At 42.9% G+C, this 144,179-nt stretch overlaps 4 protein-coding genes across 9 annotated transcripts in view; all 4 read right to left on the bottom strand.

Annotated features, from left to right (window-relative positions):
* The window catches only part of SMAGP (small cell adhesion glycoprotein), an 18,690-nt gene extending 8,801 nt beyond the window's left edge, over positions 1-9,889 (bottom strand). Inside the window, exons 1-2 of one of the 3 annotated variants that reach the window (XM_072991068.2) lie at positions 9,754-9,889; positions 2,744-2,835 (exon numbers count right to left, since the gene is read on the bottom strand). In XM_072991068.2, coding sequence (XP_072847169.1) covers positions 2,744-2,777 — 34 coding nt within the window. In that variant the 5' untranslated portion in view covers positions 2,778-2,835; positions 9,754-9,889. Of the gene's footprint in view, positions 1-2,743; positions 2,836-5,997; positions 6,017-9,753 lie in introns of those variants that run through there. The other 2 variants (XM_072991069.2, XM_020784535.3) reach the window with 2 other exon arrangements.
* A 326-nt stretch (positions 9,890-10,215) lies between these two features.
* On the bottom strand, positions 10,216-49,354 carry BIN2 (bridging integrator 2). 2 transcript variants are annotated; one of them, XM_020784560.3, is made up of 13 exons: positions 49,135-49,354; positions 38,579-38,659; positions 37,772-37,826; positions 36,100-36,194; positions 34,933-35,028; positions 34,141-34,248; positions 32,149-32,234; positions 27,533-27,608; positions 26,089-26,171; positions 22,275-23,142; positions 16,730-16,801; positions 16,250-16,345; positions 11,733-13,216 (listed from the first exon to the last, which is right to left on the bottom strand). In XM_020784560.3, the coding sequence occupies exons 1-13, from the start codon at positions 49,210-49,212 to the stop codon at positions 13,106-13,108; spliced, it is 1,905 nt and encodes a 634-aa protein (XP_020640219.3). In that variant the 5' UTR covers positions 49,213-49,354; the 3' UTR covers positions 11,733-13,105. The 2 variants fall into 2 exon arrangements, with proteins under 2 accessions (XP_078240742.1, XP_020640219.3); XM_078384616.1 differs by lacking the exon at positions 37,772-37,826 and having other exon boundaries at positions 10,216-13,216; positions 49,135-49,241.
* A 9,938-nt stretch (positions 49,355-59,292) lies between these two features.
* CELA1 (chymotrypsin like elastase 1) lies at positions 59,293-76,414 on the bottom strand. Its single transcript, XM_020784556.3, has 8 exons — positions 74,007-76,414; positions 73,298-73,380; positions 72,630-72,730; positions 70,682-70,807; positions 68,185-68,321; positions 66,548-66,693; positions 60,401-60,550; positions 59,293-59,441 (listed from the first exon to the last, which is right to left on the bottom strand). The coding sequence occupies exons 1-8, from the start codon at positions 74,044-74,046 to the stop codon at positions 59,424-59,426; spliced, it is 801 nt and encodes a 266-aa protein (XP_020640215.3). The 5' UTR covers positions 74,047-76,414; the 3' UTR covers positions 59,293-59,423.
* Positions 76,415-79,883: 3,469 nt separating this feature from the next.
* Positions 79,884-143,804, bottom strand: GALNT6 (polypeptide N-acetylgalactosaminyltransferase 6). 3 transcript variants are annotated; one of them, XM_020784548.3, is made up of 12 exons: positions 143,552-143,804; positions 140,632-140,676; positions 118,785-119,366; positions 105,294-105,466; positions 95,251-95,400; positions 93,907-94,141; positions 89,566-89,683; positions 87,220-87,420; positions 86,488-86,619; positions 84,517-84,618; positions 83,915-84,067; positions 79,884-81,984 (listed from the first exon to the last, which is right to left on the bottom strand). In XM_020784548.3, exons 3-12 carry the CDS (start codon positions 119,270-119,272, stop codon positions 81,871-81,873), a joined length of 1,866 nt encoding a protein of 621 aa, XP_020640207.2. In that variant the 5' UTR covers positions 119,273-119,366; positions 140,632-140,676; positions 143,552-143,804; the 3' UTR covers positions 79,884-81,870. The 3 variants fall into 3 exon arrangements, with proteins under 3 accessions (XP_020640207.2, XP_020640206.2, XP_020640209.2); XM_020784547.3 differs by lacking the exon at positions 140,632-140,676; XM_020784550.3 differs by lacking the exon at positions 140,632-140,676 and having other exon boundaries at positions 143,729-143,792.
* Positions 143,805-144,179: the final 375 nt, after the last annotated feature.

Genomic DNA, 144,179 nt, shown 5'->3' with positions numbered 1-144,179 from the left:
GGTGTTAAAGAGATAACAAGTAGAGGTACCATCCATGTTGCCCCAAGCTTCCTGGAGAAAGAATGGGATTAAATATACTGTTTTACAGAAAAGGATGCTTGCCTCACCACACTTTGCACACTGTCAGAATTGTCTATTTGAAATACTAGAATCTGGTTTGGAGGTTTGTAGTAATTTCAGCAAAACAAACAAATAATGATCTCTAGGAAGATAGGCTGTCCTCTTCATTAAAATGATTACGACCAAGTAGCCTTGACGAGATAAACTGGTACTGGAGGCCAAAATGCTAAAGGACGAAAAAGAGCAATCGAAGCTGATGGGAGACTTGCTCAATTAAAGGTTTCAACATTTGGCTTGGGTTGTAAAGGGCAGAAACAGGTCTAACAGTAGTGCTTTCAAAGATTAGGTCATCAGGCTCTCCCAGTGAATATCTCATTATGAACAACAATCAAGTTGCCAGCAGGAACCAATGTTCTGCCAGAAACTCATTTCTAAAGATTTCCCAAACTTGCCAGTATTCAGTTGCTATCCTTTGGGACCCACACGCTGTAGAAGAATGTCTGACATCAAGGGGTATATTATGTACACAAGAGCCTCAGCAGCAGCTCATGTGTTCTCACTGTCCTAAACAAAGTTCTGTCCCCCTGGGATGCAGTGCTCTTCTCTGGGACCTGGCTGCTAATCCAGTCCACCTCCTTCTCTTCCCTTCTTTTCTGAATGAAAAGTCCACTGGTGCAGCCTTATTCAACTCAAGATCAACAGGAATTGATTGGTTCCCTAACCACTGTATTAGAAAGACTCAGGGCAGATAACAACTATGAAATAAATCCTAGGAATCAATAGATTGGTTTGGTTAGTTGAAATCATTCCAAAATTCTGCTTCGGCTCCACCTTGCCTTTTTTATTTATTTATTTATTTATTTATTTATTTATTTATTTATTTATTTATTTATTTATTTATTTATTTATATCCCGCCTATCTAGTCATTTCGACCTTTTTGCCCCTCCCCCCAGTTCCTTGTTCCTCTCTTCTGAAGGTCTTTTCACAATTAACTTTCCAGATAACCCACCACTAATATCACTGTCCCTGCTTCTGATCAACAACGTAGTCCTCAGCACTTTCATCAGGTTTGTTTCTCTCTAACTACACTTATCTTTTCTCAAAGAAGCTGCATTTCTTGCCAACATCCTACTGAGTTTCTCCTGAAGTATTAGAATGACTGTGAACATTCTGTGATATCATGACAATTCAGGCAGTAACTGAGGGAAAGGGGAGTGAGGAGATGAGAACGTTATGTCATAACAATGTTATAACATTAGGAAAGGCACATTTCTTGTGCCTGAAGGGATAACAGTTTGAAGGATTGTTCTCCCGATATGTGACTCTTTAGCTTATAAGATCTTTTGGGGAGGCCCTTCTCTCAGTTCCACCACTTTCCCAAGCTAGTTTGGTGAGGACACAAGAGATGAGCTGCAAGCCACCATTTAAAATTTCCCACAATGCCCAGAAGCATGAAGAATTTTAGAATGGTGGGTTGTAGACCTAGCTACTTGGGTGTGGGGGTAGGGTGCAGGCTCAGATAGTCAGGAGAACTTGGATGTCTTCTGGTACACCAGAAAAGTAGCTGTTGCCCAAGGGGTGTTAGATAAAGGTGTAATCAGATGTCTGATCACACCTGAAAGGGTCACTTTGCAAGAAGTGATTTTCCTTAAAACGGACCATTTGGCAGGAAACCATTTCAGCCCAGCCCTCAAAAATGGGAGGCCTACAGCTTGACCTAAATGGTCTATCTTAAGCATGGATTGCGATTGGCCCGAAGAATAGTTTCCAGTATATCATGTGATCTCCAGGGAATAGACTCCATCAAACCACTCCACAAGCAGTCAAAAATATAATCTATATGCCTGTGTAATCACACCCGGATCTACAAGTAGGTCTGGAGGTCTAAGAGTACTGGTCTAGGCTGAAGCAAAGTCAGTGCAGGTCTGACCAAGTAAAGGACTGTGTAGGAAATTTGAGGAAATCATTCTCTCTCCATCTCCTGTCCATACAAGGAGATGCACCTTCATCTAAGCTGAATCGCAACAAGTCCCTGTCAACAAGGCAAGGTTAGAAATTTTCTCCCCAATGTGAGTATGGTTTTATATACCAAGAACAGTCAAAATGGAGGAGTACCTTCCCTCTTCAGATTATAGAATCTCCTAACTGCAATGTGAAGCGCTAAGGTTTACTTTACCACTCCAATTTTCAACCAACTCATTCTGTTGTATGCATAAGTCACACCTCTGCTTCTCATCCAACCGGGAGACCCAACAGAGGCAGGAGGAGCTGCAGCAACAGTAAGAATAGCTTGTGCCCTACCAGCACTAGCTTGGACATGTTAACGTGGTGCTTGTCCACGGCGTTCAACATGGCGAGTGCCATAAACAAATTGAACTGCACTCTTAACCTCTTCTACAACAATTCTTCTACAACATTTCTGGATGCCATGTAGCACATAGTTCACAAGCTTGTGAACTGCTGGGCAAATGAAAAGTAAAAAAAGTATGTTGTTCAGCAGTAGATCTTCTCAGGAGGGCCAAGAACTGTACTCAGAAAAGATGTCTTGGTTGTAGGGTTTTTTCTCCCCTGCATCCACTTCTTTCCATCCGTCCTCCTGGAAATGAGCCAAATCTGCACCACCATCAATGGTCTCTCTTGTATATAATAATCTCTGTTCCCTTTTCTTCTGAGCATGCTTACCTACGGGCGGTGGTGGTGTTGGAACAGCTGCCATGGCATCACTTTTTCTTCTTTGGATTGTCCAATCTGGAAAATGTGTGAGTCTTTCAAAGCTGCAAGGGGAAACTACTATCAGATATTTTCTGCTATTGATTGTTAAGAGAAGCCTAGAAAGTCCCCTGCTGCACCTCTGATTAGCGTTCAAATTTATCAAATGCTTTAAAAAAATTCACTTGTCTTACTGATAAATAACCCATGAAGGCAGCAGTAAACCCCGTGAAAAACAGTGACACATTGATTCTCACTACATATTATATTTATTTCTTTATTTATTCGTTTGTTTAATTGTGTATTTTGCTGTTTTAGTTATTACTTCAAGGCAGTTTAGAAAAAATTAAGTCAATGAAACAACAGGGGAAAATATGAAAACAAGGAACAGACAAAAGTACAATTAATAAAATGCTTAAAAAATTTTATACAGTTAAACATGTTTTAAAACTCTAGGGTCTGTGTGTGAAACTGTTTTTGTCTGGTCCCTGAGAAACAGCATGCTGACCTTTGAGGGAATATTCCTTAACTGGGGTGCTACTATTTAAAATGCTCCCTTCCTTGTCTATCCAGTGTGGGCAAAGTTGCGGCTTTCCAGATGTTACACTATAGCTCCCATCAGCTTCAGGCAAACACAGCCCATGGTGAGGAATACTGGGAGTCCCCATCCAGGAACATCTGGAGAACTGCCTTTGCTTGCCCATCTATGTAAATGTGAGCCTCCATCCTGGCAGAGATGGAGACAGGGGAATAGCACAAGCATTCCTTCAAGTCCTTGTGTCCAAGGCCATTTAGGACGTTTAACAGTAAACCCCAACATTTTTGAATTAAGGCAGGCAGCACGCAGGCATTCTGTAAAAATCTCTTAAGCATATTGAGATACGATTCTCCAAGCCAGCATTGCCAATGAACTCTGCAAATAGCATCCTGCACAGTACAGATGATCATACATAGCCTAACTAAATACAGTATGCAGAGATGACAGAAAGCAGTTGAGTCAGAGAATAAGATTGGTATGAATCTTTGAATGCCCAAAGAGGAATGGTGGGGATATTTGAACCGAAAAAAGTAAGCGCAGTATCAGCAACCAAAATCAGAATTTGAAAGCAGATGTGATGCAATAGAGGAGTGCAAGAAGGAGATGCAATTTGGGATGGGCGTGTAGTAGGAGTGGCACCTGCAATAACAATGTCACTGTGTGAAATAATGGTTTCTGATCCCTGCTCAGTCAGACAGCCAGGCCTCCCCCAAAACACTCCCCCACATTCTCTCTTTCCACCCCATAGATTAGCAGGCTACAGTCACTATGCACTCTGGGATGTCCAGCCCCTGCCATTATCCCCCTGCAACTAAAAGATTTCTGAAAACCCTGGATATCTGCTACTATCTCCTTCGTTTCGGGATAGATATGTTTTGGCTCCATAAGCAGCAACAGCTAGGCCTGGAAAGCCAAATTTGAGGAAATTTACAATTTTTTGTTCTGAAGGCAGAGCAGCAGTTAAGATGGAGGTAGGGGGTGAGGGGACAGTACAATCTTCATGGCCAAGAGAAGCAGATGCCATTGCAGTCTTCAGGTGGAAATACACGAGAAGAGGAGACACGTTTGCAGAAGCAACAATAGCAGCCATCATGGGTGTCTGCAACAAACGGCAATTTGAACAGGCCAGAATTCTATTGGTGTTTGCCTAAGTCTTGTGTAATTTGCTGTGGCTAATTGACAAGGTGCCAAGGCATACATGAGAAATGTGCCTGATCATCCACCTGACTCTACAGCTGAGATGCCTCCTTGCCACATCCATCATTAGCCACAAACAGCCAAGGTGACTAGTTATGCAAATTTATTTATTTAATTTATTTATTCTATTTATATCCCGCCTATCTGGTCATTTCGACCACTCTAGGCGGTTTACAACATAAAAACATTACAAATATAAAGAAAAAAATTATAACACAATTAAATTCTGCAAGATGGGAAGCATTCAAAATAAATCAAATAGAGAGAGGAGGGAAGAGGGTCAGGAATTAATTGGAAGGGAAAGGCCTGCCTATACATCCACGTTTTTAATTGATTTTTAAAACCTTATACAGTGGTGCCTTGCAAGACGAGCGCTGTTTTACGACAAAATCGCATTATGACGAAGTTTTTGCGATCGCAAAAGCGATTGCAAAATGATGTTTCCTATGGGGGAATTTCGCTTTGCGATGATCGGTTCCCTGCTTCGGGAACCGATTCTCGCAAAATGATGATTTTCCTGCAGCTGATCGGCAGTTTCAAAATGGCCACCGGGTTAAAAAATGGTTCCCTGCTCTTTTCTGGGACGGATTCCTCGCTGCACGGGCAGCGAAAATGGCCGTGCTATGGAGGATCTTCGCTGGACTGTGAGTTTCAAGCCCATAGGAACGCATTAATCGGGTTTTAATGCGTTTCTATGGGCTTTTAAATTTCACTTTACGATGTTTTCGTTCTACAGCGGTTTCGCTGGAACGAATAAACATTGTAATGCAAGGCACCACTGTATACACCAACAACAATAGGATTCTGGCTACTGGGTGGCCTAGTTATGCTCACATACCCCTCCACTGCCCACCCCCACCCCGAACCACCTCCTGCGGACGTTCAAGCCATATGTAAAATGTACAAGACATTACAGTATGAGCAAATACAGGACACACCAGCCCGAGAGCCCCTTTGAACCAAGAAAAGCCAATTTTGAAGGGGGTAAATAAGGTGAGGGAAGGGAAGCCACCAATAAATTGGTGCTTAGCTGCTCCAAATGCCCCCTTCCTCCCTTCTCCCCATATAGCTGCCAGGGTGGAGGGGGCAGCTTTGAGGGAGGACGTCAGTCCCCCATTCCAGCCGAAGAAGAGAAGGGCAAAGGGAATAATCAGGTAGGCAGGATGGGAGGAACAAGAGGGAGGGAGGAGGGTTCTCATGATGATTGTAGAGGCAGCCTCTAGAAAACTAAGAGCAAGGTGTGTAGTGGGGGGATGATAAAGGTTACGGGTAAGTCTCAGAGAACAAGGGGTCCCACAGTCTGGATGGGAGGAGGACACTGGGAGGAAAACAGGCAATGGAGGAAGTGTGGGTTGCCTACCACAGTCTGTAGGCCTGCTTGTTTTGTTAGGAGGAGGGTTTCATTGGGGGATGGGGGGTCAGTGGTGAGAAGAGATTCAAGTCAGCCCTGTTAAACAGGAAAAAGCTGAAGGTGGGATCTGCTCCCCCTCACCCTGATGCCTGAACTTGATGCTTTCTTTTTGTGGAGATGCAGAAGGTGGCTTGGTCCACTTCAGGGAGATCCTCCAAGACCTAACCGAGCCGGGCCATGTGCTCACGAAGGTCCCTGGGGAAGAGACAGCAGCCACCCAAGAAGCCGCATCCTCCACCATCCTCCGCCCAGTAGGGAGACGGGAGGGAGGTCATAGGAAGGCATGTTAAAAACATCACACATACCCTTCTGTGCTGATTGATATCGCATTTGTATTTTAGGGAATAGAAAGAATGTTCCATATGTCCTCCCATAACAGGCAATGCTACAGGTGAAAAATGAGAGTCAGAAAGAGGGACGGACTCTGGCTCTTGCCAGAGAGAAATAAAACGTTTGATTCCTTTTTAAATCCCACTCTGCTGGCCCAGCCCTGGCGACTTCTGTGTGCTCAATCAGGCCATGAAACAGACACCATAGTGGTTATATTTTATAGCAGGAGTCTCTTTCGATTCTCATTGCCCCACCCTGTGCATTTTACAATCTGTCTTGCACTTTGAGAAGCTGGTCCAATGGCTTCCAAAAAGAAAACAAAAATCCTTCTGCATTGTGTCTCAGGAACTATTTGAAACTGTAGGCAAGAAAAATATATTTCTGCTTATTTTAATTTAAAGATTTTTTTAAACTTGGTGTGTGCATTTGTTTTCAGTTTTAAACCTCTGCAGCAAAGGGAGGTGATAGATTTGAGACTACTGCACATAGGTAAAGGTAAAGGTTCCCCTTGACATTTAGTCCAGTCGTGTCCGACTCTAGGGAGTGGTGCTCATCCTCGTTTCCAAGCCGTAGAGCCAGCGTTTGTCCATAGACAGTTTCCATGGTCATGTGGCCAGTGCTATGAGAATGAGGAATCTCAAATAAATGTTTTGTCCTGGGATTCTCAGTAGGAACACACTTTTGGACTAAATAAGCCTTTGGTCTGGTCTGATGTTCTTACATTAATCTCTGTATGAAAAACGGTGGGAACTTTACAGATACTTTGTCAATTGGTTTTACTTATTCCAGGGCCATTCCATCAGTGTTAGATTTTCTAGGTTCACAAATTGTAGTGTTTTTTTTTTAATGGTGGGGGAGGGCTTAAAATAATTCAGTATTAAAGTAAAGAAATTAATTCCATGGGAATCTCATTTATACAAAAAAGAAAAACGTGTCATGGGTATTGTAGAATGGTAGCAGTAGACGGTTAAGGTCACGGCCTTGTGCCTTGCAATCTCTCTCTTGTGCCTTGCAGCCTCTCTCCACACAATAGCTCTCAGCTTAGTTCAGCTTACAAAACACAACACAGATAACAATTATTTCCAGAGTCCCAGAAAGCAGATTTCTTCTTTCCCTCTTCCCTGTCAATAGCTTTGTCTACAATAGGAGTTTCCACCCCCACAATTTCAGTTGGCCCATCTTATTGGCCAACTCCTTCTCCTGCCCTTCCTCCTCCAAATGCCATTCTCCCTTTTTGAAGAAGCTGTTGAAGATGTGCCTCAGCTGTCTCACAATTTAAAAGATAATAAACTAATAAACTTGGTTGCAAGTCCAATAGCCTGTTTCATATGGAACAAAACAACCCATTCAGAGTTAAAATGCATTAAAGTTCAAATTTGATTGTAAGATTCTATACAACTGGTCATTAATTAATAATTTCTATGTATCAAGTGCCAAAAGAAACACATTCTGTTCCACATATGAACATCTACTTTAAGATACTGATGGACAGCTAGCTAGATTGCTAGAAAGATCAATAAAGGCATTTTCGGAGAAGCCTGGATTAGTTCATCCTGAATCAAGTTGTAATATAAACACAACAGTGGCTAGAATATATATTTTATTTCTATTGCACATTCTGTCCAGCATTATAAATTTGGAATGCTCTCTCCGTGGAGGTTCATTTGGCACTTATTTTTGTGTCCTTTTGATGCCATGCAAACACATTTTTTTTACTTCCTGAGTTTTTAGCTGTAATTTTAAATCCTGCTGAGTATTTTGTGCTGCTTTTATAATTTTGTGACTCTTCCCTTGAGCTGTTTTTCCCATTAAGAATATGTTTCCAATTATACCCTACTTGTATTAAACAGATAAATCATCAACAGTGTTTCTAGATGCACTTGCAAACACTGTTTTTGAGACTGTCTATTGTGCTCCCCTTTCCACTTCATGTCACTCTTATTATGTCTCTGGAGTCATGATGGCACCAGCAGTTTAATGTGGAGATGATGTCAGTTATTTGAGTCACTGCATTGAATTCATGCAGTTCCACATACAACTCCCACAACATCTGGTTATTGAAAAAATGATATGGCAGCATGGGATAAATAGAGTAAATCACAATGCAAAGTTGACCAAGTACACATTTCCCTTTGTACATCTGTCTTCTTCCTCATAGCAATAAGACCATGAGAAGAGTCCTCCTGATTCAGGCCAGGGGCCCAGCTGGTTCAACCTTCTGTTCACACAGTGGTAAACTGGTTGCTTATGGGAAGCCCATCAGCAGGATATGAGTGTAACCATACCCTCCGCATAGCAATCATGATGCTGGACATGAGAGAGGGCCTTCTCTTGTCGCTGCTCCCAGACTCTGGAACTCCCTCCCACAGGAGGCCAGACTGGCCCCATCTTTGCTGTATTCCATGCATGTCTTACAACTACATAGAAGAATTAGATTACTGATTAAACACCAATAAAGGTAGTGATAGACTGACTAATCTCTGATCTCTGTCCATACCCCACTCCCTGGAGAGGGGTGATTTTGGACTGAGAAGCAGCCTAAGAAAGGGGTTTAACTCTTTCCCCGTCTATCCCTTTCCTGCTTCTTTTCCCAGTCTCAAAGTGGTTTTGCAAAGAAATAATAATAATAATAATAATAATAATAATAATAATAATAATAATAATAATAATAATAATAATAATAATAATAATAATAATAATAATAATAATAATAATAATAATAATGGCAATCAGAGAGGCTACTAGGTTCCCACGGCAGGCAATTGCATAAATCTACAGTACAGTATTTGCATCATCGGGGTGGGGACTACCCTTCCCATCCTGCTTAACAACACAGATCTCATTCAGGATCTGTGGGGCAGAGTAGAGAAAAGCTTTCCCCACAGCCCCTGTCCCTCAGTGGCGATCGTGTGTGGAGGGATGGGAGATGCTTTCAGTCCTGAGCCTGCACCCCAGCGATGCACACACACTATCTCAGCCGCTCTGAGGGCTCAGGGCTTCCCTGTGCTAACTGCCCGATTCGGAGAAGGTGGAAGGAGTTTCCAAGGGCCAGCCTTCAGGATACGTTAAAAAAAAAAAAAAAGAGAGAGAGAGAGAGAGAGAGAGAGAGGCCATTGCCGAGAAAGTTTTGCACCTTAAGTCTCGAACTGGTTTACACCTTTCCAGTTTTATCCAAAGCCTCTGCTGACCCTACTAAAAACAAATTAAGTGGCCGGGACTGATGGGAGTTGTAATCCAAACACGTGGAGCTCCCTGGCTGGCGAGGACGATCTGGAGCACGGATATAACGCAGGGATCCCGGTGGTGTGACCGAGCGCACATCTGGTTTGCACGAGTCCCGTCACGCCCAGAGAGAGGCGGCGGCGGCGGCGGCCGGGGGGGGGGTAGCGCCGGTCGCCCGTTCAGAACTTTTGAGCGATTCCGCCTGAGAGCTACCGGACCAAACACACGAGAGCAACAACCCTCCACACGTGTCTGGCTGAGAACGCTTCCCGCAAGCCTTCTTACCTCTTCGGGGCGACAGGGAAGGGCGCGTGGAGGGGGCGCGGGGGGGGAAAGAGAGAATCAGGCGATCTCGTTGTGGTCGTCGCCGGATCTCTCCCTGTCCGGCTCGCCCTGCCTATACCTCTCCCCTCGATCCAGCTTCCTCTGGTAGAGCCTGGGCTGCTGGGGTGACTCGGGCGGAGGCGTTCCCTTCCCCGCCTCACCTTTCCAGTTTCACGACATTGATCATAAACGGCCGAGTCATCAGAATGCTACACCTCGTTAACTCTTTGTAATGCAGATGAGCGGCAGGGACAGAGGCTCGGGCCAGGGTCTGGAATATTCCCCCTTGTGCTCCCCGACGGGTAACAAATAACAATACAGGGCCACTAGCTTGCTAAAAAAAATAAAAAGTAGATTTTAACAAAAAAAAAGTGGGAGGAGGGGCGGCGAACGTTTTAACCAGATATAATTTATGGGCTCATATCAACTTCTTGAAATTATTTATTTTGGATCGGTGTAACATTTTAGGGAACAATTCAGGTAATATTTGAAGTATGCCACAATACTGCTTCATACATTACAAAACTCTCTACAGATATTTTTCTCTAGTCTAAAGGACTCAACATGAAACCTGTAGGTAAACCCTGCAGACAGATTGTTTTGTGTAGAATCACATGCATTTTGCTGTTTTGTTAAATATACATGGTGGAGGACACACGTCAAGCAACTATGGAAAAAACGACTTTCCTCAATATATCTATTAAGATTCTCAGTCATCCTGGTGAGATTGTCGGGAAGTTTACTCATGGCACCTGGACTTATTTCTTATTAGGTTGAAATGTTTTGCTTCTCATCCAAGTAGCTTCTTGAGACTGAGGAAACTACTTGGATGAGTAGCGAAACATTTCAACCTAGTAAGAAATAAGTGCAATTGGCATGACTCAACTTCCAGATGACTTTCCTGACTGTAAAATATCTACATAATGATGTACACCCTGCTTGTATGTCAGTTCTTACATACAAATTTTCTCAGGTATAGACTTTACAGTACAAGATGCAGAATTTAGATGTGGGGTGTCAACACAGAAAACCTTTATCTTCACAATTGTGAGATAAATCTAATTTGTGATCTTGAATTTCCACAATTGAAATTTTCTTATCTGCTTGTTTAAACACTGAATATGCACCACTCCCAACATTTTAGGGCAGAAGGTAAGAGCTTGTGCAAACAATTCCTATTTTAATCTTTCCTAATGTTACCCTCAGAATCCAGATCTGAGTTTTTCTGCTGCTTTATACTGGCTCTCCATTAACACAAAAAGTTTGAAGGGGCAAGGATGGGCTGTGCAGTTTTTGCTCTATGTAGGCATTTTTGCACCTAAAAAATGGCAAGATTTGTTATTTATTCATTTTAAGAGCAATGGTATTAAGTCAAATCAGCAAACTGCAGCTAGTGAACAAATGAACAATTTTATTCCAAGTCACACAATTGATGCATGACAAAGAATACAAGAAGCAACTTGTTAGCTAATGATAATTTGACACTTGAATTTATGCCAGTTTCACCAGCTCTAGGGCACATAACCAATAGGATTATGACCAATGAAATAAAAGTGATCCTCCATATTCATGTTGTACACAGGATCTCTTAAGAAAGAAAGAATAACACACATAGCAAGATTAGAAGCACAGCCTTAGGAAATGCTGTAAAATCTTGGTTATTTGAGTGTGAGCATATCTGTACCACATTTATATCAGTGTTATTACAACTTTGCTGTTGTGGCTTCTCCCTGAAGAATCCTGAACTCTATTGTTCAGGGGTGCAAAACATAATAATCTAGCGGTCCTTACATATGTAGAGTTGCTCGGGTTCTCTGAAAGAAGGGAATAAAACAAATGTACTGTGTTGTACAGAGATGCCCCTTCTTTCCTTGGGACAATTAATTTCTTTGCTGTTTATTACACACGTTAGTTATAGCATCCAACGAGGAGAAACAAAATTCTGGGTTGGGTAATATCTTTACTAGGTCATCAAAACAAGGCAAGCTAGAAATACATGCCATATATTCTCTGGATCAGGGTTTAGGCCCAAGAACAAGAATGGAATGCTATCCCAGGTTTAGAGGGAAGGGAGTGCTCCTTTGTATGCAAAAACAATTGAATCAAAGCGGAGGAGAGGGAGGAGAAGAGCAATTTCCCCCTTGATATTTAGTTTCTCTCAGGAAGGAAGGAGGGACATGGTGGCGCTGTGGGCTAAACCGCAGAAGCCTGTGCTGCAGGGTCAGAAGACCAAGCAGTCGTAAGATCGAATCCACGCGACAGAGTGAGCTCCCGTCACTTGTCCCAGCTCCCGCCAACCTAGCGGTTCGAAAGCATGCAAATGCGAGTAGATTAATAGGGACCACCTCGGTGGGAAGGTAACAGCGTTCCATGTCTAAGTCGCACTGGCCATGTGACCACGGAAGATTGTCTTCGGACAAAACGCTGACTATGGCTTGGAAACGGGGATGAGCACCGCCCCCTAGAGTCGAACACGACTGGACAAAAATTGTCAAGGGGAACCTTTACCTTTTACCTTACAGGAAGGAAGGACTGCTTCCACAAAAGCATTCTGTCATCTGATTTCCCTTTCTCCAGTCTGAAGTGGCGAGCTCTACAATTATTCCCTTACCTGCTGTATATCTGACTCAGGGCTAAGCATCCTTCAGCTTCTGTGAGTTTCAAGTCCTCTTTTTTCCCCTTACAAAACTGAAGTAAAACTGTGTTCCTGCACACACATAGTCACACGAATCGCCTTTAAGCCTAGCAGAATCCCACTTTCCCTTCTGAAACCTTCACAATAATTTAAAATAATACTTGTGAAATAAATGTCACTTGGCAAAGCATTCTTTGACTACGTATATTAACATTACTGTTTCCCAATACATTCATACATAAATTCATACACTTCTTAGATATATTGATTTGGCAATCTGTTTGGACAGAGGGCTCATCTGAGAAGACGATATGGGGAGGTAGGCCAAGCCCCCCCCTTCATCATGCAAAGCAGACTCCTGTCATAGCTCCTTCTCTGTTCATATCTTCCTTTCAGTTCAGAAAACTACTTGAAGGGTTGCACAATGGAGGGTTGCATTTGGCTCAAGGGTTGCTAGTTGCCAACTTCTCCTATGGGCCAAACCATTCAGAAGTACAAATATTGGGAATACGGTAATCTACACAGTATTGCATTGGCCTAAGCCTACTCTGGTGTGGGGGGGAACAAAGGACAATTAACAAGAAGGTATGTAAAAACCATTATTTACATAAAACAGACAAGAAGGCTTTCCTTTAATTGAGTTCTCCCTTGACTCTGCTTATGCACTAGCACCCAGCCCTATTCCAAGGGGACAGTTTTGATGAGATGTGGAGGGAAAATGCCTTTCTGTTGCATATCCTGGCTCTCCTTCCAATCACGTTCCTTTATACCCATCAAGAATCCTTGTTCCTAGAAAGGTAAGAAGACATTTTAGTCAGACTTTTCCGTACATTCAGGAAGGAGGGTCTTTACAGAATATTCAACTTACAGTATCTAAAAGCCAGACTCTCAGAAGATGCATCTGCAGAGTTGCTTCTAGACAACACAGAAACTAATACGTATGTTGCTGTATTTGCTGAAACAAATAAAACTTGTTTTGACTAAATGCCACAGGTATCAACGTTACAATAAGTTTGGCAGATAATCTTTGCCATTCTTTTCATCCTGTTCCTCTAGATCAGGGATGAGCTATCTCCGCAGGGCCAAGGACCACTTTTCAGATTTCATGGCAGCCCAAAGCCTGCTCTAAGAAATTGGGATGGAAAGCAGTAACATGTACACATACATTAAAGTAAAGGTTGCAACTGTGGTTACTGGTTACCTGGAAAATGAGTTTAATTTAAAAAAAATAATGTGTTTACTGAAAAAATGTTCATCTTTAATGGCCGCCACATTTTTTTCAGCTGGGATTACGAGGCAAAACATGGCAAAAGTTCAAGATTACACAGAGGGTTCCGGGGGTAAGAATGAAGGGACATCTCAGCCCAGGCTCAGCCACTCTCAGTACTGCCAGCCATTTCCACACCTTTTCCTGCCCTACTGTAGGCGGCTCACAGCAACAGGTTGGAACTTATTGGAATGCCTTAGTAAAAAAAAAAAGGACTTACTTCCTTGGATTTTAACTTTCTTGTTTAAAACTGAACATATGGGGTGGGCCACGTCAAAGGAAACTAGGGATCCCATCCTTTTAATAGTTTTATGGAAGTGGACATTTCTGCAAGTGTAATTCCCTTTGTCCTACAGCTAGTTGTTGAAAGCACCAGAGCCTGTCCTTTTTTGTCAGATGTACCATCTCTGCATGAGTTTTGTGAAGCTTGTCACCAATAGAGCCAAAAGCTGCAATCTTGCACATTTATCAGAGTGTTAATTCTCCTTGAACCCATTAAGACTTATTTCGGGGTCTATATGCAGAGGATCACCCTGTTGTTCTGGCACACGGGGGGTTGGTGCAAGGGGACACTGCCTAACATCACTTCATGAGGTCATGGCAAAAGGAAGATTTGAAGGAGGGAATTCCCTAGTATGCAGCTCAGTCTCTTTAATTAGTACATACATGATCAGCATTATCATAATTGAGTGCTGTTAAGTCAATTTTGATTTATTTCTAGGGTTTCCAGGTAGAGGATACACAGATATCATGTACCGTTCCCTTCTGCTGGGGGTGTTCTGGGGCTGTACAGCTTGCCCAAGGCCACACAGGCTGGCTCTTTTCTCATGAGGCACAGCAAGAAATCCAATTTTGACCTCTGGCTCTACAGCCAGAGGTTGAGAATTGGATTGGATCTAAATTGGATTGGCTCTAAATCAGAGCATGATTATACTATGAAAACAAATTGGGAAATGAACTGGTGTTTTTGAAGTTTGTTTAAACTCACGTGTTAGTCATGTGGTTTTTGGGTTTGTGTGTGCTTCCTTTTGGTAAGCCTTTAAACCCATTTTTAAACGGTGTTGTATATCAGTCCAGGGGGGCTACATGGGCTTTTAAAATAGCTGCATTTGAGGCTTTTCCCTTTTCCTGTCTGCCCTTGTGTTGGCTGCTTTTGATTGGAAAACATTGTGAACATTTAGGGGACAGATTGCAGGAGCAGGTGTTTCCATGGTGCTTAGACATCACGTTCCAACTGCCTACATCACCACAACACCACCACAGACACAGACACAGACACAGACACAGACACAGACACAGACACACACACACACACACACACACACACACACACACACACACACACACACACACACACACGGTCCTTTTGCAGAATGAAAGAACTGGATAGGTAAAGTGAACTGAGTGCTGAACAGCTGGATAGCTCAGTGATTTAGGTCTCTGGCTGCGGAGTCAGAAGTTGGGAGTTCGATTACCCCACTGGGCCTCCTTGACAGAGGCCGGATTCAATGATTCATAAGGTCCTTGTGATGACACAGGGAAAAGCCCATTTGAATCCTTCTGGATTTTCAAAAGCAGAAGCCCCCGGGGGTAATTGACTCTGTAGTTGCAGCCCCAGCTGGCTGTAGAGATTAGAGTTTTGGACTCGGGAGACCCATGTTCAAATCTGTGCTTGGCAGCATAAAAAATTTGAGCTAGTAACCAGTTTACAATCTAACCTGCCTCAGATTGTGACTACATGGTCAAATGCTGTGAGATTTGTTCCAGTTACAAAATGGATGAACTGAAAAATGTTTTTACTGATCACATGATGCAACAGCCAGTTCAAATCAATCCAGCCCTTTTTGCTCTCAACAGGGAGGTTTTTTCTCTGTCTCTGGGGGCTTCTACTTTTTTCAAGCCAGAACCATTTGAACAGACTTTTCCCTGGGTGATCAGTTATTTTGTTCTGTGAAAGAATGGGGGTGGGGGGGCCAAGCTTCTGTGAATGGTATTTTTTCAATAAGCAAATTCAGCACTGGGTTATTGCATTGATATACGAGTTTAGTGGTAGATCACTTTTGCAGAAGAAAAAATTATAAAGCAATCCATAAATGGATCAGCAAAGTAGGAACAGAGGAAGTAAGGAAGATAGATCCACGGGCTGAAATAGGGATTACACCATAAGAAGCTAGTGTGGAGATTCGCTCCAACTTAGTCCACAGCCCCTGTATGATCATTCAAAGTAAATGGAAGTGGAATATAGGCTGTAAATCAAACCAAAGGAAAGACAAAGCACTCCAATTTAGCTTGTTAGTATAGTTGCAGCATCAGACACTTTTTGCAAGAATAAAATCAGATGGGTGAGTAACAGACATACATCGTTTTAGGCTTTTTAGAAACAAGGCAGGGTGTAAATATAATTTTTAAAAGCCAGCCCTCTGTAGCAGCTGCTTGGGACTTGCACATGTAATTTTTGGTGCCACAGGTTAGTTACCTATGCAGTACCTTTATCATCAATTGCTACTTATCTATATAGTTTGAATAAATGTGCCAGGGCAGTGCCTTGATGTTACCTCAGCCTGTGCATCTGACAGCACAAAGATAGTTTCCCCTTCTCCAAACTGAAGGTGGTCCTCATCTTCTGAAGCATGAGCTTCAGTTGCCTGAGCCTGGAAAAAGAAGCACAGAACCAATAATGTAACAAGTCACTACATTGAGTAACCGGGCTGGTGTTGTAACATTGGGGTCTTTACATATGTGCTAAAAACTCCCAACTCAACAGTTAAATATTGTAGAAAAATACATAATTTATAATACAGAGTAATTTAGGCTAGCAATTATATTTAAGGCAAACAACAAAAAATTATCCCATCTGCCTATCCTGCACAGGCTTGAACATCCAAGATTTGTGCTCTTTTTCTTCATTAACAGTCAAGACCTAAGATTCCATGAATCATTTTATACACCAACCAAAAGCACCAGACCAGATCCTGCCTGTCTGATGACTCCAACCTCTCGGTGAGTGTAACCCCCTTATTAACAGAGCGTCTAACCTTAAACATGAAGCCCAGGGGGAACTTGACATAGTCCTCTGTTTTATCTTCTGAGAAGAAGTTAGAGATGGTCTGAAACAAAAAGGCCTTTCAGTTATTCTACTGAGGAATCACTCTACTCAACAGTAGATCTAAAGTTTGACCTGAAATTACTCCTGCATGAAATTAGAATTGCATGAACTTGTATGAGTGATGTACAGAAGGGCTCCAGCTGAGCTCCACACACTAGACAGGAAATCTCTGCAACATGTACTCTGCACAATTAGGGTGGCTAACTCTGCATTGCTGAAAAAGAAAACAGACATCACGGAAAAGGAAGACATTCTGGAACTAAATTTGCACATGCATTGCCTCTGCCCATGCAAAGTTTGAGCTGATATATGCAAATACATACTTACAAACAAATGTACACAAAATTACTGTACCATGAACAGGTCAGGTGCCCAAGACAGAATATCCACACCATATGGCAAACTTAAAGGGGAGTAAAATCTTGCTCTCTACAATCTTCACACACACATCATAGTATCTTTTCCCTGGGCAATAGTCATGTACACGATCACAGATTTTAATAATGAGTAATTAATCCAAAATTAAGAACAATCATTATCCTGCCACCATTTGCACAACATCACATCCCTATTGTCATGCTGCATAAAATAACTAATTAGAGTTGCCTCTTTCTATATCCAAAAACATGCAGATTTAAAGGAGAGATTGCAGTTCCATCTTTGCCTAAGCCCTGGGTATGTCTACTCATAAATAGATACATGACAATTTAAAGAGGATAATGGGGGCAACATCAATGTCAGCAGCACACCCCACATGCCACCAAAGCCAGAGAAGAGAAGGAGACACTGCTGTTGCACCCAGAAAGTCATTGTCTCTTGCGCTGTGTAGGTCTATGCTCTCTCTCTCTCTCATGTGGAGCTTTGAAAATTTACTTTTTGGGATGACAGTTCCTGCTGCCTTGGGAGTCCTTAGAACTTATCCTTTTGTTCATCTGCTGCTAATACTCATTCCTGAGATCTAGGATATGATCTTCTGTTCAATGTAGGCACCAGAAACCTAGCTCATTTATTCACATGGTTTCTAGGCCCTGTAAATCCTACCAGTAGCTCTGGTTCCCACAGTCCTTGTGACCTCAACATCCTTAATTGTCATATAGTGCTTATTCTTCCTTCACACTTTCAGTTGGCTCTCACACTCTGCCCGCCTATGCGCAAGAAATGCCAGAAAGAACTAAAGAATTCTGGGATTTGAAACTTTTTTGAATGAAGTTCACCCAGGGAGGCACATTTCTTGTTCCTATTCTTTCTTTTACCACCACCCCACCCTCTGTTTTAGAAGAGAGTTTGGGCCAGCAAGCTTACTTTCCAAAGCTTGTTCAGTTCGAGTTGGTTCCAACCAATCTCACAAGACCATAAAGGATCTGGGTATTTCATACAGAATAGTCACACAGACATCTCCTGGTATGATCTAACTTCATTTCACTCAGGCGAAATCTAACAAGACTTTTAGGTCCTTGTAGAGAGTCCCCTACCCAATATTTAGGCCCTAGGCCCTGCCGTCCTGGATGCATGCATGCATGGCATATAGTATTCCATAGGATTAAGCCACCATGGCTCTCCAATGCTGTTCTAAGGCCTCCTCTGCAAATACCGTTTTCCCGGAAATAAGACCTAACCTGAAAATAAGCCCTAATATGATTTTTCAGGATGCTAGTAATAAAAGCCCTACCCCCAAAATAAGCCCCAGTTAAGTGAAACCCAGCCCTCCACCATTGCTATTGTGCAGTAACCAGAAGATGATGCCATGACTGTATTTGAATAAATGTATATTGTTGTACATGAAGAAAAATAAAACATCCCCTGAAAATAAGCCCTAATGCGTTTTTGGAGCAAAAATTAATATAAGAACCTGTCTTATTTTCTGGGAAACACAGCATGGACATATGTGTTTCACATAGATCTACAGTACTTTAGTGCTGGTTTTACAGTAGGTTTTTCTTTGGATGGGGGTGGGAAGAAATTATTTTTAGATTTTACTTGATTTGCTTTATTTGTTAGCTATTCTAAATGCCATGGTAGAAGAGCAAGACATACATATTTAAAATATAAATCCATTAATTAATACATGCTCTGTGCTTCTCAGTACCATGGGGAAGTTCAATTAATGCATGTTAAAAGTTAATTAGGAGACCATGTTCGCAGCTTTATATGTTTCAGCAATGGATGTGGAGAGATTACCAACAAGGACATAAAATTTCCTGAAGGAAACACTTCTATTATGGGGAAATCAGATAGTCCTAAAGCTCAGATGGCAACATTTATTTATTTATTTATTTATTTATTTATTTATTTATTTATTTATTTATTTATTTATTTATTTATTTATTTATTTATTTATTTATTTATTTATTTATATGCCACCCACACTACACAAAGGTCTCTGGATGGCTTACAACATTTAAAATACAATACAATTTAGAACAATTAAAATACAATTACAATATATATAAAAATTGCCATCGGACCCACAGCTAATATTATTTCAATTAAAAGCCTTCTGGAACAGGAAGGTTTTGACCTGGTGCCGAAATGTCATCAGCGTCAGTGCCAGATGAATCTCAGTCGGGAGGGTGTTCCATAGTCTGGGGGCAGCTGCCGAGAAGGCCCTTTGTCTACAAACCGTCCCTCTAACCTCCTTGAGGGATGGCTCTTTCAAAAGGGCCCCCTGGCTAGATCTTAACTGCTGGGTAGGTTCATATTGTGCTATTCTCTCCACCGATTGATGACCAATCCCCCGTTACCCTGGGCAAGTCACAGTTCTCTCACCCTCAGTCTTCACCTGTTATATTGGAGGTAAAACAGTGACCTATCCTACTGGGCTGAATTCTTCACAAGGGGGGCTCTTTAAACATTAAAAATAAACCAACTTGAGATAAAACACTAGAGGCTGGCATTACTGTTTTCAGCAGTGAATAAGCACCCCTACGAGTAAGTGCTGTTTTTAGGAATCCATCCTGGTTTTTCCTGTCAGACGGGATCACTGTGCTTTTTCAAGTCTGACATGTGTGATTAAGCCTGTCAACTGAGAGGCTATCCTTTGGGAAGACTTCTAAGTAGCTTTCACAGCAAGCTGGGCAATTTTGCTATGGAAAGAGGGTTTTGACATGTTAAGGAGCCAGCCTGCTTTAAAACCTGAAGACTTAAAAGGAAGGAGATGAGATGGCTGGGAAAGCCAGATCACCTCTTAAGAAATGATCACTCTTTCTTCCTTGTCTGCCCACGAATGCCCAGAAACATTGGGATAGTCAAGTACGAGCAGAGAACACAGGGTTGGGATAGGACTTTGATCTGATTTAACAAAACTGTATTTATAATTGCCATATAGGTGGCTATTCTCCCTGCTTCACTTCTTTTCAAAACACACTGCATATCACTGTTGTCAGTTTCACATCTGATTTCATGCTATAGGTATCTACCTCAAAGGACTAGGGATGGGAATTCTCATTTTTGGTTAGTGGATTTTTCAGCTGGTTCATGGACAGAGGTGTGTGAACAAACTAGTTGAGAACTTATCTCTTTCCCTTATGAGGACTCTTCCTGTAAAATTCTGACTTTTATCACATTAAAATCAAATTTGTATGCCTGCCCCCTGAGTAAAAGAAATTTAGCATAGCACGAAATACTGTACTGCAAGACAGGTAGTTTGCTGCATGTTTTTTAAAATAAAAAATAAAAATCAATGTAGGTCTTCAACATCTTAAATAAATAGAGAATTTGGCTTCCTGATAAAAGTAAATAGATAGTAGCTGATCCCTCCTCCTCCTGAGTCCCTGACCTGTAGAAGATAAAGTAAATTATGTGGATCCCCATAACTAGACTCTGTGTGTCCATGTATATGAATATCACAGAATTTGTCACCTCTTGGCATATGGGAAGGATTATCTTTAGGAGTCAATCTTTCTTTATTACAAAATAAAAAGAACTCATTCATGAAGAAAAAAGAGAAAAAGATGATCAGGCAATACACAGAGAGAACCCAAAGCAAGCATTTACGGATTTTGAGAACCAAGAATTTTCCATTTGGCCTATCCCTAAAAATAACATACCAGGCAGAACAAATACCCCTCATACCTGCCCATCATCAGGTAACCCTGTTGACAAGCAATTCCTCAAATTGTTAGCAGAAACCATGTGAAACATTGGGTGAATTTGAGCCCAGGCACTAGTACAGCGGTTTCCAACCTTGGATCCCCAGATGTTCTTGGACTAAAACTCCCAGAAGCCTTCATCACTAGCTGTGCTGGCCAGGATTTCTAGGAGTTGTAGTCCAAGACCATCTGGGGATCCAAGGTTGGAAACTGCTGCGCTAGTGACTCAACATTCTTTTGAAGCAGCCATAATTCCTAATCAAGCAAACTGTATCTTCGCATACTGGCAATCTCTCCCAGAGCAGGTCCATGTTTCAAACAAAATGTTATCTTTAAATAAGTGAACTAAGATGTGTAGTATCAGATATATGTAAGAATCAGCAGTAGGCATACACTGAAGTCATATATTCTTTCCCACCTTTGCTAGCTGAAGTGACAGTTCTGTGAACAGTGAGCCAACGGTGGTTGGTCCCAGCAAATGAAGGGAAGAAGAGGTTTCGTGGCCTTACGTCTTCTCTCCTGCTACTACAGAGTGACAGGCTGCCAACAGCTATGCGAATATTGCAGAAACTACTGTATTGAGAGTCATGTCTGCAAGATGAACACTGACCCATGAATGACACAACACAACTCTCCTTCCCTTTCTCCATGCCATTCTTTGCTGGCTAGAAAAGTGTCCCAGTTTCATGGTGTGTACAAGAGTTCTCATCCAGCAGTATTTATTTTTAATGAAAGAATGGGAGGTGAATTTCACTGGTAAACTCACTATGGCTGGATGCTGTTGCTTTGTTCTTGCTGGAGAGTGCCTTGAACATCGGTGGTACATTAATGGTCTACAATTTACACCCACCAGTGTAAACTCATTAATATAAATTTGAACTATGAATTGTCACAAAGTAAGAAGCCAGCATAGACGTGCTGACTTGAGACTTGGTACATGTAAATGCAATTCACAGGTGAAATTTATGCTGACTGCATTATGCTGCCATAATTTTTAGTTAGATTCTGGCCACTGTTGTGGTCGTTAAAAAAAAGCAATGTCCCAGGTTTCACACTTTGTCAAGGAATTTAAGTTCCTTTTTTTGCAGCTAAATACGCCAAGCTGGCAGCCACAGCTGCAACAGCTGCCCCTATTTATTATTATTTTTTCCCTGTGGCCATCTCTTTCCATGGCCCTGGATGCTCTTGCCTAGTTTCATTTTCTTTTATTTAAAAAAAAATCTTATTACAAATTTATATATAGAACGTCACAAGCTTTTATGGTGCAAATGGCAATAAATCTGTTTGTCAGTAAGAAATTACAAGTCTTCTTTAATGCACTGCATGCAGTATGTAATTAGTGCATGGTGAGAAAGAGGCGAGTGTTCTCCTATGCCTTCGTCTCACCTGAGTATTGGTGACCTTTGGGGAGACTTCTATTTCTTCCATGCTGCCATCACTGCTGCTGTCAACCTCAGCCTTCTCATGATCCTGACAGGTTACTTCCCGAGTCCCCGGCTTCTGCTGTTGGATGGCCTCTTCTTTTGGCAGAGCAGAAGTCATGCCGCCATTAGTGGTGCTGGATACTTCCTGCTGGATTACTTGATCTTGGATGGAAGAGGAAGGATCTTGGAGATTGTCTTCAAGACAAATGGACCTCTCACTGAACGACAAAACTTCTCCCTCAGGATCAGATTCGTCAGCCTGAGTTTCATCCTGGCTGTGTTCGATTTCCTGTTTCAGCAGGGAGGGAATGCCATTCCTTGCCTGTGGAGCAGAACCTCTGTCTTCCTTGCAGGTCTCATCAACCTCAATGTTATTAATGGAAGGTGGCTGTTCAGTGTCTTCGGAGTCCTTGGATACATTTTGGACTTTGCCAGCAGCCTCATGTACTGCCTCTGATAAAATCTCTACCGCTATATGATTTGCAACTTCCTCAACTTTTTGGGGGGTGCCTTTGGGAACACTAAGGGGGGTCTCCAGATTCATTGCTTGGTTCTCATCTTTGGGTTCCCTAAAAGATGAAAGGGTGGACTTGGCCATATCTTCCTCTTTGCTTTGTGATGCTGTGGCCAAAGAGGCCGGGATCTCTTCCTTTGTTTCACTGACACCACTGGGCACAGATGCTGTCTTGGCTGCTGAAGCAAATTCTCCATTGTGTTTGGAGGGAGTGTCGGGAGCAGATGCTTGAGTCTCACTTATGCTGTTCTCTGCAAGCATGAAAGTGGGGCTGGTTGGACTTACTGGAGATGAGATGACCAATGAGCCTCTGTTACTGCATTAGGGAAAACATAAGTCGTTTTAGGGTCAAATTAGACAACATACTTAAATGTATCTTTAGAAGCACAGTTCCCACAAAAATAAAAGACATCTCTTTAGCCTAACACAAGTTTCCTCATCTCCACACGTTGCAAATTAAATTTTGGGATGGGTCCTTGGGAGGTAAACACAGGCTTCATTACAAACTCTGAGTGCTCAGGGAATCAGTTTTGAAGGAATAGCATTGTGAGAGGGAAAAGTGTTTTATCAACTTGCAAAGTTAGCATTTTTTCTGATTTGATCATTCAGCCTCTAATAGATGTGTGTCTGTTTAGGAATTATGGTGAAATGGAACCTCTAAGTTGGAAGACAATTGGCCTCTTGAGTATGTAATAACAATGCTGGGGATAAACCACAAAAGAGGAGGGTGGGTGGTTACAGCTGGGGGGGGGGGATCAAAGAACTAGAATTCTAAATAAAGGGATTACAATGTTTTTTAAAATCCCGACAGGACACTTCTTCAGGTCACTGTCTCATCCTAAAGATGGAAAAATATAGGAACAGCTTTCACATTTCCTTGTGGCCACTTCAGAAGCCATCAGGTTGTGGCATGTGATGTTTAGATTAGACAAAAAACTGAAATCTGTCTTGCTTGCTTCTTGTGGTATATTATTAAAAGCACCTGCAAGTTGTGGCTGAAATGGTATTGTTTTTCAGAACTGTTGTCCACAATTTGGGGTGAAGAAAGCCAGTATGAGTACAATCATTCTCTAATCACATGGGCTCTCTTTGCATAATAATACAATTAAGTGCCTGATGCTTTTTTAATAGCCTCCCTTCACATGCAGAATTTGTGAAAGAGGCTTAAAGGGAGTTCTGACAGCAGAACTGTTTTTAAGTTCACCCAAAGCATGGTTGGGGAGAAATTCAATGCAAACTCTTAATTAAAAGAAATATCCCTTTCAGGAAAAGAAACTACAGTATATGAACTGGTGGTGTCAGATAGTATGTGTATATGGCTCTGTGTGTGGGTTTTGGTCCAGAACTTTGAAGAGTTATTTCTTGGATCTGACACAACCAGCCCAGCCAGGACAGTTCCATCAAGAGACAGACTGTAGTGGGGCAAGGGAAGACCTCTAACTTTCAGTACCACCCTAAATAAAGGCAGACTATAGAGAGGGAGAGAGACAAAATATGGTGGCACTTGAAAAACTGATAGATTAATTTCAGTGTGAACAGTCATGGATCAATGTCCCTCCCTTCAAACACCTTCAGACCAATATCTGAAGAAGTGAATTCTGATCCACAAACACTCATACTGGAACAAATTTGGTGAAATGCCACAGTATTTGAGGTTTGATCTTCTTCTTTATTTTGACTACATTCTGAGACAGACTAATTCAGCTACTTATTAAAAGCCTAAATAATGTTCAGCTTACCCCACAACATGCCAGTTAGAATCCTCACCAGGCCTATAAAAGAACCCTAAGATACAAGTTAGCTTAGTCTGAGCAATTCAGCAGTGAACGGCCACAATATGATGGCACAAAAAAGCACGAGCCTTTCTGTGGTGGCCCCTAAAGTTTCTGAATTAATGGCCTGCTGATAGTGGATTTGTGATTTTGACCCATTTGGAAAAAAACACCACAAGTAAAGACACAGTTATTTAGATAATCTTTCCAAAGCCAACATGCCCTGCCTGAAGGCTTTTGTTTTGTCTCTGGTCACTTTCTGTCTATCAGCCTTATTTTCTTCTTGATCAGTTATACTGATTCTGTATGCATTTTATTTCCACTCTTGAACCCCTTTGGGTGCCTCCGAAGGGGAAAAAAAATCTCCCTGCGCTATTTGTGGAAAGGCAGCGTGCTATTCAATTTTTTTTTGTCCTTAAACTTTTGTTTGTTGTTGTTCTAAGGGGGAAAAGATGGAATATGTGATAAGAGGGTTACAAATTCAGATTCCAATGTCCTCTGGAACTTTCATCTGGAGGTAGGGTGATTGTAACATAAAACTCTCATTTGGAAGCATCCTCTGTTACAGAAAGATAGATTACACACATCTTTAATTCATAAACAACCAGGCCAGCTCTCTAATGAGGCAAAGGGAAATGGCAGATGGGGCAAGACAGCAAATTGTTTGCTTTTCCTACAGCCAGGAAGGCACCACCACCACCAGGCGCCAGCACTGTTCTTTGTAGTGCCCCCTCCACCTACAACATCTGACATGGAAAGGTTACAGACTCCTTCCTCCTCTGGCTATTCCAGTGTCCTCCCCTGGCTTCTTCTCTCTCGTTGTAGTAAATGGATCCCTCATCCTCAGAATAAAGCACCTGGTGGATGGGCTCTCTAGGGAGCTCATGGACATAAACGTCAGTTCGGAGGTTTGTGCCGGTTCATGCACATGGCATCACAGGTGTCACACGTTCCCTTTCCTCACTTCCCTGGCTGGATCCCCCACTCACCCACCAGCCAGGGCATACTCCTGTCCTCCTCCTCCTCCTCAGCTGTTCAACCAGTCTCCAGCAGGAGCACAGACTTCCCTGCCCCGCCTCCTTGGCTGATCAGCCACTCAGAGAAGGAGGCAGGACAGGCAAACCCCTACCCCTGCCTTTGACTGGTCAAATAGCCAAAGAGGAGGAGAGGAGAGGAGCGCACTCCAACTGGTGGGTCATTGCCTGGGGTGGAGGGGGAAGGGAATGTGCTGTGTGTATGAACTGGAACGAACCGTTGAACCGAGGTTCATGTCCATCTCTAGAGCTCACCCATCCCCAGTGTTTCAATTTGAGGAGGGAGGTATCAGTGGTAGCTGTGGCAGGAGCACAGGGATTTGTGTGGTGGTAGCAGCAGTGGGTGCAGTACGTGGGGAAGGGGCCCCTTTGACTGCAGTCTCAGTGCCTAGTGTAATACTTCTGTTTTAAGCCATCATTACCCACCTGTACAAAAAAGAGAAGGAAATGACTTACCTTGACAGCCCTTTAATGATGAAAACTTTATTGGAGTGCTGCTTTTCCAGCTTACTCATCACGTCATATAAATCGTGGTTTAGCTGGATGCAGGAACAATGGGAAAATACATTGTGACCCATCAAACTGAGATGAACAACAATAAGAACCACAGGGAAAAACTGCTACTATCGTCCCTGCTGCTGTTACGCTTCTTCACATCAGATAATTATTTCTAGAAGAGCAGGGAAAGGTTACTTCCCTGGAGTACAACTCTCACAGTTCCCAAGCTAGAATGACCATAAGAATATAACCTTTCCGAGCTTTGATTTCTGGCTACCTTAATGGGTATCTGAAGTCATGTCTTTGGGGCAGACTATATATAGGTTACAGAGAACACCATTATTAAACAAGGGAAATCCTTCACCTTAATGATGGAAAACATCTGACTGTCACATCAGGAGCTTTTTTTAATGCCATGCAGTTTGCAAGTTAGTTGGGTATGTTTTGTAATTGGTTCTTGAAAACTATAAACATGGGCTTTGTTTGGAAATTTAAAAACTGAGATCCAGATACCTGCATAATTTAGAAATTTCAGGGGCCAAAACAGAAAGGTCTCTGGAACACTAGCATAATTTGAACTCTTGCGATGGGTGATCGGTATCCTATAATTTGGCCTTTACTCTTGAAACACGCTGTTTTCCTTGTTTTCCTGTTCATTCATCCTTCTCTTCCAGGTGTAGCAGGACATAAGTACAGTTTATATTATGTGCCCACAAGGCACACCTGACTTATAGTGACCCTAATAGAATTTAAAAGGTAAATGAGATATTTAAACATTGATTTTAACAGTGCCACTCCTCAGGGGGCTTCCATAGCTAAATAGGGATTAGAACCCAGGTCTCCAGAGTTCTAATCCATCCCTCTATTCAATACACCACACTTTCATATGAACAGTAGACAGCTCTTCTTTCCTTTTCCTATGCAATGTCAATTAAATCAATAATGACTCTCCACTACCTACCTACCTACCTACCTACCTACCTACCTACCTACCTACCTACCTACCTACCTACCTACCTACCTACCTACCTACCTACCTAGGCAGTTTAACAGTATACTTGGATATGCTGTATATAAGGACACAACTGGCCACTACAGTGAAGGGAATGGTCGTGTTTTGCTACAATGGAATTACTCTGTGGTTTTTTGCTCTTCTGGGGCTGCATTCAAAAGGGTTCACTAAAGTTTCTTTCCAGTGTTGAAAATGTGATTTTCCTCAGACAGCATGGCCATGATGGCTTAGGGGTTCTGGGAGATGTGGGCCCAAAAAGTAGCTTTTACAGGCTTTGGGGCTCTTATCAATCACAATCTAGGGGGCAGGAAGAAGGAAATGGAGGAAAACTGACCACACCTCGCCTGTTCATTTAAAAATCCCAGTTTATCGGCTGCCTGGCTTCCCTACCTTGCTCATTTCCTTGTAGAAGATATCTCGCAGATTCGAAATATTCTGGAATATGTTCACGTAGCAGGCAATTCGACTGGAGAGCAAATAAAGAAATATAATTTTTAAAAACCCACCCTGACTATTAACAGGCAACAACATAACTATGTTACTGTATACTGTAGTATAATAATAATAAGCAACAACAGTATCATTCAGAAGCTGAGATTGGTAGGGACTCTGTAACAGCTTATTTACACATACAGGAAAATCACAAGAATTTCTTTTATTTCTCTATTTCAGATGCAAGTTAGCAGCTACCTGCTCTGATGGTCCTTCAGGGGCAAACAAATACGTCTCACTTTAAAAAAAAAAACACCCAACCTTGTAATGTTAGGCTAGGTGGAAGGGATTCCTTGCCACATACTAGAAGTGCTCAAATTAGGGGTGGGAGGCATATAACTTAAAGACTACATTTGTGGATCCCAAGGCACCCCTCCTAAAAACCTTACACCATCACATTTTATGACAACAATGAAAGCCCCAAGCAAAAAGTGCTTAAAGCAAACTGCCACCAAGTTTCCTGAAATACACTGTAAATACACAGTCCTCCAACTGCAGCTGTACATTTCAAGAACACCTGCACCTTGTGATTCTGATTGTATTTGTAAATTACTCACAAAGCCAATGGACAATATATACGTAGAGTTCCCAGGACTATAGTTTCAGATGGTAAATGGGGCCGGGAGTGGGTGGGTGGAATGTTGGAACGCCCTCCCGAAATCTTCCTGCCCATGGAAAGCCAGCATGCGAGAGAAAGAAAGCTTTTCTCTTGATGTGTTATCTTGTTATGTACAATTCTTTGTATTTATTTTGTTGCTGTCCTCATTGCCCTTGTTTGTTGTTTTGTGTTGCACTGTGCTGTAGGTTTTCTATTGATGTGTTATCTGGTTATGTGCAAAGATTCTTTTTTTAAACAATGAGGGAGCACTCAAGACGTGAAAGGCTATCATCTGTGGAATGGTATGTCACATTATTTATGCAGATAAATCACATTCCTTCATGTTGGTAGCCATTTGGATTTATTCTAGAAAACTATTTTCAGAAAACCTTTCCTTCATTTTCAGCATATTGCATGATATGCATTGAGAGGTTTAAGGCTTGCACAACTACGCTGGCACAATTTCAGCATTAATTAATAAAATGCTGATTCGTGCCATTTGTGGGTGAGTGGTATGTGAATGTGTACACATATACATGAAATGCTACGGAACCTTCCAAACAGAGCTAGGGAACATTTTTGTGTTTTTGGTCTCTAAGCTGGCTGCTGGATTCTGGCACCTGTAGCCCTTAAAAACAGCATTTACAAATGTACTCACAAATAGAATGTTAAGCTGAATAAAGCAAAATTGAATGAAATCTGATACTATCTAAGGAAAAAGCTGTGGTGACACCAAATGTGGGCCAACCAGTGAAAACTGCAAGTGTATGCTGCTTATTGACTCTTTTCATTCATGCCTGATGGATGATAAGGAACAACATCATGTGGCCACATTTTCCCCACAACACACAACATTATGAAGTACGTGGATTATGTAGGCTGTTTACTTCTCTACTGTATTCTTACAACAATCCTGTAAAATAGATTAATTGGGTAAGAGTGAATGCCCAGTCCGAGGTTAGCTGACTGACCTTGTGGCTAAATGGAGTTTTCCTGATTTATGGCTGACTGGCACCTTAATCACTGGACCGTGCCCCCTCTCAACAGGTGAGACTTTAATCAGATGAGCCACAACAATGGCAGCTGATGGAAGAGAGCAGGAAAGTTCTCAACAAAATGTCACCAGGCATTTGAGCAACTCAGTGTTTACAGAAAAGGATCAAGGCCTGGATGCAGGATTGCTGTTTTGGCAGCAAACCTCTGTCTCCTCCTCCTCATAGCCCAGATCGCTATTAATTTACTAAAAAAGAGAAGAAAAGCAAGAATTTTGATCCCTGGATTTTGCTGCCATCATGTGGTCACCTCTTCCCAGTACTTCTCCAGTTCTGGTTGTGAAGCAGTCCATCTCACTGCTAGTCTGGCCAATGGCATTTTGTAGTTCAAATAGGCTCGGACAATTCTTTGTATTTATTTTGTTGCTGTCCTCATTGCCCTTGTTTGTTGTTTTGTGTTGCACTGTGCTGTATTGTGTTGTGAATTGGCTGAAGGGTTAAGGAGTAGCAGCCAGGGACAACGGTGCCCATAGAGTTCAGCAGCAAAGTCTGCTAATGATACCTATAGATTGTGAACCTGACTGTAGTTTTTACCTGTATGTGTCTAAAGAAATACCAATTCTAGGATTCCAGGGAGAGGTTAAGCACAATTATACTGTATTTAAGTTAGTTCTTGCCCTGACAATGGGAATCACATGACACTCGCAGTAATGTGTAGAAGGTGCTACTGCTGCTTAGATTGACATAAAACAGGAATGTAATCAGTAATCCTTCTCTTAGCTAAATTCTGTGAACATTTGCAACCTTCATGTGCCCAGATCCACAAGAAAAAGCTGCCACACAACCTTAGCTCTGTTGTCAGGGTTTCATCTCACATAGAATGTATTTGTGCATGTAAAGGATCTGTTCCTCCAATTTTTTTTTCATGCTGTGAGACAGCAGGATTGTGAGATGAACGGTCAAGATCAAGAACAGAATTGTCAAGATCTAATATCGAGATACGGATTTTGTCTTGGATTAGTTCACACATCTATGTACATCACTTGGTGAGTAGAAGCTAAAAGCATGCAAACACCCTGGTGTGGTGAGGTGTCCTGACACTTCCCGTAAGATCTAGGTCAATAATTTTGTGCAGGTTAAGTCATTATATGAAGTTGTAGTCATCAAGCATTACCTATGATCTTGTGAAACAGCTCTTAGGATTTAGCTCTTGTGGTCAGATGCCTTTGTTCTAGCCATTGTAAAGTCTTTTGACTGCCTTCTGTCCCCTAGTCTGAAAACTGTTGTTTGTTGTTTTCAAGAAGATCATCTCCCCTAGTTCTTGTTTAATTGGCTCAGCTGCAAAAGCCTATGAAATGTATCAGATGTATTTTCGGAGCAGACAGTTGAGTTGACCCTCTTGCTGCTATAAACTCAGATCTCTTTGCTCATGACCTTGGAATAAAGTCCTGGCTTAGTCTTTATTTTGCTTGCTATCTTTCTTTATCCAGTTCTGCAAATGATCACTGGCGCCCTGCTTAGATAGGAAGAAACAATGCATTACAATAGCTGGCTTGCTATCTTTCTCCCCACTTCTGGCCTTAGTTTGTGCCCTGGAGTGTCTGTCTGTATTTTGTCTTGGGCCAGCTACCCAGCCCAAAAGCTAGAAGATATGAATTCTTCAAATGTCATCAATATACTGAACAGATGCTGGGTCAAGGGATTTTCTTTTAATTTCAGTTTGCTACCTGTAAAATTGGTCTGTTGAGCGCTATTCTTTTGTGAGAATAAATCAAATAAAGTGTCATGGAAACAAGAAAAAACACTAAAACAGGTCCTGATACCTGTGGTAATGGTGCCAGGCTGTCTTTCTCTTCCTGGTTTAGATCTTGGCCACTTGCTCTACACCAAGGCCTGGGAAAGTAATTCTTTTGGAATACAGCTCCTAGGATCCCATCGCCAACAAGCATTAACTAGCAAAGGTCAACTAGCTTGCAACCTGAGGATGTCACTGACCATGCGGGCTGTAACCATTCTGGAAGTACTAACTCCAAAATATTTTTCCCTCCAAGTGGCATACTCTTCAACAATGCTGGGGTTGGGGTGTTGGACTCCGGTGTAGTTCAAAATCCATGTATAATTTTTATGCTGCCCCCAATTTATCAACAGAGCATCAATAGTTGGTTCACTCATACAAACACACACACACACACACACACACAGAGAGAGAGAGAGAGAGAGAGAGAGAGAGAGAGAGAGAGCTCCCAGCACTCTCCCCAGCCACCACATGGAGCCACCATGACAGGAGAGGGGGTCGGCATCATCAGACCGGGGGGCTGCTGCACGGCCAACAACAGAGCCCTGGGTAAGCCCTGAGACCCATCTTTCCCAGGCCACTTCCAGGAGAATAGCTGCACAATATTTATTGAGTCTCTCTCTCTCTCTCTCAAAACAACAACAACAACAAACCCCCACAACTGTGTATAACTAAAACTGTGCTGCTCAGATCTGTGCAATTCAAGAGAAAAGAAGTGTATTTCTTTTTTTCTGGAAGAAGAAAAAAAAGGTCCCAGGGCATTGCTAACCTGAAAATCACAGTCTTTGACCTGATTGCCAGGCCATAACCCTAGGTGCCAGGGAGCAAGCTGGCAAAAAGGTTTCCACTCATATTTTGAAACAATAGTATATTGCTTCTCATACTCTGTGGACCAAAGACACCTTATGCCCCAAATCCTGTGTCTGTCCGAAGATGGACTCTGCTCTTGGTTCTGAAATAATTTTAGATTGAATTTACAATGCACTTTGCCTCCCTTTCTATGTTGAACTGAGGCCAGCACCATCCAGAGGTTAAGCAGAAAAGAACACTTTGTCCTATATTGCTGAAATATCTGCCTCTATTGGCAGTTCATATTCATGTCCAGATGTGAGACGCTTTTGTGGCTTACCTGCTGTAAAGGACCGGCAGTTCCTCTCTGAGTTCTTTGTTGAGTTCCTCAAACACAGCTTGGGCTTTACAGAACTCCTCTTCAGCCTGCAGGAACCAAGAGTTTAATGAAAGCAGAGGAAATGAAAGCATGAACCATGCAACCAAATTAATGTACCCCAAACCCTGGTCATCACCTTTGCCACCAGCCACGTAACCCATACACCTGGCCCATTATAAAATAGCTCAACGCCAGGAAGTTTTTCCTCCCAGAGCCAGGTGGAGAAACTATGGAGGGAATTAGAAAAGCTCCTGCCATCTTTCTCCATCTGCCATTTTCCTCTTCACTCCTTTTCTTGAGCAGCTAATGGTCTATGGCAGTGTTTCTCAAACTTTTGGATCTTACATTCCACCATCACAGAATCAAAAAGCCCACTTCCCCCCACAATAAGAACATTTTAAATGCTTATAAATATTAATTCCTCCCGCTTCCTTTATTGTCCACATTTCCATCAGTTCTTTCTTTACCCTATCCATTACATCCATATGTTGGAAAATACAGTATTGGATTCTATTTTCCATCTTCTTGCTTCCCTATAATCTTTTTTAGTTTTTAATCTTCATCGACATGAATGCATGCTCTGTTATTTTTATTATGTTAATATCAGTATCTACTATTTTTGAGATTAAATTTCGGGATACAAGTATAAAATCTATTCTAGAATAGCTATTATATACAGAAGAAAAATAAATATATCTTCTTTAATCTCCTTTCAGCTCTCTGTGCATTTTGCCTACAATCTCTGTCGCGGCATCTGTTTGTCTAAGGAGAAAAATGCCAGCATTCCTCACAATCAGAGGAATCAGTATTTATTTGATTTTACTTAAATGCTGCCCTTCTCCCTTTGCAGGGATTGAAGGCAGCTCACAATGAATTCATACAACATAATCAAATACAATTAAAAGCACAAAAGGAACATAATATTTAACAAACCACAATTGAACAGATAACAACATTAACCATTTCTGCATGGCTGTATCTGAAATGTTGGAAATACAGAGAAACCAAAGAAGCAGCTCCCTTGTACCAGTTCACACTCTTTGTTCCTAGCACCTCTCCTGCCAGTGTTAGGGAAAAGGTGACCCTCAGGCAGAAACCAGAGTCTAGGAATATAGTAGAGAAAAGGAACATTTTGAGGGCCAAGGCCAGTTTCCAATTTTGGAAGAGCTTCAAGAGCCACATTCTCACAACACGCCAGATTTAAAGACCTATGCATGGGTCCAAAACGGGCAGGGCCCAATATAATTCTTACCCACTTGGATGCTTCTCTGCAAGGAACAATTTAGTTCTATGCATGTCTGTTCAGAATGAAGGCCAAGTGTAACAACTCAGAGGGACACAAAACAGCAAATCACTTTTATGCCTCTTGGAGATAAAGGAGTGGGGTGTTGCATTCTTTTGAATCCTACAGATATTTAATAGCTCTGGTGAGTGATGCACTATTTTATAGACACAGCTCTAGATTCTGTCCATATTACACAGTCTGCCCACGTAACTTCAGATTTTTTTCCAATGAGATTGTGAAGTTGAATCTATTTCTTTTAGAACCCTGAGATAACTGGATTGCAGAGTAAGATCATGAACTAAGGTCGTGCCACACAAGATGACATTACAATTAGAAGCTCATAGCACATTTTCTCTACAGAGACATAATTCCGTATGAGCTGAACAATCAGACTTGCAAATGAAGCCTGTGCTTACCTCCCAGTAACCAATCCAAAATAAAAGTAAGCTCATTTGCAACATGTGTAGCTTAGGAAATCTCATGGCTAAGATAAAAAGATGTCTTTATCCTTTCAGGGCAGCTTTGCTGCTAGTTACATGCATCTGATTTGGCTGACAGACTCTAGAACCCAAAGATAATCAGAGATGTGAGGTACAATACATTCTTGACTAGAAGAAACCCTCTTCCTTGACCCAGCTCTAGATGGATTTTCCGGGTAACCTTTATACCTTTGCAATTTTCACATCATCTTTCTTCTTGGCATTCTGCAGAGCCTCCAAATGATGCCTGCTGCTATCATAATCCACAAGCTTCCGTCCCCTCTTACCTATTCGCTCCTGTAAAGAAAGGGAACACATGAAAGGTGAACCTAATAGTCCTCCCTTTCCCCCCCTCTGTGTTATAATCACAAGAACATTTTATCAAAATCTCCCACTCTGAACTGAAAATTAGTCAACCAGTAGTGACACCAGTCAGAACATAGGAGGGAGACAAGATGACAGTGAGGTGATGCAGAATAATAATTTTGTGATGTGATGTCCTTTGATTCTGGAATGCTGGTGATTGTAATGTATAGCTTGTGTTGTTTATATAGTATATTGTATGATAAAAATCCTAGCAGAAACTGATTTCATCCTCACAAACTTCTCAGTACAGTATATTTTAATCACCTTTATGAGTAGTATCTAATGACAACAATGGCTGAAGTTTGAGACATAAACTGCAAAGGATAACATTTAAACCTTCCTACTTCTAGATCTCTCCCACCCCAATACTAATAATCTGTTCTTGCTGCTGCTATTGGTGTTAGTTCTTCATCATTAACACCACAATAATTAAAGAGTATTATTTTAAGCACTTTAGGAATATATATATATACAGCAAAAAGAGGGTATACAAAGATCAGAAATATGAGAATTCATTGAATTTTAAGTTTAGAAACTAAAAAAAAAAATCTCATCAGAGTTCCACATTGCATTCTAGCTATTGAATATTGCAAAGTCAATCCTGAAAGTACAAACCTTAATTTCATTGAACTGGCTCAAGTAATTCTCCATGGTCCTGACTGCCTGATCTGCCAGTTTCTCCTCATAATCTTCCCACAGAAGGTCATTGCTCTGCAGATTAAAAAAAAGGTGGAGATATTTCAAAATGCCTTTGCAGTGTTACACACCTTCACACGTGCACCTCCTGCCTCTATCAATCTCTCTATCTGAGGTAAGCAACTTGTGGCCCTCCTGATGTTGTTGAGCAACACCATTCATCATTGATATACTGGCTAAGGCAGATAGGATTTGCAGCCTGTAAACATCTGGAGGGCTACAATTTGCTCACACTTCAGCCAGTGTCCTATATTCAGTAATCATGCAGTGGAGGGGCAGTTGCATACGTGTTCCTGTGGCTTTGGCGCACCACCCATTCTGCGCTTTATCTCTCACAAGAGGAAACGTTGACCACTAATTCCCATAGTGGTGCTGCTGCTCCCATCAATCTTGCAGTCCTTTCCAATGGTGCAGTGGAAAATCTGGAAATTCAGTGCTTGTCATGATATATCCCACAGACACACAGCCCCAACGGGAGAGTCCCCAAATGCAAGCAAGGTGGATCGGTCCATACTGACAAATGAGGAACAAGTCTGTTGTAAAGCCAGCAGCTCTTAATGGCCCATTCAAGATCGAATTGCCCTCACATATTTGGCATTAGAACAAGAATAATTTCCCACAATGTATTTATTACTCCTGGAGGAAAATCCATTTCTTTACCCATCACTATGATAGTTTCAGCTAAACACTGCAGGAACAGAAAGACCTGGTGGGAGGTGGTAGATAATATCATAGTCCGGGCTAGTCAGAAAGTTTCAGGGCTCAACCCTGTGAACTCTGACTCCGCTACCTCACTGGCCCTCTCTGGCTCATTTAAAAGACAAAGAATTTGCTGGAAGATCAGAATCACAGATGTCCTACCAGAATGGTGGGATAGCTCAAGAAAGCTAGAGTTGTGACAGCCAAGGAAGGCCACGCCGCAAATCTTAATACAGCTCCAAGCGCACCCTCCTATTGCCTCAACTCCAACCTGCACATGGAAATAAATATACTGGGCTACCTTTGCTCTTATAGAAAGTGCTCCATTTTATTTTCAATTTCAGGATGTCCCCGACAACAGAGGTAACAGAGAGGCCCCAGACTCACTTGTACAATGGCTTTCAAGTCTTCATACCCGTCCCATTCCTCATTGTAGATTTCTTGCAAGGTCTCAGAGACTTTTTTGGAGCTTTCATGCATCACTGCAAAAGGCAACACAGAATACAGCAAAAGTGGGACTGTAAGTCATCATGACTGTAAGTCATCATGAAACTTGGCCAAGTCATCCTCCTCACTGAGTTAGCAACTGAAATTGTGTAAAACCTCTGGCCTTTAACCAAGGTGGTCATCCCATAGGGTAAGCTGTTTGTCAGATAAATTCCTCTATGCTTTTGTGGCCCTTTTAAAATCAGCTAGTGGATCCTCCCCACCTCCGTTCCTTCTCTGAGGCAGTTTATGATGGCGTGGTGAAAATAATCTGAGCTGTGACAAAAATAGAAATAAGTGGATTTGGCTGTGGGAAGTTTCTCGACTGGTCCTTTAAGAGAAACCAAAGAAAACAATATTATTTATTTAAAAATAAAAAAAATCAACACAACACTTTAGCTATAGTCTATCAGAGTCTTAAAATAAATTTCATTTTTCCTGCCTCTTCTCCAAGGAGCAGAGGAAGAGTTCAATTTGCTGATATCCTGAAGTGGCTTACTTATTAAGCCATTTCAGTATATCAGAAGGAGCTGGACCACATAGGGTTGCATGCCATTTGGATGAGATGATTGTACGAAATGGCATATCACACCTCCAATCAACCCCAAGGGACCCTACTTAGCCTACACTAGCCGGCTCCAAAAGAATCATTGTAGACAAGGCCTAGGTTTGGGGACAACAAGGCCCCACACAGGCACAGCCTAGTGTGTGTGTGTGTTTGTTTAATTCTGGTTCTAGAAAGGTGAAGAAAGAGGCAAGATTGCTTGCACAAGTGACTCTCTACCACTAGGGTGCAACAGAGATAGAGACAGCCAGCAGCTTTACTGCCTAAAAATCAGCTTTTTGGCTTTGTTGCCTCATAGACAGATATTCTCAGGCTTGGCTTCTCTTCATCTCATGCCTCTTTTCCCTCCTCTCTTTCTCCCGACGAGCTCTTCAGTCAGAGAAAGCAGGCTGCATTTTCTCCCTAACCAAATGTGTGCTTCCCTTCAGTACCTCTCAACATTGTAATGATGATGCCAAGCTTCAATTTCCCTATTTGCTAACGTAAGATGCCCTACCTCCTAACCTCTTATAAAGGGAATTCTGCGTGAGATGTGCATGAATTTTGGTGGGAAAGCATTTTTACTTGAAAGACCAGGGTGGCCTCATTATTGCACTTAGCCCATTCAGACCTAAATTCAAGTCCCTGTCAGCTGTGGCTGTTTACCATTTCTTTGCTTAACTAACTTCATGGAGTTGTTGCTTGGGAGAAAAGAGTAAGAAGAGCATATATATTCTTAAGAGGTCCGGGGGGGGGGGAGGTGGCATCATTTTTTAATGGACCTGTGTAGACTTGGAGAGAATATGACAGAGCGTCTGTTAAAAAAAAAGGGGGGGGAGGCCTCCTCAGCAAACCTTTCTGAGCAGACAGGAGAACAGATGAGATTGAAAGAGACAAACAGATGGAGACGCTCTCTCCTATCTTGATTTTCTACGCTGCTTGATTGTGTAAGGAATTGCCTTCAGAGGCTGTGGTAGCTGACTTATTAATGTTGCAAAGAGATCAGAGCTAGAAGTTGGCTCTCTGTACCTTTGACTGCATTGAGGAAAGCCTTAAGGTCCTTATAGAGTTTGTGACCTTCAGCCTATAGAAAAGAAAAATAAAGAAGAGACTCAGCAAATAATACTGCCAGATGTGTGAACTGTACATTTCTGCCTGTTGTTTCCAATCCATCTCTTTAGGTAGTTGGGAGGACCCTTTCCATCCCATGTTGAAAAAAAAAATCAACAGGCGAGTTGCTAGGCTGTACTGTTAGGCCTACCCTCAAAGGCTTGCAGTGGGGCCTTCACACCTCACTGCCTTGGCTTGTAGGAAAGGTGGCTGTATGAATGTGCCCCCCCCCAGCACATGTTTCTAGAGATAGACTGGCTGGAGCTTTTGTTTGCATGTTCAGAACAAGAAATAGAAGATTCCCAAGGAGTGGAGCCTGTTCCTTTCACAAACAGAGCAATTGTTCAGAACTTTCCTTTTGTGGACTACAACTCCCAGAATCCGCCAGCCGGTATGTCGACAAAAGTAACTTTTCTAAACTCTGCATTTGCTTCTAGGACCAGGTCACATATATCTTAACTATAGATTTCTTCCTCATAGTGCCTCCTCCCTCTACTTTAGGAACTACAGTATTAAGAATTAATATATAAATATAAAGAAATTCTCAACTCCTCAAGTTGTCCAGTTTGTATCAAGCAAGGTGGAAAAATCCAAGGAAATCCTGGTGCAGAGGTGATTCTAATTCGAGTAGGCTAGAAAAGTACAGGGGACTTCACAACATTATACCCTCCGTCACCCCAACATCTAAAGAAAGCAGAGGATCTCCCACTCTAAGAGAAAAATGACCTGCTGCTGCTGGAAGTTGAGTGCACTTTGCTCAAACTGTTCATCTTTCGTTTCCACCGTTTTCCCCAGTTTCTGCAAAACCTGAGTAGACAGAGGAATAAAAATAAAAATAGCACACTGTTGACATCTTTTCTTATATATAAGAATATATATATCTTTTAAATTATAACCCTTCCACCACAGTTGAGCTTATAAATAAATAGGACTACTAAACAGTGTTAAAACAAATGAAAAGCCAGAACTCAATATGTGACACCTTTCATGTTATCTCATTCTGGTTCTGAGAAGAGCTTCAGTTGTCAAATGCTGACTTGTCATGCAGCTGTTAACACCTGCAAGAGAAACACACCCTCCTTCATAGGCTTTTTGACCATGCATTTTAAACAATTTGTTGACTGTTCGGCTGCTCTCTGCAGCTGCACACAGACAGCGGTGGCTTGATAAGAAGGAATGCTAAGCAAAGGGAGCAGGGGATTAGGAGAAACACTTGAGTATCCAGCATTTCTAAGTGCCAAAAACAGGTGACATAGAAATTATCTGTGTCATATTTGCAGCAGAATATAGAGTCTGAGGGCGGGTGACTTCTTTCAGTCATTGTTTTGAAACCTCTGTATTGCACCTACATGGCCTCGGGTCCTACTGGTTCAGAACCACTGCTCTAAGAGGACCCAATTTTCCATTTTGAACTTCTATGCAAATAAGAACGGGAAACCAGGGTCAGCATAATCACTAAAGTCACTTCCTATTGCAGATAATTGTGAGCTTGGGGGTTCAAGAGAGGGCAAAGGAAACCAATTCTTTTCCTCAGCCAGTTTCATCACTACCACACTCAGGTAAAAACATCTAGAATTACTAGTTTTGGTAGCACTGAAATGTGAACTTGGTCTCTGAGGCTGAAAGGGTAAGAGATCTAAAACCATGCTAAGTTTGACACAAAACAGTCCCCTTGTATTTGTTGGCAGCTTGTCCTTACCTTTCAGGTTAGATTTTTTTTGCTCACTTTATTTAATTTTCAAGCTTGTGTTTCAGGAGGGAGAGGAAACCTTTATATTACTGTACTTCTGCTTTTTAAAAAGTGACTGTCATAATAAAAGAGCCTGCCTTGTTTGCATGCCAACAACAATATTTACATGCCTTGGGAGCTATATATCCTGCCTTCAGACATATATATCCCTTTTTGTGGTTTCTTTCACCCCTTCCTACCCCATCTCTTATCCTTAATAATGCCAGGGGAAAAGCATGTCCTTACCATAAAAGGATTGCCTTCGGTATTTATCAGGACCAACAGATTGACTTCTGGGCAGTTATAGGAAACTAACCGCGTCTCCCAATCTATGTGGCCTGTTTACAGTGATACTGCACTCTGCTAATGTAAGAAACACAGGAACTGCCTTGATGGAACAGACCAAGGGTCCTTTTAATTTAACATCGCTAACAGTGAACCCAAAGAGACACGAGGCAGAAAGAAGCGAAAGGAGATCCCAGAATAAATTTCGGAAGGCACATAATGAGAAGACAAGTGTCACTGTAAAAGACCATAGTGCTAGAGAAAATGGGAGGGTGTAGGAAAAGAGTAAGACCTGATATGAGATGGATTGACTCAATAAAGGAAGTCATGACTTTCAGTCTGCAAGACCTTAATAGGGCTTGTTAACGATAGGACTATTTGGAGGTCATTAGTTTGTAAATCAGAAATGACTTGACAGCTCATAAGCTCTAGTATTTCTACTGGAGTTTTCGTTACATATGCGGCAGAAAAGGAGCCATTTGTAGCTCTTCACAGATAGAAAACCTCAAGATTTCAGTTGCCACCAAAGAGGCTTTAAAACCCCACAAATGGACAGCACAGAGACTGGCCTCCGAGGCCTACTCTATGGGCCAGGCTGGTTCCTTGGGGACCTCACGAAAGAGCTGGGACATAAGCAGCATTTTCAGTGGGTGTTCCCTAAGGAAATGGTACCATTTGAGAAAAACAGCCTTAAAAGGGAGCACATAATGTTTGCTGAAAAACTGAAAAGTAGATGACAAATTTTCTTTCGGGTGATAATCCTAATTAAGTCACAAAATTTCAGATTTTAAAGGGACCACTGGGGAAAAGAGATAGCAATGATTTTCTGTGTAATGAAGGTACTATATTTATTTAGCCATCATCTCTTGTTCTGACAGTTCAACATGCAAAATACAGCAGCATTTTGCTTGAAAAAGATGAACAGATATGAGGACGGCTGCAATGAGTCTCTTCTATATCACATCCTGATTGGTGCACAGTGCTTTACTGCCTCAGTCGTGGCAGGAAATGGAGCCCCTTCCACCCACATCATGTTATAGTCTTGTTGTTGGACATTGGGGAGTCATGGTACATGGCACCTCATAATTACCAAGATATTTTGCCCCCTGAGGCAGAAAATCCTACAAGCACCTCTTTATTACAGTCCCTGGCCATAAAAACACACCAATACTAAATTACGTAATAAGTATAATCTCCTACCTGAGGTAGAGACCCCACTCTGCCTAAGATCCAGCAGGCCCCTATAATCAAGGTTTTCTTACTGCACCATAGAGATACTTTGTATGTGAAGAAACTGAAAAATACAGGAATGTGGGACTTGGACTCTATCTGGAAAAATCAAGCTTCTTTGTGAGTGCCTGAGAAATTGTCTGGGAGTTGTTAATGGTCAGTGTCTGCTTGGTAACAAGGAGTGGGGGACACCTGTGGCTTATCTCTTGAGAAGGAGGCCTTCAAAGCCAGACTGGCTGGCCCACTGGTGGTACCCTGTTAATTGGGGAAGTGACTTCAGCTGTGAGAAAGCAGAGGGGGACAGAAAGCGCTCTGGTCTTCTTGAACATTTGAGGAAGCTTGATTGGTAAGTTATCTGGCAGGGTCTAGTATTGGGCTTTTAATGTACGAAAAGGGGTTGAAAAATGATTTTAGTTGGCTTTGTTTAACTCAAGTCTCAGGAGATGCTATGTTCTGGTGCTGTCCTGCAGTAAAGGATGCACTCTGTGCATGCCTCAGAACCATGCTGACTTCTATATTACTCGGCCAGTATTAAGTAGACTAGTTTAGCTTTCTTATTTTCTGGTGTGTCTCCCTGATTACCTTAGTTTTGTTTCAACATTATTTTTGCTTGAAGTGCTTTTTTGTCCTTCTACAGTATTCTTTAATACAATATAAAAGCTACTCCAACCAACTGCCTGGCTTTTTGGCTCAGAGGTTTTGTGGTATTATTAACTCCAGGCCTTCCCCTTGACCATCTATCTGCCAGGAGTCTTGGTTCTGTTGTGAGTGTGGGGCAATTCTACCCTGCAAGATGAGTGTACTGGTCCTAAATGCCTAGCTTTGTAGGGTTGTTGACTCCCTACAAGAACTACCAAGACGGGTGAGTTGGAAGGCACAGAGGCCAGGCCAGTTTCATCATCCTAACTACAACCCATTCCCCTGCCTTCTCCCACTCCTGGACAGACAGAGTGGTGTGGCTGAGCATCTATAGAAGTGCCCCCTGAACCTGGGCAACCTTCACAACCCATTTAAGGGGAGACAAGCTGGCTGTGGTTTTTCTTGCTCATTGCACACACGTATATGTGATTCGGCAAGCCTCATCTGCACACACTCCTTTTCAACACTGTGCAACAAATATTGCATTCTGTTTATGTCTCAGAATAAAACCAGGAGCTTTCTATAGTTCCCCACATTTTAACTCTGTAGTTAACATTAGATGAACAGAGTGGCTGAGAAAACTTCAAAAGCTAGGGGCAAGAAAGACAACTACCTGCTGGGTAGCTGTATTAATTCACTCTGCTCACCAGATAGTGCTTGAATAACATAGATTTAAACTAGGATGCAAATGTAAGTTAGAACCTGGAGGGTAATCAAATACTAGATACGTGGAAAGTTGAGTTGATACTGTAACATAAATAGATTGGATGTCAGTACATTTTGTGTTTCTCCTCCGCTTCCTTTCTCCCCCATATTCCCCTTTACCCTCTGTATCCCTTACCATATATATATATATATAATTAATTCTGCTCTGGATTTCGACCTCAGCAGCCAGCCTTTCCAACTTAGCACACTTTGCACATATAAGCGATAGTGTACAATACTCCAGAACCATGCTGCTTCTCATTATTGGTTTGACTGTGATGGCATCGCTCAAAGAATAGTAATTCGGCGAGGGAATTGTTAAAGATGTATAGCACCATTCAGAGGACTGCATTTTGTGGGCTCTCCCAGAAGAAAAACAAGACTTTACAACCAATTTCCCCATGAAGGGGTGTACTCCACAGTGTCTACCCTGTCTTCTGTAAAGCAATCCTTTGTGTATTATATTCAGTGGCAAAAGCACATAGCCAAATAAGTAGTGCATTAAGTATAATGTTGTGTTCTTAGCCTCTATTTTGGTCACTCTTTGATGGTATGGAATGTAAATGGAGTGAGTAAATTAAATTGTACTCTTCTTCCTAGTATTTTTGCTGTTCAGAAGAGCAAAATAATTATACCTTATTGTGAAAAGGAAGCTACATTTCTCTCTTTGGATGTTATCGTGGAAGGGTAAACCACATGTACATGCATAAATCTCCTGTATGCTTAGTTTTATCACATGATCACACAGTTTCAAGGCAACCTTAATATGTGAGGCAAGTGAAATAAGGCAAGTGTGTTATTAGGAGTAGTGTAGCATGTGGAGCTACCTAAATCTACTACAAAATAATGCAGAATAAATACCAAGATTTATGTATTTCTTTGTAAATATGTTTTGCTTCACCTTGTCATTAAAATGCTTAAAACAGCCTACATCATTGAAAAGCATTAAATCAGCAATCATGAATACAAACTAAATGCAGAATCTTTTGGAAATCTGGAAGAGCTATGTTGGTTCTGGATAGAGTTCTATAATGCATCAAGTCTTTCTTTCTTTCTTTCTTTCTTTCTTTCTTTCTTTCTTTCTTTCTTTCTTTCTTTCTTTCTTTCTTTCTTTCTTTCTTTCTTTCTTTCTTTCTTTCAAGCATTCCTCATGTCACCACATAATTAACTGTTCTCAGTGGCGGTACACAGAGGAGGGCCTCACTAGCAGATCTTAGTCAGTTGGCAGGTTTATATAAGGATGGGCAGTCCACCAGATATCTAGGTCCCAAGCCGTTTAGGACTTTGTAAGTCATTGTCAACACCCTGAACTCAGACTAGAAGTGTATTAGCAGCCAGTGCAAATCCTTCAGAACTGGTATCATGGAGTTTCTGAAAGATGTTCCTGTTAGCACTGTAGCTGCTGCATACTGTACTTGCTGCAGCATCTGTGGCATCTTCAAGGGTAGCCCCACATAGAGTATGCTGGAGTACTCTAACAGGGAGCTTACCGGGACGTAGATTACTGTGGCCAGGTTATCCCTGTCCAGGAAAGGTTATAGCTGAAAGACCAGTCAAAAGCTGGCCCCAGGCACTTTGAGCCACTGAGCTCACTTGAACCTCCAGTGATTCCAGATGAATCCACAAGTAGCTCCAAACTATACTTCTGCCAAAGTCTAGCCCTCTCAGTCACCACAGTAACTCCCTGTTTATTCCTCTCTTCAGATATGTTTTGCCAGGATCCTATTTTTTTATTATTTGGACACCAAGCCAAACAAGAAGGGACGTGGTGAGCTAAACCTCAGAAGCCTGTGCTTCAGGGTCAGAAGACCAAGCAGTCGTAAGATCAAATCCACGCGACGGAGTGAGCTCCCATCGCTTGTCCCAGCTTTCGCCAACCTAGTGGTTCGAAAGCATGCAAATGCAAGTAGATAAATAGGGACTACCTCGGTGGGAAGGTAACAGCGTTCCATGTCTAAGTCGCACTGGCCATGTGACCGCAGAAGATTGTCTTCGGCCAAAACGCTGGCTCTATGGCTTGGAAACGGGGATGAGCACCGCCCCCTAGAGTAGAACACGACTGGACAAAAATTGTCAAGGGGAACCTTTAGCTTTACCTAAGCCAAACAAAGACCTAATTCTAGCAGGCTTTAAAAGCCAAGATTTTGAACTCTTTGTATCTGCTGTGTTTTATGGCTAGTCAGCATCACTGTTTTGGTTTGCATTTCCTTTAAAAAAAAATTATTAGTATAGTTTTGCAATCTGCACTAGGAGCCCTCTGGCTTATGGATGATATAACAATGTATGTGAAGAGAAATGTTCATATAAATGTCAAGTTCACACAGTAAAAAATAAATAAAATAACTGGGCCAAGGCAGAATAAAGGAGCAGGGGATGGGGTAGGCAACCATATTGTTTCCTTATAAACAGCCCATCATTTAAACCAGTGTGAAACAGAAACAGAGGCCTCCTTAGTGTGTTTGTACTTCTTATACAGGTCTGGTGTAGCTATGGGGCAACAGGTACAGTGGACCCTCTACTTACGGAATTAATCCGTATTGGAATGGTGGCTGCAGGTCGAAAAGTCTGTAGGTCGAGTCTCCATTGACTTACAATGCATTGAAAACTGATTAATCCCATAACCGGCTGTTTTTGTTCCATTTTTTGTTCCATTTTGTTTTTTTTTCTGGTCTGTAGGTCGATTCTCAGGCTGCAAGTCGAACCTAAATTTTGCGGCCAGAGAAGTCTGTAACTCGAAAAGTCTGTAAGTCGAGCCGTCTGTAAGTCGAGGGTCCACTGTATTTAACAGTTACCCAGCAACTTCATAGAAGTGCTCACACTTCTGATCACCGTTCAGACTATTTTCTTGACCAGAGGCTGGAAGCAGTTGTGTCTCTTTTGCAATATATCTACATACATCCCAACATGACTGTAACTTAACTGAGGGATGGTTTTAGTTCTTTGGCAGTGTATGAAGTTAATTTTCGTGACATGAGTGTGACTCTTCTGAGTGGTGGAGGGACAACGTCACATAGTTGAAGTCTTGGCTCATGCTCTCTGCCTTGTGCCTCACTGAGGAGGACCAGGTGGAGGGAGGACAGGGTGTTTTGTATCACACACTCCTGGCTTGTGATGTAAAAAATGGGAAAGGGTCACTTTTAAGAAGTCTAATGATGATGGTAACTAAGTACTTCAGGAGCTCCTGGAATTAATAACGTTTAATTAGATAGTTTTTTAATTTTATCTTTCCGAGCTCTGTCCTTGACTCCCTTTGAGCTGTTTTTCTGCTGCTGACTGAGTGGGTGAGAACTTTGCCACTAGTGAAAGTACCTCTTGCTTGCGGAAACAAGGTCTTTAAAAGAGCCCGAGCAAACAGAAACTCTGAAGGGTGGCCCTGCAATAAAAATTACAGCCTCTTCCGGTATACGCATATGCTCCCCACATTCCCGTCCCCCCCCAAACAGTTCATTCCCATGGTGTTGTTTTGTCACTGAAAGAAAGGTCCCTACTCCTTAAAATCTTGGGAACTGTTGTGTGTGGGGCTCTTCCCCTGCTGTAGCTTTGCTTTTAGAGCTATTTTGTTCATTTGTCTGTTTTAGTTATGAGGTAATTCAAAGCTTCTAACTGGGAACATCTAATGCAATATGAACCTATAATTGAAAGAACCATAGTCCTAATCTCTATCCTGGAATAAATTGGAACCCGTATGCGGGACAATGTAAGCCATGTTGTGAATAAATGATTTTAAAAAAAAACATTAAAAGGTAGGAGAAAAGTCACTGGACATGCTGGATCAAGCCTAGCATCATCCGGATGATAGGAAAAATGTACCAAAACGTACAGTATATAATGTGGCGTTTTTATAGGTACTTTTGCCCCATCTGCCTTTGTCCAATGATACACACTGAGACATTCACTATTATTGCTCAGGAGTTTGCCAGGGTGGAAGGGCAGAATCTAAATATTATATCTTGTTGTTTGGCTTGAGTAACTCTTTTATATCTATTTTCATTAAAAACCTCGGGAACAAAATTGCCAAGACATTTAAACGAGCCTGCATCATTTGAAAGGCATTTCCTAAAGATTAATAGCAAATTGGTGACAGAAAGACAAGTTCAGGTGAGGAAATAGACACAGGAAATAAGTTGTATTGGGCATTGGAACTGTTGGGTGGGGCAGATATCATACGGCCCATGCTCCACTCTACCCTTGTAAGGATCTTGTCCCTGCAGAATGGATATGTGGTTGAAGGAAGCAGCTTATGCCTTCATTCTACTTTCTGGGCTTGTTCCAGATGAAATTCATGGATCATCCAACTCAACTCCACTGAACCCACTGCCTTCCTATCAATGACAGAGCCCCCAGCATAGCCCTCATTTGTTTAAAGTGGCTGTACTGAAGTTGAAAAGAAAGATGCGGGTTAAGCCCTGGTGCTGTGAAGATGCCTTGTTTTTCCTTAGCTACAGAGGAAAGGAAAGAGAAAGGCAGAAACAAAACAGGAAGCTCCTCCCACAACCTCTTGCAGTGAGTATCATACTTGGGAAGATTTTTAAAGCTGAGAGATGACTTAGGTGGAGGAGTTCCCTTACCCTGCTCTAGGGTCATGGCTAAGCTTCATTTTGTTCCTCAGTCCACTGCAGCTGGATTTTTTTTACATGGCATTGATTTAACCTTCTGTATCACCAATAGTTTGGGTCACTGGTTTGATGGGTTTTTTAAAAAGTAAGCATTTCAAACGTATAGTATGGCACTGAAAGCTAACAGGCCACAATCTGTCAAGGAAGGACTGCTATTTTGCTTGTCTTTTGAAAAGAATCTACTGGCCAACATGGAAAGGGACCAACTAATTAGGATCCACAGGGTGACGGTCCAGAAAGAGGAGGGTAGGAAAATGAAAGCTTATGACAGTGACATTTGACACAATACAAGATGGCAGGTTCTGACTGTCAGGCATCTCCTTGTAGGCCCTACTTCTTCCCTGTAGCTGACCTCACCTGTACAGCACATGCTCTCCAGGCAGGAGACACCTCCCCCCCTCCAGGTCCAGTTGATAATGCCTTAGTTTAAAAGGGACTTTGGCCCTCCAGAGGTTTTGTCCTATAACTCCTATAACCCTTATTTAGCACTACCAATCATAAGGGTCTGTAGACGGAAAGATCTAGAGGGCCAACAGGTACCAGCCCTGATCTCTGGAAGCCCTTCTCTACCATAAACCTCCAGTTCCTGACTGGAGTAGGCAGGACAAGACTGGCAGATCAAACACTAGACAGCAAAATATTCATGCCACCTCTTTTTTTTTTTTAATCTTGCGCAAGATTGTTCAACAGATCACACTTTTAACTGGGGGTTGCCAGTGCTGAGAAGTCATGATGAGAAATCAATAAATGCATACATGGTTTGTGTGAACGGCTGCTCATAAAATAGTTTTTGAACAAGTAGCTCTGTTAATCTGTGCAAGCATAACAAACAAACAAAAGAAAGAATAACAAAATTGTGGAAACAAAGCCTAATTGCTATATTTTCATAGGAGCTTTTGTGGATCCAGCCCACTTCTGCAGACACAAAAGCTCAAAGATGCCACCACATTTTTGTCTCTTGGGGTTTTTTTCCTAGTTTTTTTTTGTCTGATATATTCATGAAACAGCAGGTTATATTATTAATTGGAAACACAGTTGGTGTTCTCTGCCTGTAAAAGCCTTCCCAGTAAGCAAAACTGAACCTTCCTTGCAAACTTCTTCCTTTATAGAAGGACATTGCTTTGTCCAGGGAGATCTCCCATGGTGATGCCTCAGCATTTGATCATGGAGGTGGCTTGGTACTAAAAGGTTCTGTGCAGACGCAACAGAAGTTTGCCCCTTTTATAAAATGGCAATTCCAAAAACCCCTTAATCTTCAACAGGACATAAATCTTCAATAAGCATTAATTCTCTGCCATGGTTGTGCTCACTTTTCTCTAGAGGAACTGTTCTGTCTAGAGTAGGGGTCTCCAAACTTATGACCACGAGGGCCATACTGGATATTTCCAACATTTGCAAGGGCCAAAGAAACAGGAATGTCTGCATGCCCCTTGCGTGCACACACACGTGCATGCACCCCCTGCACACATGCATGGATGCATGCACATGCACCCCTACCCACCCCCTGCTCACAGACAGACAGACAGACAGACAGACACACACACACACACACACACACCCTTCCACTCCTGCATGCATACATGGTTGCAACCCCGCCCCCCCCGTGCGCACACTGGCTGAAGGGATCAGGCCAGATAAAATGGCAAGGCGGGCCAGAAGTGGTTTGGAGACCCCTGGTCTAGAGGTGTAAGATGTGCACACCCCCGTGATTTTATACAGTCAGAATTACAAATGTTTGTATCTTTAAACAACTGCAAATCAGTTAGACACACCATTTCATAGGCATGGAACAACTGGAAGAAAATCCAATTGTTCTGTCATTCAAAGAGAAAAGAGGACAAAAGGCTGCCTGCGTGAGGAGGCAACCGGCCCAAGTTGGCACTGGGCAGGGCAACCTTCAAGGCCTTCCGAGCAGCCAGGGAGAGAGATGTAAGCAAAGAGAAAAGGACTTCTCCTTCCTTTCCAGTTTTGTTCCATCTCTTATTTCAGTGAAACCATTTTCAGAAGTGAAAAGAGAATCCCTTCCAGGTCCTGTCATAAAGCCGAAAAAATTCAAAGAAACGTCTCGGCACCAGTACCTTCTCTTGAGCTCGGCTGAGTTGTTTCTGGACCCGCTTTGCGAACAGCCCAGCGCTTCCCGTCTTGCCTTCTGCCATGGCTGCCCCTTGTTGTGCAACTGGTTTTCAGCATCAAGTTGTGGTTTAATTTTCTTTCTTTCTTACTTTTTTTTTTTACCGTGGAAGGAAGTCTGAGAAAGAAATATCAGCTGTCACTGGGTTTGGTATCCGCCTAAATATTGGTGAGGGGGCGTGCCTGCTTCCTAACTGAATGCTGGGTAAGCGTGGTTTCCTGTACAGGGAGAAATTACTTGCAACACTGGACAAGAGAGCTCAACAGAGTTAAGTCTACTGGAGATGTTCTGTGCCTAATATATATTTTATGTAAAACCTCTAGGAAGCAAAGCAAAGCAAAAGAGCGTGCTGCTTCTATACTGCCCCATAGTGCTTAAAGCACTCTTTGGGTCATTTACAAGTTAATTGTGCAGGCTACACATTGCTCCCCACCACCACCACCCCCGGCCGCCCCAGCAAGCTGGGTACTCATTTTACCAACCTGGGAAGGACAAAAGGCTGAGTCAGCCTTGAGACGTCTACCTAGGATTGAACCCCAGGTCGGGAGCACATTTTGGCTGCAGTACAGCCGTTTAACCACTGTGTCAGGAGGAACAGATTAATCATGATGTTGCATAAACTAAACAACAGGTCTTAAGAAAAAATTCTACTTAAACCTACCATTTGCACACTGCCTTTCAACTCACAGAACATACATCATTCAGGCAGTGCTTACAACCACCTGGTAAGGTTGGTCATAATTATTATTTTATTAGGAAGAGGACAGGTGAGGATGCAAGATTGTAATTTGCTTGAGGACAGCTACTAAGCGGATGCTAAAACAAGATTTGTGTTGATTCACAGTGGGAGCTTTCTTATTTACACTTCTGTTTCTTAGCCACTTAAGAATCCTCTGCTGGTGTGACTTAGGATGCGATCTGGCAGGGAAATAGCATACGTTTTGGACCACTGGTGGCATGGTCCAATGCAAGCTATGTCCTGGCGCTCACACATGATCTGTGAGATTGTGAACTAGTGGAGCCCCAGTCCTTGCTCAAGCTGGACCTTTTTCGTCCAGCAGTAGGGTTGCTACTTTTGGGGCCTGCGCTGGAGCCATTCCTCCACAAACAGAAAGGTTTCTTTAAGGACATCAACATTTGCCACTACTATATCACTATATAAATTGTATTCCTTCACAATCATTAGAGATATTATGTTGCAGTTTCCCTTCTGAAGATCACTAGCTCAAGAAAATAATGATGTGTCTTTCTTCACTGGACAAACGAGGTCAAATTCCACTCCAAACGTAGGGACCGTGATGAACTCAGTTGAACACTAGTAAACACATTCAGAACATCTTTAAGTGTTTCAGGCTCAAACCAATCTTTACCTCTGCAAGAAGCTCAACAAAGCAGACAGAAAAGAGTACAAAGCAAGATTTGCAGTGGAGCCTCTGGAAAATTATGCTTTACTTTTATATTTAAGTTAGTACTCGCGATATGAATGAGGGAATATTTTCACATTGTGCTTGCTATATACTGGCTGAAATTTATCTGCAGGAGTAATTCAAAAAAAGGTGCTTTAAAGGACAATTCCAGAGTTTTCTGGGAGTTCTGGGTAAATTCAGTCAGCCACATCTTATACAGCTATGAGATTGAGAAAGTCCTTGTCCACCTTTATCTCTAATAGAATTCATCAGATGATCAAAGAGACAAACCCGTCTCTATTCTAAGTGGCTAATTTGTGAACCACTTAGTGTCCTGTTCTTGGTAATTTCCACTATTACTCCCTCCCCCCCCCAAAAAAAAAAAAACAGTGGTTTGGGGAACTTTGTCAATCTCATTGCAGCCCCTTTATGAAAATCATTCACAGTTGTACATTTTCAGTGTAAGGCATCATCCATTTTGAAAGTCAGGTATGATAGCATTCCATTCCACCAAAGATGCTGGATCTCTGGAGATGGGGAGGCTGAAAATGTTTTTCCATTATTTATTAAGTTGCCCATTATATGAGCACCCCCAACACCAATTTCTTGTTGGCATTCTCAGATCTTTGTGCTGTCCCTTGGCTCAGTTATGCATACTGCTTGTGTGTAATATCAAGCAGCAAAATTTGCTGTGGCAGCAGAGAAGATACGTGCCAAGAGTCAAAAGATATAAAGAAGGAAGGATGTTGTATTGCTTTTTGCACCCAACTGTGAATGTATCTGTGACAAACCCAGACCTACTGGGATATGCCACAGTTTCACTAAGCTGCCACCAACCATTCCCTATAAGAAGTCACACAGACCAGGGATGGATTTTTAACAAATAAAAGAACAAGGTTTATTAAATAACACACAGGGAAAAATAAAAGGATCAAGTGAATAAGATACAGTAACGTGGCTTAGTCTCAATCATACATACACACAGTTTGGTTCACACAGAACACTTAACTTGAAGCACAGACCCTGAACCTATCAGTCCTGGCTAACCATACAGACACCTGAACCTATCAGGTTGGTACTGACTGACACACAGTAGTACCCTGTCTGACACACAGACTCCCACTCAAGCTTCTTCTCTCAGCTCTTCTCCAGCTTCTCCCTCCACACAAGCTCCACATATATATACAGTACAGCCCCTCCTCCTGATGTCCCGCCTTCCACTCCCCATAGGCTGGAACTTTCCCTCCAAACCCATGACAGACAGGTAACATCAGTGCTGTATGTAACACCTCCCCTCTTTATAAGTTGTTTTGTAGGGGGAAAGCTAAGGTGCTTTTCACCAAAAAACAACCTGGACCCAAAACAAACAAAAACAGTCATATAATAACATACAATACCATACTTACTTATACTTACACTCTATTAGGCATTTAAACATTTACCATTAACAATACATCAAGTTACCTTTATTCATACAAACCAACATGTTTAATAAACAGACACATTTGACTTTTTGTCATCAAAATATATACATAGTCCATGTTTCTTTCGCCGTCTTCATTCTTCAGGTCTTCTTGACAAGGCGTCAGCAACACAGTTCACTGACCCTCTGACCACCTTCACTTCAAAGTCATAGTCTTGCAGGTTTAAAGCCCACCTCATAAGCTTACTATTGTGGGTTTTCATTGTCTTTAACCATTGCAGTGGTGAATGGTCAGTGCACAGAACAAAATGTCTTCCCCAGATGTAAGGCTTGGCCTTCTGGATCGCGTAGACTATGGCCAGGCACTCCTTTTCCACGGTTGCCAAATGTCTCTCACCTTTCTGGAGTTTCCTACTCAGGTAGGACACTGGATGCTGGTCACCATTCTCATCCTCCTGGCAAAGAACTGCTCCTACCCCGCTGTTAGACGCATCGGTGTAGATGATGAACTCCCGGTCGAAGTCTGGAGCACGCAGCACTGGATAGTTGATGAGCGCCTGCTTCAACCTCTGGAATGCCTCCTCACAGTCGCTGGTCCACGGGATGCGGTCATCAGCCTTCTTCCTCGTCAGATCGGTCAGCGGAGCCGCAATCTCGCTAAACCTCGGGATGAACTTTCTGTAGTAGCCCACCAACCCAAGAAATGATTTGACTTTTTTCTTGGTGTTGGGTCTAGGCCAATCACGAACTGCTTCTATCTTGGCCTCCAGGGGTTTTATCACTCCTCCCCCTACTATGTGACCCAAGTATTGTATTTCTGGGCTACCCAGCTGCAGTTTGTTCTCTTTGCAGGGCCTAGGCCAAAGCACTTCCTCCCCTGGGTTAAAGTGCCTCTCCCTGGCTTCCTGGTCATCCCAAACTTTCTTTCTGACCTTTTGAGCTTGCAGGTTTTCTGCTGCCAGCTCTAGGTTTCTCTTAAGGTCATTCATCAAGGTGTCTATGTATGTCACAACGTCTTGTGGGTCATCCTGGGTGATCTGCTCCCAATTTTGTTTGATCAAATCAAGGGGCCCTTTCACCCTTCTCCCAAATAAAAGTTCAAACGGACTGAACCCGGTACTGGCTTGTGGCACTGATCGATAAGCAAACAAAAGGGATTGCAGCTTCTGGTCCCAATTGTTTGGATTCTCTGCCAAGTAAGCCCTAATCATGCGCATTAGAGTCCCATTGAACTTCTCAGTTAACCCATTACTTTCAGGGTGATAGGCAGTGGTTTCCTTGTGCTTAATTCCACAGATTTGCCATAAGCGTTTCATGAGCTTCGATGTGAACGATGCGCCCAAATCTGTGATTATTTCTGAGGCAAATCCCATCCTGGACATATACCCCACCAAGGCATCTGCCACTGTGTTAGTTTCAATGTTAGTCAAGGGTATGGCTTCAGGGTACCTCGTGGCATGGTCCACAATGGTGAGAATGAACCTGTTCCCCCTCTTTGTGGCCTTGGGCAAAGGTCCCACAATATCCACCCCTATGCATTTGAACGGAGTGTCAATCACAGGCAAAGGGCACAACTTTGCTTTGGTCCTGTCGCGGCTATTCCCCTGCCTTTGACACACATCACATTGTTTACAGAACTCCCTGATCTGCTTCCCTATGTCAGGCCAGTAAAAATTCTGTGTGATTCTCTGCTGTGTTTTGTTCACCCCTAAGTGCGCAGCAAACATGTCAGAGTGCCCCCTTTGTAAGATCATGGGGCGATACTTTTCAGGTACCACCAGCTGACTTCTGATCCCATCTCCCCCTTTTGAGATATTCCTCAGGGTCTCTCTATACAAAATCCCCTTTTTCTCTAGAAATCTCACTGGGGTTTCAGGTGTTAGCTGGGCGTCAGTCACCTGTTCAAAACACTTTTGGAGAGTGGCGTCTGCCTTTTGCTCTTGGCCAAATCGGCTGTCTGTGGTTAAGGTTTCCACCACAGCTTCTGAACTTCCCCCACCTGCTTCCGTCTCTGGCTCATCATTACCCCCCTGAACTGTCCCCGTGGTAGCTTGTGAGCGTGTAATCACTAGCACCCGTTTCACATGTTCAGCCAGGTCATTTCCCACGAGCACGGCTGCTGGCAGAGTCGATGAAATCGCTAGCCGCCAAACTCCCCTCCAGCCTTGAAAGTTCACAGGTACCTCCGCTACTGGCAGTGAGATCACCTGCCCCTCAATCCCTGCCACCTTCATGCTCTCATTTGGGATCATATATTCCCTAGGAATAATATCTGGATGGCACAGGGTCACCTGGGAACAAGTGTCCCTCAGCCCCCGATACTGATGGTCAAGTATTCCTACGTCCACCCCTGCTGTTTCAAACAACTGAGAATCTGTTCTCACGAGCAAGCAGCGCTTGACCTCCACAAGAGGACCATTTTCCTCAGCCTGATCAGCAGATGTAACTGTTCCAGATTGAGTAGCCATGGCAACAGGCTCCCTCAGTGACAAGGAGCTTTGCTCTTTCTGGACACAGAACACAGCTTTTGGCTTGGTTCCACTCGAATCCTGAGGCACAATTCCTTTTAGCTGCTTTAATTTCTCACACTCTGAGATTAGATGGCCCTTTCCCTGACAGAAATAACATTTTCTGCTATATTTTGAGTCTTTCTCATCTTGTTTTGGTTTTTCCTCCAAAATCTGGTTCCGGGACTGGCTCTGCCCAGAAGTTTTATCAACAGAATGGCCGCCCATTTGTGGCGGACTCTGAACTAACCCTTTGGAGTGCTTAGGGTCCCATGTTTCCCTCATGTTTTCTTCAGAATAATTCAGGTTTTGGTGTTGTGCCTTAACCTGTGTGCCTTCTTTTGGTTTCTTTTCTAGCTGCAATTTCTTCTCTTTTATTCTCAAATCCAGCTCCTTTTTCTTAGCCTCAAACTCAGCCCTGATCTGTAAAATTTCTTCCTCAGCCCTAGCTTTTATCTCTTTTACTTTTTCTTCAGTCTTATCTCTGATTTCTTTTAATTTAATGTCTTTTTGCTGATTATATTTTTCAAGATCTTGCTCACTTTGTCTGACCTGAGCCTCATACTTTTCTTTCTTTGACATTTCTTCAACTGATAAATTGTTAATAAACTTATTTAGGAAATCCAATTCCAATTGTACCATTCTAATTTGGTGTTTCAGTTCCATCTCTTTTATCCTTATGGCCATTCCCCTTTTCTTGGCATCTACCTCTGCCTGACTGATTTCAGCTCTTTCTCTGGCCTCTATTTCAAATTGCCTCATCCTCAGTTCATGCTGTTGGGCTATAAGCATTTTTCTGCGTTCTGGGTTCTGTTCTCCCGTGCTGTCCTCCTGCACTGAGCCAAATTCATCCTCAGAACCTTGGTCAACCTGGGGGTCTTTCACTTCACCCATTTCTGCCATTTGGCTTCGAGTCAAGGGCATAATCCCCCCCCCAGAACAGGCTGCTTTCAAAAGTCAAGCCTCAAAATAAAGCGACCACTTTTTTTTTTCTTTTGCCTCAGAACCAGCTTTCTATAGATTGCTGCTGTTCTTCAGCACTAACTTGCAACAGTTGCGAGCCAGAGTCTACCCCCCTCTGCTAGGCCTCTCAGCAGGCAGGCTAGATCACTGCTACTACACAGTTTTGCCTCAGCTTTTTTCCCGCCAAAACAGGCTGCCTCAGAGCTCCCTAATCTAGTCCCCAATCTGAGGTTACACGTTCTTCTACTAGCGCACCTCCCCGTGAGGTACACCTAGAAGATTACCTACGTGCTCTCAGATTGTCCCTGACTAGACCCCCCTTGCTCTGGGCACACTTGCCAAGGCTTTGCTGTACCACTGGACAACTGGACCAGTCGTATCCCACACGCTGGACACCAATCAATGTGACAAACCCAGACCTACTGGGATATGCCACAGTTTCACTAAGCTGCCACCAACCATTCCCTATAAGAAGTCACACAGACCAGGGATGGATTTTTAACAAATAAAAGAACAAGGTTTATTAAATAACACACAGGGAAAAATAAAAGGATCAAGTGAATAAGATACAGTAATGTGGCTTAGTCTCAATCATACATACACACAGTTTGGTTCACACAGAACACTTAACTTGAAGCACAGACCCTGAACCTATCAGTCCTGGCTAACCATACAGACACCTGAACCTATCAGGTTGGTACTGACTGACACACAGTAGTACCCTGTCTGACACACAGACTCCCACTCAAGCTTCTTCTCTCAGCTCTTCTCCAGCTTCTCCCTCCACACAAGCTCCACATATATATACAGTACAGCCCCTCCTCCTGATGTCCCGCCTTCCACTCCCCATAGGCTGGAACTTTCCCTCCAAACCCATGACAGACAGGTAACATCAGTGCTGTATGTAACAGTATCTATATGTTAAAAAGCTGTATCAGAACTATATATGTTCTGCTACGGTTAGTAGACCATGATGACCTATGGTAAGGCTTCATTCATTTGAAATTTGTTATCATTTCAAATATGATTACAGCATTTCTTTGTAACTGAGGAATCATACTTGCATATGAAGCCCATGTTTTAATCCAGAAGGTCAATTAAAAAAAACAAGCTAATTTGCAAACACAGGAGGTGTGGAAAATATCATTCTGTGATAATCAGATGTTTTTAGCAATTAAAGAACTCCCTCTTCCAACCTAGCATTCCTGGATTCACTAATTGGTGTCTGTAAGAAGATTACCTCCAGTGGTCCACTGTACAGCTAAACTTTACAATCAGATTGGTAACATTTCTGTAAATCGGGGCCCTGAAGCAAAAGAGATATTCCCCCTGTGTGGCTGGCAAAATTCATGGCAGTATATCATACTGCATACTGTTTAGTTTTCCTTTTTTTCTTCTTTAAAGCCATCCTGGCAAATAATGAATAACATTTTTTTAAAACCAAGACTCAAAATGGGCTTAAAATTGTATCTCTGTTTTTCATGTAACAGCTAATGCTGTGCTATGCACAGTGAAAACACATGGTGTGGGCCGGATTGGGCTAAATAGGGTCACTAGGAGGATCGGTATGCCATTTGGTCCAGTCCTCACATCCAGATGACATATGGACCTCAAGCAACCCCGTTTGGTCTGCACCAGCATGCTGTCAATTTGGCAATATTGTGAAGTGGCTTAAGAGGAGAGCCACTTCAGGATATTGGCAAATTAAACACTTCCTTGGCTCAGTGGAGGGGCTGAGGAAGTGATTTTTTAAAAGTATATTAGACCAATGTTTTACTTGGGTTAGATCCATTTATTTGTTGAATATCTGACCAAATGAGCCGGGTAAGAAGAGCACCCAGGTTTAACTCTTCTCTTAGTTGTGAAGCTCAGTATGTGACCTGTGCCAGGCACAGCTTTTTAGCTTAACCTATTTCACATGATTCTTGTGAGAATAAAATGATGACCCATCAAATACCTCAGTTTTCTCTAAACTAGTGACCTCCATGATGTGTTGGACTACAGCTCCCATAATTCCCAACTACCATGGTCACTTGTAGCCAAACTCTTCTGACGTTCATACATTTCAGACATACTTGGAATTTCAGAGTATGAAGAAATAATTTCAACTTATTTAAGGATCCCTTTATAAATCCCTTAATGGGACAGAACATTTGTTTCCAGCTTTCAGTTACTCTAGGACTGAAAAACAGAACAAGGGAAACACACTCTGGAACTCACCAGGAACTAACTTCTCCATTTTCTGCTGGAAGAACAAAACAGAAACAGAAACAAGGGCTCCCAACTTTATGTTGCTTTGTAACTGCATAACTGGAGGGAGGCTCATACTGGTTTCTGTCACTAGCTGTAGACTACAGCAGGGGTCCCCAACCTCCGGTCCGCAGCCCAGTACTGGGCCGTGACATTGGGAGGACTGGGCCATGGAGACAGATCTCCCTCCCACACACACTCCCCCCACACCCAACCACCCACATGCACGGACCGCCCACCTGTACACACGGGTGCCCTGCCCATCTGTGCATGCGCGTGAGTGCACCCCACCCACCTGTGTCATGCCCTGCCCACCTGGTCCACAATTTGGAAAAGGTTGGGGGCCACTGGACTACAGGCTGCTGGGCTGTGTGTGCATGTATGTACATGGGGGAGACATTGAAGAAGGGGAGAGAATTTGAGGTTTTCTTTTTTTGTTAATGCAGGCATGATCAGTGATTGGAAGTCATAGTCTTTTGAAAGGCTAGAGGGGTTTGCATTGAAAGGAAGCTCTGATTGGCTAGCTAGCTGCTGTGGTACTGGGGCTTGCCCCTAAAATGGTCCACACAGAACTGAATTGTGCTTTGTATCCTTGGCAAGAAAATATCCAGATTGATAAGGCCTCTCAAACTGCTGTGTCCTTGCACTGTGTACTTTGTCCTGCTCCCTTGCTGGAGCGCAGGCCCCTAAGACTTATTATTGATACATAATTAGAAACTAGCACAAAACAAACTGCTAATGCAACCCCCCCGCCCGACAAATCCACAAATCGGACCGTTTTGTTGTTTATTTCAGAGTCCTTTGGGGAAACGCACCTGCTCAGAATGAAATGAAACACCAAACTATTATCAGCATTGGCGACTTGTGTGCTTTGTTTTGGGGTGTGTTATCCCTGGCCAGACAGCCTGGCACCACTCAATCATTTCTTTGTTTAGGATTGATTGTCAGGTCAGGCAGCCAACCATAGAGTCCCAAGTCAGCTCTCTGGGAGTAGCTGGTTATGGGAGCCACACCCTGGGCAGCTCAGCTGCTGGTTTCACGTTTGCAGCAGCTTGGCATGAGAAGAGGGCGCTCAGCTAGCTAGTCCGTTCATCCTGCCCCCTTTCTGTTTCCTCCTCAGTCCTCCTCATTACAAGTCACACCCTGTCTCAAGTTCCCTCCTATGAGCCACTCATTTAATTTCCCCCAAGCCAGCTGCTGAAGAGCACTTTCCTGGGGTGACTGTCTTTGAGGGGGGAGGCTACAACTTGGACATCTCAAATCCAATCTTTGCCAAGCTTGGAGGGGGTAGGGAGGAGGCTCGCTCTGAGTACAGCATCTTTAACTCACGCAGGGGCCAAATTGCACGAACCATGAAACGGTTCATTTCCTCAGAATGTTTGAGAAAATTCGTGGTTCGTGAATAGCGATGAACCAGGAAGCATTACAAACCACCGTTTTCCTGGTTTGTGCCAATCTTTATACACGATCGTTTTTGTAATTTTCTTACATTCTTGGTATTTAACTGTTAAGAGCCTCTACAAAATTCCATCAACTATAAAGCAGAATAAACAAAGTTGTTTAAGGCATAGCTTTATTTTTGCTAAGGACTGCACACCACAAAGTTCGTTGAAGAGCAAAAGATGCACAGCGTGTTCTGACCAGGCAATGACATTAACCTCTGATGTACTTCTGCTTTCTAGTTTGTTCAATTTGAGGATATGACCTGGTAAAATTGGGATGGGGGAGGGGAGAAAAGAAAAGATTATTCGCATGAAGGCGCTTAGTGAGGACAAGGGAGAGGAGGAAAGGAACAAATCCCTCATTTGGAAAGTTACTTTTATGGCAAACTCATGCTGTGGTGTGATGAAGCCAACTGCCCAACTGTGAGTGATGATAAGAGTCCTGCTTTGGGAGACACACTCTGCTCAGTTGCGGATGGCCTTCAACATGTCTGTCATTCCCTGTATTCTCCTTGCAGTCAATATTCCAAGTTCTGCCAGCTGACAGAGAACCTGCTCCTGCCTTTAAAGCTGATAGAAGCTGATAGATCAACATGGATAGCATAGCTCCAAAAAACATTTTCCTTGCAAATTGTGATATTGGAATCTATAATTTAGAGCTACTCCCTTGTTTGGAAGATTAGTCATTTTTTATCTAGCAGTTATCAATTTGTGGGTGTGTTTTGTCATCCCATAGATGCAGTGGGAGTCCATGAAAATCTGAGACAGCTTGGACTCTTGACTATTTCTGCAGATTAAGGTTACAGAATACAGATTGTGTTCTCCTAGTCCTCGCTTTACTGTTCATACTCACAGAACCCAGGCCATAAACCCAATTCAATTCGCACATTTATGCCTTTTCCTGCTGGTTCTCCCTCCTCTTTCTGAGGAAATGTTGCGCAAGAAGATTCCCCCCCCCAAATTTGCAGTTCACTACCGCATTCTGAGCATTCTCTTTGGACAAACAAGTTGGCAATAAAGTACGCCGCCCACCTAAACCACTGTTTTCAGCGGAAAGACAGGAGGACAGAAATGTAATAAATAAAACAAATGGACAGACTGGGCTGTGTTTGTTGGGGACAGATGTTCCATTCTGTAACGAAGCCAAAACAAAAGCCAGCTGTGAATATGGTGCCATGTCTAGGCTCTCTTTTGTAGCCTTCACATAGGAGCACTAACTCACCCCATTGATCCAGGAGATATAAGCAGATACACGGGTAAACACCGTGGGCTTCCGGTAGACGTTGCACCCGGAGCTGGAAACAAAGCTAGTGACTCCATGCACGTAGTATGCGCCATTCACCAAACAGTTCAAGGGCCCTCCAGAATCCCCCTGGAGTACAAAAGAAATGAAAAACGCCATCAGCACTTTTAGTGTATTGTCTGTTTTTGTTTGTTTGTTTGTTTCACTTTTCCTATAGAAAGTGAAGTATCTAGTTCACAGGTGTCAAAAGCAAGGCCCGCGGGCCAAATCCGGCCCCCCAGACCTCAACTGATGGCCCGCGGAGCCGCCGCCAGCCTTGCAGCCTCCCCCCCTTTTTTTCCAATGAATTTACTCCGTGCCTGCACGGAGTAAATTCATTGAAAAAATGGCTCAAGTTAACAAGGCTACGTCCTCCTTCCGATTGGCTGTGGCGCTGTCACTCCTTTCCTCTCCCTCCGCCCCCCGCTCCCCCTCCCTCCCTCCCGTGCCTGTTCCTCGCTCGCTCTCGGCCTGAGGCGAGAGCCGTTCCCAAGGCCGCGCGAGGAGGGGGCTCCGCGCCGCCTCTGTCGCCCCGAGGGGAAGGGAAGGGAAGGGGAGCGGTGGGAGTTCCTGGCCGGGCTCCGAGGCGGAGGGAGGAGATGCTGGGGGGACGCGGGAGGCAGCGGCCAGCGCGGCCCTGAGGAGAGGGAGAGAAGAGGGAACGCGGAGCGATGCGCCGGCCCGGTTGGGTAACGTCGGAGGCGGCCGTTCGACCCAGCCGCGGAGAGAAGGGAGGGAGGGCTGGCTGGTTGCTCGCTTCCCTTCCCTTCCCTTCCCTGACGTTCCGTTCTCTCTCTTGCTCGATTGGAATGCCTGAGGATTTGAAAGGACCGAAGAATGCGTTTTTTTGGTGAGATCCAAGCAGAGTTGCATATACTAAATAACTCTCTCTCTCTCTCTCTCTCTCTCTCTCTCTCTCTCTCACACACACACACACACACACACACACACACACATAGACCCCAGCACTTTCCGTTCCTTCACACACACATACACATTCTCTTCCTTCCTGTAACTCTCTCTGTCTCTCTCTCTCTCTTTCTCTCTCACACACACACAGAACCCAGCACTTTCTCTTCCTTCACACACACACACACACAAACACACACACACACATGTTCTCTTCCTTCCTGTATCTCTCTCACACACAGAAACACACACACACACACACAGAGACCCCGGCACTTTCCGTTCCTTCACACACACATACACATTCCATTCCTTCCTGTAACTCTCTCTGTCTCTGTCTCTCTCTTTCTCTCTCACACACACAGAACCCAGCACTTTCTCTTCCTTCACACACACACACACACAAACACACACACACACATGTTCTCTTCCTTCCTGTATCTCTCTCACACACAGAAACACACACACACACACACAGAGACCCCGGCACTTTCTCTTCCTTCACACACACACACACACACACACACACACACACACACACACACACACGTTCTCTTCCTATATCTCTCTTTCTCACACACACACACACAGGCACTTTCTCTTCCTTCACACACACACACACACACACACACACACACACACACACACACACACACACACACACACACACACACACACACACACACACACACACACACACACACACTTTCTCTTCCTTCCTTTTCCCACCAAGTCGGATGGGGTCCTTGCAAGGCCATCAGTACAGATACAACCGGCCCTTTGATAGGGACCAAACTGTTGATGCGGCCCCCGATGAATTTGAGTTTGACACCCCTGACCTAGTTAATTATTTAGTTAAGTGAATGAGTGATACTTCTATGATACATGGATTTTGTGATTGCATTTCATGTCTCTCCTTAAAAACAGTGGCAGAATGGTCACAAGGGTGGGGAGAATGACAAAACTGCATCTGTCTCGGCAGAGGGTTAACCTCTTCCTGCAAAACTGTGGGCATGATAAAGGGGCATCCCCCCTTTGTTGTTTTTCCCCTCCAAGGAGTGAAACTGACGTTCCCATCCACTTAGCTGCCTCAGTGGACACCTTTTTCACAGTTACCCTCACCAGTTACTCATGCAACAGACTAAAGCCTTGTCAAAAATTAAGAGTTGAGAAGGGAAAAAAATTCCAGAAGAACAATCCTTTTGGAGAACTTCTATTTGGCTTTTTAAACAGATTGGAAATGTTGGGGAGCTAGATTGGCAGGATGAAAATTCAGCAGTATTTGACTAGGTAATATTTTCTGTAGATATTTTTTGAGATCTCTAAAGAATGTTGTCTTCATTATTTTGGCCAGAATCCTGTTGGAAATATATGGCAGTAGTGCAAGCAATTCCCTTCCTTTGGTGAGCTGTTCTTCACACATCTAATTTCCCAGCTGGTGAATGGCCACAGTATGATGGACACTGTTCCAAGAACGGGGAACCACTTGTAGGAATACCCTTGTGCATGCCATTTTTCCTTAGGATTCTGGCTTATGATCTGAATTTAATTCCTAGCCCCAACAATGGTATCTACTACTATTATTACTACTACTATTATCATATCTACTATTGTGGACAAGAATCCCATAGAAGGAATGGAGTAGCCGTCATAGTCAACAAAAGAGTGGGAAAAGCTGTAATGGGATACAATCTCAAAAATGATAGAATGATGTCAATACGAATCCAAGGCAGACCATTCAACATCACAATAATCCAAGTTTATGCACCAACCAGCATTGCTGAGGAGACTGAAATTGAACAATTCTATGAAGATCTACAACACCTTCTAGAACTGACACCAAAGAAAGATGTTCTTCTCATTCTAGGGGACTGGAATGCTAAAGTAGGGAGCCAAGAGATAAAAGGAACAACAGGGAAGTTTGGCCTTGGAGTTCAGAACGAAGCAGGACAAAGGCTAATAGAGTTTTGTCAAGAGAATAAGCTGGTCATCACAAACACTCTTTTCCAACAACACAAGAGGCGACTCTATACATGGAAATCACCAGATGGGCAATATCGAAATCAGATTGATTATATTCTCTGCAGCCAAAGATGGAGAAGCTCTATACAGTCAGCAAAAACAAGACCTGGAGCTGACTGCGGTTCTGATCATCAGCTTCTCATAGCAAAATTCAAGCTTAGACTGAAGAGATTAGGAAAAACCACTGGGCCACTCAGGTATAATCTAAACCAAATCCCTTATGAATACACAGTGGAAGTAAAGAACAGATTTAAGGAACTAGATTTGGTGGACAGAGTGCCTGAAGAACTTTGGATAGAGGCTCGTAACATTGTCCAGGAGGCAGCAACGAAAACCATCCCAAAGAAAAGGAAATGCAAGAAAGCAAAGTGGCTGTCCAACGAGGCCTTAGAAATAGCAGAGAGGAGAAGGGAAGCAAAATGCAAGGGAGATAGGGAAAGTTACAGAAACTTGAATTCAGACTTCCAAAGAATAGCAAGGAGAGACAAGAGGGCCTTCTTAAATGAACAATGCAAAGAAATAGAGGAAGATAACAGAAAAGGAAAGACCAGAGATCTGTTCAGGAAAATTGGACATATTAGAGGAACATTTTGCGCAAAGATGAACATGATAAAAGACAAAAATGGGAGGGACCTAACAGAAGCAGAAGACGTCAAGAAGAGGTGGCAAGAATACACGGAGGAATTATATCAGAAAGATGTGGATATCCCGGACAACCCAGACAATGTAGTTGCTGACCTTGAGCCAGACATCCTGGAGAGCGAAGTCAAGTGGGCCTTAGAAAGCCTGGCTAACAACAAGGCCAGTGGAGGTGATGGCATTCCAGTTGAACTATTTAAAATCTTGAAAGATGATGCTGTTAAGGTGCTACATTCAATATGCCAGCAAGTTTGGAAAACTCAACAGTGGCCAGAGGATTGGAAAAGATCAGTCTACATCCCAATCCCAAAGAAAGGCAGTGCCAAAGAATGCTCCAACTACCGTACAATTGCACTCATTTCACACGCTAGCAAGGTTATGCTCAAAATCCTCCAAGGTAGGCTTCAGCAGTATGTGGACCGAGAACTCCCAGAAGTACAAGCTGGATTCCGAAGAGGCAGAGGAACTCGAGACCAAATTGCTAACTTGCGCTGGATTATGGAGAAAGCCAGAGAGTTCCAGAAAAATATCTACTTCTGCTTCATTGACTATGCGAAAGCCTTTGACTGTGTGGACCACAGCAAACTATGGCAAGTTCTTAAAGAAATGGGAGTGCCTGACCACTTTATCTGTCTCCTGAGAAACCTATATGTGGGACAGGAAGCAACAGTTAGAACTGGTCATGGAACAACTGAGTGGTTCAAAATTGGGAAAGGAGTACGGCAAGGCTGTATATTGTCCCCCAGCTTATTTAACTTATATGCAGAATACATCATGCGGAAGGCTGGACTGGAAGAAACCCAAGCCGGAATTAAGATTGCCGGAAGAAATATCAACAACCTCCGATATGCAGATGATACCACTCTGATGGCAGAAAGTGAGGAGGAATTAAAGAACCTTGTAATGAGAGTGAAAGAGGAGAGTGCAAAAAACGGTCTGAAACTCAACATCAAAAAAACTAAGATCATGGCCACTGGTCCCATCACCTCCTGGGAAATAGAAGGGGAAGATATGGAGGCAGTGTCAAATTTTATCTTCCTGGGCTCCATGATCACTGCAGATGAAGACAGCAGCCCTGAAATTAAAAGGCGCCTTCTTCTTGGGAGGAAAGCAATGACAAATCTGGACAGCATCTTGAAAAGCAGAGACATCACCTTGCCAACAAAAGTCCGAATAGTCAAAGCTATGGTTTTTCCTGTCGTGATGTATGGAAGTGAGAGCTGGACCATAAAGAAAGCAGACCGCCGAAGAATTGATGCCTTTGAATTGTGGTGCTGGAGGAGGCTCTTGAGAATCCCCTGGACTGCAAGGAGAACAAACCTATCAGTTCTAAAGGAAATCAACCCTGAGTGCTCACTGGAAGGACAGATCCTGAAGCTGAGGCTCCAGTACTTTGGCCATCTAATGAGAAGAAAAGACTCCCTGGAAAAGACCCTGATGTTGGGAAAGTGTGACGGCAAGAGGAGAAGGGGACGACCGAGGATGAGATGGCTGGACAGTGTCTGCGAAGCAACCAACATGAACCTGACACAACTCCGGGAGGCAGTAGAAGACAGGAGGGCCTGGCGTGCTCTGGTCCATGGGGTCACGAAGAGTCGGACACGACTAAACGACTAAACACACAACACACCAACAATGGTACACTCATTGAGTCTACTGTTGCCTGGAGGTCAGCATTTAGATAAATCTCTCTGCTTTAATAAGACTCCTTGGGTTGGGACTACAGTAGTAGTTAGGTGCAGGTCCCTGTGTTTCTTCCAGTTCCAGGCACTAAAAACAAGTAATGATGCTTCTTTTAGTTGATTGGCTACTTCTGAGTTAAGGAAGGGAGAAACCACAGACAAATAAAATCCTATTAGTTACACTTGCTCATGTAAGACAATTGGTGTAACCCCGATGGCGAGTTGACTCAGCACACAGCAGCCAATGCCTCTGCTAACTTCATAATTTGTGGCAATTTGCCACCCAAATTTACACCAATTACATTGTGCCAGTATAAAAATACAGCAGAATTTGGCCAACATGTTTAGGAATGGATTGCCACTGCTACCAAGATATGAATGAAATGCCAATGCAGAAATACTTATGAAGAGATGAATTCCATTCTGAACAATGTTTGCTCAGCCTGAATTCACACTTGGAATATCAAGCCTTATCATCAGACTTTGATCTTTTCTTTGGTTGTAGAGCTATAATCAAACCCATTTCTACTCCACATTAAACAAACGAACAAGGTACTTCTGCAATCTAGTTTCTGAAACCCCATACAAAGGATTTTCACCAGGCATTCTCCACAAACCATAATGTGCATGTTTGCGGCTAAGGAAGGGAGAAAACAGTATTTTCTGTCTGAATCTTTCCCAAGCTCCCCAAATGCTGCAGCACTGTATAGTCCACATAACTTGCAAACCTGTCTGAGAAGCTTCACGTACAGACTTAAGGGGCGATTTGTTCCTCCAGAGAGCTTCCACTTTAAAAACCATTATGGATTATGTGTGTTCGCTAGCACAGAATTACCTGGCATCCAGAGCGTGTCCCATCACCTCCTGCACAGACCATAGTACTCTTCACTGTGGAGCCCCAGTAGGACGAACTGGAGCAGGTTGAATAATCCACCACAGGAAGGTAAGCTTCCTGCAGGACCGATGCTAGCTGTCCATTAGCTGTACAAAAATACACCATAGACCAGAATTTAGATTATTCAAGTCATCAGTTAAATGTTTCAAACATGCTGTCTTCTCTCCTCATCTTGTGAAGTCAGAGAGGTGGTTTATGGATAGTTAAGTAGTCTGACTGGAACAGAGCTTGAAAAAAAAGTATTTGTTTGACATTGCATGAGTCATTCCAAAGCCCTCCCCTAATTATTCATTATTGTTACCCTTTTTTAAAGACTTAAGTAACAATTTTTGTTGCTTTGCAAGATAATAAATAAGAGAATGGCACAAATCTTGGAAAAATCTTCTCAAAGTGCTTCTAAAAATGCACTTAAATGTAACAGGGAATAAAGAAATTATACATTACAGCCACATTTCGAACCCCCAAATGATTTAATTTCCACACATGTAACTTTGGAAACAAATCTGTCTTTAAGGTTCTCCAACATACTGCCTTCTGCTATTTTCAAACATTTCCCCCACCCGCCCCGCCTCCCTTAGTCAGCATTATTATGCCCTGCTGACAAAATAATTATTTACACATAACTTAGAATCATAGAATCACAGAGTTGGAAGAGACCAGAGGGGCCATCGAGTCCAACCCCCTGCCATGGAGGAACTCCATCAAGGCACTCCCGACAGATGGCCATCCAGCCTCTGCTTAAAAACCTCCAAAGAAGGAGACTCCACCACACTCAGAGGCAGCCTATGCCACTGCCGACCGGCTCTGACTGTCAGGAAGTTCTTCCTGAGATTCAGGTGGAATCTCTTTCCTTGTCGTTTGAAACCATTGCTCCTTGTCCTAGTGTCTGCAGCTGTGGAAAACAAACCTGTCCCTTCCTCGACATGACATCCCTTCAAATATTTAAACATGCCTATTATGTCCTCTCTCAACCTTCTTTTTGTAAGGCTAAACATTCCCAACTCCCTAAGCTGCTCGCTAAGACATGGCTTCCAGACCTTTGACCATTTTTGTTGCCCTCCTCTGAATACGTTCCAGATTGTCAACATCCTTCTTGAATTGAGGTGCCCAGAACTGGACAGAATACTCCAGGTGAGGTCTGACCAAAGCAGAATAGATTTGTACAATACTTCCCTTGATCTAGACACTATACTCCTATTAATGAAACCAAGAATTGCATCCAAGCACCGATCTGGCATCAGGAGTCCATGAAAGGCAAAATGGCCGATGTACACGGATGTGCATCACACCAACCATAAGGGTCAGGCTTTTTAACAATACGGCATGTTGAGCAAAAGGACATGTTTAGTTTACAATATTTCTCATTTCCCCCATCTCCAGATGCAAATGCTCAATCCAGTTTTTAAGGGTCTGTTTATTTTTCAGCAGCTGAAGTCCCACCCGATGCATCATGTATTGAGTTTAGAATGCAAAATACTAAAATATTCCACAGCTACAGTTTGAGCCAAACTGGCCAGAAACAGCAGCCTTGATGTCTCTGCCTGACATGTCGTTCTTATCTTAACAACACCACTCACTTTGGGTCCTGCCCCAGCCAGTGACATAACAGGGGTTATTGTTGGGCAGGATCTGGCCCGATGGAGGCAAATAAGCAAGCTTCACATAGCTGTTGAGAGTTGCACTTTGAGCGAGACGCAGCATCGCAATATCATATCTGTCAAGAAGCAGAGACAGAACAGGGAGAGAAACAAGAAAACTGTCAGAATAAAAACTGAGCTTTCTTCAGTGACAAGGCAGGAACAAACTTTGTTATTGAACTGCATTTTTTAAAAACACCACAGCCTTAAGTTTATTATTTATTTAAAGGACCTATTAATCTTTTTTTTTTTTTGCCTTACGAGGCACACACATTAAACGTGGACAAATATATAAAGCAGGTACAGGTGAGGCCTCAGCCAGAGGGACTTGCCATCCTTGCTACTCAAGGTAATTTAGAGCATGACTAGCTTGTCAAATACTGTGGTATTCACTCTGCTTAAAAATTGGGTGAATTCAAGCTATCTTTTGCTGATCGCATGACTCAAAGGCTGATTTGAATTGGTCCAGTCTTTTTTGCTCCCAAAGCGGCTTTTTCCCCCTCTGCCGCTGAGACCTTCTACTTTTTCAAGCTGGAACGATTCAAATGGGCTTTCCCCCATGTGGTTAGTTGTACTACATTCTTGAAAGATGGGGCATGTCTGCAGGTGGTGTTTCAGTGCTGTAGGCAATTGGGACGTGATGTTCAGGACTTGGGGAACATGCCCCCGCAGTCTTTCCTCTCTCATGATCATCCTCTGATTTTTTACTTTTTAAAAAAATCCTTATATGAGATTAGCACTAGATCACCTTATCTCTGGGTCGTTATTATTCCCCATATTTATGTTCCCATCAGTTCCCCATCAGATGGGCAGAGGTGGGACCAGAGGAAGTAAAGAACAAGGGGCTGAGGGCTGGAATGCGAATTAGATCACATCGAGTGTAAACTCAGATCAATCTACAATCTCCATGTAAGCTCTGGCTGCGATTTCAGATGTTATACAGGTTGCGAATCAAATTGCAGCAAAGCTGAATCACTCCAGTTTGGCTCTCTGGTGTAGGCACACCTTTAATCAGAACATATCTGGCATTTTCTAGTCACACAAAATGTACAAGTGTGATCTCCACACCTCTGACCTCCCCTCCCCTGTTTGGGGCTTGCATTTTTTGAACAATAAACCACAGCTTGATCTGCAGCCAAGATTCTGATGGGAGGAGCCAGTGTAATCTGGAAAAAAAAACTTATAAATTTAGGAGGAGATGACACCATGTCAAGACCTTAATACTGAGTCCAGCAGCACATAATAGAGACAGTGTGTAATTAGAGACAAAAATAAGTTAATGTTGCAGAGAGATGACTGAGGCAGTCTTTCTGGATTTGTGAAATCAAACTTCAAAAGACTCCTGCGTTAAGACCTGAATAAAATGAGCTAATTTAGTTTCCATTCTCTCTCTCTCTTTCTCTCTCTCTCTCTCTCTCTCTTGAGGGTGACTAATTAAAAGAGGTGAGAATATTTACTTGGAAATGGGCTTTTTAGGAGGTGGCCCTGTCCCTGCAGAATGGCCTTTCACCGGAGGGATGCCAGGCCCCCTCCCTCCAATCCTTCAGGGAACTGGAGAAGGCGGAGCTGTATAGAGAGGCTTTTCGGTCAACCACACTGAGGTTGATCTATGACCTGTGAGTTGTGCATTGTTATTGCATGTTGCCATGTGGTTTGCTAACCTTGATTTTGTTGCATTGCTGACTTCCTGTGCTATGTGTTATGAGTTAGGAGTTGGCCGGCTGGTAAACTGATGTTTCTTAATTTTTATATTTCTTGTGTAATTTCTTGTCAGGCATTATGTAAGTTTCATAAATAAATAAATGAAATAATTTGCAAACCCTGGTAGTTAAAGAACCTCGTGCAGTTACATAGAGATACTCACACTCATCCAGAATTTCCTTCTTCAAGGTATGAGGTACCTCTAATATATGTTTCTGGCCTCAGTCTGAACCAAAGCCAGGAACCCACTCCACTGAATAACCCTATTACTGCATTTCACTAAGGAGTGAAGCCTTTTTATAATGCCCCCCAAACGCTTGCTTGCTGACATGGACAAAAAGGAGTCTGAACCAAGGGGGCAGAGTTCTAGGCTCTAGGCCACAGAATTAACCTTTTGAGAAGAAACACATTCAGGAAAAAAAAATGAAGACCCCAGAAGGATAATATGGCCTCAAAGGATAAAAAGCTTTTACATTATACTTAAAATTAATTCAATTTCTGGGGTCATTCTGCTCATTATGGTTTGCGGTCAGGGCGGATTTCAGAATGGAGGGGACATTCAAAAGTAGTTTAAGAAGTGATGTTGCAGGTTGCTCTCTCGAATTTTTTTTTAAATCTCACTGGCCATGCTCATAACTGTTTTCTAATTGAGCTCTTTGGATCCCAGACATTATTAACAAATGGTGGAGGTTACCTGTACATAGCTGGGGAATGTTTTCAAGATAAAGACACTTACCCTCCAGCCACATTGTTGCTATTCCAGTATGGATGAATGATGATTTTGCTCACGCTTATGTACTGTTCTGTGCCTTCTTGCTGATAAATGTTGTGGTCCCCGAGAACCACACGAAAATTCATGTTGCTGTAGATAAAGATAGAAGAGGAAAAGAGAACTGTTGCCCATCTGGAATCTCTCCACAAGCCCCAGTAGTTATATATATGATACTTCAGGCTATATCTCAGTACAGTATTTGTGATAGCCATAGAATTCTAGCCTCCCTGTGCTACCTTCCTACCTTTGCATGGAGCAATACTTGGCAAGAAGGCAGGTATGGGCAAGATGTGACCAAAAAGAGGAAGAGGCAAATAGTTGATGTAGCACATAGACGCTCTGCTCCTTTGTCTGGAGTCTTACACCCATTTCCAAACAATTCTATAATCATGAGATCTAGAAACATGTTTATAAAAAAATCAACAAGAATATTTTCAGGACCCTGTTTGGGGCATTCAGTCATTGTCAAGGGCTGCAATTTCTTATGGACTTCATCCAATCGTAATAAAGTTCTGTCTTTCTCCTGGTGGCTTAATACTTGTGTCAGGGAGATTAGTTACAAATTGCCTTGGTAGCAAATTTCCTCTCATCAGCAATGGGCTGGGTTTGTTCCTGGCCATGAAACCAGAAATGCAACAGCAGCTCCTTCGTTAGGACTACTGACTGCCCAGGTTCGTCCAACTTCTCTAAAATACGTGTTCATCACCAGTAAGATTCTGACCAGTAAATTAAATGCTTCTATGTCATTCCATATGGTGTGGTTCAGGGAATACAAAGTGTTCCATAGAATATCAAATGATAATAGATTTGTACACATGATGAGATGTGCAGTTGGAGGAGCCATCCAGTTCAAATAATTTATGAACAAACAGGCATATTTTGGAAAAAAAGGAAAAGGAAAAAGAGTCAATGTAGCGCTGCTCTTACACTACAGGGAAAATTATAAGCACCTACTTGCTGTTTCCAGTCTAACATGCAATTTATTTTATTACATCCCAGACTCTGTCTAGTTGTCAGTCTGAAGACAGAAAAAAAATATGAGATAGAAAAGACATTTTCCCAACATTTTATATTTTTTTAAAAAAGGAAATTGAACACTTCCCTTCAAAAATTCAAATAGTGTTACCCTTTCCAGCTTGTATTTCATTCTCCACTTTAGCCATTAATCAGTCCAGGAGTGATCAAATGGGCATTTATCATGCTGTTCCATCTGTTGCAGGAATGGATTGCTATGCTCCTTTTTCCTGTGATCACACAATGTACAGTAATTGCTGGAGTGAACCAGTCCCCTGAGCATTCTGACCCACATCTTCCTGCATCCCTGTCAGAGGCGTCTACTTTTTTTATATGAGTAGGATCGCTCCTGTTTGTTTTGTTTTCTTCACATGTGACTGCTTGAAATGAAGCAAAGTGGATTTGAGGCTGTTAAGTAAGGCTCCTTATGCTGTCAATTTCCCATATTGTGCAGTATCTTAAAAAGACAGCCACTTCAGGATACTGGCAAATTAAACACTTCCTCTGCACTGCAGAGGGGCAGACGAAGTAAGAAAAAGAAAAGACTGTCAATGATGTACTGCATTGCTTATTAAAAAGTTGTAAAAATTGAAAATTTCCTCTCATAAGCAGGAGGAGATAGAAATGGTCAAGGAGGTGTTTTTCCCTCTGTAGAGTGGGAAACATGTTTAATATGCTAATATCCTGAAGTGGCTTTCTTCTTATGTGATTTCGTGAGATGGGAAATTGACGGCAGAAGGAGCCAGATGAAATAGGGTTACTTGAGGTGCATGTCCCATTTGGATGCCCTATTTAGCCCAAACCAGCCATGTACCCATGAAAACAAACCCTTAAGATCCAATTACAAGTACACTTGCTCTCTAGCTCAGGTAGTGAAGATATAGTTCATCATTGTCACCTGTCCACACAGTGAGCTGCTGTCATCACCCAGTTACGTGCCACCAACGTCCCACCACATGTGTGATACCAGCTGCCACCTGAGTAGTACTGGAGGGAAATCTAGATGGGAAGATTAAGAGAGAGAGAGAGAGAGAGAGAGTCCTGTATTTCTTGCATACAAAAGGAGCACTGGAGGTATCCATAGCTATATGAACAGGGGCCTGTACAGGGGGAAAGGGATGAGGCTGATTAAAATTACAGCCCGACAGTATTGGAACTCTTTCCCCATCTTTGTGAAGGAGGCAGCTTCGTCTGTCAGACACCTACTAAGTAAATCTTTCTGTGAGCCATGGCAAAGAGTTACAATTAATTTTCAGGCAAATAATCTATATGAGCAGATATTCCATCTTCTTTCAGAATTCTGGTCATCTTGACTCCTCCTATTTCATCTACTCACCATGGAACACTAGTTCGTCTTTTGCTATTACTAGATGACCAAACTATTTATTCTATGTATTGCCTTAGCATTAAAAAGAGATGCGGCTGAGGGCATGGCCACTTGGACCTCAGGACTGGAACTAAAGATAGGCTGCCACATCCCAGGCACTTCTTCCCACCCTGAGATGCTAAGGCATGCAGGGTGGTTTGGGAAGACCTTGGCTTTCCAGAGAGAAAGTATTCCTCTACCTGTGATGGCCATGCGTTCTTTCTTGCCTCATAGCCCCCAACGACACGTCCGTTTGCCTTCGACGATTCCTCTGAGCAGTGTCCTTTAAAAGCAAAATGGTGTCAACGAGTGCAGTCTGAGACATGAGATACAAAAGAAACCCCTTTGAACAACTTCTGAAGAAACCCAAAAATCATCATATCCTCCTATTGCCGAGAGGTGGAAAGTTTATTGTATGTATGTTTTATTTATGATTTTCATTTACATGCAGACAGACAGACAGACAGACAGACAGACAGACAGACAGACAGACAGACAGATAGTAAAAACAGCTCATTCATAAAATAAACCAGGAGTTGTGCCTTTTATTTTTTTTTCTGCTCTCTACCTGCACTGCATCCTTTGTAGTGGATGTAACCCTAATTGCAATGTGAACCCTGTGCTGACAAGGATTCCTTAGCCGTGACATAGAGGATTAACCTTTGGTGAGACAGAATACAGGGCAGTCTATGTGTATCTCCAGCCAAGTATGTGATATCTAGCAGACACCAAGGAAGCTAGCAAGATGGACCATATAGAACTATCTCTATGGAAACTTCATGTGCTTGTTTGTCTATATAATATTCACAGAGAAGCTGAAAGCAGTTTTGTATATAATAAGGCAGATGGCGATGGGGGAAGTATATCTCCCTTCAGCACTGCAAAACATTTAAGTGCAGAAATACTTACCATAAAGGACAAGCGTAGCAAAAATGAGAAGCTTCAGCATGATGGAAGTCAACGTCAAGACTTGCTTTTGGTCACCATGATTCCTTTTATAGTTTGGGAATTCCGCATGGCAGAGCTAGTAGAATTTAATGTAGCCATGGGTGTGTGTATGTGTGCGTGTGTGTGTGAGAAGATTATGAGAAAGAGAGCAGATGACTTGGAAACACAAACAGTAGCAACCTTGCTTCTTTTTGATTGACATTTTTTTCCTTTTCATTCTATATTCTAGTTGAAGGACAAAGTTTAGAATTGAATTAATTAGCACATTATGGGGATTTTTGGAAGAGAAGTACAATTTTAGCTGTCACCCTTAACTATGGGGAAAGGCTTTAAGAGGTTGCTTGTCGACATTTATTCATATTCTGATTTTTTTCTACATTCCTGAGTATAGTAGCACAGATTTAGCAGATGGAAATAAAAATTAGGAAGTAAAATTATTGAATTTTGACCTACCAGTAGGAATTTGACTCACAGTGCAAATCATCTCCTAGAACTGAAGTTTAGAAGCAATAATGTCTTAAACCCTGTTAGCATAGTCACATAGTAGGCTCATTTGAATCATTGTAACTTACAGAAAAGTTGACTCACCAAATCCCCAATCTAGAGCAATATACTAAGCCAGTGGTCCCCAACCTTGGGCCTCCAGATGTTCATGGACTTCAACTCCCAGAAATCCTGGCCAGCAGATATGGTGGTGAAGGCTTCTGGGAGTTGTAGTCCAAGAACATCTGGAGGCCCAAGGTTGTGGACCACTGTACTAAGAACAAGATTTCAGCCAATATGTTAGAGATCAGAATTCTGCTGCTCTTTTTGTCCTTTGTCCATTGAGTTAGCCTGTTGCTCAGAAGGGTGGTGGTAGAAAACACTGAGCCAAATCTTGTTAATGTAGATTCAGTTACGTAATCAGTTACACATCCTGGGTGTTTTGTGGATAGCACTTCCGCCTTGGCACTATCATAACTAACATGGGTGTAACGTGAAGTTGCATATACATAGTTATACAATAGCATATTCTCCACTGTCAGTAACCAGTCCTAAAGAAAGATTCAGCAGTGCATAGAACACATGGGGCATCATTTTGGTCTTTGCCTTAGGCCAATGGTTCCCAGCCTTGGGAAACCCAAGTGTTCTTGGACTGCAATTCCCATAAGCTGTGCAGGCTGGAGTTTCTGGGAGCTGCAGTCCAAGAACATCTGGGTTACTTTAAATTGGGAACCACTGCCTTAGGCAGCAATATGTCTTACACAGATCCTGTCTCTGCCTAAAGGGCTTATTGTTTCCCATTGGAAACTGGCTTCTATTTATACACTACCTGTTGGGATAGGCCAAAGTGCTATAAATTGAATGTCTATCCAGCTATGTCTTTGATGGATGCAATTTCACCGCACTGCATTGTTTCTGAATGGAATTTGCATTCCAACGTATCTCCTCCCCACTGCAGAAAACTGGTCATGTATAAATACCTTCTCTTAAGCATCATTAGGCCTGGATTGAGGGACCTAGACCTAATTATTTGTGCAACTATTTAATTAACATTTCTAGTACCTCACCAATTAAAAATCTACTTCAAAGGCAGCTTACAAATTAAATACAGCAATTAAAACGGAAATGCAAATATGTAAGAAAATAAACACAGCAGATAAATGAGTAGTTGAGGTCAGCAGAATAATAGTACCACATTCAAGTGCTTTTAGAAGTCTTTTTTTTCTTTTAAAACCTCAACTGCACCTACCCAGATGCCATTCATTTTGAAATTAGGTGGGCCTACAGTAAGGAAACATCCATGGAAGATCTAATTCATCAGCCAAGCTGTTAGAGATGCATTTCTGCATCCCTTTGTATTACTGTTTATATAACCAAAAATAGTACCGTTAGATATTATTTGCAGCAAACTCTAATGAGAGCTACATCTGGAATAGGACAGTCAGTTGTTACAATTTTTGGTCATTTGTTTGATACAAGATGACCACAAAAAATCCCTTCTGTGTAGAGATGTCCGCTTGTACATTTTCTGCAGAATTATAAAATATGTACTCTGGATGCACACTTTTAAAGGTGGTTTTACCAATAATCAGTGCAATCCTAGGAAATAATACTGAGAATCCCCTGGAAAGTCAGAGAATAGATATGGATAGATTTATATTGTCAGAGCTACTGAAATATTACAGTGGATTCCAGGATCCATTTATTTATTTATTTATTTATTTATTTATTTATTTATTTATTTATTTATTTATTTATTTATTTATTTATTTATTTATTTATCTATCTATCTATCTATCTATCTATCTATCTATCTATCTATCTATCTATCTATCTATCTATCTATCTATCTATCTATCTATCTATCTATCTATCTATCTATCTATCTATTTTTTGATTTGATTTGATTTGATTTATACTCTGCCTATCTGGACCACCGGACCACTTTAAGTTATATAGTCCACTAGTCACCTAAGCTTAGGTGTGAGAATGGGCCATAACATGGTGCAGAGCACCTGTTTTGCATACAGAAACCCCCTATTTTGCTTCCTGATATCCCTAGATAAAAGATCAGATAAGTGGGGAAAAACTTGAGCTAAGAACAGTTAATGGCTGAAATCCTGTTGTCAGTGTAGGAAGAATAGGCAGAATAGGAAGAATCAATGGAATTTACAGAGGAATTAACTCACCAAATCCTCGCTGAATGAGCTTTAATTGTGACTATGTTAAGCAACAGGATTTCAGCCATTACTAAACTGGACAGGACATTGTTCCTAACAGTGTAGAAGATAGCACTTTATGGGCGCGATGGGCAGTTAAACTAGTGATTGTCAGAGAACTTTATTTTTATTCCTTAATCTGATGTCTAGCTTTGATTTGACAGACACACAGTTGTTCATTTAAGTTACAGATCTTAATTTATGCTTATAAGATTTCAGTTTCCAATTGCACAAATATTTTAAGGAGCCATGATGAACAATTGATAGTGAATTATAACGACTACAGAGAAACATTACGGAAAACATGCGTGAAACACAATTGGCTCCCAGATGCCATGAACTGGGAACGAATACATGAAGAGCAAACCAGGAGCAGGAAGTCCATTTGAAATGCTGACTGATGCAGCTCCCTCTCCCTATCAAACCCAAATGTCCCAGAGGACCCTGGATGTGTGTGTTGTGTACGCTGCACACCTGTTGTATTTCTTCTATTATCTTTCATGGTCTCTCTCCTTGAAGCATGCCAGGAAAGTTTTTTCCAAGAATAAACAGCACATGGCTTAAAAAAAAACCTCTAGTATCAACACAGGTGTGTGTGTTTTGCCCAGCCATCTCTTTCAGCTTTCATACATTCCTCTTTGTTCAGAAGTTCATTTGCACAACTACTAGCTATCTGCCACATTTAGTTACTATATACAGTACTTCGTTTTTGAAAACAGATCTTATTATAATTTGATTAGAGACATCCAGGGAGGACAGGGCATCAGTGGCTACTAAGTACGCTGGCTACAGGGCCCTAACAGACAAGAGGCAGCATGTTCTAGACACCAGGGGCTGGACTGTGCAACCAAGGCAGAAGGCTCTGGTCTTCAAGCTTTGCCTACCTTCTGTAGGATGTCAGGAAGCACATGCTCTAAGAAACAGGATGATAGACTTTTGGGATGGTCTTGACAGACATTCCTTAGAAAATTACGTAGATCTCCAAAACTGGATAAAAATCACAGCACCAATTAATTTTTGTTACCTGCCATCAATGGAGAACTTTCAAGGTACAGTACGTGAGAGATTTAAGGAGTGATTTCACCAGTTCCACACATGCTGTTGAGTTTCCAGTCCAAGGCCTCCTGAGTCCTAGTTGGTCACTCTATCCACAACACCATACTGGCTATCAATACCAATTAATTAGCAAAACTGTATCTTCCTTCCAAGTAGTACATGGCAGGAAGCAGTGTATTATGCCTTCTCCCAGAACATGTTCCCTCTTTTTTCTTCAAGGAAGTCAGTGTGGTGCTTACAATGCCTACCTGTTCATCCTTTTAATGACTTTCCCGTGTAGGTAGCATAGGCCAAGAGATGACAGGCTGGCCCAAGATTACTCGGGACAGGGTGAAGCCATCACTCTCCTCCTGGTCCTGAGGAACACAGTATTTTCTCTGCTGGCTGCTATCATGGCAGGATGACCTTGGCTGCCCTGGGGTCTTGGGGTGGTAAGGGAAACTCCCCCTTCTCTCAATAATGCTGATCAATATTGTTGCTTAATAGTAGTGCTGCAAGAACTGTTTATTCCTCAGCCCCTAACAAATTGCTGATCAGCTGAGTAGCAGAAAGAAACGAACAGGTGTCCTAAGAAAGCAGCCAAGGTGCACATATGGTCTTGTGGCAGTCAGGGTGGGGCAACACCTGTGAAAAATACACTTTGTGGCAGTGAGTCCCATGCAAAATCTCACTAGTGCATTGCTTGCTTTTGCAGGACAACAAATTCCTCACTTTGCATTACAAGTACTAATTGGCTTCCTTCTGGAATCGAATGATTAGCCATGATCCAGAGGAAGTCAGGCTGCAGCCCCAACACACACACACACACACACATTATGCAGGAAACCTCACTAAACATAATAGGTCTCATATTTGTGTAAACATGTACAGGGTTGAGCTCAAAATCATGTTTAGCCTCATTGCACTCACCGCTACCTTTTAATTCCCACTGATTTCAATTGAGGATGGTTTTTTGTTAGTTTTTTAAAAGGGTTGTAAAAATCAATTTGTAGCTGGCTGTTCACTGATACTAAATTTATATTCTTCCAAAAGCCACTCTGATCATTACTGTATCTTATTAAAGAAAAACAGGACAAAAGGGACTTTAGAAATGTTTTGCAAATGGAGAGGAAGTGCAGACTAGGAAAAGGGGAGGGGCCGCCTCTGTAGTCTTAGTCACTTCAGTAGTCTTCAGACCAGGGCCTGGGTTATATCCCAAGAGGTCAGATTGTCAGTAAAATGGACATTACATATGAAGATCGTCTCTCTCCAGTGCGACCCATTACAAAAAACCCAGATCTGCAGTGCTGACTTGGGGGACTCTGCAGAGCATACTTGGGATGAAGTGAAGAAGTGAAGTGAAAGATGTGTTTCACATATACAAGGGAAGCTGCTAGTCAGATGAGAGCACTGAGAAAGAGGAACAAAGCACTTTGCCCAGGTGTAAGACCATGTGCTTCAATCTTATCATTTGTGTATTCCGAAGGCTTTCATGGCTGGGATCCGATGGTGGTTGTAGTTTTTTTGGGCTGTTTGACCTTGTTCTGGAGGTTTTTCTTCTTAACATTTCACCAGTCTCTGTGGCTCGGGACAGGAGCTAGAACTCTTGTCTGTGTTCTGGTGTAGTGTGTGGGATAGCTGACTATTTGTAGTTGTGGGATTAGCTTTTTGTCCTTTTCAGGAGACTGGGTGATTATGGTGATGAGGGTGTTTTTATCATTTGTGTTTCTATATTCCTGGTAAGACCGATTTGAATGGAATGCATGTAGAATAGCTCGCCAGCAAATTATCCTTAGAAGGTGTAAAAAAATGAAGGGTGACTACAGATGAGAGAGAGCAGGGGGAGGGGAAGGATTCAGCATTAGGGGCAGGATTTGTCCTAAGGACTACTGGTTGCTGACTCCACAGTCTGTAAGCTAACCAGATCCTAAAATCTTACAGGTCACTAATTCAACAGCTATTCCCATCAAGTCAACAGTAGACCAACACAAGAATGAGAGGGGGAAGTCAGTGCGAAGGATGTTCCAAACATTATTGGCCTCCCTAAAAAATAATCATCTACAGAAAAGCAGTTCAAAAGGAAGAGAGACCAACTCAACACTTCTGTAAAACATAATTTCAGTTTTATTGTTTCCAGTTACTAGGGCAGGCCTTTCTGTGTGAGCTAAACGCTTCCCGGAAATAAACAGTTACTGGGAAGACTAATGCTTGCTTCTGCACTCAGAACCAAGGAGGAGTCTGCACCTTCACTCCGTTCAACCAATTGGCTTTCTTCAAAGCTGATAAAAAATGGAACAGAAACTAGCTGTGTTCTTCAAAGAAGGGAAAAGAAAATGAACCTCACACGGAGAGGTGGCTTTGTGATCCCAAGTATCAACCAACCACCTCATTAAGTTTAAAATGTACAAATGTAGTGTGCTCATCAATACTCAGTTCTTACAAGTTCAGAATGTCATTTATCATTTGCTTTCCTTTGGGCTTATCTGTGCTTTGCCTTGCAATTGCTAAGCAGCTGCCACAGGTAACAAGAGGTAGCAGGAAATTACTTCTTTGTGGAGGAACAGTGTCACAACCTGCTTTAAACAAAATAACCATGTACATCCAAGGATGAGGCATACCTAAATATTTTCTAAATAGCATACAAAGGAAATAATGGGAACAAAGATATAGGTATTGCCAGAGGCAGCTATACCTAGCAATATCCAGTGTGTATTTACTTTCATGCCTAGTCATGTGGCTGTTCCTGTAAACACACCCCCTGCCTTCTTGTTTGGTTTTCCACCGCCTGAACTCCCACCCACCAAGGTGATTCTGGTATCTTCTCCATCATGGAGATTTCACAGGCTTGTAACAGCAGCCATTTTCTGAAGGGACAGAACTATGTCCTCTGCAAGCTTGTTTTTAAGGCACATGGGCAGCTTTCCTGACTTCTGTTGTTGCAATCTATGGTTGAGGCTAGTGAAGCATCTTGAAGTAAAATAAGAGAACTCTCCCACCACTCCACAGCATAGAAAGTCAAGCAAGGGAGCTACAAGCCCTTCTACTACCCCCCTGCAAGCCACACAGAAAGGTGGGGGGTGGGTGGGTGGGGAACCAGAACCCATTGAAGCTCTTTTGATTTTTGCAGTGCAAGGATTAGAAAGGCTGAGGTGGCACCTACAGACTCCAACACTGAGGTCTTAAGGAGGTGCCCAACAATTGACCTCACTCCTTTGCATGAATCCAACAGCCAAGATCCCTTTCTGATTCCACTTTCCTTTGGCTGAGGGAAAAAAAACTGCCTTGTTCATCTTTAATGGCAACAGCATGTATTTGCAGTGTGTGCTGGTGAGTTTCCTGAGCCTGAGGTAAGACACTGGCCACCGCCTGTGCAAAGGGCTGGGGATTTCACTCACGCAACAATACTGCACTCCAGTGTTTGCTGTTTTAAATGCACACTAATCTCCTGCCTCTTTGGGGAGCAATGACTGCCTGCTGTCTTCTAGCATTGCTGTAAAAGGGCACAAGATTTTCACTGTGTAGTTTCTCCTTCCAGATCTCAGTACTGTTAAAAAAAAAGGTGCTTTCCTTGTGTAACAACGGTTAACGTCATTATCTTTGGCATCTGATTATTTTCTGAACTATCCCACAGACAGGTTACTCCTTAGGACAGGGATGGTGGTCTTCAAGCCACGACACCCTACGCTGCTCACAGTGTACACATGTAAGGAAAGTTTTGATTTCACTTGTTACAAATTTTTTTATCTACTGTAGGATTAAATCACCTATATTGTCCGTCCCATAACATGGAGCTTCAATTAACAAAATGTAGAGCACTCTAACGAGCAAACATAGCAGCTTACAACTCTTACTAAAAAATATATAGGTACATCAAGATTCTCTGTGTCTGTCTGAATAATCAATCCCATCAAGGCACAAGAGTGTTTCAGGCAAAAGTTGGTCATGCAGCATATCTGAATGGGTCCTTTCCCCCCTCGTCTTGAACTGGTCCTCTGTTTTTTTGAAGAGTGGGGTGAGAAAATGGAAGCTCCCCACAGGAAGTCCCTGGCACCAGACTTTGCTTGTGCTGCTTTGATGTCTGCCAGATATTAGCTGAAGTACCAGAGTTGGTAAGGGTCTGCGGTGTTGCAGAGTGCCATGGAGGGATGCTCGCCTCTTGCTGACAGGCACTTGTTAGAAGCGATGTTCTTAATCAGGTGATCCTAAACAATAAGAACAACAATTTATTGGATTCATTATTTAACTTTTAAACCACCCAGTAACCAATATTCTCTGGGCAGTGTACAGTCTCTCAGATGAAGACCATGCCTTCAGGCAAGCTTTCCCTGAGTGACTGACTGGCTGCCTGAGCGGGGTTGCTAAAAAGGTAGTTGTGTCTTGTTGCATTTTAATGAGTTTCTGGTGTTGGTTTTGACTACCATGTTGTGGTATTTGACCCTTTCTAGTATCTAGCATTTTTAAACACTGTATTTTACTAATATAAGCCATCTTGGATCCTTTTTAAGGAGAAAGGTGGGGCAAAAATATTTTAAATACATAAACAAAGTAAAATTTACAGCAAGAATTGCCTTGCTAGACCCCATACTCAGTTTAAAACTGTGCCCAACAGCAGGGGGACCAATAATCTGCCAGCACCAACAAGGAGGATTCCTTTATTGCTTCCCTCCGAGTGTGATAGAAAGAGGCAGGATCCCTCTGTATTTGGTGGTTCCTTTAAGCCAGCAGCTCCCAAACTTGGGTCCTTGGATGAAAACTCACAGAAGCCTTCACCACTAGCTGTGCCGACCTAGATTTCTGGGAGTTGTAGTCCAAGAACATCTGGGGACCTAAGGTTGGGAACCACTGCCTTAAGCCAAAATGGAGGAACTTGAAGCTCTCTAGCTGTTGTTAGACTCCAAATCCCACCAGCTCCATCCTGGAGAGCAGATGGCTAGGGAGGGTTACAACTGGCACATTTCTGCATCATCTTTACAAGATCTCCCAACTGTAAGTGTATACATTTCCTCAGTGCTGCTTCAAATGGCTGTCCTCCAGAAGTCCAACATCACCCTCTCCCCTTTTTGCATGGGAAGGATTGTTGCATTCATTTTTAGAGTTGTAATATAGAGAGAATATATCTGCAATGTTTTGGCAGCAAGGACATATGCTTACTCTAGTGTCACATTCCTCAAAGTATATCCTTCATATCTGAAGTGAAGCAAGGAACATGTTTTTACTGCTGCTGCTGCTGCTGCTACCACTGGAGACTTGGGCTACCAACAAAGTGATATGGGAGGAACTCTTTTTGGGTGTCCTACAGATGATGGGTGTCCTCTCTCGTTCCAAAGAACAGCATCTCTCCAAGGGCACCCAGGATGATGTGGAGACAATACCAGATCTGACTATCATCTTCCAAATAATCCAGACACAGGATTTTAACAGACAAAACAAATAAATCCTTTGCTGAGCCTGATCACCACAGTCAATATGTCTTCCCCTTGCCAGAACATGATAAATATGTTCCCTCACAACTCCCAAGGTTGCCCCACTGGGGTTCAGTGAATTCATGTCTTGCCTGTAACCTTCCCACCCACCCCCCACTTAATGAAGACGAGTTGTTAAACTTCTGCTAATTTAAGTCAGCTGTTAGACCAAATACTCTACTTATAGAGAGACACTCTTCATTGGAGTTTTTTTTTTCTAATGAGTTTTAAATGTTAGCCAATTTTGTGGCCTGGCCCTCACCTTGAGTGAAATCTGAATTATCCACTTTGCTGAAGGCAAGCAAGTGGCACTGTGAAAAAACTCTCTGACTCCTACTTTTCCTTGTAAGGCCAGGTCCTCCCAAAGTGGCAAAAAGGCTCCCCAGAGCTTCCCCCGAAATGGGCTCAACTCTTACTGCTGCAGCTGTCATACAGAACCATTGAGATCTCCAGCTCACCCACAGCAGACAGAATCAGAAGAGCAACTCTGGTCTCTAGCTGGATCCTGGGATAAGTAGCGTCCTTGGTTAGCCCAGCCCAGGCTATAATCCTAGTCACAGCAGAAGTGAGAAATATCTGGCTGGCCAAGTAGTGAAAGCCTGGTGGCTTGGTGGGACAGGCAGGTTCAGCAGCACAGGCCACCTCCATGAAAGCCACCACTTCAACTCACCTTAGTCAGTTCCCATTCTTCATTTTCCGGCACATGGGAATGCTTCCCTGTATAGTAACAGTCTCCCAATTCCACAGGCCCTGTCTTGGATCGGAGGCAGAGCTGCTTGCCAATGTTATGCCTCAGGTCTCGCTGGGAGGTGTACTCAAAGTACTGAGGGGAATAAAAACACACAAAGGAAAAGTAAAGCAGTGGTCTAAAGCACCTTACTTCTTATGAAGCAAATCAGAGTGATTATTTTATTTAAAAAACTGAAAAGGAGTGCATTAATAAAGTTGGAGAGAATGTACACCATTGGGAGTAAACTCTACTGGAGCATCTGTTGGGATATGGCTCATAGGTGAATGCAGTGTAAGCAATGCAGTGGCTGCTGAAACTAACAAATCTCACCTAAGTTCACCTAATAACACAGCTACAGATTCATGATGCTGGTTTCTGTAAGTTTCTGCTGGATCCTCCTTGGGGAGGAAGGAGTCGATCTTGCTCTTTCTTTTGCAGCCTCTGCTTCCTGTGCTTGTACTTCCCACCTCTGTGGATGAGTGGTTTCGTACACCTGTGCATGAGAAGGCATGTGGATCCTAACCTTCTCTTTGATTCCATACCTGGTTGCCTCCCATGCCATGGCAGGGATACATGATCAGTGGTTTCCCTCCGTGGTTGTTCTCTCCGACGTCCAGGCAGCGTTTGGCACCCTCATTTCTAATCTGCAACCAAACAAGCCCAACACAATTAGGGGCATACACCCAACTGACATCAGAGCTCAGAAAACAGATTCTACTGTTGCCAAAACATTGCAGACATAGTCCCTTTTCACTCCACAAACTCCTTTCTATCAACAGTGTGCAGATGCAATCTTGAATCTTCCACTTCAGGCCTATTAGGATTCCATTTGCCTCTCAGACCCTGAAATCCAGCAGTGTGTCACAACTAGAGCAGGCCCACTTGAACCATTGGAAGGTATGGAGGAGGACGTTCTCCACTGATTCAGTGGACCTAGTCTAGTTTACAGCTTGCTACTGGATTTCAGCCATTAACTACATGCCATTTATCTTTTCTTTCAGAACTTGGAGTATTTGTAAATGTTCAGTCATTGTAGACAATGAGTCAATGACAGTGGCAACTTGTAGGCGAAACTGTGACGCTAGGAAAATAGACATCTATCTTTGAAGTCCTATAAACTTGTCCCTGTTTGAAATCTGCTGTGTTTGCCACGTCATATGTATACCTTTACACACATGAGCATACACCATTTCCATTTTTTTGCTGAAAGCTGCTATAAGAATGTGGGGCTATGAGGCAGTGTATAAATAAACATTTCAAGTAAACATCCCTAATCTAGATTAGTTTAACACTTAAGAAAGGAAAAGGGTTCTCATATTTTCCAGCCCCACTCTGTATGGATACTAGCAAGGCAGGCAATGCTAAACCTTCAGTTTCTGTAAATTTGCTCCATGTTACTGTCCATGCTGCAGATTTTCTTGAGTAAAGATTAGACAAGCACACATTGAGTACACCAATTCTCTTGGCTGCTGCACTGGAGCTGGGGTGGGGGAGGGAGATGGAGAGGGGCGCAAAATTCACAATTTGTGTGCACAATCATAAATGGGTGCAAAGAGATGTTTTAAAAAAAAAGACAGAAGAAGATCCTATTGGGTTTTAAAAGAGAATTCCAAGTCCTCAAGAAAGCAGTTAGACTGGTTTCTTGCAGGAATCAAGAGTCCAGAAGCTGAAAAGTAAATATTGACAAAGCAAGTATCAGTGCTTTCTAATAGCCTGTTCCGGTAGGATTACTTTATGCCACACAGCCAATTTCACCTAGTAAAGCTAGCAAATACATGACTTCCCTTTAGGGATGAAAAGCGATTAAGACATGGCCCTCCTTCCATAGTTATGATGGATTCATGAGTGACATTTCACAGATAGTGGTGTCATTTACTTTGGCTCTGGATTTTTTTTCTTTTTAAATCTCTCCCTGGATTTTTTTGGGGGGAGGGAACCTTCAGAAACACATTGTGCTTTCCTCACAGCTCAGGAGATGCCTTTAGAAAGGGAAGCCGGTGGGGGGCAGGGGAGAGGCCTTTCTCTTTCTGGGGCTACCTTGCACGTTCTCAAAGCTGGTCATCCAGATCTTGCCTCAATGAAACAGCCTCTCCCAAATGCAACCCTTCGCCTTCCACACTAAGAATAAATGGCAGCTTTAGCAGAGGAAAGAACAGCAACACTTGTAGTGTGGACTTCAAGCCTATACTTCAAGTGTGGCCTTGGGTGACTCCCGTTCATCAAGAACAACAACTTCCTCCGAAAATTCTCTCTTGCTCACGTTAGAGCAGTGGTTTCCGTCCTCAAGCTAGAACACACCATCAATCCAATGATGAGAAAGGGCCACAGCAGAAACCTGGGCATGTTCTCTCCAGAGCTGGGGCAAAGCTATAGGATGGTTATTTGTGCCCCCCCCAAATATGAATTTCTGGGTCACTTTCCCAGCCACTCTTGGAGACTGAGAGCTACAATCTGGCAGGGTAGCTCTTCATGTAGGGGAAATGGGATGGGCAGGCTGGCAGATTTGCACTTACAGCTCCATAGAAGGCTGGAGTAAGGTCTGGGATGAAGATCTCAGGATAGACAGTTTGTAGATACCAGGTGAAGTTCTTGCAGTGCAGCCGCTCCTTCAACAGGAGTCGCTCTACCAGGTCTCCGTATGTTTTCTGACAAAATGATGACACGTATGGGTTAGGAGGTTGGGGGGGAAACATAACAAAGGGGCACCCCGAACCCACTACTGTGCAGAATCCATTTATTCCTTGTGCACAGGATTACACACCCTGGAACAAACTATCCTTTCATTTTCTTTGTTCAATGATTTGGGTAACCCATGGACAACATTTAAGCCAGATTCTGCAAGGGTTTGGAACACATCTTACGGCTCCAGGCTGCTTTGCTTTTCAGATGGTTGCAGTTTGAGAACAGCCCCTCACCATCGTTTGGTAAATCATCATAATCCTAGAAGTGCAGAGCTGGAAGGGACCCTATGGCTCATTAAGTCCAGCCCCTCTCAAAGAGGCACAGTGAAGAATCAAACTCCCAGTCTTTGGCTCTGCAGTCAGAAACCCAAACTGCTGAGCTATCCAGCAGTTCTTTCAACGGCCAGTAGCTCTCCCCATTAGCGAGGTTAATGGATGGGCACTCTGGGTGCTGGGACACAGTGGGGCTTCGCACAAAGTGCTTAGGAACCCCTGCGTGTTGAAACACTGGCAAATGGTTTGTAATGTTTTAGAGCCAGCCTTCCAGAAAAGCTGATTTCATACCTCTCTAGCCATCTGAGAGGCCTGCTGGTTCCTCCTGTAGAAGATTTCCTTGTAGTCATCCATCCAGACTTCGGCCAGGCGCACCTGGTTCCTGGAGATCACTTGGGTTCCTTTGGGGAAGGTATGGGGACTCTTGGAACGGAAGACATGGCCCACCACTGAGCAGGGGATGATCTCCAGCTGACCCCCACACTGCCAAACCTGGAAAGGGGGGGGGGTGGAGAAAGAAAGGGAAAAAAGGGGGGGAGGGAGAGAGTGTACCCTCAGTGCCAACAGGAAACCACAAGCCCTTAAAGCCAAAATGGGTGAAGCACAGGGGCATTTCTGTGGCCCTTAAAGTCCTGAACTTTGAAAGATTTTACAGAATTTCAGCCAAAGTAACTCCAAGAGCCGTAGTTACTCCTGAATATTCTCCCTTCAAGCCTCCCCTAAACAAATAGAAACGCCAATTTTAAGTACAGTGGTGCCTCGCATAGTGCCCCATTTAAAACATTGCAATGCAATCGCTTTTGCGATCGCAAAATCTTCATCGCTATGCGATTTCATCGTTAAATGGGGCGCCCGTTAAGCGAGGCACCACTGTACTTCCTGTTTCATTTTTCATTAAATCTCTCTCTCTCTCCATTCATTGATTGGTTCATTCATCATTTTGGGGTCTGACGTGGTTTGTAGTAGGGGGTAAGAACTTGACATGTTCCCAAGCCCTCAGATCTTGGCCATTCCTGCCTTAAGTGAAGCACCAGAATCCACCTGGGCTTAACTAGATAATATATAAAATCTATCACTATATTTTACATCTTTTTTTTCTGTCTCGTTCAAACAAGGGGAATAAAATCAGGTCCAGGATCATGATACATTGGGGGTGGGGAGGGGAACCCCCTCCTCCCCATCAGAAACCATTTCTTCAGTAAGGAAGCTGCCACAGTAGGAGCAACAACAGATTGGGGTTCAATTATTATCATGAAAACTCTGAAAAAGAAGGGTTCACCCATTCTCCTGTTCTTTGTTTCTGATCACATTCCACTTCTACCTCTGCCTTACAGCTGATGCTCTGTTAAAAGTTTACAAACAATATAGGATCCCCACCTCAGGCAGCAGCCCAGGACCAGGAAGAAATCCAGGTTTTGCCCCAGTTAGGGCTATTTCAGCTTAGGTACAACAAAAATATTTTTGTGAGCAGCCAAGCACAACCCTCAACAGGAGATCCTTGTTGGGAATTTGTATTCCTGACCTTTTCTTTTCTTGTGCTGCCACAGTGTGGCAACCCGTATAGCAGTTAGCATTTTAAAGCTGCTGTTTGCAAATTAGCTTTATATTGATGTCACCAACACAGACATTGCAACGGACGGTGCATGGCCCCTTTCAGTTTTGAGGAAAATAAAATACTACTTTGGGAACCCCCCCCCCCAAAAAAAAGAATCTGGGAAATGGTCATTAAGGAGCAAATCTGCACACCTTAAAGGACATGATTCCCCATTCTGGGGCTGAAATTATAATCAATATCATTTATTGATGGAGGCCTTGAGGGGCTGCACAGTTCCTACCAGGAATGCCTGTGAGAAATTTTTCAGTGGAGAGGGAGCAAAAAGTGCATAACTGTAACTTAGCACTGTTTGCATGCCACTTCAGCGGACTGCCTCTCTCTGTGTACATCAAAACAATAAATAAATACAGGATCCATGCTTCATACCTTTCTAGTCATTCTCTCCTTTTGCAGCAATGTGCAGTTGAAATGCTTGCTGTAATCAAATACAGCAGAACTTCTTTTATAGTATGAGGTTGAAAATTATGATTTTCAGTGTCAGTAATGTTGCTGAACCTTCACACCAGCAGAAGGAGCCAGCTATCACTAAATATCCTGCCCCTGGTGACCCCAATCCAGTGGAAAGCATCTACAGCATCGGTGTGCAGAATATCTGTTCACAGATACAGTTGGCCTGCATCCACTGTGGGCTGTCTGACCACAGGAACCCTCTTCTCTGTGGTTTCCATCCTTGTCACCTGGTTTGTATTTGGGAGCCTGGATCCAGAAGGGGGAAGGCAGGTCTCGCAGGGCCTCCCCCCCCCCCCAATATGTCAGGGAGGACCTAGGGAGAGGCCACAGCAGCATGGCTTCTGTGCCCTTGCTTGCAGCACATGAGTTTCCCTCACATCTTGTCAAACTGCACCTGTTTAAGCACAACCCAAAGTACAGTCGTTGTGCACAGCCATCTTGGGACTGCCGCTTTTCTCTTGACCAAGTAAAAATAAAATGTGCCGTGCCGATTAGGATAGCTGGGCCACGGACGGCCTTCTCCAGCACACAAGAGGCTTGCTTCCTGCCAGGAGCCAACTGACCCTTCTTACCCGAAAGGACATCTCCACATTCTCCCCTCCCCAGATCTCCATCTGATCATCATAGGAGCCGATGTGTTCAAAATAGGACTTGGAAATGGCGAAGAGGCCACCCGCAAAGGTGGGAGTCCTGCAAAAAAAAAAAGTGGGAATGATAAGAACATGACACAAACCTCAGCCAAGCGGAGGCTCTCACAGACCAAGTAACCCACGCTCCTCATCCTCTCTGAAAAGCCAAGAGGGATTGCACTCCACTGGTCCCCTAGGCAGGCCTAAGGTTTGTCCCTTCCAGGCCAAGTCCCTTCGCATGACTGCCTCTCTTAGGGAATACCTCTCTCAGCACAGCCAGCAAACCTTACCCTCATGGACAGGGATTAGCGCTGTGGGAAAGTAAAGGGCCTTTGGCCTGAGATCCCTGAGGCTTTGAGGCAAGGCTTGGGCAGCTTCATGAGGCCTGCTTCTTCAACCAGGCTTTACGTAAGTGACCTGATCTATTGCTTTATTTATTTTTTAAGCCTATGAATACGACTATGAATCACCCCTTCAGGGCCACACCTGTTTTTTTAACTACTAATGCAGCAGAAACCTCATTAGATGACAATAACAATGACAACATTTTAGACATGCAGAGCTGGAAGTGACCCTATGAGTCATTAAGACCGATGCCTGATACCACTGATGTAAGCCCGCTAAACTGTCTTTCTTATATTTAAAAATGGGGTAGTAAGGCTCTTTCAGCAATAGTACGCAGAAGAAAAATGTTTAAAATAAATAACCAAAGCCCTGAACGTGAACAAATAGCAACCCCACTCCCCTACTGTCTCATCTGCCACTGATATGAACACACAAGTTTGGCTTCCCAAAAGGAGATGCTCTTCTAGACCCATCAAATCCAGGGACAAACTGGGGTAGGGGGCATATTTTTGCCTATAATGTTCACAAAACCAGTGAAGAGCCCTCGGAAAACAGAAACGTCTCCAGTTATCACTGCCATGTTATTTTAAACCTTACATTTCTTACATTTTAACTTTGTGTTATTCTACAACATCTTGGAGGCCTGCTATCAGATAGAAAGATGGGGTGCAAATATTTCAACTCTAGGAGAGACTATGGGGTATGTGTGTGTTGCACACATGCACAAAATCCTATTTGGCCCACCTTCCTTAAGAAGACAATTAAAAAAAAAATCCACTCTTTGCCTCCCTGTTTTTCCTACTCCTGGGAAGAAGCTTTCAATTTTTTAAACAACTGAAAAGGTATAAGCGCTTCAGTGCTATGCTAACAGGCTTTTAAAAAAACCTTTGCTTCCTCCCCCTCCAGGGAGGAACACAGGAAGTTTTAAATTTCTCAATATCTTGAAGTAGGCTAAGTTGTCTTCTTAAGTGGGAAAGTGGAAGGGAAATTTAAAGCAGGAAGCTCCAGTTTGGTTTGTTCTCAGTGACTATGTACATATGCTGGAAATGAACCAAAACAGAGCAATCCTACTCACACCTAAAAAAACAACAACAAAAAAACACAACAAAAAAACCCCACTAGTTCCTGACATGGACCCAGAAAGGTGCAGGTTGGAACACTCTGGAAATGGGCTGGCACTTATGTTGTTTGGTTGCTGGCAAAAGGAGCAAACCAGCCTGTCCCCACAGCAGGTCTAACAGCAGGATAAATGCCTGTGTAGCCACTCCCTTTCATCCATTTATTTTGCTCCTAAGACTTCAAGGGGCAAGAGGGTGGCTGAGGATGGAACCAAAGATATCACTGAGCATTCACGGGTCTCTTTCCCCATTGTCCCCCACTTGCCCTTAATCCAACACATTTTGGAGCTGAGAGGTAGGTGGGCCCTGAAAGAAGAATGCAAACAACTGGGTCGAGATTACTATTAGAGAGATATGGAACCGTCTGTTGTTGTTATGGGGGCTGATATGGGGGAGGGCAGGCAGAATTAAGGAGGAGAAAATTTGAGGGCATCCTCTGCCATATGACATCAAAAGCAGAAGGCGCTCATGGTAGTTCTTATTCATTAAGGGCCTGAAGGAAAGCTGCTTAGAAGCAGGCAGGGCAGCCTTTATTTGGTCTTGGGTATCATTCCCTTAAATGCATCCCACCAAACCAGGATGGAGAGCACTTGGGGACTAAGCTTTTCAACTTGCCCTGTTTTCACAGTCTGTTACCTCAGAGCTCTCTCTCTCTCTGTGTCTTTGTGTCTGTCTGGTCTTAAGGGGGAGAAAAGTGGAGACAGCAGCTGAAAAGTTGTTTCGAGGAGGCTCTCTCTAAGACACCACTCTGCTCTTACCTACGGAGGGGGCCAGGGGAGATTAGAAGCTGTTGACAAGCAAAGCTGCCAGCCTCTCTCTCTCTCTCTCCAAATAACCAAAAAAGGAATCCTCCAAGACCCCTTTCACTGGGGCAGAACAGTCCTGTCTGACCTCTGCACAAAGAAGAGCTGTACTTGAGGCCAAAGGAACAGGATTTTGTCTCGCTGTGGCAATGAGGAGGGCCAAAGGACCGGTATTAAATGTCTTCCACTTTATGAATTCAAGGTCATTCCAAGCTTTAAGAGGTTGGGATACTGGTTACTCTAATGACTCTGCAGCTGCCCACTGCCAAAGCAGACAAGAGGCTGGCAGAGTTTGAAAAGAAAGGGGGTGAAACCTTGATTCTTTCATGTCATGGCTCTCATTATCCTTCTTTTATACACCAGAAACAAAAACGAAGGGAGGGGGAGAGAAAAGAAAATCCTACCATTGTGTCTCAGAGAACTTTGACTAGGCTGAGCGATTTACGACCCCTTACATTATAGCCCAACAATATGGCAGGAGGGCAAGAACCTCGATTCTTATTCCTCCAATGCAGGGGGAGCGAGGAGAGGAGAGCACCTTACAAACACACCCGCCTTCTCCGTAAGCATAACCAGTGTTCTGCTTGACAAAGGAATCTGAAAATGGATGTTCCTGGGAATTATGGTAATTTGTTAGATTCCCAGCCTTATTTCTTGTAGAAACTTGGCTTCCCTGAGGCACTATCTAGCGATAAAAGAACAGATTGTTATACTACTAATTGTTCTTGCTTTACTTTTTAAGGATGTCAGTGATTTTTTGATTCCGTAATAAAGCAAAAGTGGCCCTAAATCCCCCCCCCCCAAATAAGTAATCAAAAGCAGGGCGTTGGGTGTAACAGGCTCATCATGGCAATAAAATAATCTAAAATATATATTTTCCTTTTGTTACTTAAAAATAGTGCAGACACTTTCCGCTGCCTATCACCCCCGCATCTAGTAAATGGGTGCAGAGAAATCAATTAATGTATGTGGTTGTGACAGAGATTGTTTACACGAAGGGCTATGCTTATATATCCCCCACACACACAACCCAAAGGGACAACTGAAAGGTTCCCAGTTTTGCTAAGGACTGTTGACAATTTGGGCGAATCATTGTAACAGCCAATTACCTTGAAGTCCAGGGTCGTTATTCTATAATAAACTTAATTTTAAAAACACAGACAAACTTCTCTTTACATTTCTGCACTTCTGCCCATTTTTGTATTTAAGTGAATTCTTAAAATTAATTACTCCCTTCAAAAGTAATGTCTTAGCAACAAGTGACGTAACAAGCCAGTGAGTCAATGGCACTATGTAACTTAAATGGAACAAATTACATTTTTTTTTAAAAAAAATGCAAGCTATGGGTGGGGTGATTGAGGGAAAAGCCAAGCTGAGGATGGAGAACTCAGTTCCCATAGCTTAGGGCTTGGAAACTCTATGAAAGCCTTCAAAATTTCAGCAATCAGAACTGATGTTTTTGGAAAGCATATGCCATCTCATTTTAATACAATGGTCTTCCCATCTACAGTACCTCTTTTCTAGACTGTAAATCAACCTTGACATCTTTGAGGTGAGAGGTACGAAATATATGGCCTATGGGCTGGATGCAACCCTCAAGGCTGTTTTTCCAGTTCTGAAAGATCCCTTCCAGTTTTGGCAGGAAATCCAAGATGATAGTGCTTCCAGAGACTCAATTTCACTCTAATACAAGGCTAGCCTTTTCCTATTGTATTTTCTCCCCATCTTTGTTTAGCCACCCCCCCTGCAAACTGAAAGTGACCTTCTAGACACCTCTGGTTTCTCTGGATGGGTCTATAGGAAGTGGGGAATTCCTACTGGATCCTCTGAAGTTGCCCAAACTCTGATCTGGACATTTTAGACTTCACCTTCCATCAGCACCAGCTACCACAGCCAGGGGTGAGTGACCATGGGAATTGAAGTCCAAGACATCTGGAGGGCATCACATTGGGGAAGATAGTTCTACCAAAACATATAAAAGAGTATGTACAGAAAGATCTTGGTTACCATGAACTTACTTGATAGGGTAAGTCTCATCTTTCCTCCTCTGCTTCTCATGCTGAGGGATGGCCTCCCATCCAAAGGTCAGGCTCCAGTCAAAATTACCCCGGCTGTGCTGCTTCCCATACTGAATCGGTTTGGAAAATTCAAAGGTGTTCAGGTCAATGGTGGTGATATCTGGACTAACCACGGCAGTGGGTTCTTCCGCGATACGTGATAAGAGAGGCTCTAACCAGCCATGGAAACATTCACCTAAGAAAAGAAAACAAGAAGGGCCATGTCACCTGTAGCTGAAAGATTTTCTAAATTGCTATTCATCAAAACATTTTCCTATACCATTTCTAGCTCATCAGTTCTTCCACAAATGACTTTTCCTTGTCAGTATCTGTCTTGCAAATAGAGGTCAACACATACAGTCACTTCTCCTATCTTTTCCTGCTTCCTCTTACAAAAGGCCATTGATCATCTCACCAATGAGTGGCACGCAGAGTCTACTTTGCTTAATACCTTCGGTTTCTGTTCATTTGCATCTCCCTCAACCTGCTTCCAGGCTGAAATGTTTAGTCTCAAAAACTAGTTGTTACCTCAGTAGTAATTTTGCTGGGCACCAGTAATTCCATGGTTTAACCCATTCTAGCTAGCACTAGGTCTTAAAGAGGCACAGTGACCTTTAGTGATTGATATCAAGTATCATCATTATGCAATGGACAGGCCAAACCATACACCACAGAGAGTCTGTAATTAGATGAGAGAATTCCTTCAGTCCAGAAACATCTCATAGTCACAGCAGGATTTTTAAAATAGCTCCTATAGTTTGCATATTAGTTTTCTTTTGTTCTGTAGTCTTCAGCTATAAAGAATGGCACCTTTTGCAGGATACGACTGCTCCGCCATGAAGATGTAACTGAATCATGTCTCTGTGACATTAATGGACTTCTAACTTCTCTAACAACAGGCTATCTGTAACATACAGCCTGGTCTGTAAGCAGTTACAGAAATCTGTTTTGTTAAGTGATACAGTCAACAGATCTTACAATACAATTGCACATGGAAGGTAAAACACAAGAGTCACATCCATAATATAAATCTCAATGTAAATCTTATCTTGTGTTACTATTGGACTCAATTAAAAAATTGGCTAATGTTTTGGTGAGAAGACTGAATATGGTTAAGGAGCTCATTATTCAACAACACAGCCATCAAACACTGAGTATATATGTACGAAAAAGCACCCTGTGATGCAGTAATCAACTAATATGTGTGCATGTGTGAACCGTCTTTGTGTTGGGGGAAAAAAAACCTGGCACCCCGAAGCCCAGCATCAGATATTGGAGTCCTCAGCAGAGGGAGTGATTCCTTACAATGAGCATCTAGGAAGGTGAGCACGTCTCCCGTAGCAACGCTGGCACCCAGCAACCGGGCAGTTATTAAACCTTTCCTTTCTTGCTGCCGGACGACCCGCACGATCTGCAGCTGCTTCACATAGTTGTCCAACTCGTCTTTCAAGTAATCTGGAACAGAACAGATCAAGTTAGAGCGGGTGCCGTGCTCAGCCAGTCTGGCAACTATGCAGAAGAGTCAAAGAGACTGAATTCCATTTCTGAGGACAGTGGGGCCCAAATTGAAACAGTTTTCTTTTGCTTAAGTGAACAATTTTTCCTTCTTATCTGAAAACATAACAAGAAACCAATCTATGAAGGACAGAGGAGAGGATGATTGGGAAAGGGCCAAGCAAAGGGGTAGCAAGTTCAAAAGCTACCCAAGTCCACAACAGCTGAAAAATAATGGGCTACTCACAGAAGGCATGAGCTGGTCACCCCTTTGTCAAGGTCCAGAGGAGAGCCAATGAAACAGCAAAGTGCCCTTTAATGCCACGCTGCTCACATGGACGCCTATGAGGTGTCAATGCTTTTCTAAGAGACTTCCAGAGAAGTTGCCATGTTTATTATACTGGCTGCTCCTTGGAGAAAGAGCACTGATAAATCACGTTTTTAGACTAAGTCTCCAGGAATCCCTCAGGCTGCAAAGCTAGTTTGGAAAGGAGTCTCACTGATTCCAAGGTAACTTTAACACAAGCTTCTGGGTAAACCCCAGAAAATTTCTACCTTCCAATAATCCAGTAAGATGATATTCCCAGTCATCACCTCCATATTGCAGATGCCAAGCTGAGCTGAGAAATGGTAATTTGTCACCCATATTCTTTTTGGAAACTGCTAAATGTTTTGCCACAGTTTGTGTGTTTGTGTGACAGCAATTCCACAGTTCAACTTTCCCCAAGTTCCCTCATACTAAGCACAGACTGAGGCAGCAGAGGTATAATGACAGCCTTTCCATTTCAGGCACAATTTACTGATTCAGAGGATCTAAATGGAGAAGTCTTCTTCCGCTGTATTTCCCCTCCTCTCAGTCCTTCTCATATTCTTGTTCACTGTCTCCTGTAAGTTCTCCTCCATTTCTCCTTCCACATTGAACCACTATTCTATGCCTTACAACTGCCTCCATCTGGCTGCTCTCACACCCATTTCTTCTCAGACAAACAGACCCTCTCTTAATGCCCATCCTCTGTATTTTGTTGGTTTTTCAAAGCACATTCCCGACCCCATTTTCCCTCTGAAATTTCTTTCTAAGCCCCTTCTGGCCCTTTTGCTCTCAGAGAAGGGGAGCCACATTTCCCCCCAGCCACTTTAATTCTGTTCCCCCTCCTCGCTCTGACATCCACCCGCCTGCCAACCTCCAATCCTTGGTGCCACTGCCCAAAGCCAGGATGTTTTTCTGAGGTAGTGGAGGTGGCAGCTGGAGGGCCCAGTCGGAGCAATTGAGGGGGAGGATGCTTGAGGGGGAGTGGAAAGAATGTGTGGGCCTGCCTCCCTGGTCCTGAACACCACGTCTCCACACGTTGCATCTTCAAAACACCACTTACAGACCCAAACCCTGTCTTTACAAGAACCTATCACAACTAATGGGGAAAAGGCCCATTTGAATCCTTCCAGCTTGAAAAAAAATAGAAGACCTCCAGCAGCAGAGACAAAAAAAAGCCACTTTGGAAGCAAAAAGGGCTGGACAACTTTGAATCTGCCTTTGCATCAAGCCGTTAGTACAAAATACTTCGAATCTGCCCATTTTATAAATGGAGCAAATCCTGTGGTATTTTGACTATGTAGTTAAGCCTAGAAGACTGCAAGACAGACAGTCAACTAAGGAAGTATCTTAAGTGGGCTGCAGTACTCTGACTCACCCAAAAGTGGCCTGAGGCCTGCTGATAGCCCTCAGCGCACTGTCTGAGAAATGCTCTCTACTCTGTACCAACACTAAGTTTCTATCAGCAATCCCCATCGATAACAATTGATAATGATCATGGCTATTACTAGCGGCAGTCACTGAAAAGCTAAGCTAAGCTAAGCTAAGCACAGCACTTTGGCACCAGCAAACAATAAACTTCTGAACAGCTCAGTGGTTTAGGTCTCTGGCTGTGGAGCTAGAGGTTGGGAGTTCGATTCCCCACTGGGCCTCCTTGACAGGGGCTAGACTCCATGATCCATAGGGTCCCTTCCAGCTCTGCAGTTCTAAAATGATGATGATAACTTTATTCCCCGTCTGCCCACACTACGCACCCTATACTGTATTCTTTTTGGATTGTCCTTCCCCCGCTTAAGTCTGCAACATGACTTCACAACGAGAAATGGATGGAGCATGATCCGAGGGGAGAGGAGCCTCTCGATGTGTGTGACTGTAAGTGCGCGTGCACCACCTCCAGACATCAGAGGCTGCCCTGCGGGCTCCACATCTAATGTGCACCTGGTACCCGTATCTTGCCTGCCCCTCCTAGCTTTTAGTTCCTAAAACACTTCGGCCTGCTATCAAGAAGCAACAATGGGAAGCCTCTCTTCCTCATGCCAAATTCACATGTGAGCCATGCCCTTGTATTTATAACTCATGGTAACCACAGGATTTGCTGCCAGGTGCAAAGCACCACAGGAAGTGGTTCAAGCCTCTGTGGTGAGAGACTGTAGGTTTTCCACACTCCAGCAGCACTGAGCTTTGCTGTGAACACAATGGGCAGTTGTGCCCAAGAAGCCACCAGCAGGAAGCAACAATACAGTACTGAGAAAAACGACAACAAGGAAATGAGCCTATACAAAAAGTAACTGTCCTATCCTGCTGCAGAAGCACACCTGCAGGTGTTAACCAACTTCTCAGGCCACTGAAGGCATCTGACAAATTGGGCTGCAACTCCCAAAACTTTATAGACCAGAGTGGTCGCAAGACCAGATAGGCGGGATAATAAGTAAGTAAGTAAGTAAGTAAGTAAGTAACTAAGTAAGTAAGTAAGTAAATAAATAAATAAATAAATAAATAATGTTGCTTTTGAGATGCTGCCACTGGGCTCCTCAAAATGTTCCTGGGCCAGCCCTGTCTCTCGTATGCCAATTAATTTTCACATCTTTTTGATTTGTTTATCTTACGTATTTGTACTCTGAGGTTCAATGGAATTCCCAAGGGGACATCATTTTGCCATTTGGAGAGTAGCCAAATACATACAAGTGTATTAGTATATTGTCACACTTTCAGGTACAAGAATCTCTCTAATACAGGTGCAGAATTTAAGTTCAAGCTACCGTAGAGCAGCTGTAAACTTCTCAAAATGTGGAAGTCACTTTGATCCAGCTGCTTATTTCTGGAAATAAACATAACCCAATAAAACAAGCAAGAACATTTATAACCAGCCTCTATAAAGAGCTCCCTAATGTCACACAGGGAGGGAATATTTTTCATTGCCACCAGAAAATAACAATTAAGGTTTCTTGACTGACGCATGAAGTCCACTGGGATTGCCTTGAGCAAATCACTTTCTCTCAACTTATCCTTACTGCAAGGGGCTCCAAACTTTATACCATGAGGGCCACATAATATATTTTCCACGTTTTCGAGAGCTGAAAGAATGCACGTGGGCTGGATAAAAAGGCAAGGCAGGCTGGATGTGGCCCGCAGGCCAGATTTTGGAGACCCCTGCTCTACTGCACAGGATTACTTAGAAAACATGTGTGCAGATATGCATAAAAGTAACTGGATTCTTCCTGTGTTCCTGGCTGAAAAGGTGGGATAAATATTCAGTAGGGAAAAGACATCCACCAAAAACTGCACATTCTTGACAGTGGCGCCAGACCTTTGGAATGGGCTGCTGGCTGAGCTGTGTCTGGTCCCCTCCCTCTCAACCTTCAAGAGGATGCTTAAAACACTGTTTTTAAAAGAAGCTTTCAATGGTGCCCTCTAATGAATTTGCTAAATTTGTGCTACCTGTCTGATCATTATTGATACTCTTGATGTTTCTGTTCATGTTACTGATTTGTCTTATTATTTCTTTGCTTATAGCTTTTTCTTACTATTTTCTTATTGTATTTGCTTTATTTGTCTGTTAATCGGACAGAGTAGTGCCTTGCACTAATTATTTATTATTTATTTATTTATTTATTGGACTTATATACCGCCCCATAGCGCTACAAGCACTCTCCGGGCGGTTTACAATTTTTTTTTTAATTATACAGGCTACACATTGCCTCCCCCCAGCAAGCTGGGTACTCATTTTACCGACCTTGGAAGGATGGAAGGCTGAGTCAACCTTGAGCCGGCTACCTGGGATTTGAACCCCAGGTCGTGAGCACAGTTTTAGCTTGCAGTACAGCGTTTTAACCGCTGCGCCACGAGGCGCAGTGGTTAAAAATAGGAATGAACGAACGAACGAACCAATAAATACAGGCACTCCTCACTTAATCTACCTGTTTAATGACTGCTTGGATTTATAACACTTACGACTCTTGTAAATGTGTGTTTGCATCTTTGCTATGCCTCTCCTCCATGACACGTGATTTATTACTCTTCCATACAGTATTATTGCTCCTCATTTATTGACCAATGTGATTAACAACCTAGTTATAGAAGCGGAACTTGGTCGTTAAGTGAGGAGTGCCTGTGAATAAGTATCTGAGAAAGGACCATAGCAGAATGGGAAAGATTTCCTGCTTTTTAATACTAAAGATTCCAGGTTTAATCTCTTACTAAAAAAATTAACATGGCAGTAGCCAGAGCAGATAACAGTGTATATATGGCCAAATAGATTGGCATGTAGAGATGGGAACAAACCAGTTCATTCCAGTTAGTAAAGGCAGCAGCACAGGTGCTGCTCCTCCCCTTCCCCACCTTCTCAGCTAATCAGCCACTCACCAGGCCCAGCTTGCTTGTTTTTTCCACCTCCTTGGTAAATCTCCCAGTCACAAGCAAGAGCACACACTTCTCTGCTCTGCCCTTTTGTCTGAGTGGGAGAGAAGCCGGAGCTGTTGCCAGGACTGGATGATCAGCTGAAGTTCATGAAGGCTGGACCTGGTGAGTGGCTGATTGCGTCAGAGGAGGCAGGGGATGAGAGCAGCAGTTCCTATTCTGCCGCTTTTACAAACTGGGATGAACCAGGAAGAACCGGTTCATGCCCATCTCCACTGGCATGTCACATGACACATTGCTTTCCTATATCACTGCAAAAGAAAGATGCATCCATCTCAAAAGACAATCTGCACACTAGAGAAGCTCACTCGTTAGCCTCCACCATGATGGTTCTGTTACCCTGAAGTGTAATTCCTGCTTCGGTACTTCTAATCAGTGTAGCCCAGATAAAAGGGATGTTTCTGCATCTGCATCTACTCACCTGAGTCCAAACAGGTAAGGATGAGTATCTGGAGTAGTGAAATGAATGAACGAGCATTGCTGAAGCATTGATTTTATTAAAACGGCAACAGCAGCAGCAACAGGAGAGATACCACACTCAACAGGTTTGATAGTTAGCTAGCTATGTTTAACACAACTATGGGGGGGGGGGGGAGAACAACAGCACCATAGTGATTTATTAGAAAATCATTCCTTAAAAGAAGGTCTGCCTGAAGATACTTTCCTGACAATCTTTTCAAAAACAGAGCCAATTCTGGACAGGAAGAAATGCAAGATGCAGAAGAAAGGGGCTGGGTTTTGACGTTTTCTAAATGAAGGGAAAGCCAACAAGCCCAGTGGGGTGGAGGGAGAGCCCCAAGTATACAGAGAAGCCAGGAAGTATGGAGGAAAGAGGAAGATACCATACACAGCTGGGATGAAAGAACTGCTTCTACCAAACCTGCTGATGTGTATTTAAGAGTTTCACCTATTTCTCACCAGGGATTTCAAGAGCCCTTTCAGCAGCTAAGAGTCAAGAGTACAGACACCATCTGCCACCCACCCCACCCCACCCACAACGCAGGAAAGCCTTGATGCTGAACTGTGTCATTATCCCAACCTTGGATATAACCAATTTAGAGTCAAGTGACAGCCTGTGGTTTCTAGGCTTGCTCAAGTAAGCAACCTATTCCCAAATGATAGCTAAATGCGGCTTGCTGAACTTACCAATCATAGGGGAGTCTGCCCCTGTCATTGCCCCAGGGGCAGATACATACAAATGCCAAGATTAAGACACATGGGTAGAGGAGGGGGGGGGAATCTTCACTAGGCAACAGAAATGGAAAAGATCAAACAAAGCACGGCAAACAATAAAATGAATTAAGATCAGAAAACTGCCTGAGAGAACATCTGGTGGAGTAAGGCTCTAAATCTACAGTATTGCTGAAGAGGTATTTGTTTCCCTGGGACTCCAGTCCCCTCCGCCTTCCCCACTTGACACTGTCAGGTCTGCAAGTACTGTATGTGGTCTCCTGGACAGGCCAGCTTTCAAAACGGCATGTAAGGACTTGCCATGCATTTTACATCTGACAGTCTGAAAGCAGGGAGGAGAAACTGAAGGAGCTACAAAAACTGCAGAGTGCCCAGACAGTGAGATGAATAATGGACTGAGGACCTTTTCCATATTATTTATACATGCTGCCATGAACATACACTGCTTTACCTGAATGGGTAAAGATGTGCTATATATTTAATTATGGTCCCTCGCAGCAGCTAAGGTAGCTCACAATATGAAGGTAAAAACAGATATCATAAAAAACCATGATAAATCATATTATGAAAATAATATTAAAACCATGATAAATCATATTATGAAAATAATATTGAACAACAAAACTGCCATCAAAAAGCCCTCTCTTATTCTTTGATTAGGAGCCAAAGGTCTCTCTGAACAAAAATGCCTTTGCCTTCCGGTGGAAGGATAACAGGGACGGGCTCAGCCTAGTCCCTTCCAAAGGGAGCAGCACGGCCTGGGAGCAGTCACCAAAAAGGGCCACCCTCTTGTCATCATTAAACGTATCAGTGAAACTAGTGGGCGAGATCTTTCCCAAGGATCTTGAGACCACGGCAAGGTCATATAAGGATGTACAGTCCTGCAGACAGCCTAGACCCAAAGTGTTTGCGACTCTGCAAGTCATTACCAGCACTTTGAATTCTGGCTGGTTAACAGACTGGTGTCCAGTGAGGTTGTTTTAGCACAGAATTTCTATTCCCACTAAAACTGGCTCGAATCAACATCCTGGGTGCAGCATTTTGGGTGTGCTCAAGATTCTAAACACTTTCTAAAGGCTGTCCGAGGTAAACCGTATTGCAATAATCCAATCGAGAGATAACAAAGGTATCTGTCGTGATGGCTAGATCAGACTTCTCTCCAAACAGATGCAGGAGGCATACTTGCTTCAATGGTATAAACCCACTCCCAAAACCTGAGCATCTAGGCTCAGAGCTGAATCCAGGCAGTCCATACGATGAAGATGCAAAACTGAGTTTTCAGTGGGAACATAATATCTGAAACAGACTGAATCTCTGATGTCTGAACTGCCTTTCTACTGATCAGGAACACCTCTGTCTTCTCTGGACTGAGCTTCAGTTTGTTTGCCCTCATCCAGTCCATTATTGACCCCAGAAACCAGGCTAGAATGGAAACCACTTCCTTGGATTGTGCTGGAAAGGAGAAACAGAGTTGGGTGCCAAGTGCATACGAGGGGCACTGAACCCAGAATTCCTGACAACCCTTCTCAGTGCTTTCATGGATGTGTTACACAGCATGCACCCAACGGAATCTTGAAGGACTTCAAGAACCAATAGCCAGGGCATCAAATAGGAGTTCTTCGGTGTGATTCTGGCCTTTTAGGAATAAACCAGAACTGCTCTAAAATAGTGCTACGAAGCCCCATCCCAGAGAGATGGTTTGGAAGGATGACATGGTTTATGGTACTGAAAGATGCTTAGAGATTCAGCAGAAACAATAAGGACACGTTCCCTTCTCTGACATCTGGTGTAAGCTGTCCATCAAGGTAACCATACCTTCCATAACCAAAACTGAAGCCAGATTGAAATGGATCTAGGTAATCTTTCTCATCTAGAAACCCTTGGAGCAAAAAAGTCAGTCACTACATAGTACCAAGAACTGAATAATGGAGACTGGCCAATAGTTATACAGTATAACAAGGAGTTGGTTTTTTGTTGTTGTTTGTTTTGTTTTTACATGATCTTACCAATGTCTGCTTTAGAGATGCTGAAACCCTGCCTTGACCTAAGAAGGCACTGACCTTTTTGCCCACTCAGGTCAGTCTACCCACAGCCCTGTTCAGGAAGCACAAGTCATGGTTCTCATTTCTCCAAGGATCCAGTCCACACCCTCAGGCTGTGAGCATCCATTTTATCTGTATGAGCAGGAGCCAAAGTTATATCCACCACACTTAGTTCCGTGCAGTAGGAGGGGATGCCTAGAGGCAATTGTGTCCTCCACCATGGTCTTTCCCCACTTCAGAGATCAACCAGGTTTACAATGGAATCACTTGCTGAAGTGATAGGAACCTTCCCATCCAGATCTATCAGCTTTCAGGGGAGGGCAGCTTAATTAGTCTTCCACCCCAACGGAAGTTCCATTGAGCATAGACCCCACCAAATGTGTGCCCTGAAGCCATGAAGTGACGTCAGATATTCCTTCACAGACCCATGGTTGTCATGAAGATCTCAACCAATCCTGACGTAGCCACCTTTGCATGGATTTCGAAGTCTCCCAACACAATAAGCAGAAGGCATTCCAGCACCACTCCCACAACAAGCCTGGATAGTTTAGGAAGGGAGACTGTTGAGCAGCAGGATGGGCAATACTTTATTTATTTATTAGATGCATATACCACCCCATTAGTGCAATGCACTATTCTGGGTGTTTTCAACAAATACACCACCAGAATCCCGTCTCTGTCTGGGCACCCACTTCTAAATACATGCTCTTGAACCCAGAAGATTACAGGATGGGGCACCAGGTGAGGGGTGGGTGGGATCATGACAGGTAGCTGAACTTCACCTCCCAGTCTCCAGGAACTCATTTGCTGCTGTAAAGATTGCTCAAGTGGACAAATCAGAGAAACTGAACACTCTGCAGCTTCCGCTGGCCAGGTTGTCTGTAACAAAAGCTCAGGTTGGCACATTTGTTCAAGAGCAGGTTCACTGACCTGGAACTGTGCAAACAGGTTTTCAACCTATAGGGACTGTCTCCAAGGCCATCCAAGGTATCTGAATAGTTTGGGGGACAGTTTGGGGGCAACCCACACCTTCTAGCTCTCCTCTCTCCCACAATGACAGTACTGAGTTTCCCATCTCTCTCTCTCTCTCTATCCATGACCTTTCCAGGCTGCTCCCTGTCTTTCTTCCTATACCCTCTTGTTAGGATAATTCATCCTTCCTGCAGGCCACAAGCTTGCTATAGCACCGATCCACTAGGGAAATACGATGTCCCAACAATCATCTCCCTTTGTAAAGCAGGAGGATAGGGTCTGGGCCCTCAACCTCATGCCTCCTCTCAGTGGCTCCCTCAAAGGGGCAACCCCATTTAGAGGTCATCCTTTTCAGAAGCCCACAAATGGTGGTCCCACGGACCCCACAGGAGTCCATATTTTATCACAGCATCTCAGGAAGTGATGTCAAGACATCACCCAGCAGAGAATGACAGGTTAGGGGTCTAGTCCAGCAAAGAGGTACACAAATCAGGCTGGAGTCCAGGTGGGGGGGGGACAGCAGGCAGCAACAGCAGGAAGCTCCCTCCCCAGGTAGATGGTTTTCTAGACTCTTTCCCTTTGGTCGATTTGTTGAAAAAAAGATGGCAGGGAGCTACCCAAAGATATTTGACAGGCTGAAGATTTACAGTTGCAAGAACAGTGGGAGGGGAGAGGCCAAAGGTATGTAGGGATAAAGGGAAGCAAAATGAGTTTACACTATTTAGACTGTGCTACCCTCAGAGATAAATATGAGTGACTATGACAGAGACAGAATTCTCTGCCATGCTAATGCTGTCGGTGGGCTTAAGTTGAAAGGAGGAAAAGGCCACACTGCCCTGTTAGGACATGTCAGTATAAACATTTTAACAGGGGCGTGTTTCTACCATTGAGCAATACCTACAGAGCTCTAACGAAGCTGTACTTACCATCTGTACTGGCATCATCCACAAGAATGATTTCCTTTAGCAATATAGCTGGGGAGGAATACAGCACACTGAACACAGTGCGCAGCAAAGTTGACCAAGCCTCATTATGGAAAACGATGATCACGCTGGTGGTTGGGAGGGGTGGACAGCGTTTGAACTTTTGTTCAATACACCTACGAAATGAACATCAAATGCAAGATTACACGTGAAAGGAGGTCAGTGTTTTTATGTCCTCAAAAAACCCCCACCTACCTAGCAAGTGAACAAGTTTTTACTTAAAATACAGAGGGATTAGACCCATTCCAGCATAGACAGGGTTTAACATACAAGGATTATTTTAGCACTTTACTGATCAAAAACGTGAAACTACTTAAGTAGGTCCTCAAGCTTTTTTTATAGTGCTCTTATTTTTTGCGAAGTTATGCAATAATACACAATCATCCAACATCTATTTAAATGTAAAAACCCACAAACAATACAGAGCTAATTTGCAGGGTTATCAAACGGTAATATGTTACTTATGAATGCGTTTTGCTACTTGTTTCCTGGACGTTATAGGAGAAAAGAACAAGTGCTGCTCATAAAATGTAACTAGCAACACATTACAATGTTTAAGAACATTTCCAAGCTCTAATAAAAGTCTTCAAGCTGTCAAAGCACCACTTCTCATACAAGACCAATCAAACTGAAGTGCAAGCACCATATCTACTACAAGTCACAAAGGCAATACCTATTTCAGATTGAGTATTGAACTACAGTACACTTGACTTTTATCCAACTGAGCCTGGGAGATCCTCAGTCTTACACTTCTCCTCTCCTTAAGTCAATGCAGTCAAAGACAATAAATGAGAGTATGAAACTATAGCAGGACCCCTGTATCTGCAGAAGATTGGTTCCAAGCCCTGAGGATGCTGGAAACTATGGATAATACCAAACACTATACATAACATGGTAAAAAAAAAAAAGCACCAGAAAAAAGTGTTTTCACCCTGTATACCCATAACTGGCCATAAGAGGGAGCCATAGATGATGCTACTGTATGTATTCTTCAACAACAAGAATGCACAGCATGTATGAAATGAAATCTGGAATATCACACAAAGATTAACAGATTGAATGAGATATGGAATGATTTTATAAATATTGTATTGAATAAAGGAAAATAGCAAAAGCCAATACAAGGGATATATGGCCATTTAAAAGATGAATGTTGTAAAAAAAAACACACCTGTATTAATGGATGGTTGCTGGGGTGAGGGGTGCACTATTGACTTGTTTTATTTATGTTTTTGTTTTTCTTGTGTGTAAATAAAAAATATTTTTTTAAAAACACAAAGCATGGTCTCTTCCTCCCTCTAGTGGCCAATTCTAGTAAATACATAATGAAAATCCTTTTTTCTTTTAATATTCTCAGACCGCAGACAAGTGAAACCACTTATACTGTTCCCGCTGATGCTGTAGCTTATTTTGCTAAGCTTTACTTAGGATGGGCTTCTGATTCTCCAGGTTCAGATCTAACAAGTGACAACAGTGAGTTGAAAATGCCAATCAACCCCCCCCCCATCAGAATAAAAAGCTTCTTGCTAGATGGTGGAATGAGGTTGAGAGACTGGCCAGACTAGACTCCTTTTGGAAATCATGTCCACAGTCTAGGAGACAATGCAAGAAAAAGCACTTTCTTACAACCCCAACAAACATCCCTCTGAGCGTGGTGGGACCAAAAAACCACCTTTCAGATAGCCTGGACTCACATAGTATCCATCTCTACAGGCCAGACATCACTCTGAAATAGACATGATGGCCAAAGCTGGTGTAATAAGGAGGTTGTGCGCGCCCTATAACTGGCCCCAGGGAACAGCCTAGGCGCCGCATTTTGAACTAGCTGATTTCTGAGAAAGCTGAAAACTCAAGAGAATTGACACAAAGGTTGTTGATAAAAGAGGGTGTAATTAGGCAAAGTGTCACTGTGGGCAGTTCTGACATCTCCATGACGGGGTTCTGTTTGACACACTAGCTTTAACTGTGCAAATACAACCTGGCCTCTGAGGAGATCTGGACACCTATGTTCAAGGCTAAATCTACACCTGCTCCTAACACTATGCACGCATGTACAGACAGACAGCCTGGAAACCTGAGTTTTCGTTTGGAATGGATCGCTTTGCCTCTCCTCTGCCAGTCACCTGCTTTCTGTATAAAAAGTAAAATATGTTGCTTATATACTGCTCCGTAGTGCTTAAAGCATTCTTGGGGGAGTTAATGATGCCACCCACCCCCAAATGAGCTAGGTATTCAGTTGACCGAACCTAGGAAACGATGGAAGGCTGAGTGAACCTTGAGCCAGTTACCTGGAATTGAACCTGGGTCATGAACAGAGTTTTGGCTGCAGTACTGCACTTTAACCACTGCACCACAAGGTTCCTCAATGATTATGTATTGTTGGGAGAGGATTTCTCTGACATGGCATATTTTTTCCGCAACCTACATTGTTTGAGCTTATCGGTGGGTTTAAACATGTTTGTAAGCAATCTGGTAAGAAAGGCCAGATTACTCATAAACATGTTTGAACTTGCTTACAGGTTCAAACATGGGTTGCAGAAACCATGTGAAATATTGCAGAAATCCTCCCTCTATGTATTAACCACAGAAGTAAGGGAAGCTTCTTTCTCTGTGACCAGCAAACAGGTCTAGTTGGCAGAAGAAATAAGCATCATTGCACCTGCCAGTTGTCCATCACCTTGATGGAGATTAATTTTATTTTCATTTACTTGCTAAGTTGCTAGCAGATTGCATTTCCATGTTTCTATCCAACATGTCCACCATTGAAGGCCCATCTATGAGGGCATTTTAGTATGTTAGCCATACATCTGCATGCAAGTACTATAGCAATTTCTGTGGCTTTATTTACAAGGCTGGTATAAAAATAAGCTTTCACCTGGATGCTCAGAGAAAACCACACCCATATTGAGGGTACAGGTACTTGCGCAAACTAAAATAAACTGACCTCAATAGTCCTTATTCCTAAGCACGTCAATGTAAACACCACCCTGTATTGATACAGCACCCTGGCTGCGTTCACGCACATCATTGCAGGAACCCTGTAAGATCATTGTCAGCCAGGTGTGACTCCCATTTTGCCAGTCCTATCTGGGGAGCCTGGGACTGTTCAGCTAGTAAGAAACTACTCTCTCCCACCCCACTGTAGGTGGCAGAAAAACTGGGGCTGAGAGAGCGCTACGGACACACACATGCATAGACACACCATTGCCCAAGGACGCCTGCCTCCGTGACGGACATGAGACTTGAACCAAGCCATGCTTCTCTGATGTGCAGCCAGCCCAGAAACAGCTCAGGGAGAGGGAGTTTCAGCAGATGCAGTCTACAGTATGGCACCGTAGGAGCAAGGAAAATAGCTACGGGGGGGGGGGGGGAATCTATTTTTGCTGGAACATTTGAAAGACTGAAGAATCTTTTAGGAGGGGTCTCTCTCTCTCTCTGGCATCCGGTTCCTTGCTTCTGCTGCCCTCCTTCCCCTCCTTGACCTCGCCTTGACTCAAGTGTCCAGGTCACAGGATGAGGTCATAAGATTTCATCCCTCTCAATGAGAGGTCACACAATAGTGCTCTCAACTGGTCCCCTGCTAGATCTCTGTGAACAAAAATGCTGTCACACACTGGGTGTTGCTTTACCAAAGGCGTGGGGGGAAGGGAAGGGTGAGAAAAAAAATTTATTCTCCTGAAGTCTGCCGACCAAAATGCCTTCTGCCTTTGTCCCTAAGTTCAACCGGGAGGCCAGAGAAAACAATGAAGATTCTTTTGTCCCGGAGTGCCTGCGCATTCCTTCGGGAGGGCTCCAGACTTGCACAGAGCAACTTGCTCTTCCCAGACAGACAACACTTTATTTTGCCATAAGCTTATGGAGGAGTAGTTGGCCCGCCAGGTCCCCAGTGGATTCAGGGAGACTACTCTACTGAGACTTACTGTGCTAAGAAGAAGGGATAACAGATCACAATAACTGTAATGATAGCAGTACTAATAATAATACAAATCAAAATGAAGTTCGATAACTATCCTTATATTTGTGTGATAAGTTTTAGAATATAAAGGTATTCTATTATTATTACTGCTTCTGTTACTACTACTACTACTAAAGTGATAATAATGATGATGTTAGAATTGCAGAGCTGGAAGGAACCTATGATGACTACTCAACTAGAAATTGCTTTAATAAATAAGAGAAACAAAGAAAAGAAATAAAAGAGATAAAGAAAATAAATAAAAGAAAAAAAAACCAAATGCACAATTACTGTACAGGAATACTGGGATCAGTAGTAATACATGTCCAGTGGATCCTGGAATCATGGTAGATTACAAGCTGAATATGGGCCAACAGTGTGATGTGGCTGAAAAATGGTAACTGTTATAGTCTGCACTTTCAGAAGTGTACAGTCTGCGCTAACAGATGTGTACAGTCAACCCTCGACTTATGAACGTCCCTACATACAAACTTTTCGATTTACAAATGGCTCCGTTGGCAAAAATTGGCACTGACTTGCGAATGGAGCCTCAACCTACGAACGAGGTCGAGGCTACGTTCGCAAGTCCATGCCATTTTTTTTCAAACGGAGCTGTTTGTAAATGGCTCCCTGCAAAAAAGGGAGCCCTTTTCCCCTGCCTTTTTGCCTTCGGAGCTCTCAAAGGGCTTCCTCCGGGAAAAGCCCTTTGAGAGCTCCGAACGTGCCGATCGCGGTGGTGGGGACCCCCAGGGAGGTCTCCCAGGGCTTGCCCGCCACCATGGGAGACCTCCCTGGGGGTCCTCGCCACCGCGATCCGCACCTTTGGAGGTCTCAAAGGGTTTTCCCCCCTGACATAGGAGGAAGCCGTTTGAGAGCTCCAAATTCAAAAAGGCAGGGAGAAAAGGTGGGAAATTGGAATTTCCCGCCCTTTCCCCCTGCCTTTTTGCCTTTTGAAATGCTGGAACGGATTAATTTCATTCCCATGCATTTCAATAGGAAATGGTACTTCAACTTATGAACTTTTCGACGTACGGGCATAATTCCAAAACGGATTAAGTTCGTAAGTTGAGGTACCACTGTAGTCTCCAAATTCCATGAAGTATGAGTTCTCCTGTGTTCTGCACTGGATTGGCCCCATTTTGAGTTCTGTTAGAATCCAGTTCTGGAATCTGTACTTTGAGTGCAACTCCACCGGAAATTTGATTTGATTTGCGATTTGTTTCACAGGCTGTATTACATGAAAAATTGGAATCAGTGCTCACACAGGAGATGCAGATTAATTCTGGAGTTCACCATACTGGATGCAATGCAGGTTGCATTCCAGCCCACCATTCTTTCCTTCCTTCCTCTGGTCCCGCCTCTCCTCTGCTGGTCCTTTTATGGTTTGCCATGAAGTTGCTTTCTCATTTAAAGTTTCAAACTACTACATTTCTCAAAAACTTTTCTACAGAAAAATAACATAGAAAGGTACTTCGCAGTATAAGAGTATAGGACATCAAAAGTTTGATTAGTAATTTGCAATATACACAATAATTCACATGTCAGAATGATTCCATTACAGGAGTCCGTAACTTCCTGTCCGTTACTCTTTTCTCTTACTTTCAAGCAACACAAGCAGAAATAATCTCATCTCTTGTTAGATATGGTTTTAAACTATTGACACGATAAACTATGAACAGAGAAGAAGTATGCTTATAATGCTAAAACATCAGCTACAGATATGCCCCCTGTCTTTATAAGAATGTCGCAACTAACTGCATGGAGAAAAACCTATTCAATTCATTCCATCTTTAAAAAAAGAACACCCCCCAAACAGCAGGGGGGGGGGAGGAAGCTGCTTTGGGAAGAAAAAGAGCTGGGGCAATTTAAATCAGCCTTTGTGTCATAGGGTCAGTTCTTTCAATTTACCCATTTTATAAGTAGAGCAAATCCTGTGGTATTTGACTATGTAGTTGCTCTCTTTAAGAAAGATTCGGGCAAACTGGAGCAATTTCAGAGGAGGGCAGCAAGGATGATCAGGGGATTGGAAACCAAGCCCTGTGAGGAAAGAGTGAAAGAACTGGGCATGTTTAGCTTTGAGAAAAGAAGCTTAAGGGGAGACAGGATAGCACTCTTCAAATACTTGAAAGATTGTCATATAGAGGAGGGGCGGGATCTGTTCTCGACCATCCCAGAGTGCAGGACATATAATGAGGTCAACTGTCAAGAAGCCAAATTTAGGCTGAATATCAGGAAAAACTTCCTAACTATTGGAGTAGTTCAACAATGAAACCAATTACCTCGGGAGGTGGCAAGTGCTCCAAAGTTGGAGGCCTTCGAGAGAAAATGAGAAAACCATGTCAGATCTGATTTGATTTGGAGTCATGCATTAAGCAGGGGGTCGGACTTGATGGCCTTATAGGCCCCTTCCAATTTCATTATTCTATAAATCTATAGTTTTATGCCCCATAATCCAACCCCATCAATTCCAGGACTGTATAAATATGATCTTGACCAGTTATCAAAATATATGCAGGAGAAAACAATAATTTGATACTGTGCAAATGAGGCTCATGTTAGTGCAGGCTATCTTTCTAAAGCACAATCCCAGAAGAGATTAGAAGCATTAGCTTCCCGTTTGGATTAACCACATTTATTTCATCTGAAAGGACAAACTGTAGTTAGTATAAACTATGGACTACCAAAATAAATCAGAACCAAGCCTTGGTTTTCGATCCCAGGTTATGTTAACAAACAATACAGTAAATCTCATGGGGGTCACCTGCAGCCTGTGGGCCATTATGTGCCCTCCGCTCCAAGTCCAATGGCATTTTAATCAAACTACCGCCCTGTAATAGCAGTAGCAGCAGCAAACCAGTTGGATGGCCAAGAGGTTCGAAAGAGTCCCATCATGTCTGATAAAGTCCCTTTACCAAAGGATTTCGTATCAACGAGCTACAGGAGAATAAGCAAAGTGTGGTCTGCAAGTGAAATAACAGCCCTCCCAGCCATTTTGCAGTCCCCATAGCAACTATTAAATTAAAAATACAATTGTTGAAAATGGGTAGTACAAAGCAACATAGAAAATAGGCCGTGTAGGTATCTTCATTTCATATTTTTAATATTCATATTTTTAGACGTTGCATAAGTGAATCAGTGGACATTGATCCAGCAGATATGGAGGTGCTACTGTATATAAAGATATAAATTAGTAAATGAACTTTATTTTATGTACTGAAAGAATGGGCTCATCACAGATGAAACATAATATTTTCATGTCTTCGTTAACTATGCATGTCTTTGTGGGAGGATGAACCCTTGTACATCAGAACAAGGTATACATTTTGTTTAAGGAACTGCTGGATAGCTCCTTGGTTTAGGTTATCTGGTTGCAGAGCCAGAGATTGGGATTTCAATTCCCCCCATTGGGCCTCTCGGATCCATAAATTCCATTCGAACTCTGCAGTTCTAAAATGCTGTTAATGATGATTACATGAAAGAGAAACATTAATTACTAGTAACTAGCCCTCTTTTACTTAGAGCCCTCTTTTACTTAGGACCTATGCCCTAGGGCAGGGGTCCCCAACCCTTTTCACTCCGTGTACCAGCTGGGGAAGGCGGGGCACCTTGCACACTCGTGCACATGCGCAAATGGTAGCACGCGGGCATGGGGCACATTTGTGCGCATATGCAAACGGCAGCGTGGCACTCATGCAGGTGTGCTGGAGCGCATGCGCATGCGCAAATCAGCTGTGCAGGGCTGAGTGCGTGCAGGGGGGGCAGTAGGTCTGTCTATGCGGCCTGGTCTGGCTCAGGCCACGGACCAGCACTGGTTGGGGGAACAGCTTCTGAACAGTCAGCTATTTTTAAAAAGTAACACTAGCTTTGGATTTTTTTTTAATTGGTGAGGGGTCACAGAAACCAAATAGCACTTTCCTGTAACCCTGTCTTGGGCCAAAAGTGCACAAATTATAAATATAAATTCTTGTTACCCGTCCTGTTTTCATCTGATGCAGCTTGCTATGGCAGGCTGCATGGCAGGACTGGGCAGCTAACACACACACACACACACACACACACACACACACACACACACACACACACACACACACACACACACACACACACACACACACACACACACACACACACTCTCTCTCTCTCTCTCTCTCTCTCTCTCTCTCTCTCTCTCTCTCTCTCTCTCTCTCTCTCTCTGTATTTGGTGCAACATTTCTGAGACATTGGGGGGGAGAGTTCTTGGGAGAGTTAGAGGATTTAAATAATATACAGTATACTGTATAGAGAGAGAGCAGAAGGCGCTCCCACACCTCTTCCCTACTGATCTCTTTTGATTTCACTGTCCATACCCTTCTCTGAACTTTTCAGCAGGAAGGCAGACGGGTCTTTTACATGCCACATACCTCTTGTACACTTCAAAAGGGGGAAAACCGTTCCACATGGGAGAGCCTGTGGTTTTTTTTCCCCCTTCCCTTTCTCACCCTCCTCTCCTATCCCCAAGGGCTCAACAATAGGCGTTTCATTCATGGGCTCCCTCCGTCTGAGCCAATTTCCCCAGCTCTCCGATTTATGGTTTCGGTCCTGGGAGGGCTTTACACTTTAATTTAAATTGGTTTATGCCTCTTTGGTTGACTGAATAACATTCTTGCGCTCCCTGCCTAGAACACCACATTCTTCCATTGTGATATCTACACCTGCTAGGCAGAAATAATCGGTTGTGAGGAGGGCAGGAGGTAAGTCAAGGGGAAAGAGAGAAGGTCTGCAGAACGGACCCGATTTTCAATCATTATTCAAGAAGCCTTTGCTGGCTTCCGTCTTCCCTGCCCTCCCCCGCCCACCTCCAAACCACAGGCCTTTGCTGACTTATCTCCCTTATGAAAAGCAGCAGCAACCTCAGAAAGGCGCTGGAGACCACAGGGAAAGATGGCGGGGGGGGGGACAAGGGTCACGTTTGACTCCTTTCTCGCCCCCCTGCTGTACTGTAAGCCATGTCTGTTCCACTTGGCGAGCAAAGTGAAAAATTAAGGAGGCAACTGAGCCCTTCGAAGTGGGAGGGAAATGGACCAAAACCAAGTGCGGGCAACAGATGGAATCGAGGAAGTTTTTGAACTTGATCAACCTTTATTTGGTTTTTCTTTTCTCCTCTCTCTCTCTCTTTTAAAAGAGAGCTGAATTGTCCATGTTTGCTGCTTTATAAACAGGGCATCAGTGGGGCATAAAGCAGGAGAATGTGGAGCAGGAACAGGGTGAAAGCAGTGGATAATTGAAAAGCAGAAACACATTTCCATGCCTTTTTCTTTACAATAGCTGAAAGAAATAGCAGCAAGATTTCATCTTTGACTGAAAGCATTCTTATGAGCTGTCCCCCTTGACCCCCAAGTGGAAGGTATCTACAAATCTGTGCTGGGAACTAGAATCAGAATCTCTGGGCTGGAGTCTTTTTACACTTGCAAATACCTCAAGGAAGCTGCTAGGAAGTTGTTCAGATCTACAAACTTCAGCCAGCATTGGCAGAATTACATCCTACCTTTCTTCCAAAACTGGGACTCAGGCACTAATTTAATCATAATCTTTACTTTTCATTAGAGCTAAAATGAATTATTTGCATAATATTCAATAATACACAAAATACTCAATTTTGAATGAGAAATTTTAAATACCAAATTTTCAGTGTTGTGGTGTATGTACTGCTGGAATCTCTCTCTCATTAAGCCAGGCTCTGGAGATGAAATCTTCATATATCAGATATTGCTATTACTTAAAGATTCTTCCAAAAAGTTCCAGAGAGTGTAACTTCTCCTTCCTCTTTCTCCCCCACATTTCCCCCTAACACAAGACTCTAAAGGAAGCCCTAGTGCAGGGGTCTCCAAACTACGGCCATGTTGCTGTTTTGTCCGGCTCATTGTCTTCAACGTATGCATGTCTGGGGCGTGCATGTGTGTGGGCAGGGGGGTGCAGATGTGTGCAAGCTGGAGGGGGGTCTGTGTGAGGGGGTAGATGGAAGTGTGCATGCATGTATGCATGCAGAGAGCATGCATCCATGCAGGCAGGGTGGGTGGGCATGTGTGCAGGTGGGGGTGCGTTTATGTGTGCATGTGGGCAGGTGTCCGGGTGGGCAGGCGGATGTGTGCACGGCGGGGCGGGTGTGTGCATGGGGGGGCGGGGGGTGCATCTTTGTGTCTGGCTGTGTGCATCCATGTGTATATGTTTGTGTGTGTGTGTTTACGGATGTGCATATATGCACGCACACGTGTGTGCACACATTCCTGTTCCTTTGGCCCCCAAAAGCTGAAAATATCTGGTATGGCCCTCATTAAAAAGTTTCGGGACCCCTGTCCTAGTGAATTAGACCAAGAGCCCAGCGCTTGATCAGCCTTTAAAAAGATTGATCACATGGCCAGCCAATTTCCTCTGGGAAGTCAAACACAGGACAGGAATGTAATAATATCCTGGAAACAGCAAGCAAGACCATGAGAGACAAGTAATCTGCTCAAACATCAACCAAGATTTTTTTTAACCAGATGGGAATTTGAACTCAGATCTTGGATTTAGTCCTATACTTTAACTACTACTCTACACTGGCTCCTTAAATGACAATATGATCAGCACTGATGAGATGTTAAAATAAAAAGATTTTCAAAATGCTCTTAAATTACACTGCTTTTTGCAATTTAACCATGAACATATTTGAGAAGGTACTGTACATAAATTTTTCCAAAAAACTTGACTTTCCCCTTTATTTAAAATCAGAAGTAACACTTCACAGATTATTCAATTTCAGGTGGCAACCATCAGTGGGGTTTTTGTTTGTTTTATTAGCAGAATCCCCTTCCTTTCTAGGAAAAATATTTTTTTTAAAAAAAGGCACTGTTCCACAGCCAATATTTACATATAGTCAATACCAGTGTCTTCATCACTTTTAAACGAGGATTAGATAAAATGGAGATTTGTCTCTTGGTAGCTATTCACAATGATTAGTTAAATCTAGCATTCACCTGTTGGCCAGGGGTTGAGCTAGATGAGGGACTCTGGGCACTGCATGCAAAAAAACATTTACTTCCCCAATTCTGTTTCAGGTGGTATCTACCTAGTATACGGCACAATCAAAACTTGGAAAAAATTAGATTAGGTATCCTTCAGTCTCGAGAGACTATGGTAATGTGCTTTGAATAGAGGACTTGGAACAGTGTGTAATGTGGCTGAGAAAAGGATTATACCTGCTCAAGGTAACATCCTTTCAGTAACCATAAGAAGTCAGTCTCATAGACATCAGCATGGCCTATCAGTTATGGCAGTGGTTCCCAACCTTCAGTAACTCAGCTTGTTTTTGGACCACGATTCCCAGAAGCCTTCACCACTAGTTGTGCTGGCCAGAGTTTCGGAGAGTTGCAGTCACAGAACACGTGAGCTACCCAAGGTTGGGAACCACTGAGCTATGGCAATGGGTGAGAAGAAGGGCAAAATTTGAAGCTCCCTATACATTTCAGCTGACAGGAACAGAAGTGCCTCAGTAGCTTTTCTCCAACTGACCTCTAGAACACAGAGAGTTGTCTTATGCCTGGATGTTTTACTTGCCCATCTAGTCTACTCTGCTTGGCAATAATCCTCTGGCATCTGGGACAGGATCAAGTGTTTCTGATCCATTACTGTACCTGATCCTTTTAAACAGAAATGTTGAGGACTGGATCCTGGATCTTTTACCTGCCAAAGACACATTCTACCACTGAACAACAAGCCCTCTATGCCTTTTGAGCCTTACTGCTTCTGAAGGAGTAATGCAAAACAGTACAGTACTTGAAGAAACTATAGCCAACAGGGTTCTCCTTTATTTATATGCAGTCCTTACAGGGCAACTCAGGGGCTCAATTTAAGAATATGGGGGACATGGTGGTTCCACAGCCTATAAAACTCAATCTTATTCTGCAGTCCCTTGTGTTTTTTTTCCCCTGACCTGTTTCATTTCTCTTGATCCTTATTCTTCAACTATCTGTCCTCTAGGGCAGTGGTCCCCAACCTTGGGCCTCCAGATGTTCTTGGATACAACTCCCAGAAGCCCTCACCACCACCTCTGCTGGCCAGGATTTCTGGGAGCTGAAGTGCAAGAACATCTGGAGGCCCAAGGTTGGGGACCACTGCTCTAGGGCAGTGGTTCTTAACCTTTGTTACTTGGATGCTTTTGAACTGCAACTGCCAGAAACCCCAGTCAGGACAGCTGGTGGTGAAGGCTTCTGGGAGTTGCAGTCCAAAACTCCTGAGTAACCCAAGGTTAAGAACCAGTGCTCTAGGGCCAGTGTTGGTGACATGTGGACCTCTAGATGTTATGAGAAAGCAACAGCCTTCACCCTAACCAGCATAGTCAATGATGAGGCATGATGAGAAAAACACCTGGAGGGTCACCATCCTGGCTGTAGGCTAGAGGTTCTCACTCTGTAGCTTTCCAGATATTTGGCCCCTCAACTCCCTGAAGCCCAAAGCTAATATGACTAATGATGAAGTTTTCTGGGAGTTCACAGCCAGATCATTGGGCAGGTCAATGATTGAGAACCACCTAGCTCTAGGCTATTCAAACTGAGGGCTTCCACTTTATAACGCGTCTTCCCAGGATGCAGACCAACTTCAAAACCTTCCCGCCGAGACTCTCATGCCACAGGACCTGTGCAAAGATTAAATTCCAGTCTAAAAAGCTGCCCTCCTAGAGAGGTATGAACATAATGATAAACCACTTTCTTGTCTCAGCATATACAGTGGTGCCTCGCATTACGACGTTAATTCGTTCCAGCGAAATCGCTGTACAATGAAAACGTCGTAATGCAAAAAGAAAAAACCCATTGAAATGCCTTAAAACCCGTTTAATGCGTTCCAAAGGGCTGTAAACTCACTGTCCAGCGAAGATCCTCCACAGGGCGGCCATTTTCGCTGCCTGTGCAGCGAGGAATCCGTCCCAGAAAACAGCGGGGGGCGATTTTGTTTACTCGACGGCCATTTTAAAACTGCCGATCAGCTGTTGGGAAATCATCGTTTTGCGAAGAATCGGTTCCTGAAGCAGGGAACCAATCATCACAAAGTGAAATTCCCCCATAGGAAACATTGTTTTGCGATCGCAAAAGCGATCACAAAAAGTTCATCGTAATGCGGTTTCATCGTTAAACGGGGCAATCGTAATGCGAGGCACCACTGTAGAAAGCGCACAAAAACAAGCTCTATCAAAGACTATCTTCAGAGGTTTTAAAGCCATAAGCGCAATACCATGTTAGGTAGCTTATTATTGTGTGCATATAAGCAATTGGGCAGCTGCCCCACATGATAAATAACTGCACATCTACACTCAAAACTTGTGCTGGTGGAGACTGTGGGTGACTGTAGTGGCACAACACCTGCTGTAATAAGGTGCCACTTGGTGAACACTTGCCTGTATTCATCCTGGATTTGCCCATAAACAGTTTTGCTTTACACAGTGAGTAGAAAAAAGAGGGAGATCTTACTCTGGAGGTCTGCTGTCTGGTCCCAGGGCCCTTTGGAGAGAGATCCGGTCACTGGCATAGGCATTGAAGCAGTGCTTCTCATAGCCACGCTCCTTCTCCTTTGTTTCTTTTTCTGTCCATTGGTCCTTCTTGAAAGGTTTCCCATCAGCACCTGGGCTATTAGGGTCCTGCGGCGGACGTTCCATGAAAGGTTTCAGTTCTGCAGGTGTGTAATATCCTGGCAGGCAGGAATTGCTGTCTTGCACAGGTGCCTCTTGCTGAACCGGAGCCCGGATCTGCAGCTTTGGCATCGAATCACGGATGTTGTTGACCGCTCCCATCATCATGTCAATCATTTGGTCTTTCCTGTCAACAATGTTTTTTAGCCAAGGTTCCTCCTTTTGATCCCCATTGCCCACATCTCTTTGCATGATGAAGAGAAAGATGACAAAGACAACACCCACCAAAGCCAGCTTCAGTGGGCCGTAGTTTCTCCGTAGCAGCCTCATTGTGGTTGAGGTTTCAGTAGTTGCCACTGCATTAAGGGCGTACGCTTTCCAAGGCTTTGGTTAATCTATGGAATCTCACCATCGTCTTCTAAACCTGTGGAAAATACAAAGTTGCAAATAAATTTCAGGGCATTAAAGAAATGGCTTTGTTCCCCAACCCAACCCACTCAAGTGGCACACTGGTTAAACTGCTGTACTGCAGCCAAAACTGTGCTCACGACCCAGGGTTCAATCCCAGGTAGCCAGCTCAAGGTTGACTCAGCCTTCTATCCTTCCAAAGTCGGTAAAATGAGTACCCAGCTTGCTGGGGGGGGGGAGCAATGTGTAGTCTGCATAATTAACTTGTAAACCACCCAGAGAGTGCTTGAAGCGCTATGGGGCGGTATATTTAAGAAAGAGGGACCATTTTATAAATGAGGCAATTTGCCTTCTGGCATCATCCATTTCATTGTGACATGGCCAACCACTGGCTCCTAGTTCAAAATAGTCGGTGAAGGAAAGAGGAGAGGCAAAAAGCTGGTTCACCCCAGGGACATTCCGCAGCTGTCTGTGAATCCAACAGCCATAGTGAACTAAACTCACAGTCACTATAGTTGTGAGTGAACCTAAGTCTGGGTGTAGCTCCAGCCAAACACATAGGAGTCAGAGAGAGTGGAGGAAATCATCTTTGCAGCTTGTTAATTGTTTGAATCCTTTCCTCCCCATACCTGCTAGTTCCTCCCTCCCTCCCTCCCTCTCTTTATTTCTAAGGCTTGCTGTCCCAGCCCTGGGGTAGCTGGCTGACAAAGAGAAAAAAAAGAGAATGAGGAGTTGGCAGAGAAACAGGAGGAAGTTTAAAGGTAGCTCTGCTCTAATATGCTTTCTGCAAATCTGGATGGCCAGAGCTTGGGTCGGGGAACAAAGGGGGAGGAAGATGGAAGCAGACCCAGGAACAAGGTGTGAAGACAAGAGGATTAAAACAGCACCCAGTTTCCCCACTGCCCTGCCTCTCTCACTGCTGCTGTAGCTGGCTAAAATGGCTTTAAATGCAACAGTTGCAAACCCCTCTACATCAGCTCAAGCTATCACACGGCCTGAACCAATCAATTTGAATGCATTCAGTTCCAAAAAAATTGGAAGCCCCAATAGCAGAGGATAAAATGATGAATGCGGAAAGGAGAATCTCTGAGCTAATTCACGTTGACTTTTAGGTCATGTAGTCAGCACAAAATAATGTGAATCAGACTATCCTAATCCTGGAGCATTTCCTGCATTATTTGTTAATGTAGTTGCATTCTCTGAGGGTAACAGAGGAGTTGTGACTTTGAAGAAACATTTACTGCTGGTCAGGAATTAAAAGCAGTAGACATGAAAGCTAAATGATCATCCATCACTCTGGGGCAAAGACAGAGACATGCATGTGTTAGCAAAACAATTTCTACAGGCAACCCAACCTCTACTGCCTCCCCCCACCTCATCACTGATACACACCCTCCTCAGTTTCATGCAAAAAATGTACACATTTTAGCAACATTCAAAATTTCCTAACCTGGAGCAGACAACCTTGCTTAAGGATTAATTAAGAGTAATTAATCTTTGTGTAAGATACTACTTCTATATTTTATAGATTTGTATTAAATATACTGGATTTCCCATATTTCAGGGAAAACACTTCCATATCAGGACACAAAATCAAAATCATTAGCACATGATAAAAGAGTTATGACAATAAGAAAGAAAACATCCAGATCCAGCAATTATCTGAAACAATTACCGATGGCTTCAGCCAATTACTTGTAGACAGAGAATCAAGAGCTGAGGTTGCTCAGTGACTTCTCCACATGGTCAGAGGCACTGTCTTCCTTGTTTAACCTATTCCAGTAATGACCCCTACACACTTAGAACAAGGTGTAGCCTACTTATTATCTGGGAATTAGTCCCTATTCACCACTGTATAAATTTATAAACAAGGAGAACATATGTGTTCTCGAAGGCTTTCACAGACAGGATCCAATGGTTGCTGTGGGTTTTTTGGGCTGTTTGGCCGTGTTCTGGAGGTTTTTCTTCCTAACGTTTTGCCAGTCTCTGTGGCCGGCATCTTCAGAGGACAGGAGCTAGAACCCTGACTGTGTTCTGCTGTAGTGTGTGGGACTGTTGAGTATTTGTAACTGTGGGAATCTGGGTTTTCTTTTTTCTTTTCAGGAGAGTGGGTGTTTCCTGTGATCAGGGTGTTTTTTGTTATGGGTGATGGGGGGGGAATGATCTGTAAGGAGAACATACATTACAGTAAATAGTATCATTATAAATCTTTAATGTTCAACAACTCATAGCTGTTGTGGAAACAACAGCAAACTTCCAAGTGAGAGAAGCAACAGCTCTGAAAAAAAAGAAGTTCCAGACCCTAATGATGTCACATAAATAATAATCATTTACTGTCAAGTCAGTTCTGACTTATATGGTGACCCTTTTCAGGGTTTTCCAAGTAGAGAATACTCAAAAGTGGTTTATCATTTCTCTCTTCTGGAGGCGATCTGGGACTGTGCAGCTCACCCAAGCACACATAGGCTGGCTCTACCCACAGAGGGCACCGTGGGAATCAAACTCCTAACCTACTGAAACCACTGAGCATTCAGCCAGCTCATTCAGTCACTTACTGCATTGCTAATATTTTACGACAATGTTTCTGAAGCGATCATATGCATCTTAAGCTCTTAAGTGATCATAAGCTGGAGACTTAACAGATAAAAGACTTAACAGCTAAAAGATCTCCCCGAAACTCCGGATATTGCTTGTAACTAAGTGGTCCTAACAAGCATGGGCAACTACCAGGAGAAACCCATCTGTCTTCCTTTCCCTTTGGCAAATACCATTTTTAAATCTAGGGAACACATGAAATCCCCAAGGGTACTAGCATTTGGTTGAACTTTAAAAAAAAATCTACCTCGCCTAGTCCAAGCAGCACACTATTTTTCCTTCTTGGCTGGGGTGGGGGGAAGAGGGAAGTGACCAGTTATCAAGCAGGAAGTGTAACAGATTATATATTTTAAAATATTTTAAAAGTAAAAAAAAACAAAACTTGTATCAGAGCAATAACAAGGGGAGGAAGAGTTACCTCTGGTGAGAAGACAGAGGTCTGACATCTTTCTTCCTGTCTGAAATAATGTTAAGACTTAACACATACTTTTGAGAAATGAGTCATTGATTTCAACCTTAGGGCAAAAATGCAAAAGGCTGATTTGCTTGGCAGACTTCAAAGCTTAAGAACTGTTTCATACCATTTCCTTGTCCAGCACCTCAATTACCTTTCACTTTCACAACTGTCAGGTTCTTCCTCCTTCTTCTATTCTCCAGATTACAGTAAAATATTTACAACTATTATATATATTATATATATACTACTATATAAATTTAGGGAGTGTATATCTTTTAGTACTGAGTCTTCTTAATGTACATATTTTCTCATTGACTGAAGTATTTTATATACTTTATACACACACACACACACACACACACACACACACACACACTGTATATATATATATATATATATATATATATATATATATATATATATATATATATATATATATATATATATATATATATATATATATATATATATATATATATATATATATATATATATATATATATATATATATATATATATATAAAATACTTCAGTCAGTGAGAAAATATGTACATCAAGAAGACTCAGTACTAAAAGATATACACTCCCTAAATTTCCATGTGGGAAACAAAAGTGAAGTCTCACAACACATTTATTTATTTATCATTATTTATTTTAAATATTTTTACCCTGTCTTTCTTCTTAAAAAAGACGCAAGGCAGCTTACATCACTAAAAGACTACTGTAAAAGCTTAAAACAGTACGTATAATAATAAATTTAATCACATGCCATCAAGTCAATTCTAACTTATGCCAACCCTTTTCAGGGTTTTCCAGGCAGAGAATACTCAGAAGTGGTTTCCCATTCGGCAAAAGCCAGACACAGATTTTCACCTCTTCTCTTTCTTTCTCTTTCTGCACACATCAGAGACAGGCAGACAGACAGACAGATGGTGATTATTACATGACTTATAACTAGAGATCTAAAGAACAATGTCAAAAGTCATGATGTTTCCGACTGGTATACATTCTAGTAAGAGCAGGCGACTTACATTTTAAAATATATCTACTATAAGGGAAGATACACACATGGAAGAAGTCCCTTTGCATGCACTCAGTGACTCTGTCACTTGCAAATATGTTCTTAAGAGTATTATCTTCTGATAAAGACCTATTAGATCCATGACAAGCAGCTATCATAGCTCCACAGGTTTGCCTTTGTTTCAAACACAATCATGAAAGCAAGACATAATGTTTAAATTTCTAGGAGGCACACAGGAAGCCGGACTTGTTTTCTATAAACTTATTTGCACAGGCATATGAAGATTAGCCTTCTGCATATCTTGCAGATCTAGCATATGCTCACTCAGAAAATACCAGAGCAAGAACTTTTTAAAATGCAGAAGCATTTGGAGAAGCATGGCTGCAGGCTGACAAGGCGTGCACTATTCACCTCTTCTTGTTAATATTCTGATGCACTTCTAAAATTTTTCAGCTATCTAGGGGCCAATGCAATTATCTAACAACAACAGCTCGTTCCCTGCTGCACAATTTTTCTAAAATTCTAGACTACAATTTGCTTGCAATGTGCAACTGTTCCACCAGGGGCTCAAATCTCTGGTGCCCTCGTGAAGAGTTCTTAACAGATTGAGCGCTCAGTTTGAAAAAGCTACTGTTTTGGACAACAATCTCCCACCTTGGTGGTGAGGATCGGGGGCAGGGGGAGACATGCTCCGGAATTCTGGGAGTTGTTGTCCAAAATGTGTTGGAACAAACCTCCAATAGAAGTAATTTCAACTGATAAAGTGGAGGGTAATAGACTATTTCTGAAGGGAAACAGTCTAAAACAAAACAAGACAGATCCCCGCTCCCAAGGAAGAGCAGTAGGAGAGTGTATCCCCACCACACCAGGTTAATTCTGCCAAGGGGAGTCTGCGAGAGCTTTTCTGGATACGTTCGTTGCTCGGACAGTAAGGACGAGCTTGTTCTGCTCAGGTTTCGGTAGCGCTTTTCTGTCCGCACTGGCATCAAAAGTTGCTACCAACAAATCGTTTGAAGTCCCATAAGAGTGTAGTTTTAAGACAAACTAATTTCAGAGCAGCACTTCCAGATCAGGAGGTACTCTGCCACAGGGTGGGTTTTTTTAAAAAAAAGATCTACTGAGACCAACAAACAACTTTTTTGATCCTTCTGACCTGACCTGGATATGTTGTCTTTGAGCAACCCAATGTGTCACTTGCTTTAAGCCCTTCTCTGTGCATTGTACCTTTGAGGTCAAAGGCATTTCCTATTTGATGAAGGTCAAAGAGCAATTAGCGACAAGGCACTTTGTTGCTTCACAACCACAACCTTCAGGGTGTGTCTTTGCCTCAAGCCCTTTCTGCAACCAGAGAAGATTCAAGCATGGAGGCAACAGTTGTTTCAGTCAGCAAACAAAAGGAGCAAGTCCTGCCCTTAACAAAGAGAAGCTTGTTGGGACATGTTGAGATTCTCCTCAGAAGGGTAGTATGCATTGGCTTTCCTGACCAAAGACCAGTGTAGGCGGGGTATAAATACAATAAATAAATAAAAAATACTTCACTTTTTGCTACATGCTCAAGGTATGGTGACCGTAGTTTGGGGTAGGAAAAGAATACTCCTCAGGTCTGAGGGGCTAATGTCCCTCTTGGGAGAGAGGAACAGCCAAGCCTCTTAGGACTTCAGACTTTTTGCATATGCTACATTCATCATGAAGAGTATATGGGTTGCCTTTTAATGACAGCTAAGGAACTTGTGTCTTTCCATGTGGTGCATGGAACTGCTGAAGACAAAAAAAAATCCAAAGCTTAGAAAGCTTGCTTCCCTCTCCCCCCAACTATGAACTCTCAGAATCCCATGTTATTTGGGTGGGTGGGGGTTCATTCTGGGAGATGTGATGAACCTAGTAACTTCCCCAAGTCTAGCAAAAATCCACCAGAATGGGCAGTTCCCATTCATTTCAGTGTGCTTGTACAGGAGAAGATGAAAATTATGCTTTAAACACCTTATTAGCTTCAGATACCATTCTAAAACAGGCTGCAGGTTAAGGGACTACTCAAACTATGTTTTCTGCCCTGCCATTGCATTTCCTGTACCAAATGGCTTAGATTGACTCAGATCACTTAAGCTTGTTAAAAAAAATCATTTCCTTCACTCAACCACTTCCTTTATCTGTAAAAATCCCTGCACATGATATACTGCTTTTGTACCTTCTCTCTTGTTGTGAGATAAATACAATCTAAAAAAATGAGCCTAATTTTGAAAGTTTGCCTTGATAGGTACAGAAGCCTAGACTAGCAAACAGAAGAGAATGAGAGTGTGGGTGGGGAGCACACGGCCCTCCAGATGTTGTAGAACTCCAACTCCAACTCCTCCTGACCACTGGCTATGCTAGCTAGGGCTGATGTAGATGCAAATCCAACAACATCTGAAGCATGCTGGTTTAAGGTGGGGAGAGCGAAAAATATGACCCTCCTTATGTTGAGATGCAGCTCCTCGTATCCTTCACCACTGTCTACGCTGGCTAAGTTTAACAGGAGCTTGTGAGACAGGAGGCGAGAGGGATATCCTGCTCACCGGAGAGCTGTCCCTCCTCCAAACTGAAGAGAAGGAAATACAGACACATTCTACTCCAGCGTCCCCAAAGACAGAGCAGCGAGGAACAGAAACGGCCAAACTAGGAAAATAGATACTGTACAAAGAATGACATTAGGAGGGGGTCCAGGAGAACTGGCGGGAAAAGAAAGGAAGAAGAGAGTGGCGTCTGAGGTGGGAACAGCTGAGATAAAAAGGAAGGAAGGGCAGTTACCACCAGGCAGGGAATGAGTATGGATGGAGGATCCCTGGATTGGGTTATGGGAGAGATTAAGAGTGCCCAAGGAGGAGGCAGATTATAGAAGGAGAAGAGAGATGTCACTCAGACCCTCTTATTGGGGTGAAGCTGAGGCGAGAGGGTGGAGAAGGAGACTGAGAGGAGAAAGAGAGAGTTGACACAGAAAGAAAGGAAAGGCTAGAATGGAGGATAAACGAAATGAGGAGGAAGGGTTACAGGGAGGACCCTAGAAGGATTCAGTGCCAGAGAGACAACCCCTGTGGCATGACAACTGAGACGACAAACCCCTGCCCTTGTTGGAAGGTGAGATGGGAGAGACCGTAGCAGACAACATCTTGACAGATGGGCCGGGTCCGCAGAACACCAGTGGCAGAAACCCATTCATTTTTGAAGATTGAAAGCCCTTTCGAGACCCCTTGTCAGAAAGAGAGAAGCAATGGGATCATGTTATGGACACTTGTTATGTGTTAATACCCCAATAAATATTACACCTAGTTCAAAACAACAAAAGTCTGCTGAGTTTATTAAAACAAAATTGGATCCCAAGATCGAACTCTCACAGAGCTGCAGTCTGAAAACATCTGGAAGACTACAAGATCAAGGATTAAGACAACAGGAGCTTCATTTCCCACACTGTGGAGCCTTTTTACATCCCTTAAAGAGATTATATCTCCCTGTATGTTGCACTGTAAGCCTCTCCTCAAGCCCCTTCATGGATTGCTGCCTTGTCGTGGTGAAGGGGCTTGAGTTATTCAGAGAAGCTATGGGCTATGCCATGGAGGAACACCCAAGACGGACAGATCACAGTGGAGAGTTCCGACTAAACGCAATCCACCTGGAGTAGGAATTGGCAATGCCACTCCAGTATCTTTGCCAAGAAAACTCAATGAACAGAAACAAAAGGCTAAAAGATATGACGCTGGAAGATCAGCCCCTCAGGTCGGAAGGCATCCAATATGCTACTGAGGAAGAGCAGAGGACAAGTACAAGTAGCGAGTGGGGACATGAGAGCTAGCAGAAAACTACATAAATCTTTGAGATATGGAAATGATGCAACTAATGATGATAGATCTAAATCAGTGCTTTGCTGCTACAGGGTGTTTGTTCAGCTTAGCTGGGAGTCTTTTTGGCTTTTAAGGTGCTTCACTCTTTTAACTGATGCCTTTGTTGTGAGTCAGGTTTTTAATGTTAATTACCCTAAGCTACCTTGAGTGCTCAATTAAGTACACAGATAGGATGTAAGCGGAACAAAACAAAATCCCCCAGACTGATCTCCTTGACTAAAATATACATGTGCACACATTGTTTGGATGAATCACATCTGTGTCTCAGACATATCAGACTACTAGATAATTCCTTTGTATTAAGATCAAGGTAGCAAAGTACTTCATTTTTATCTGCCCCACATCACTCAGACTTAACAGCAGCACTTTAACAGCCAAGGGTCAGGATCATCTGGTACCTCCCAAGAAATGCACTTCAGCAGGGAGCCACTTATTTTACACCAGAATCTAGCCCTGTTGATACTTCTCTTTCTCAATTCAACTCACTCCATCCTTCTAGACCAGAAGGAGAGTACAAACAAGCTGGCAGAGTAAGAAGAAGGAACAGTTACTATGCTTGAACAGCTCAGGGGTTTAGGTCTCTGGCTGCAAAGCCAGAGGTTGGGAGTTCAATTACCAAATCCTATTAAAATCAGGGGCTGGACTTGATGATCCATTGGGTCCCTTCCAGCTCTGCAGTTCTAAGATTATTATTGTTGTTGTGGCCTGTTTCCTCATCTGCCACCACTCCAGAGTGGCAATAAGGATCAGAAGAACAGAGGCAGAAGGACAACAGGCAGGTACCTGCAGAGAGAAGGATACAGATCCACCGAGGACCCTCTGTAATCGCCAGCTGGCATAATAAAAACCCAGTTTTATGCAGATTTAAGGAAGCGAAAGCATGGGATCTTTCTAGGGCTTTCTAGATTTTGCTGGGCTACAACTCCCATCCACACTAAGCACAGCTAGTGATGGATCACACAAGTTTCCATACAGCAACATCTGGCAGGCCACAAATGTTCAGCCTTAAGCCATTCGATTTTAATAGGATTTGGTAAGGAACCCAGATGTTGGATCAGCCTAAAGCTCCATTCTACTTTGTAAATCTGCTTTAATTATTGGAAACAGAGACCTGAAGAACTGCACTGATATCCTTAAATCCACACAGAAAAGAACTATAGCAGGATCTATAGACAATATTTTATGTTGTTGTCTGAAAATAATATTTGGTAATATCCAGCATCTCTTTGAAATTCTAAAATTACTCAGAGAAGCAGCTACTGACAAATGGCTTAATAAACAAATGACTTTTAAAAAGATAGTTTTCAATGTTTATGTATTTTTAATTATTATTCTGTATTTTAATTAGCATATTATTTAATTTTTTATTGTTTAACTTTTTATGTTTTTAATTCTATTATTTTAAATATTGTGAGCCACTTTGGGTGCCCATATCAGGAGAAACCTGGCCTATAAATAAAACAGATAAAATGAAATGAAATAAATAAAGCTCAGGACTACTATACAGAAAATTCATATGCTTAGATTCTGGTGACCAAACAAGGGTATCAACAGAGACTACGCCACATAGATTACCACTATTACAATCTGGGTAAAAACAACAACCTGTTGCAAAAATCATACTGTAAGAATTTGTACTGGATTTCACTCTGAACATAAGAGCTGTAAGTCATCCTTGCTTGTCTAAAAACAGCCAGAAAGCTCTTCATGCTGTTTTCCCCTTATCCAAGGCTGAAGAGGCTGATCCATTTGGGCAAATAGGAGCACTGTACCACCTCAGGATCATGCTGACCCTTACCAGCTGCATTCTCCTCCTGATGAACTCCCAGCCCTTGTTAGTTTTTACTGGGTGCTTGGGAAGAGACATGTATGTGTTTGTGTGTGTGTGTGTGGGGGGGACTGAAAGAATGAACCTAAGTGAATAAATAAAAAAAAAACTGCCTTTGAAACCAGGCACAGAAGGAAGTAGCAGTTAGGAACATTTCTAATTGGGGGGGGGGCAGAATAAAGTCTTCTACTCCTTAGACAAGCTAGAGTATGAACGAAGGGAGTAGGGGTGTGGTGTTGTCTGAGTACAGTATATCTTTACCTGCCGCTGTGGGTGCATATAGGTATGAATGAATGCTTTCTTTGCTGCCTGTTGTGTTCTTGGAGGTGTGGAAAGATGAATATCCTCTTTGGCCCTGGCTGTGTTTGTTACCTCAGTTTGAAATAAAATACAGTATATGTTTGACTTTTTTTCCTCATCATTATTGCTAGTTTTTCTTCCTTGTATACAAATCCTGTTTGAGAAGGATTGTAAAAGGCAGTGTGCATGACACCCAAGAGTTTACATTAAATTGTGCAACATTTCTTCCCCTGACTATTTATTCATCATACGCTACGCGATCCTTCTAACTAGAGGTGCTGGGGACTGAACCTTGGCCCATTTACGAATGCAAAATATATGTTCTGCCACTGGGGGGCTTTAGATTACATACTGTATTTTTCCATATATGTATAAGACAACTCGATGTATAAGACAACCCCCACTTTTCCAACCCCAAATAAGAAAATTTGATCGCTGTTTCCCCCCTCCACTTCCCAAGTCCTGCGAAAGCAGGATCAAAGGGCTGCAAAAGTGGAGGGGTAAAGCAGCAATGAAAGGGCTGCAGGATCAAAGGGCTATGATCCTGCAGCCCTTTGATCCCTTCCCCCCTCATTTCCATGTATAACACGACCCTCAATTTTTAATTTAAAGATTTTAGATAAAAGTACAGTGGTGCCTCACATAACGAGCACAACGTTTAACGACGAATTCGCATAGCGACGCGTTTTTTGCAATCGTTTTTACAATCGCATTGCGATGTTTTAATAGGCTAAACATCGCATTGCGATGATCGGTAAGCGTTTTGCTTACCGATCTTTGCATTGCGATGTTAGGGAAACAGCTGATCAGCGGTTCCAAAATGGCGACCGGATCAAGAAAATGGCCACCCGCAGCATTTTTGCGCCCTACCCTCGCTTACCGAGGCAGCAAAAATGGCGGCCGGATGGGGAATCTTCGCTTACCAGTGAGTTCCCCCCCCCATAGGAACGCATTAAATGGAGTTTAATGCGTTCCTATGGGGTTTTATGTTCCGTTTAGCGATGTTTCCGGATAGCGACGTTTTTCCTGGAACGGATTAACGTTGCTATGCGGGGCACCACTGTATCATCTTACACATGGAAAAGTTCAGTAAAATAAAATTAAAATGGTAGCTATTGACCTATACAAGTCTTCACCAGGCATGTGGAAGACACACACACAGAGAGACTCTGTCCCCAGAGTGCAAAATACACCCTCACTCAAGGTCTTTCTCTCAAATAAGATAAGCCAAACAAGCAGCATTATATTAATGTATTAATGCTAGCTCAAAATGTTTTTTTAAATGTCTTATATGTTGTCCCAGTCAAATGAGTAGCTCACATATGTGCTCTTTCTGTTTTATGTATTATATTACAGCCCCTGAAGAAGGCTAAAAGTGAAATAGATGAAACACGCTGGACTTATCTTTGTATGAAAGCAAACATACCATCAGTTGCTAAAGCCTCATGTAAATCATGACTGTCCTCACTCTGTGTAAATGGGAATGACTTTGCGTTAACATCAGTAAAGTAATTCACAGACTCTAAGACACTAGAAAAAAAACTCATACATTGTTATATTAGAGGCAAAGAGCAAAATGACATCCCTGTCCTGTATCAAATTCCATATAATGGCAGGTGATTTAATCATAAATGTTGGTCCATGTTCTGCACTGGAGGGTGGAATCTTAGCACAGGAAATAGCAGGCAGCCTGCGCGGTCTCTCCCACATGGCTCTGTCCTCCAAGAGCCTGTTGTCACAATTTTTCAGCACCTACTGTCTGAGGCAGATGCTTCATTTTGCCCAAGGGTAAGGCCAGCCTGGCTACAATGGGACCATATTTCAAACATGAAACTGTGGGATATAATGGGCTGTAGACTGTGGTGATGAGCGTGAAGGGGGCTCAGAGGGCTGCAACTCCCTCCTCACAAGTTTTCTTATAATTTTTTTCAGACTGAAAGAAAATCACCCCCTAGGTTTTTTTTAAACATTGACGCGTATAGAAACCAAGGAAACATCACATCCTCTTGAAACATGGCAAAATTGTCTCCCACACACCTCCTACAGGGCAGAAAGGGACTTTGTGAGTCAACTGTTTTTTATTCTTGTTTTTTTGGGGGGAATAGGGATGTTAGGGCCCAAGAGTGTTGGATCCTGTACAGTGGTGCCTCGCTTAACAATGTTAATTGGTTCCCAAAAAACATCGCTATGGGAAAACATCGATAAGCGAAACACCATTTCCCATAGGAATGCATTGAAAACAGGATAATCCGTTCCAATGGGAACGGATTACCGTCCTTAAGCGAAAATCGGCATAGGAAACATTGCAAAGCGAAACGCGGTTCCCCCATTGGAATGCACTGAAGCCTATTCAATGCATTTTGATGGTTTTGACAGGTCCGTTTTCGATATTTTTAAAGTGTCTTAAAATGTTCAAAAACTGTTTTAAATGCTTGGGATCGTTAGTGCACCTTGTAAAACCTTTGCAAACTTAATTTGGCTTTGTTCTGACTTTCTGACTCTTTGTTAATTTTTGGTGAATTCCCCCCCCCATTGGAATGCATTGAACTATAAGTTTGAGCTGTCAAACCCGAACTTCCCCATAGGAAACATCGCTAAACGGAGCGCAAAATCACTCCAAAAACCTCGCTAAGTGAATACAACATTAAACAAGGCAATCGCTAAGCAAGGCACCACTGTATTTAGATTGGTGTGTGCGCACTTTCAGGTGCCCAACTCTGAATTAAAGTCGCCAATTTCTTATTACTAGCCTTACACAGAAACTGTTCTTAAGACAGCTATACACTTCTCAGCCTCAGATTTCCTACTTGCAAGGGTGCAAGCAACAACTACTCTATACACCAATAATGCTGAAGTTATTTGTCTGAAAAAGCACCCAACTTCTGTTATCACCACTTACAGCAATGTCTTGCAGTCATAAGCTGCTGGTGCTTCTAGATGAGTAACTAAGAGGAAGGCAAGGCAGTGCAAGTTCCCTGCAATGTTAGAAAGAGGAGGAAAGTAGGAAGCTTGCCTGAAAGCCTGTGTGGCCCTTCCATGGTGTAGTCTGGTATAGGCCCTGAAGACTCCATCACTTGACTGCACAGTGTGTTCACTGGATAATTGCAGATTTCTTACCATGTGGCACAAAACAGCTAGAGAGGAATTTAAAGTGGGGAATTGGTTTGCTGTGGGAAGGACAATTTGAAACTGAGGAGTTTGTCACTAAGAAAACATCAAGGTAAAAAGGTAATGGCAGGCAGAGAAAAGACACAGGCAGACTTTGATCCCTTTATCAAGTTTCTTTCAGGCATGAATGCAAAGTAATTATTTGTGTATGAAGATGAAACCTGAGAATTTCAGGAGTCCACCTTGCTGTATATCCTTTCAGCTCCAATGCTCAACTCAGCAAAAGCAAAACAAAACAAAACAAAACAAAACCACACCAAAAAATAAGAAAACCATTTTGGTACCTACTGTACAGCAGGCCGAGACCAGAGGTTGCCACTACACTTTGGCAAATGCAGTTCATAACTGTGAGAAGAGATCTTAGTTATACAGTACTTCAATCAGATTATCTCTCTAAAAAATCAAGATATGCTTGCAGTTCTTTATGCAGGTATCATAGAGGTCTTGTAACATAGATGTGTCAACAATTTAGGGCAACTGGTTTTGAGAGAATGATGGTAGCTAGTAAAGAAAGAAACAGAACTCAGACCACTTTTCTTCTACAGTACTGGTGGCACTTTATTTTTGAGCTGTATAGGCTTTGTGGGGTGGAGGGTTTAATCTACTGAACAGTTACAAAATCAAGGACATCTCTCTCTGACTGAATGCCAATAGTAATTCACAACTAAAGCAAGCTCATTGAATCAATGGAACTTACCGTACATAGGTGTTGACTCACTAATCCCCTACTGATTTAAAGGGACTTCTTTAAGGACAAACTAGGGAGAAAATCAGCCAGGTACATTGCCTTGAGGTTACTGGAGGCAAGATGAGATATAAATGTAATCAATAAAAAACAAATAAAATGTCAGATAGAATACCTCGCTGCACAGCTTCAAGCTGGGAGTTTCATTCCCCACTGTGCCTTGCAAGAGAAGAGCTAGCCTATGGAGCCCCGGGCAAGCTGCCCTGTCCCACAGCACCTCCAGAAGAAGGGAGTTCAGAAAGTAATTCATAGCTACATCAATGTCAACCAACTTCAAAAATGTACACATTAGTTACCATGAAAGAAGAAACCATGGACAATTTTAAATAAATGCTTGCTAAAGCTGTTTAAATAACAAAGAGATTGGTTAATCAATTAAACCAAAATTTTTCCCTTACAATAAATGCTGGCAACCCCTTCTATTACAGCTGATTGTGCAATCAATATTTAAGTATGAAGCCCATTTAGCAAATCTAGTTTTTCAAAGGTGAGGCTGTCATCTTCACAACTATGTCTTGTAAGGGAAGGAACTCCCATTAAAAAGCTCACAACAGCTAATTTTGTACATATTTTATACATTTACATGTCTACAAGCTATTATTATTTTTTCACATAGCATTTTAGCACATATAGTACGGTACTTAGTAATCTATGCTGTTATTTTTAAATGTGACCGGTAAAGTTAGGCCTTACAAATTTCAGTGACAAAAAAGCATAAAACATCAGCAGCAAAAAGAAAAAGAAAAAAAGGGGGAAAAAGAAATAAAGTCAGTTCACAGTGATGGGAGTTCTAACAAGGCCAGAGCAACCATGAATTAAGCATTTAAATTGGTAAAAACAGTGTATGACCTCTTGCATAGCTATGCAAATGGTATAACTTTTGGAGGCAAATTAGTCCAAGTTAAGAAATCACCATAAACATTATTAGCTGATGCTGAGTCACACAACTTAGTATGCAACTGACAACATCTACAGTGATTTCTTAATTTGGGCAGTTTGCCTCCAAAAGTTAACCCACTTATGCTACAGCAGAGTTAACCAGAGGGAGATTTGGACCAATGCTAAAAAACAAAATAAGAACTAGTGCCTTTTATTTTTCGTGGAGAGATGAGCTAACTTTGCCCATTTTCAGAAATGAGCAAGTGAGGCTGAGCTAACACGACTTGCCGAGGGCCAACCAGCCTATTTATGATTTTAAGCTGCAGTCTCAAGATCCAATTCTCTGGCTGCTACTGTAAGCACACTTAGCTGGGAATAACTTGCATTCAGCCTAATGGGATATGCCAATGAATAAGTATACATAGGATACCACTGTAAACAGTACCTGTTCCTACCTCATTGGTTATCAACCTGATTTCTTGGAAGCCTAGGGGTTCATTAATAAGAGAACTGCAGCTTCCAAAGAAACACACTGCAGTGAGGTGCTGGCGACTGTATCCTATTATTAGGCACAAGATCACAACCTCAGACAGAAGATGCTTGAAGAGAAAATACAGTACCTGCAACAGGTTTAGAGGACAACATTATATGTGTAACATGTTCTCCTCTGGGCTCTTACAAACTGTTCTCCTCTCCCCGGCTGCTGTAGGGGCAGAGCTTGGAAATAAATACGCTTCTTGATTATGGCTCCTAGAATGATTGCCATCATTGGGGCCATTGAGACCTCTACCTCCAAAATGTAATATTCCCAAATACTGCCCAGTTGCCAAGTGCTGAAATAATATTCCAGGGCAAGCCCAGTGGGTTTAAGGAAAAAAAACAACAACACATATGGAATAGGATGGTAGGCAGCATCCTGTCCTTCATTTCAGCTCCTGCGGCAGCAATAAAAGGAAGTCGCAATCCTGTAATTTTCATTTGATGACGGACAAAAGCTGTCCCATGGAATGTGCTCCGTAATCTTTTACAACTGGTGCCAAAAGGAGGCAGGAAAGTTTCCTTTGGGACAGGAAATTTTGATCAACACTAATCAATAGATGTAGAAGCCATCATTTCAGGATTCGGAGATTGTGTTTTTTTTTTAACCAGGACCTCTACTTATTACATGCAGTATTACAGAACAGTAACTGTTCATGTGCTCAAAGCAATGCTTCCTCCCATTCATGTTGCTTTCTTATCACTGATTTGACCCAAACATCAAAGCATTAAACCCACCATTAGCAGATGACAAAATTAAAGATTTATAGTCATCTCCGTATTAAATATGCCTTGCAAAATGTGACAGACTAAACTGTCTAGGATTCTGCTGGAACAGTCAATAGACTTCGCTAGTGGAAGAGAGGGTTGGTCAGAGTTTACCCAGCATGGGGTGGAGGCACAAGGAACGCCACATGCACATAACTTTAAGACATTCACCCCAAGCCAACTCAGAACATGCCTTGCCTATGGCAAAAATCATACCTAGGTAGAGGAAACAGAAACCTTATCGTCTGCCACAGGGAGCATCTCTGGTCCCTTTAAAAAACAGTTTATGACAGGCTTAAGAAAAAGTTTGCTTTCCAAATGTTTTGGACTATTTATTCCCATCAGTTCCATTGAGCAGGGCCCATGGCAAAGCACTGGTGGAGGTTGTAACCTCTAGATCACAGGTGTCAAACTCAAGGCTTGCGGGGCAAATTCAGTCCTCCCGGCCATTTCATGTGGCCCTAGCACGGTTTCCAGCTATTGTGCAGTATACAATATGCAGGGGTTACTCGGTCACCCATAATACTCTGCAAGAATACGGGGAATCCACCCAGCATTCCAAGCAGTGAAGAGTCAGAAAGTGCAGTAGCTTGGGTGGCATACAGCACCTTGGGAAATGTAGTCCTCACTTATGACCACTCCCTGTTCTTATCTGCTTGCCATTATTTCCAAACTTTGATCACAGACTTTTACTGTCAGAGCTAGTTATTACTTACCGTACGTTATTTCTAAAACCAGTAATAATCAAATGAGGAGAATTATATTTACATATGATGAAGAGCAGATACATTTCTATAGTCTTACAGATACAACCGGCCCTTTGAGGGCAACCCTAATGCCGATGCGGCCCAAGATGAAATTGAATTTGACACCTCTGCTCTAGATGGCGAAAGGTTCCTGAATCCTTGGTTTAAGATACTGCAACTATCCATAATTTCTTCAGTACAAATCGTATTTATGATTTACTGTATTTTTCTGTTTATAACACGCCCTCGCTTATAAGATACCCCTCCCCCCACTTTTCTAACCTAAAAACTAAGAAAACTTAGCCTTGAGGATTCAGCCTCTGGGCTCAGAACGGTCGGACATTTTGAGTCCCTGTTGCATCTAAGCCTACAGGCGCCACCTCCAAGGAGGTGTGTTCCAATTGGTTTGTTCAGGATAAGCTGACGTCAGTTCTACAAGGCTTGTGATTGGAGGAAGCCAAGCCTCCTGACTATAGGAAGCTAGGACTCATGACTGGAGGCCTGTTTACAGAGGCAAGGTATCTGCCGTTTTGTTCTCGCCTCAGCTTACTTCCGTGTATAAGATGCCCCTCAATTTTTAGTGTAATGATTATAGGGGAAAAATAGGATCTTATACACGGAAAAATGTGGTATTTTAAAAGGTAGTACCTTCTCAGTCTTTTTTTTTAAACTTAGTTCCCCCTTTTGATAATTATATACAGTACCTGTATATAAAAGTTTCATTTATTCTTTCAAACCTTATGCCCAAATTCTTTTTTTTTATTGGGAATAACTCAATTTAAAACAAATAGAAACATTCATAAATGTAAGGTAAAATATTTCAATATTGATTTTTTTCATTAATTAAGTGCCACAGAATGTAGAAACAAACTGCATATTAACAAAGCAATGGTTTAATTGTTTCTCTTTGCTTCAAAATTTTAAGGGGGGGGAAGAGAGATAACTTCTCCCCAGTGAGTTACTTGTTGTCTGTCAATATTAAAACAGTAAGCAATCTGACATGCAGGGTGGCTTGCTAGCATGGAGTTTACCCTTTAATTTGGAAGAGACCAATCTGCATCATCTGGATACCTGGGAAAAGGTCACAAACTCACTGGGCTTTTCCTCTTGTATGGCTGAGCACCTGAAAAGAAATTGGTCTTTCTGTTAACACTAAGGAAACCCAGGGTTTCTTTTGAACACAAGTTTGGAGAAACCATTTGCTACCTCCAGCAGCAGTGTACTTTGGCAATTTTAACTTCTCAGCTTAGTAGTTTTGTGCTCTTAGTGTATGTAGGCCATTTTAAATTCTGGATTTACAATCTTATGCTCCCTTCTCCTTTTCAGGAAATACTAAAGCAGCTTTTCTGTACTTAAGAGGATGTTACTACTCATTTGACTGAACAAGGCCCTAGACATCTACTCCAAAGGCACTACTGACCTCAAAACATAACAGCGTAACAACAACTTGATAGCTTGCTCCCATGTTTTCTGTGGAAGTTGATAGTCTATGGTCTCCATGCTTCCTGCCATCTTATCTCCTTCTGGAGACTCAAGAGATTTCATTTTTTAAAAAATATACTCTTACTTGGTAGATCTTCTCTAAAAGCTTACATTTAAAATCAAGCTCCTGAATTTCCTTTTAATTCCCCATGCAAAATTAATTTGGATAATTATGCAGAATTACCCAAATTACTTAGCCTGATGCAAAGGATGCTGATGCAAGAGTCTGCCCTGCCCCCTTCTGTGTGGAAAAGCCCAAACAGCTTGAATGGAAGCAAAGTAGAGACGCTGGTTTCCAGAATTCCTTCAATTCCTTTCCTTTAATTAAAAACGTTTCATTTAAAAATACAATTTTCACAACACATTTTCCCCAGTAAAAACAGGACACCTAATTTACCTGTTAGAATTCTCCTGTTTTTAAAAGCTGCCCAAGGGGAAGGCGTTTCACCGGCAGACACGTGTAAAACCTATGACTTCACGCCCAAGCCTGATCAGCTTCATCTGTTAAATTTATGTTTACCAGAGCTGTTAAAAGCACAGTAATATTGTGCACATGCACATAACACAACAAGAGTTGGCAACCTTAACTATACAGGACCCTGTAATCCATTTGATACTGTGCAATCCAATACATGTTTACCGAGTTCAATGAGGCTTATTGTGAGTAACTGTCTACTGCAGCCTTAGACTAAGTACATACATAGTATACACACTAAGCAGGTTTGTATAAATTTTGTCTCATTAAAAGCATGCTCATGCTCACAGTTGCTTCATGATAAATACTGACTCACACTTCGAAAGCTAGGCAGGTGAGTTCTTTCCATGACCAATCTGAATGGGTGTTCTTAATGCACAAATGACTGTGCAGTTTAACTGGAGCAACAACCCCAATGGAGTTGTATGTCTTAGCGGGATAGTAATACCTATCAAGGCAATGACAGATTTTACCTTCTTGGGCTCCATAATCACTGCAGATGGTGACAGCAGCCACGAAATTAAAAGACACCTGTTTCTTGGGAGGAAAGCAATGACAAACCTAGACAGCATCTTAAAAAGCAGAGACATCACCTTGCCAACAAAAGTATATGGAAGTAAAAGCCGGACCATAAAGAAGGCTGACCGCCGAAGAATTGATGCTTTGGAATTGTGGTGCTGGAGGCGACTCTTGAGAGTCCCCTGGACTGCAAAGAGATCAGACCTATCCGTCCTGAAGGAAATCAACCTTGTGTGCTCACTGGAAGGACAGATCCTGAAGCTGAGGCCCCAGTACTTTGGCCATCTAATGAGAAGACTCTCTGGAAAAGATCCTGGTGTTGGGAAAGTGTGAAGGCAAGAGGAGAAGGGGACAACAGAGAATGAGATGGATGGACAATTGAAGTGACCATCATGAATTTGACCAAACTCCGGGAGGCAGTGGAAGACAGGAGGGGTTGGCGTGCTCTGGTCCATGGGGTCATGAAGAGTCGGACACGACTTAACGACTAAACAACAAAAAATACCTATCAAGGCCCATCCTTTACTCAGGGTTAGCCTGTGACCTGTTATTGGCTGTGTCAAAGGACAAAATAGCATACCTTTTCTCATGTTCTACAAAGAAGGTGGCTAGGAGACTGGCAGCTGCATCTAGTTCAGTGGTGCTGACATACAAGGGGCTATAGCTAGCTGAGTAGGTTTGGCACAGGTCATGTGACAGTACGCTTACAACTGCCCTCCTAATGAGTTTTCAGAACTATTCCTGGGACAGGTCTCTGCTTCCCCTCCTTACAGCTCCATCACCCATCAGCTGAGGTGGAGGCCTTACTACGCCTCATGACAGGGTCAGCACAGATATTTCAGCTGCTGTGTGTTTAAGAGGAATGGCCAACTTCTTGGTCTTGAGAGAAAGGTAGAGCAAGTCAAATGATCCGGTGGTACAAGTACAGTACTACACAAACTCACTTCCTGGCAAATCCAGGCTTCAAATGAATTCACCATCAGCTACCAGTAAAAACTGCCCAGTTGTGGAGTACACATACATGAAGCGCATGTACTCCAGGCAAACACATAAAACACTTCACTTACTAGATATAAGAGGGATACAAAAATGTGTAGAATTTCTCTATTTTCATCAAAACAAGAAACTTTTACTAACAAGTGGACAAGGCTTGTGATTGGAGGAAGCCAAGCCTCCTGACTATAGGAAGCTAGGACTCATGACTGGAGGCCCGTTCACCTACATTTTAGTAAGCCCATAAAATACATCTGGGAGCCACCTCACTCCTGTTCCAAGACAGGACAATTCACTGGTGGATTCCAATTCGCTTGTTCACATTTGTTACACCTAATTGTAAATGACTGTAGAACACACACACACACACACACACACACACACACACACACACACACACACACACACACACACAATTAGACAGTCCTAAACAGTCTCTTGAGAAAAAAGGCGTACTAAATTCAACAGGGCTTTTTTCTATGTAAACATCTATGTAACACTGCAACCAAAGCTGTATTTATATATACAATACTGTATTTTTATAAACTTATTTATATATTTACATGCTGCCATTCTCCTGATAAGGGAGGAGGCTCACAGTATTAAAAAGAAGAGAATTAGAAATACAATGAAGTTATACATTAAAAAATTAAACTATACAACTGATTAGAATACACTGAATGCTTAAAAATATAAAGCATTAAACATTATCTAACAAAAATGGCACTCAATGAATAAGTCACATTGTTAAAAGTGTGCCTGAAAGTTAGGTACAGTACTAGCACAAATAACTTATTATTTGTGAACAATACAAGCAGTGATTGATGTTAGGGAAATGGTAAAAGAAAGGGATTTACATGACAGTTGCATCAGATAAAGCACTGAAATCTATTTACCTGGCTTACATATTTTGATAGAAGGACATAAAGCACAAATGAACCCTGCAAAACCAAAGGAACCCTTGTTGGTTAATCAGAAAAATTCCAAAATCCACAGTCAGGCGAAACTTGTATTAGAACGCCACGATGTTCTGTCCAGTAGCTCACTTTTCACTGTTACCTAAATATGCCACGGTGGATTTCCTCCTTCGTTCCTGTGCTTTTAACAGCAAGTTTAACAGCCGACAGTGGATATAATGACTGAAAACCTGTCACTTCATGTGTTAGTTGCACTAGAGCAGGCCCACTGAATCAGTGGGGATCTGGTAAAACAACGTCTCCACAAGGTTCACTGATCCACGTGTGTCTACTCCAGTTGTGACTCCCTTTGCTAAAGTGGCAGTTAGAGTAGGCACATTTGAATAATTGGAATTTACAGAGCAGTTGACTCACCAAATCCCCAATGATTCAATGTGGATACTTTAGTGCAACTTACTACAGTGAGCATTAGGATGTCAACTATTAACAGGTGCTAATATTTATCGCCTTTAAGAATGATCACCTCCTGATTTCTGCAGATGGGGCTACCTTTCTAAGGAAGAGGAAAAGAAAAAAGGCTAGGTTGTTCTTAAGTCAATGACAACTTTATTCATTTTCATTACAGGTAAGCAAGGAAGCAAGAGACAGAAAATTCCATCACCACCGGTACTAAGCTTCCGTTTGACCACTCCTTCTCCATTTGGCATCTAAAATAAGAGTTGTCTGAAAGATGTATTTTCTGTCCTACAAGATATTCTCCTTAATAGCATTTCTTGTGATGCTCCTTTATGCTTAAAACCACTTTTTATACATTGCATGACGTAAACCCCATGGTCAGATTAAGTCCTGCTTTTGTCCCCTCACCGACTGCACCGCAAATATCGAAAGTGACCAGACCACACCCCCTCCTGGCTCCTAGTCAGAAGGAGATAGCAGTTTCCATTCCTACCACGTCTGGGATGAAAGGAGGTGCTTTCCCCAATTTCTTCTCCTTCAAAACATCCCCTCCCCGATATTTGTCACTAATATATGAAAAGACATAGCTACAGGACAGGCAGATGGCACAATGAGTAATCTGTTACCATCAAACTTCTTGGTGTAATTTGCATTTCTGTCATTGCCTCACTCTGTAACCTTAGGCAAGCCACCATCTCCTACCTTCCTTGCAACACTGATCTACCCTATGTGGCGGGAGAATTATCCAAATAATGTTTGTCAAGTGCTTTCTCTGCATAAAAAAGCATTACATAAATTGAACCAAAGTTACTGTGTATATTAGTTATTAATTCAGATAAGAAATATGATAGCTGCTATATGAAACTAGTTTTCCAGCACCTCTGTTTTATTAAACAGAGCAGTAAACTGAACTTCTTCCTCTAAAGGAGAATCCATTTAGTACTCTCCAGACTAGGGCATAGGCACCCATTCCTAAAATCTTCATTAGAAACAAAGGTCACACACAGTATTTTTAACAATGCTGAAAGTGGATATATACGTGTAATTCTGACTCTTTACTGTGGTCAAACAAGTTTTGTACGTTTTGGCACAGGTTCAAAACCTGCCAAACCTGTTAACCACACACAAGAGCAGGATTATAGGGTAAATGTTGAGTCAAAGTGCCCCACATACAACAGGGCCGCTTTACCAAATTTTACATAAATACATGGTCATCCAAAGAGCCAACCCATCCCACATGATTAAGCTCGGTTCCTGGAATTAATTCCATTACTCAGTGGGTTTACTTTCAAGTCAGCTACAGCACAGGCTATGGACTGAGAAGCAGGTGAATCGAAGGAGGGTCACTCTACTAACACTGCCACCGCTTTCTTCTTTTTAATCTGTGACATTTTGAAAGAGAAAAGGAAAAAGAAGGGACAGACAGGCTGCAAGAGAAAAAAGGGGGCAGACATTTGCTGTAACAGAGAGAAAAAAAATTCAAAAATGCTGGAGAAGTTGCCACCTTTCTTACACTGCTTTTTAAAAAAAATCAAGCAGTCTGTGCTTTTGTGGAACAAAATCCACTTCATCGGGCATACACCAGCATCTTACAGACACTGGAGAAAAATTATAAAGGAATATCCCCAATATTAATGGCAGACCTCTGTCAGTATGCCTCTTAAGATGACCTTAAAGCTGGCTAAAACGGGGCTTTGGGGTGTGCGTAGTAGCTTCATGTTTCACTCTTGGTAAAGAAAACAAGGACTGGGGAGCAGGTCTGCATAAAATTCAACACCCCCCCCATCATCCACCGCTCTTCAGTTTTAGTAAGACCATGACTCTTTCCCCTGTTTCACCTTATCACCTTCCAAAAGCAGGAGTTTCACAAAGAATGGACTCTCTCTCCCCCCCTCCGCCGCCATCAGCTCTACAAGTTAAGTGGCTTGTTGTCCCAGGTTGATGGGTGAGATTCAGACGTATCCCAGACCCGGGTGTGGGGGAGAGAAGTTTAAAACACTGCTCCACAAAGTTTCTATCACCGTATTCCCAGTCACAGCATCCCGTGCAAAAGCATCCCGACGTACTCTAGCAATTCACTCCCAAGGCGAGGAATAGAGCCCCCCTCCCTCCCCCCATTGTGTCCCCACCGCCCCCCCCAAGCATTCGCGCTCCTGGCAATGGGGAAACGTCCCGTGGCCCTTGTCTTCCTCCCCCCCCCCCCGGCCAACGCGTGACACGCACCTCTACACCGCAGTCTTCGCCTTCCCCCCCTCCCCTCCGGGCGGACCAAGAAGGCCCCCCCCCGGGTCATCCGGTCCTCACGACCTAGCGAGAGGGAGACCCCCCCCCAACCCCTTTTAGACTCCTTCCATCACCGTCGAGCCGAGACTGCCGCGACCGCCTCGCTTTTTCTTCCTTCTCCTCCTCGCGAGAAACACAAAGACAACCACCACCAACTCACCCTCCAAAGAGGCTCAAGAACTTCGGTTTCGGGGGAGCGACTCCGCGCCTAACTTGAGGCTCCCGAGGCGGCGGCGGCGAGAGAGAGAGAGAGAGAGAAGCGGCAACCGGCGGCGGCAAGAGGGAGTCGGGAGGGAGCGCCCACCCACCCCCCACTGCCTCCAGCCGGGCTTCTCACCTGCCGCCGACCTCAGGGCGAGAGGAGCCAGCGGGAAAGTTCGCCGCCCTAGGCACAGGTGTACCCGGCAGCGCCGCTATGGCCGCTGGGTCCTAAGGCCGGTGCGCTCCCAGCCAGGCACCTGCCCCGTTGGGTCCTAGCGCCCGGCAGAACGCTAGTATTAGGATACAGTAAATGCGAACGAAGCGCTGCTGGATGATACTGTAATAAGGGCCGGGATCCTCTTGCCCAGCGTCGTAAGTCGCAGTCAGAGGAGGCCCCTTTAATTAACGAGGAGCTGACTCGCCAAATCCACACTGATTCTCTAGTGTGATTTACTACAGTAAGCAACAGGATTGCAGCCCATATAAAATAATCGTATCGAATTAGTATATCACGATATGACATGGCATGATATATGATGTCATTCTCTATTCCTGAGTGACACGGAAGACAGCAAACAGAGTGAACT

The sequence above is a fragment of the Pogona vitticeps genome, chromosome 2, assembly GCF_051106095.1.
Source record: "Pogona vitticeps strain Pit_001003342236 chromosome 2, PviZW2.1, whole genome shotgun sequence".
In the NCBI taxonomy this organism is placed as follows: domain Eukaryota; kingdom Metazoa; phylum Chordata; class Lepidosauria; order Squamata; family Agamidae; genus Pogona; species Pogona vitticeps.
This window is presented reverse-complemented; position numbering and strand designations above follow the sequence as displayed.

Bases quoted from the DNA above. Each gene is read 5' to 3' on its own strand.
- BIN2 (XM_020784560.3), bottom strand. From the start codon at position 49,212: ATGGCAGAAGGCAAGACGGGAAGCGCTGGGCTGTTCGCAAAGCGGGTC. The intron at 27,609-32,148 runs GTAAGCCACAAA...TTTGCTCTCCAG, and splicing joins CTGCCGGTCCTTTACAGCAG to TCGAATTGCCTGCTACGTGA. The intron at 13,217-16,249 runs GTAACATCAAGG...TTACCTTTCTAG, and splicing joins TGTCAGATGCACAGGCTGAG to GAACAAGGATTCTTGATGGG.
- CELA1 (XM_020784556.3), bottom strand. From the start codon at position 74,046: ATGCTGAAGCTTCTCATTTTTGCTACGCTTGTCCTTTATG. The intron at 73,381-74,006 runs GTAAGTATTTCT...TTGCTTTTAAAG, and splicing joins TGCTACGCTTGTCCTTTATG to GACACTGCTCAGAGGAATCG. The intron at 72,731-73,297 runs GTAGAGGAATAC...CTTCCCATCTAG, and splicing joins AGAACGCATGGCCATCACAG to ATTTCCCTCCAGTACTACTC.
- GALNT6 (XM_020784548.3), bottom strand. From the start codon at position 119,272: ATGAGGCTGCTACGGAGAAACTACGGCCCACTGAAGCTGGCTTTGGTG. The intron at 94,142-95,250 runs GTAAGGAATCAC...TTCTTTTCTTAG, and splicing joins CACCTTCCTAGATGCTCATT to GTGAATGTTTCCATGGCTGG. The intron at 84,619-86,487 runs GTAAGTGCAAAT...GTTTGGTTGCAG, and splicing joins CTCCAGCCTTCTATGGAGCT to ATTAGAAATGAGGGTGCCAA.